The 142,533-nt window shown below is 42.4% G+C and overlaps 11 protein-coding genes across 16 annotated transcripts in view; 8 read left to right on the top strand and 3 right to left on the bottom strand.

Moving 5' to 3' along the window:
- Nucleotides 1-12,405, top strand: part of nfatc2a (nuclear factor of activated T cells 2a) — a 21,536-nt gene extending 9,131 nt beyond the window's left edge. Inside the window, exons 7-10 of one of the 2 annotated variants that reach the window (XM_083674628.1) lie at nt 2,179-2,234; nt 2,469-2,601; nt 2,891-3,685; nt 9,867-12,405. In XM_083674628.1, coding sequence (XP_083530754.1) covers nt 2,179-2,234; nt 2,469-2,601; nt 2,891-3,685; nt 9,867-9,922 — 1,040 coding nt within the window. In that variant the 3' untranslated portion in view covers nt 9,923-12,405. Of the gene's footprint in view, nt 1-2,178; nt 2,235-2,468; nt 2,602-2,890; nt 3,692-9,866 lie in introns of both variants that reach the window. The other variant, XM_083674627.1, reaches the window with a different exon arrangement.
- Nucleotides 12,406-39,004: 26,599 nt separating this feature from the next.
- kcng1 (potassium voltage-gated channel, subfamily G, member 1) lies at nt 39,005-42,067 on the top strand (the record flags this gene model as incomplete). Its single annotated transcript, XM_083675988.1, has 2 exons — nt 39,005-39,784; nt 41,288-42,067. 2 exons carry the CDS (start codon nt 39,005-39,007, stop codon nt 42,065-42,067), a joined length of 1,560 nt encoding a protein of 519 aa, XP_083532114.1.
- Nucleotides 42,068-43,912: 1,845 nt separating this feature from the next.
- src (v-src avian sarcoma (Schmidt-Ruppin A-2) viral oncogene homolog) lies at nt 43,913-70,905 on the top strand. Of its 2 annotated transcripts, XM_083674455.1 has the most exons (13): nt 43,913-44,315; nt 61,474-61,753; nt 61,998-62,097; nt 63,346-63,363; nt 63,725-63,823; nt 64,357-64,460; nt 65,607-65,756; nt 65,879-66,034; nt 66,168-66,347; nt 66,495-66,571; nt 67,356-67,509; nt 67,697-67,828; nt 68,106-70,905. In XM_083674455.1, exons 2-13 carry the CDS (start codon nt 61,483-61,485, stop codon nt 68,312-68,314), a joined length of 1,650 nt encoding a protein of 549 aa, XP_083530581.1. In that variant the 5' UTR covers nt 43,913-44,315; nt 61,474-61,482; the 3' UTR covers nt 68,315-70,905. The 2 variants fall into 2 exon arrangements, with proteins under 2 accessions (XP_083530581.1, XP_083530582.1); XM_083674456.1 differs by lacking the exon at nt 63,346-63,363.
- A 414-nt stretch (nt 70,906-71,319) lies between these two features.
- On the top strand, nt 71,320-90,990 carry mical1 (microtubule associated monooxygenase, calponin and LIM domain containing 1). Of its 3 annotated transcripts, XM_083675892.1 has the most exons (26): nt 71,481-71,599; nt 72,065-72,157; nt 74,118-74,171; nt 74,526-74,831; nt 75,017-75,224; nt 75,444-75,557; nt 76,612-76,707; nt 76,938-77,093; nt 77,482-77,582; nt 78,701-78,958; nt 79,155-79,270; nt 81,497-81,623; nt 82,023-82,110; nt 82,253-82,400; nt 82,679-82,875; nt 84,183-84,289; nt 84,761-84,823; nt 85,052-85,286; nt 86,076-86,146; nt 86,416-87,277; nt 87,363-87,481; nt 87,613-87,726; nt 87,965-88,058; nt 88,271-88,364; nt 89,301-89,374; nt 89,486-90,990. In XM_083675892.1, exons 4-26 carry the CDS (start codon nt 74,574-74,576, stop codon nt 89,683-89,685), a joined length of 3,900 nt encoding a protein of 1,299 aa, XP_083532018.1. In that variant the 5' UTR covers nt 71,481-71,599; nt 72,065-72,157; nt 74,118-74,171; nt 74,526-74,573; the 3' UTR covers nt 89,686-90,990. The 3 variants fall into 3 exon arrangements, with proteins under 3 accessions (XP_083532017.1, XP_083532018.1, XP_083532016.1); XM_083675891.1 differs by lacking the exons at nt 71,481-71,599; nt 74,118-74,171 and adding an exon at nt 71,320-71,425; XM_083675890.1 differs by lacking the exon at nt 74,118-74,171.
- Nucleotides 90,991-97,926: 6,936 nt separating this feature from the next.
- Nucleotides 97,927-105,105, top strand: camk1gb (calcium/calmodulin-dependent protein kinase IGb). Its single transcript, XM_083674524.1, has 12 exons — nt 97,927-98,027; nt 101,169-101,294; nt 101,437-101,511; nt 101,716-101,854; nt 102,084-102,207; nt 102,405-102,480; nt 102,810-102,922; nt 103,206-103,284; nt 103,556-103,643; nt 104,167-104,486; nt 104,613-104,724; nt 104,911-105,105. The coding sequence occupies exons 1-11, from the start codon at nt 97,942-97,944 to the stop codon at nt 104,680-104,682; spliced, it is 1,296 nt and encodes a 431-aa protein (XP_083530650.1). The 5' UTR covers nt 97,927-97,941; the 3' UTR covers nt 104,683-104,724; nt 104,911-105,105.
- A 3,323-nt stretch (nt 105,106-108,428) lies between these two features.
- g0s2 (G0/G1 switch 2) lies at nt 108,429-109,445 on the top strand. Its single transcript, XM_083675161.1, has 2 exons — nt 108,429-108,483; nt 108,719-109,445. The coding sequence occupies exons 1-2, from the start codon at nt 108,474-108,476 to the stop codon at nt 109,075-109,077; spliced, it is 369 nt and encodes a 122-aa protein (XP_083531287.1). The 5' UTR covers nt 108,429-108,473; the 3' UTR covers nt 109,078-109,445.
- Nucleotides 109,446-110,116: 671 nt separating this feature from the next.
- taf8 (TAF8 RNA polymerase II, TATA box binding protein (TBP)-associated factor) lies at nt 110,117-113,413 on the top strand. Its single transcript, XM_083674552.1, has 8 exons — nt 110,117-110,294; nt 110,523-110,682; nt 110,847-110,945; nt 111,055-111,117; nt 111,304-111,428; nt 111,746-111,893; nt 112,130-112,272; nt 112,715-113,413. The coding sequence occupies exons 1-8, from the start codon at nt 110,247-110,249 to the stop codon at nt 112,853-112,855; spliced, it is 927 nt and encodes a 308-aa protein (XP_083530678.1). The 5' UTR covers nt 110,117-110,246; the 3' UTR covers nt 112,856-113,413.
- Nucleotides 113,414-113,509: 96 nt separating this feature from the next.
- On the bottom strand, nt 113,510-116,304 carry LOC310807902 (ciliary microtubule-associated protein 3). 2 transcript variants are annotated; one of them, XM_083674554.1, is made up of 6 exons: nt 116,256-116,304; nt 115,997-116,136; nt 115,701-115,799; nt 114,150-114,283; nt 113,820-113,937; nt 113,510-113,620 (listed from the first exon to the last, which is right to left on the bottom strand). In XM_083674554.1, the coding sequence occupies exons 1-6, from the start codon at nt 116,272-116,274 to the stop codon at nt 113,552-113,554; spliced, it is 579 nt and encodes a 192-aa protein (XP_083530680.1). In that variant the 5' UTR covers nt 116,275-116,304; the 3' UTR covers nt 113,510-113,551. The 2 variants fall into 2 exon arrangements, with proteins under 2 accessions (XP_083530680.1, XP_083530679.1); XM_083674553.1 differs by having other exon boundaries at nt 113,543-113,937.
- A 189-nt stretch (nt 116,305-116,493) lies between these two features.
- Nucleotides 116,494-121,211, bottom strand: atp6ap1b (ATPase H+ transporting accessory protein 1b). Its single transcript, XM_083676082.1, has 10 exons — nt 121,082-121,211; nt 120,626-120,752; nt 120,083-120,157; nt 119,721-119,914; nt 119,535-119,572; nt 119,304-119,389; nt 118,827-119,077; nt 118,439-118,492; nt 117,857-118,100; nt 116,494-117,724 (listed from the first exon to the last, which is right to left on the bottom strand). Exons 1-10 carry the CDS (start codon nt 121,204-121,206, stop codon nt 117,512-117,514), a joined length of 1,407 nt encoding a protein of 468 aa, XP_083532208.1. The 5' UTR covers nt 121,207-121,211; the 3' UTR covers nt 116,494-117,511.
- A 1,098-nt stretch (nt 121,212-122,309) lies between these two features.
- Nucleotides 122,310-127,192, top strand: gdi1 (GDP dissociation inhibitor 1). Its single transcript, XM_083675386.1, has 11 exons — nt 122,310-122,556; nt 123,648-123,755; nt 123,928-124,027; nt 124,306-124,440; nt 124,653-124,851; nt 125,134-125,265; nt 125,369-125,468; nt 125,687-125,858; nt 126,193-126,337; nt 126,578-126,632; nt 126,852-127,192. Exons 1-11 carry the CDS (start codon nt 122,512-122,514, stop codon nt 127,002-127,004), a joined length of 1,344 nt encoding a protein of 447 aa, XP_083531512.1. The 5' UTR covers nt 122,310-122,511; the 3' UTR covers nt 127,005-127,192.
- A 3,329-nt stretch (nt 127,193-130,521) lies between these two features.
- Nucleotides 130,522-142,196, bottom strand: itih6 (inter-alpha-trypsin inhibitor heavy chain family member 6; the record flags this gene model as incomplete). The annotated part of the gene is made up of 17 exons (XM_083675986.1): nt 130,522-130,818; nt 130,942-131,325; nt 131,525-131,638; nt 132,625-132,669; nt 132,774-132,794; nt 132,888-132,935; nt 133,097-133,114; nt 133,289-133,321; nt 133,579-135,255; nt 135,456-135,627; nt 135,922-136,038; nt 136,353-136,522; nt 137,148-137,395; nt 137,683-137,793; nt 139,532-139,686; nt 140,960-140,995; nt 142,080-142,196. 17 exons carry the CDS (start codon nt 142,194-142,196, stop codon nt 130,559-130,561), a joined length of 3,726 nt encoding a protein of 1,241 aa, XP_083532112.1. The 3' UTR covers nt 130,522-130,558.
- Nucleotides 142,197-142,533: the final 337 nt, after the last annotated feature.

The raw sequence follows: 142,533 nt of genomic DNA, 5'->3' as shown, positions 1-142,533 counted from the left end.
CTATTTGTGTTGTCTAGATGTTATTTGTCTGTTATAGTTTACCTTCCATTCTTTATTTATGGCCTTCCATAAACCATGTCTAGTGGTAACTTGTGGTTTTCAATAGTGTGCCTCTAGGAGTGCTGTCTCTCAGGACTGCATGGGATGGGGAGGAGAGTGGGGTTTTGATGCTTTGTCTGTTATAGCATATGTTTGTGACTCATTGACTCCATGGCTGTCTGAGTGTGAGGAACTTGCCTTGTAGACGTGGTCTCTCCAGGGGCTGCTTGAGCTCAAACTTGGACTTGTGTCTGCTCTTTTTTTTTCTCCGGGGTTCCCTCCTGCTGCTGCCTTACGACATACTGCAGTAAAGGCCCGTATTGGAGACGGAAAAAAAGAAAATCTAGGAAGAGGGATTGCCATTGTTTTGGAGAGTTCTCTCCGTATGACACACAGTTCTGGAAGAGCGCGACTGTGAAATCCTTTGAGTGGAAGACAGCTGCCTTTGACTGGGGCTCCCCTGGCTCTCATGGCTGTACAAGGAGACGAGAGCGGATTGGTTCCCCCAGCCAAGCTGGGCCTCCTCAACTCTCTCTGCTCTGCTCTGCCTCCATGTCTGATTATAGGAGAGAGAGAGAGAGAGAGAGAGAGAGAGAGAGAGAGAGAGAGAGAGAGAGAGAGAGAGAGAGAGAGAGAGAGAGAGAGGAGAAAGAGAGAGAGGGTATCCCGTAGAGTAGTTTTGGAACAAAAGGCAAACAAATGTAAACGCCAAGAAAGCAGCAATCATCACCTGTCGTTAGTGAAACGGAGCAAGTTGATCATAAAAAGAAGAAAAAAAAGAGAGAATATTGGCAAGACGTATGGAATCCCCCCTTCGCCTGCTGACTCATTACAGCCATATGTGTTTAATTTGCAGTCTGACATGGGGTTTCCCACCTAGCATTTAAGAGATCTCCAGCTATTAACACTGAGTTGTTTCCTTTTGCGAAAAAAAAAAAAAACAGGGCAGTTACATAACGGGGCATATGTAGTTTAAATGGCCATTATTGTTAGCTATTGTGTTTGTGTGGATAGGAATTCAACTTGATATACTGTAGGACTATGAAGCTCATGTGTCAATGTTCAGCACACATAGTACTGTTGCACAAACGCTTACAATTATTTTGTTGCCGTGGAATTGTGAACATTTTCATAAGTAACAATATCAAGAGATTCCTTTCACATATCACTTGCCTGGGCTGGCGTGTGTCACTAAAATATCAACATGTCCAGACCACTGCTATCCATTTTCAGAATAGGAGAATTTTAACCTAAATCATTTTGGGAATATTGCTGGACAGTAAATTAAAAAGGAGCTTTATACAGTGTTGGGAACTACATGCAGGTGATGTACTGTGTGTGTGTGTGTGTGTGTGTGTGTGTGTGTGTGTGTGTGTGTGTGTGTGTGTGTGTGTGTGTGTGTGTGTGTGTGTGTGTTGGGTGAATGTTAAGATGGCTGTGGCTGTAGGTAAGCTGAGTGGTGTAAGAGGAAGTGGTTTTTAGTAGAGATATAATATACGTGCAAGGGCCTCTGCTCCAGTTGCATTTTAAATCACATGGTATACTGGTTACTGAAAGACCCTGGTACATGAAGATGCAGACCTGGGTTGAAAAGTTTATACTTTTGGGACTATTCCATTGGTTCCATTGTGCCAGGCAAACGCAATCAATCACAGCCAAGTATTTCAAATACTATTTGAACCCATTTCTGGGAAGTAGGCATTCTGTGCTGTTTCAGATGAGAGTTGCCACCCACGCTCACCCTGCTGAAAAGACAATGGAGATAATTATTTCAGTATGCACCCGAGAAAGGTCTAGATTTCAGAGGGTTTTTTTACAGGAAAGAACAGAGTTCTGATGTTCTATTCATAGCTGTAGCTGTTATTGTGTGACGTCATGACTGTAATGTAACAGTGAACAACTATTACAGGAAACCTAACCTGTTTGTAATTAACCAACAGCATTACACCACAAGTATTACACAATGTTTACACCTTTTTATATATATAATTAATGTATTTCTGTATCCCTGTATTTGCTGTGTATGTCATGGGGAATTTGGACTTTCTAGTTTTAGAGTCAGACTACAATCTTTATAATTTATTCTGAATTATTGATTTGATATAAGACCCCTGTGCTCCCTTTCTTTCTATCTTATAGATGGACAGCAGATTTGGGAGATGGAGGCAACAGTAGACAAAGATAAAAGCCAGCCAGTAAGTACATTCTTCATACAGTAGATAGCCAACTTCAACATTGAAACAGTGAAGGGAGTCAAACTAGTGTACTTATTTAACTCTTGGGATAACTTTATATCATATTGTATTGTATGTTATTGTCAATACTGCATATTTCGTTGTTTGCACATCTTCAGTTGTTAGGCTAGACTTGAATTTATAATGATAATGTACGGAAGAGGAACATGATCTGATTGCAAGGTATTTTTGCAGAGTATGCTGTTTGTTGAGGTCCCTTCCTATCGAGACCCATCCATCTGCCATTCAGCCAAAGTCAACTTCTACGTAATCAATGGGAAGAGGAAGCGCAGTCAGCCCCAGCACTTCACCTTCACCCCATTGGCAGGTAGGTGTGGCCATCAGCAAGAAGGAGCCAATCAAATGCTCAGATGTTCTGCTCGGAGTAATGATGTAGGAGTGATATCAAGTCATACAGTATCATTCCATAACAAAACAGCACACTTGGAAAGACAACGACCGACATTTGATTAAAATCAGTTTAGAGTATTGCATACACATACTATGTTCATATATTGTCATTCCATGTCATCTTGAATAGGTCATGCATATGTTTATAGTATAGTATTTATTCTTTAATAGTATGACTTACAGTAGGCCTTATGTTTTTCCCACAGTTCCATCCATTAAAACAGAACCCATAGATGACTATGAGGCAGGTCACATGGGCTATGCCATGCCCCAGATTCTGGGTGTGTCTCCCCAGTCGTACTACCACCACCCCCGTGCTATCCTCCACCCCCACCCAGACAATGGTCTGGTGCCCAGCCTGGCCTCCTGCCAGCAGGGGCGCTCCCCCGGCCTGCCCATCTCCGACCCGCGCTTCCAGCAGCAGAGCCCAGCCATCGTCTACTCCGGCGGGGGGAAGAGTCTTAGCGGCAGCCCTGGGCTCTACCAGCAGATTGGCGGGATGATGACACACGCCGACCCACACCGCTCTGTGCTGGTCCACACAGGCTCCCCAGCCCAGTCGTCCCCTCTGGGGGTCCAGCAGCACCCCTCCGTGGGACAACACCCCTCCATCATCCAGTTCTCCCCCACCAACCACCACCTGCTCCGGGGGGGCGATCCCCCTCCTCCCCAGTCTGACAACCAGCACATCATCTACTGTGATGATGGGTACCCCCAGCAGGCGGCTGCCGCCCACTCTCCTAACCCAGCCCAGGCCCAGGGCCCGGCCACCCACCCCCAGCACTACCCCACAGTGATCCAGCAGCAGCAGCAGCAGCAGCAGCAGCAGCAGCAGCAGCAGCCCTATGTGCAGAAGCCAGGGCCCAACAAGGGCAGGTCTCCCCCAGGCCCAGGGCAGATGCAGCCCCAGAGATGCCCCCCTCCAGAGGAGCAGAGGGCCGGAGTCCCTGGACGGGTCACTGTCAAGGAGGAAAACCTAGACCAGGCCTACCTTGATGACGGTGAGTGTAAGTTAAATGCTTTTATATACAGTATCAGCAGTATCACTGCTTCTGCATGGTGCACGGTGATATAACATGAATATGTCATTTTGTAGTGCCCACAGCCAAAGCATAACCGCATGGGATGAATTCAATGGATTGTAATGTAGCTTTGTACATTTGGCAAACCAACTGTCATCCTTCACACACCGTACTTAATGATGAAAACCTTCAGACGGTAATGCATTCTTCTCAGGGACAATTCTAGGATATGCATATGCCCACTCTCCCTCTCTCTCTCTCGCTCCCTCCCTCTCCCTACTCCTTTCTCAAGTTCTCTGAGCAAGGCCAATATAACAAGCCTGCACTATTAGAACAACCCATGCCAGAAGGTGTAGGCTAGTTGTGTTCCACTCGAGGTGGAAATAACATGGATTATGAGTCATGTATTTATACTTACCCTTGTCACACCCATTACCCTCTGAGAGAATAATGTCAGGCCACATCCAGGAGTCTTGAGCCTGCGCCTCTTCCTTTACGTTGTAACGTCCAAGCTCATGTTGTTTCTACGCTGCACGATCACCAGGCCGGTTGAAACCTTTGGCTGTCTTGGAGAGGTAGTCCTCCTGGTCAGTGTTAGCCAGGGCAGGGCTCATTTCAGGCCAATTGAAGGGTTGTCTGTCACCCTGATGCTCCGTGCCCTAGGCCTGATAGTATTGTAGGTTGAAACCTTTGGCTGTCATGGAGAGGTAGTCCTCTTCTTCAGTGTCAGCCAGAGCAGGCCAGGTCGCCAGTCACCCTGGTATTCCACGCTCTATAAGCCAACGACCACCCCTGTGTTCACTGCTAGTCAGAGAGGGGTTTCTCTGGATCTACCACACACCAGGAAATGAGTTGTTTCTTTTTTCTTTCTTTAAAAAAAAGAAAGAGAGAGAGTGAAAAAAAGAAGCGGCAGCTCCCCTGACCGCCTTGGATATGTTGACACTGTTATGATCTGAAAAACAAGTTCCATGGCAACCATTGTCAAACAGTGGAAGGGGCAGCCTGTGAGAGCCGGGGAAAGCCTCTTTGTTTGTTGTACTTGGCCAGGGTTCCCTCTTGGCCTTAGCCCCTCGATTCTGTGGGGGAACCCACCAGAGGATTAGCGTTTTTCCATCCCCGCCATTGTGCCAATCTGGCGCAAGAAATTCCTATTTGCAGCTGCTCTCCTCCAGAAATCCAGGCCTGATGTCCATAAGATAGCGGGGAGGGGTAGGAGTCCTCAGGAAAAGGGAAGGGGCCGTGTTTTGATGGAAAAAATGAAACTGAAGAAAAAGGGGGGGGGGCCAGCAGCAATGGAATTTGGGTTTTTGGATGGTCCAATAGGGCTTCCCTCTGTAAACAGCAACAGTGTTTACTGTTGCAGAATTAACAGAGTTACTGGGAGAACCATACTAGGCCGACACTGTTTGATCTTCCCATCACAAGGTGTTGATCTGTGAACTGTGCTCCCAACATGCTCTCTGGCTCTAATGTCTTTCTTCTGTTCTATTCTGTTCTATTCTGTTCTATTCTGTTCTGTTCTGTTCTGTTCTGCTCAACTTTGCGTCTGGTAGCACTATAACAGTTTACCTTCTCCCTGGAAATCTCATAAAGACACTAATAGGGGGAATTCACAATTACTGAATTTAATTGGCTTCTTTTATCCGAAGGCACTACTGGCTATCCTTTTACCATGAACGTATATATGTAAACAACCCACTACATAATTATTGATATGATCTTTTTTTTTGCAACATTATGCATAAATGCAAGCCATTGTGCTTGAATTCTATTCAGACCTGCCCAGGTACAGTTTAAGACAGTGTGAGTTGGATTGATTTTCTCAAAAACATGTCAGTTGTCTTCTAGGATGTGAATCCACCCACCCCAATGACAGTTATAATACCTAGTTACTATAGCTTCACAGAAAAGGAAGGGACTGCCCCGCATTCAAACCCCCTCTTCAGATAAAGCACAGGAAGACGAGGACGTCAAAAACTCCCATTGTCTTTCATAGCTAAGGTGTCAAGTGGTGGTTATGCCCACAAACATCCATTTATTTGAACCCAACAAAGGCACCTTCACAGAAATAAGATTTCCCAAATGAGTCATACAGTTGTCTTTCTCTTCTCTCTCATTTCAAGACTGTTTTGTCTCCCAAACATCCTGGCTTTGTGGTTGATAACCGTGTCATCTTGGTAGTGCTTGATTACTGTCACCTTGGTAACAGATGCAAAATGAAAGTCATGTATTTCATTATCTACCCACTCACCTGGCTTTAGAGTCTGACATGAGAGACTATATATTTTGTTATGAACAAACCAAAACATGGACCCCCCCTCTCATAGGGCCTGTATCTGCAGCTTCACATGCCTCTCATAGGGCCTGTATCTGCAGCTTCACATGCCTCTCATAGGGCCTGTATCTGCAGCTTCACATGCCTCTCATAGGGCCTGTATCTGCAGCTTCACATGCCTCTCATAGGGCCTGTATCTGCAGCTTCACATGCCTCTCATAGGGCCTGTATCTGCAGCTTCACATGCCTCTCATGCTGTAGTCCAATGTTTCTCAACCTCCGGATTTGCGCCTCGGAACCAGTCCCTGGGATGTTGCTGACCAGTCCCTCAGTTGTTTAGCCTGCACACACATGTAGTCAGTATTTCAAATGGAGAAAAGAGGAGGACCATAGCTTGCTGTTCTCTGGAACAAAGTAAAGGTTCATAAACAACATTGCTGTAGTGGGACTGAAATGGTGCCCAGAGGCAGTGAAGCAGGTGAAATTGTTCCAGCAGGTAGAGAGAGAGCTACAGAGATAAAGCACACAGAAGCAGCTTGGTGAACGCTGAACGTGCATTAGTTTCAGCTCACTTACGGCCAACTCAAGAGCTAACAGATCAAAGACAGCAATACCGTAGCAACACATCCACACTAATACAGAGAAGCAAAACACTTTAACATCTGTAAAGCTAGTTATCTAGGCTTTACTCTACCAGACCATTTTGAAATCATTTTGAATACTTTGCTGTGCTTGATTGAGTTTGCCTAGCACAATGGAGCAGTCTCAAAATTGCACTGGCACTCCAGGCAGTCCCAAGCAAAAGCTCATAAGGTGTTTTTAAGAAATTCAAATACCATTTTCTAGCACTCTACACATGCTTACAGTATGATACTCAAGAAGGGAACTTCTTCTTCTGACATGCAGATTCTCTGGCTTTAGGGTAGAGGGTCTGTGGTTAGCCTGTCAGTCCACCACTGCTACTCTGTGGGTTTATACTTCTCATATTGCCAGCAGAGAACTCCGGCAACACCTCATGGACACGCACGCACACACACACACACACACACACACACACACACACACACACACACACACACACACACACACACACGCACATACAAACGCACACACACACATCCCACACACACACACACACACACACACACACACACACACACACACACACACACACACACACACAGTGGACAGTGTGAAGTTACTGACTGAGTCAGCTACTGTACAGTGTGTCTCTCTCTCCAACCTTGGGTCGGTAAACAAACCCTCTCATTGGTGCAGGACCCTGCAGCCAGACACTCACCTATTGTATGGTCAAGTCTGAGTGTTCGCTCGGCCAGCCTCAAATAGCCAACCCTGCCAACCCTTCATTACCTTCAAGTAAAGCTCTACTGTATGCTGCCCTGCTCTGGGGCTGCTGCTGCCTCTCTAAAGCCTGTTTTATGCTCAGGAAAATCCTGTGGCACCGTTGGGGAAGATGAAAGTTTCTTTAAGGCATTAGGTGTCAGAGGGAATTCCACTAGAGACTAAAATAAACATTCCCGTTGAAGTTGTGACAACAGCGGGTGCAGACCGTTTTGACTGCTCCTGCTCCTAGTCGGGGTTTGCACTATAATGTTCAGATGCAGCTCTGCCCATAAAGTGTGTTTAGTGTTGAGCTGCTATAACTGGCGATGGTTTATTTCTCTTTCACATCTGTAGATGATCAGGTCTGCCTCTGTGAAACGTAGAAGTACAGCTCGAGCTCACTCTGCAGGCTATGTTCCTGATTCACTTTTGGATTGGCAAAAAGATACTTGGCTATTTTCAGCAATGCTCTTCTAAATGAAATATCACTCATTGGCAAGCAATCACACACACACGCATGAGAACATGAGGGACAGTAATTCGAAAATTCCTCTCATCTCAGTCCAGATGAAAAAGATGCATAACACCATCCAGATATGATACCTGTATCTATAATACAAATGCAAAAATAAAATATGTTTCCTGATACTCTGCAGCAGAAGTATCCCACTACAACAGTATCTGTTGAGTTGGCATTCTGATGACAGCTGTTTTGGCGTCTTATGGTCAACAGTATGTGAGTGAGAGGGTACTTTAGTACACAGCTCAAGGATGCAGTGTGTGGATTGTTGGTGTCTGTTTTCACTTAACTTGCTTTTTAATGGTTGCACCCTTCCCCGTGCACACGATGTAGGTCAGAGCTTTAAATAGCACCTCTAAAAGCCTGTTGAATATTGAGTTCCCCAAACTCTAAAACAACAGCACAATGCATGCTAGAACTGCTTACTGTTTTACTGAGTCACTCCACCTCCTCTGTCCTTTTGGAAGTGAAAAGGAAGGATTTGTCTTGAAGGATTTGTCAAATGTCAACATATTCCAGGATGTTTCATATTAGCAATGTTTGGTCAGTGAAACTATGAATTGAGGAAAAACAATCTTGACTTTGTGAATACTTCAAACATGTTGCTGCTACACATGTTGCTACACACACACACACACACACACACACACACACACACACACACACACACACACACACACACACAAAACAACTCTCCAAATCCTAGAAATCCACATGGATGGGTATAAAAGGCAGTTTGGCCCAATTGAATGGCACCCAATGTCACACATCCACAGTATTTCCCTCAATGTCGGCCATGTTTTAATGTGTTCCCCAAGGCACAGCAGAAGCCATGGCGCCAGCCTCTGATGTCATAGTGCCTGTGTATACACACACAATAGGCTTCCATGGCCTGAGCTGTGGAGCTCTGATAATGACAGAGAATGTGGCGTATCAGGACAGACGACATGTTACATATACGAGACATTCCTCTCAGATTACTGCAGGTCTCCCTATTGTCAATGTGAATCCAAGTGTGATCACATATCACACGTAATAGAGGACTGCCACAGTAGCAGTGACTGCAGGGTTGGTGAGAGGTCACATAACCACTTCTTCATTCTCAGTTGGTAGAGCATGGCGCTATCAATGCTTAGGTTGTGGGTTTAATTCCCGCTGGGACCATATGTACTGAAAAATGTATGCACTTACTGCAATGTAAGTTGCTTTGGATGAAAACGTCAGCTAAATGGCATATATTATTAAGAGATTGGCCTATTGTTGACACCTTGCCATAGGTCTTAAAATGGAACAGTATTTCTCAATATGATATATGTAATGGCCCCCATACTCTAAAAGTAAGCACAGAGCACAGTAGGTCAATATGGAGTTTTGAGAATGTGAATAAACTGACAACAATAGACCACTATATTTGAATATCGATCTTTGCCCACACACTGTAGAGTTCCCTGACAAGTTGCAGGTTTCACATCTCATCAAAATGTGTGTTAGATGTGTCCCGACCGTATACATGACGTGTGTATGTACCCCACACACCTTGGCTCTATTTTTAGAAGGATGAAGCTGTGAAAGTTTCCATCTATACACCCCCCACCCCCCCCCCCCCCCCCCCCCCCCCCACTCCGTCACCCTGTCACCTCTGTCAGCAGAACAACAGGAAATGAAGGCCAATAAATGAGCAGTGGAGCGCTGTGTTCTTCCTCCTAGTGGCCGTTCCATGCCAATGCAGCACATGTGCAGTAGGCATCTTTCTGAAAGCATTTTCCATGACAACAGCAAACAGCAAACCTGCTCTTAAAATACACCTGGGACCAAATAGTATTTTTTATTTTTTTGGCACAATGTCTTTGTTAAGATGCACGCCCTTTGTAACTGTGCAGTATGCCTTGCTAAGTGTTTGTAAAAGAATGCAAGACATGTCAAGGACAGTGGTGAAACAAATACTCTCTATGGAGTCTGGAAGCATTGCGTCAAAGACCTTTAACTCTCTAACGCTCTTTACTTCTCTGTCTGTTCTGCAGTGAATGAGATCATAAGTAAGGATCTGACCGGGGTCCAGGCCAGAGGGCAGACATAGAGGAAGGTCCTGAGCAGGAAGAGTGACATCAGCCGTGCCCCCCTGTGTGTCCATCTCAACCGCAGCTACCAGTCATTTGGTTTGGTCCCTTTTCCTTCAATGAACAGTTCCTCAAATGGCAACCAGCAAATAAATCCTCTGCCTCAATGCTGTTTCGTCTCCTTAATGTTTTCAGACCCAAACAGGATCTATATTGTGCCTTATATTGCTACTTCTCAGCTTTACAGACGATAGAATGGTTTTTCATGTTTTATAAGAGTTTTGCCTGTCCAGTTCATTTCGAGCCAGACTCAGTAGCTCAGCCATATGCCAAAGCAGAACCTGTTAAAAACCAAAAACAAGATTACAGAACACAGCCAGCGGACCACATTTTTGCTGTGAAGTGTTAGAGATTTCATTGGGTCAGACATTGACATGGTTTGAGTTGACACACTAAACCAATGCCATTGTCCATCCTAATGTAGCATATGTCTAGATACCACATATGTATCTGTCTATGAGTGTACCTTCACTTGCCCAGTCCCGGACTGTCCCACAAAAAGACTGACATTACACTGTGATACTGTATGTGTATCGTGTTATGCAGTTTCATATGACAGATATTCTACTTTGATCATCTCATTTTAGGTGTGATTTGCTAAGTTAAAAGAGATACACAGACTGTAAAACTGATACGTATTTGATTGTAGTTCAACCTCCTGTTGCCCTTGCTTTTGTAAAGTTATATGCACTGTTTAGTAGAGTTGTTGCTTATGTTCGATGTTTGTTGTTTTACTATAATGTTGGAGTCCTGTGATTAACTTTATGTAATAAAAATGTCTATTGCATTATTATGCAGCTGACTTGCCAAAGATGCCTTATGAAGGCTAGTGATGCCACAATTTAGCAAATTATTTGTAAATGCTCCGAATATTGCGCCTTTCTCAATTAATTATTGCATTTTTGATTCGCGTCAATAGGTGAGCATCCGTTAATAATTAATTAATAATTGCACACTGTTGTGTGAGAAGGAACATTTTTAAATATTTTATTCATTTAGTAAAACACAGTCTCTTATTTGGCTATTTGTTATTTCTCTATTGAGTGTTGTACATCCAGAATGCATTTTACTAACTACACTCAGGTTTTGGAGGGGTTGTCTTGCTTGCTTTTACTTACATGTACGTCCATTTCATTTGTATTTCACTTAAATATTGATTGTAACATTTATTAAAATCTGTGGCATTGTTGTTACTGCAGAGAGCAAAGCCTATCTATTTCTATGTGTATTATTTTGTGTGTAATAATTGAAATTACCATGACAATCAACAATATATGCAGTGCTAATAGTTGTGTGTCTATAACCTCCCAAGTATTCTTTACTGGCTGTATGTGCCTTACATTTACAAGATAATCCCACATTTTCAAGTTCACCTATATTTTCTTTGTTCAGTGTCATTATACATTGATTTTAATGTACATCCAAATATTTAGGGAAATTCTAGATCATACACATGCAAAGCTTGCATTGGTCCAAATAGTGGTAGTTGCTTTGTTACAGTACATATCAAAAAAATATATTTCAAAATGTTCAGCGGATTCAAAATCTAAGATGCTTTATGCACAAACAAAAATGAAAAGTGCCAAGTGTTTGTATGCCATTGATATGATTGAAGATTTAGAGGTTTGAAATAGTTTTAAAACATGAGACTGAATCTACACGTTTGATATTTGATATTGTTTCATTTCATACAATGTCAGATTTCATACAGTTCTTTTGTGCTATGAAAGTTTTTATTGATAGATAATCTATTATTGACTATTGCTACATTTTTCATCGAGCCATTCTCTCAATGTACAGCATACAGTTTGTTTGAAATATCTTGAATGTATACTTTATTGAATTGTTTTTTCCCTTTCCTGTAAATAGCTTGCTTACAAGTGTTTAAATGTTTCTGTTAGTCCTCTTTTTAGAATGTTGAAGTTACAGAGTATAGTAGAAAAGAATTGTTTTATGAACTGCATCAGTTGTTTTCTCGCTTCATATTTGTTAATCCAATTTTGTATCCAATATACAAAAAGGCCGACATATGAAACATGGCATTTTACTCTAGTAATGTTAATATGAAATGACAATGAAAAGTTTGCTTAAGAAGAACAGGGGTAACACTTTACATGAAGTTGTTCTTAAACCTGTGTAGTTAATGAATCTAGTAACAACATTGTAGTAACATGTTTTGATTTAGTAATTCAGCAATTGCTTTGTAATTGCGGAATAATGGATTTATGCAATTTTGTTGCGCAAACTTTTTAATTAGGAGATAATGTAAGAGAAATGGTGATACTGTTGCTCCTTAATCCATAATGTAAACTGTCCTCTAAATGCTCTGTTGTATGCCTACTGTATGTACGTTTCCTTCAAACAGTTTCACTTTCATCTCTATTTTTACAGAGGCAAAACTTGTATCTTTAAACTGGCAATAAATCATAAAGGTAGAGTCCTACTGTATTTGTCTTTATTTGAGTGTACAGTTTTCTGGAACTCAATTGTCGTCTTACCATATCTACAGGAGAATACAGGAGAATATAGGTCATGTCTATTGTCGGTTTACATGAGGATATGGTTTGGCAATGATACAAAAACAGAGTTTGGGAAGCTGCAGCATCATAAATGACACTATACCTATTGTATATGGCTCTGTCATGTTTTTTCTTTCAGAATTGGCCATTAAAAAACGGGGGTGAATATTGGTGGTTGTTCCATACGAGAGCAACAGCTAAAATTAGTTTGAATCTGTGAACGATTTGTGGAGTGTTGGCGTTCTCCGCTGGCTGGTCATCACCAGAGCACTCACTGATGTCTCTTTTCATGCAGTTTGTTGCTTTTGTGAAGGGAAAATGAACATCAGCAGACCCTAGCAGTCGGTGACTCACCCTGCTACCCCCCAAGCCTCAGCCCCTCAGCACTTCAGTCAGTGGGGATGACCATCTCTGTCATCCGGTCTTCTTCATGTTTGTTTCGAACACAGCTACACTGTTAATAGTCACCTGTAAGAGCCAAACTCAGTGACACGCTGTGCCCCCTTTCCCCTGACACACACACACACATGCACACACGCGCACACATGCACACACGCACACACACACACACACACACACACACACACTTACAACCCCACCCCTCCCTCAAACAAATAACAACAAGGCAAGCTCACAGGGCCTGAAACCCTGTTGCTATGGGAACGGCTTGTTTGGAGCCTGATCCCGGTGGCTGGAGGAGGACTCTGTGAATGAACCCTGTGTTCAGGAAGTCTCTGCCTATGACATCATCACGGGTGAAAAAAAGCACAGCACATGGGCTGCCTTGCTGGATGCACGATGTTCACCCCCCACTCCTTTCGAGATATGCCATGATGAGTGACTCATGTGCCCTTTACTCCTCTGATGGTATAATGAGATCAGACTGCATACAGATTGACTGTGTTAGATTGAACAAGAGACAAAATACTGTACATGGGAGCCTTAACCAGATTGGAATTCCATTCATTACACTGTGATGTTGTGATGACGACTGCATCAACACACAGTACAATACGCAATCATTGATTAAACCATTATCAATGTCAATGTCACAGAACCAATGAAATATGTATAGATTTGTAGGACTGGTATAATACATAGAGTAGTATTTCAGGATTTGAGTTCAATGTGCCCTGCATCCTTTGAAGTAGCAAAAGGGGTATAGTTGAAAACATGAATAAGAGCATTTCAAGCAGCCATCATTGCTTATTCAGCGCTCATCCAAGATTTATAAATAAAGTCTGCAGTGCTACTTCTGACCGTATGGAGGCTAATATGTCCCTCTATGAAAATGGCTGTTGGTGTTGAATAATGTTGGGATTGTCACATTTTTGAAAGCCCAACTAACATCGTTTAATTTGAGACGTTCGTCAGTTTCTTATATGCAGGTATACACATAAGAGTTGTGTGAATACAACATTGAATACAATTTACATCAGACTTATTTGACATGCTGTATAGATGTAGGCTAAAACACTGATATTTGTATATCTATATTATAACTTTGACACTTATAGAACTCATAGAAGCAAATGTTTTATCAGCCCTATGTCTGCACTCAGGTTTCCATAACAACTTAAACAATGAGATTTCATGTTCAAAAACACTGTTAAGACTTTACAAACATGAATGTAAACTCTTAAAATGCAGATGAGTGGGCTTTCCACCTCCATAAACATAGATACCAGATCTGACAGAACTATTATTTTCCACTGACAGAAGCAACCCTAAAGGGAGAGCAGACCTAATGCAGCAGCATGTTCATCCCAGTATTACAGCGACTACTAGCGTAGCATACAGAGAGGACCAGCATGGGAGAATATATTCTGAATATGCCCAGTAGAGGGAGATATCAACATGTGTAAAAGCAGCTGGATGCATCGTGGCAAATCACAATCTTCTACAGAAGAAATACAGGAGCCAGGTCAAGTTAGATATGAGTGATGTATTGTGGACATATATGTACACATTCCAGTATCTGTTTGAAAGGGATTATGCCATGTAGCTACTTTGTTGAAGTGAGGATCGTATGAGAATAACACATATTAGGCCTACTATATTCTCTATAGTGAATATAGTAGTAGAGTGTATAATAGTAGACAGTAGATTGTATGAGAATAACACATATTAGGCCTACTATAATAAGTGTAAGTGTTCAAATTCCTCACAGAAACCATATATGTACAATTCCAATAAGCATAGGGAGGAGGAGCCACAATGTATATTAAAGCTGGATAATGCAACACAATCCTTCCCCTGTGCTATGTCCTACCTACAGCACACAATGGCTGTTGACCACAGTATTTTGCTGTTAGAGTGTTATTATTATTATTATTATTATTATTATTATCACCATTCAGTAAAGTCTCATTTCCTCCCGGTGTTCGAGTTCACCTCAGCTCTGAAGTAGACCTTATCTCCTGCCATTGTCATTACCGCAGATGGAACAATAGCCTCCCACTGTAAATACCGCAGCCGCCCACCGCACAGCTACATAGTTCATTTAAATACTGTAGTCCCCATCTCCTGCATGAGAGTTCCTCGTTTTACATAATGACATAATTCTTCCTGCTGCAGTCCACTTTTGCCATGTGAATCATTATGTTGTTTGGGAACAAAGTCAGACAGCTGTCCTGTATTTGTTGTTGTTGCTGTTGTTGTTGTTGTTGAAACATTTCAAGAGCATATGGATTGTAAGCTATACGGCTTGCTCAGAGCCCTGTTGTAAAAACAACTATAGTTTTAAGAGATCCTCTGTTGCATATTACACTATCAATTGAATATTTCAGAGAAATCGTTCATATTCTGTACTCTGCAAATCTGTTGAAACGTATGGGTGATGATGAACACACTAATAAGAACAGACCTAATAAGAACAGACTAGAAATGTTGTCATGATTAGGGTGGATTGTCACATAGAGTCAGTACCATAATGCAACATCTTGTGTGAAAGATGGATCCTCCTTCAGTATGTCTCACACACTGCACTGCAGATAACAGATCCCTCATGCCCTATTGGAGTGTGAAGAGTGCTCATCAGCATCATATCCACTAATAGTATGATTCACCCTGTACACGTCTCTTATCCAAGCTCGGTACTTAATACAGCTTGAGTTTGAACCTGACACTGCTCAGACTCGTGTTTGCTATGGAAATGTTTGGTAGGTAACATTGTCATGCAGACTTTCTTCTGGGTAGATTCTGGGCGGATAGCCATGCAGTACATTAAAATAGAAATGTTGCACATGCAGTGTAACACACACAGTTAAAAGTCTGCTCTCTACCGCTTCACTATTTTGGAAAGGCGCTCTGAAAAAATACCATTCGCTGTCACTGCTGGCATTTAGCCAAAGGAAAGGTCTGCATGCTATGCTTAGCAGACATGAAAAGATAGCAAGACCTGACTTACAGCAAATGGTGCACTGCAGACAGACAGTGTGATGTATCCCTCCGCTGGGCTGATGATTGATACCTGTGGCTATTGTCTTTGTTGGGTTTGTTTGCCTCTCTGTAATGAATCTCCAGATGCTGTGGTGCAGTAAGTGTAGCAGATATGGGATGATGGTCCTGTGTGTGTGTGTGTGTGTGTGTGTGTGTGTGTGTGTGTTTGGGGGAGAGGTTGTTCTGTTTTCCTCCTCCTAGCCTAATTGTGGCAATTGGGAGAGTGGGGTGTCACTGCATAACAGGCCCTGAGTACCCAGTAAGTTAAATTAGATGAACTTGCATCCTGACTGCAGATGCACTCAGCCTAAGGGAGGTCTCTGTAGCGGGAAATGAAAGTGACAACAGAGAACTGGGTATTCTATTCTATCCATCTATCTGCAACTGTGTCCCAGTCGCCGGGTAATAATGACGGCCATTCTCTTTCTCCAAACTATTTATTTTCTCCGCCTTCTGTGAAATCAGCAATGCGCCGTTAGAATATTGAACGCAATCACTCAAACTCAGATATGGATGAACACTCACACACAACAAACATTACTCAGAGACGCTGTGAGCAGTTGATCAAGAAAAAGGAAACATTCATTAGTTGATGAACAATTTGTAATTTCTCAGTTGACTGGAGTTTGAACAAATAAAATGTCAGTTGACAATTGTTTTTCATGGTACTCTGACAGGGCAAGACAGGGGCTATACTGTACTGGTAGTTTAGTGAGTGTGTTACTCCAGTGTCCTAACCTTCATGTCCTTGCCCTGTTCAGACTCTCAGGTCTGTAGTGAAGGGCTCTGATGAGGCCAAATGGAGTAGGAACCCTAATTGCTGTACACACCTCCTTAGCTGATTTTACCATATAATTACTGGGATTACAAATCATCTGGAATATTCAACGACATTAGTCTGAGTGTAACATCTGAGGTTAATAAGGAGATGTTCATGTAAACCAGGCAAATGGACTGTGTTTCCTACATTTGCCTCCTATATTTACAACCCTGCCTCTATTTTCTTGTTGTTTTGACTCTTGGGCTTCTCTCACCATGCCAAGTTGGCTCGGCCTTGTGAGTCCATATTGTGTCTGATCCTGTCTTTATTAAAAAGAAGAAAAAACATCCATCTGCCAGTTGAAAGCAGTCACCAAAGGCTTCCTGTTTATTCATCTCCCATGCATGTTGAGTCCAAGATGTAATTTTTACAGGCAGGGACTGTGGCTCTAATGGTGTGAGTGTGAGTGGCCGGCACCCACAGTGAATAACCTTGCACATGATAATATATCAGCTTTTAATGATGGGAAGAACTTCAGCTTTTTTTTCCTTCACAGCAGAAGTAGAGTCAGAGCTCCAGCATTCACTCCCTGCAGGAGGTCGTTGTCACTGACATTAGCACGCACATCAATTAAAGGAGCGGACATGCAAATGTGAGACTTCTGTAAAAAAAAAAAAAAAAAAAAGAACTGATCCCCTGCACATTGGTTACACAATTATAGAGCAAAAAGGAGAATTCAGAATGATCACATTGATCAGAGTATTAATCAACAAACAATGAATTAACTATGATAGAAAAGATATATCTGAACTCCAAACCTAGACTTTAACAACAAGAAAACAGGAAATGTGCACAGATTGCTTTGAGAAGAGAACTGCTGTACAGTAATCATAGCCATCAGCAACCCTGCTGAGTTGTACCCTGGCATCAGCTCCATAAGTCCGACAACAGACGTTAGACTTCTCTTAGCCCTCAGAGAGAGAGAGAGAGAGAGAGAGAGAGAGAGAGAGAGAGAGAGAGAGAGCACAGTCGTATTTGGTGCAATAGTTTGTTATTTGCACTTTCTTTTTAAACCACTTCAGTCCGTGTTTAGGTCTTTGAAATATGAGCCAGTGAGACACCAAAGGGAGCTGAAAAGGAGGTAATAAAGGTTGCTTTACAGACACATCATTTATCAGTAATTCAATCCAATTAAACTGCATCCAGAGAGCAGATTGTGTTCAATCAATACAAATAAAATAGAATGGTTCATTCCAGTGGAGGCTAGTGGAGGTAGAAATCGGAGGACGGGCTCATTGTAATGCATGGAACGGAATGAGGAATGGTATCAAACACACGTTCCATTCCATGCATGACAATGAGCCTGTCCTCCAATTTCTTCCTCCAGTGGTTCATTCATTATAGTAGTTTCAAGGTTCATTCAAATGGTTGGGTATAATTACAGGAACGATCTGATCGAAATTGTTTTGGAGTCCAGGGCATATGGACTGGTACACACTCTTATCTCCACAATATCTAACAGCATCTCAGATGTTCATTGAAATAACTTGACTGCATGGTAACTGGTATCCATTATCAAAACCTCCCATTATAGTACATCCCAGGAGGCTGTCTACAATGCTGGTTCTCTGAGGGAAATTAAACATGTCATGCAGACATATAATCCCAGGTGTGACAGGTAGAGAAGTCTTGGAATGCACTGTATTGTGATTGAAAAAATAGTTATTGAATAGCCAAGTGATTGACACTGTCTGTCTGTCCTACAGAGATGGATAGTACAGTATTCATGTACACCCTACTCTCCCTCCATGTAATCTTTCAACTTTGTCACATAGCAACAATACAGTATCCATAGAAACTGCTTTTAACTTAAATTGCTTGGCTTTGTGGCATTACATATAAACTGTTTAGTTAACCTGAGGAGGTACAGAGGCATGGAATGAAGAGAAGTCGTCATGTGACTTCAAGCTTTCAAACTTCCTGATTTCCTTCCCTCTGTGACAGAAGATACATGACAGAAAAGACATTGCATAAATTAAAACCCCCAATTCGGAAATATGATGCTGTAGTTCAAAGCCTACATGGGCAAATGTAAGTGTGACATTTGCTCTGACACAGAACACAAATAAAGAATTTTAGAATGTGTCATGGTTGTGATTAAATCATAGTAATCCAGTTACTGTAGCATTGATATTACCATATATTGTAGAGGAAATGGATACTTAGGATAATGGACTAACACAGATAATGCATTTCATGTTCAACTGTATGAATGCAAACAAACTATTCTGTGAGAAAAGGCTGGGATTTCAAACAAATCACAGTACAGACACTTTGTCAGTGGAGCAAAGGTAGCCTATACAAATGTTGTGTCACTAGGAGTTCTTGGTCATGGTACTGCAGAAAGGTTTCCAACCAGAAAGTAGGTTTTAGCACTAAAACCAAAATGACTTAAATGATAATACAGTACCTGTATTACTTTTTACTGGCGATGACTGAATTTACTGGCATATAATTAGTCTATAGCATGTTTAGTAATGTGTAATTAATCCTCTATTGCATGTGTTATAACATGATAATTACCCAACACTATAATCTGCCATGAGTTTGTATCAGTCATTCTAAACAGTCTACACATCCCTCCTACAGCATAGTCTCAAATAGATTCAATAACAGCCCATTCATTCCATGGCATTGTTTCACATTAGATTTACTATCTTTCCCATCAGTGATACTTACAGTAGACTATGTGTGTGATCATCATGCACACAGTAGTTCTGTGCTGGCATACCAGAACCAGATTTCACTCAGTTGTTTCATTACGTGTTACCATGAAAGCCAGATTTCAAATTAAGCAGCTACTCCAACTGAAACACTAGGCCGTCCCCCATCAACAATGACACTGGCAATGAAATGACATTTGAATTGCAAATCCCTCGCCTTTGTTTACTGTGAATAAGATCTGGATTTGTCTTTTGTTTGTTTAGGATTAGGATGGGGGATTGAACAGAAACCGAGAGAGTCACTCACTGGTATAATTGTTTTGTTTGTTTTCGGGCCTGTATCACACGACAATATCAATCAGGCTGTTTGAGTTGCTGCAAAGGTCACACCACCTCAGTCTATGAAGAGGGAATTCCTAAATGTTATGCATGTGTACCAAGTTGACATAAAGTTGTATTCCAACATTTATCATTGCCATCACAATTCAGAGAGACTGCATATTGTTAAACAAGTTGATCATCATCTCAAATACATTATCATGAGTTACAATCTAATTAGACATGCAGCATAATATGACATTATGGTAATTTAATTTCACTGTATACATTGACATTTGATTGGATTATCTGTAAGCATTCATCAATGAGTGTATGGGGATTCAATTATAAAACAGATAGAATTCAATGAGCTTGTGGCAGTGTAGGATTATGACCTAATGTTGTCATGACATTTTTTGGCTACTACACCTTGATCCAAACACTGCAAACTTGAATAGCTGCTCACACCGGACTCACATCAGAGAATGTCAAGCACACTCTCTGCATGCCTTGAACCCGGGGCGACACCTTTGAACAGTAATCATTGGGTCTTCAAAGGAGGCTCTTGAGTTTGTTATTCTCATGCACTGAATCCTCTCTCTGGTCACTGACCTTCCCACAAGAATGAACCATCATTCTGCTTTGTTGGAGTTGGAGAACGCAATTCCCCCTGTGAAGAAGACAACAATCCCACTGGGATGAGGTTCGCTGCTGTGTGAAAAAAGACAAAGGTCATGAACCACACACAACAATCACCAGGCTGGTTGGGTGTTTTAAAAGCTCCCGGAGACTGGTCCCGGAGACATACAAATGTCATTGGGCTTGTGGCGACACGCAGACCTGGAGCACCAGTAGCATCTGTACTCTCCTGTGTTCTTGGAGGAACAGGACATCCCAGGGGATGGAGAGCAGATCGGTGTGGACTTGGCGACACCCTAACGGTTCAAAACAGACGCGAAAGAAGTCATAACTTGTTGACCCCCATGAATAATGTAGTGCCCCTCTTTGTGTGAATTGGTGATAATTATTCAAATTAATTAATTATTTTTCTTTTTGTTGGAAATAATGTTATAGCTGTCCATGGACGGTATGTGAGATAATTAACTGTTTGATAGGGAGATGATTTAAAACAAGATTTATATTTTTTAGGCAGACAAAGGACATTTATAGTAATGTAAGTGTTGTTGGACTATACTGATACAGTGGTAACATTTCGGTTGATGTCAAAGTGAAATACTTTCATTGATCCATTGTTTTCTATCATTTCATTAATTAGGAAAAAATCCAATGGGCAGAGCTTATAGGTCCTTATGATAAATTGTTACTCATGAGGGGCTGCAAATTTGTATCAGAATTTAGTGGACAGGAGATGTGTTTATTTAAAGTTTGGAATTTCAGTTGTTACTATAGGGGGCAATTTTCAGTGTAATTTTGGGATTCTGGTTGTTTACTATAGTTTACTTAATATCGTTGAGGCTTACTGGATGTCTGTTACTAATTTGCTGTTGAGCTAATTCCCAGTCCAGTATTCTTACATTATGCTAAGAAGTAAATACATTTGAGCTCCTTCCAGTTATCATAGTTCATAGACTAGTGACAGAAAAAAAACAATAATTCTTCCACAAACAGAATACTATATGAATAGAAATTCACATATTTCAAAATTTATATTATTCAAAATGCAATGGAAATTCCGAAAAAATCTGAGATTTGCATAATGGTTGTCATCCTACATATGTATATGTAGTCTAATAGGCTACTAATGGGAAGACTAGGTTTCAACAGCAGACTGTAGCAGTGTGTTAATATTAGCACGCTAAAGGAAACAGAGAGTAACAGGGTCAAACTGTGATACCGTCTCTGGAGAGGAAGCGAGGGAGAGCGAGCCACTTGTCCATGGCAACAACACAATTAACAACATAATGCTGAATATAAAAAACATCTCTTCCCACGGCTACAATTCCTCATGTCATCACCCCACCTAACACTCATTCTGGTATAGGAATCCACAAGCTATTCAAACTTTTGAGATAGGAACAGGTAAATTAAAGCACTTTATAGTTTACAGTTGCTGGAATATCATAACCATGCTTACTGAGTTCCTTTAGTAAAGGTGTACCTAGTATGATGATTACAAACAAGAGCTCAACACTTTAACATGATACCAGCTAGTTATACCAACTGTCCCCCCCCCAATACTATATTTAGTGTCTTCTGATGAAGAATGCATTTCAATTGTCAGTTAATTTTTGAGAGAGAGGAGAACAGCATTTAGACTCCCTAGGTCACGGTATTAGCTAATTATGCTGTCTCGATCTGTGTTCTATTAGACTGCGGCGCTAATTGTTTTTAACACGTCATTCTGCTCTGTTGAAATTCTCCCAGAATATTAAGTGCCCCAAACAGCATTGGGATTCTACAGAAGATGTTGCTGGTTTAACACAGTGAGCTGTAATCTGTTTCAGGACCCTCTGTTGTATTAAATGTATTAAATTGTGGTTATGCTGTTTTGTTCTTGCTTTTAGAAACATTCCAAATGAACAAAAAACAAGATTATGATTGCTGAATTATATTCTGATCCTCTATGTTTATGAGATAACAATTGTTGCACAGCCCATGAGTTCCTGATGATGATAAAATACATTTATAAATGATGACTAATTCTGAGAATGACTGATGAGTCATAATAATTATGATTTATTATTTTGCCTTTACGTGGTGTGAATATATGAGGCAAGAAATATGTTGAGAGGAAAATTAGAGTCAGGTACTTACACACACAGTGGATTTCTTATCCAAATACTTGGGATAAACATTAGTGAGATGGGAAAAGTCTGACAGGATTGTCATATCATACGGGTGTGTTATTCCATTGGCTGAGGTTATCATAAAGATGGAAATGACAGAAATGGGATAGATAACCCTTTTAAATTATGGAAATTGGAGGACCATTTTTCTTTCAATTACTGTCACGAAAGCTTATCCCTAACCTTTTCCCCCAGCACACAGAAATGAATTCCAACCCATTTGGCTGTGTGCATTCTCTCACATACTGTAATGTAGGTTTTTTCATCATGGAGATTCAACTGACAGTATGTAGAGTAGGGGCTGTAGGTCCAGTTGCCACCATACTTTCCACGGGAGGTTGGGGTTAGATTGCTATTGATACATTTTTACATAGCTCATTATTATAAACAAATCACAAGGTCTCTCATCCAAACTCTTACTGAAACTGCAAATCCACCAAGCATGATGGACACAATGCTCACAATGCAATACCTTACTGCAGTTACAAACAAAAGATCACTCACTGAAATCAGAAATTATTTTTTGTTTATAACAAAATACCCATTCCATAGCAGATATAAGAAAAGAATATCAAGTGACTGACTTTGGAGCTTGTAGACGAGAGCATAACCAAATCTATGATGAAAAATGCACTTTAGTGCAGAGCAGAGCAGACTACCTGTCATTAATTGATGAATTAAAGGCTATCAGGTCCACTTAGGATGAATGGATACATTTGAATTCAACAGTCATGGGACATTTGTCCCAGCTTTTCTGCTTTTCACAGACACCAACACTGCAATTAATATGTCAGACAGAGAAATGATGACCGTATGTATTTAAAGCACTTTGAGTGATTGTTCAATTGCAGGCCAGGGAGACTCATGTCTGATTAACATGTGCTTTTATAAGTGGCACAGACTGACACGCTGCATTAGATGACAGATGTATGCTGTAGTTTCGTGATCCACAAATGTTATCTATCACTATGCCCGCTTATGTATTCTATCAACTGAAGACATTTCATAATGTGAATCATGTCACAAAAACAGAGAAACACATTCATCTTGTCATGTTTTTAATATAAATAATACTGTCTTCTGTCTCAGTTTGAATCAGAAACCAAAGCAGTCTCATGTCTCTCCCGTACGTGATCAGGGTATTGACTGGCGACACAGCCCAGCTACCATGGACAGCTCCGCATATGCCTATATGATGATAAGGGACCATGGCATTACAAGGCAGAACAGAAAGAAATTCTCACTCTGTAATGCAACACTTCTTTCTCCTGCTGCCAAAGTGTGTCCCTCAGCCTCTGTGCACAAGAGGCATGCCTCCGGTGCTTTCTCTCACATGCAGTGCAGAGTCAACTTCAATATTTCAGCTCAGACACAGCAATAATGATAGTGTTTTGGTTCCTGCTCACAGGCCACTTGGGTTGGTTGTGCAGCATCATTGTCTGGTAGTTATGACTGGTGGTGACATTATGTTTCCAAGGTTGGTCTATTAGATCCCCTCCTCAGATGACAGGTAACAGAGGAGATACACAATCAACCTGTCATCTGCAACAGGAACAGATTGGCCTTCACCCTCCTCTGGGTCTGACAGCAACACTGTTCTCCCACCCACTCTACCACCCCCCCCCCCCTCTCTCTCTCTCCCTCTCTCTCCCTCTCTCTCTCTCCCTCTCTCTCTTTCTCTCTCTCCCCCTCTTCCCCAGCAACATAAACAAGGCCTGGGCCTGTAATACACAAATCCCAGTCAGACGTATCTGACACGACCAAATGACACAACTAATCTCTTCTACTGCAGAGTGTAAAGTGCAGACAAAAGCTTTTTTAATAAGCTGAGATGTCACTGGATATTGACTGGCCAGATAGGGTAACACGTCTTTTAAAAAGAACTTGAGTGCTTAACAAAAGAAAGCGGGTGGCGCATACTCTGAAGAAATGATCACTTGTATCACTTGAGTGTTTCAGTTGAATGTTTTGCATTCTTGTCTGTGACATCCAAACCTCGCTGTCAATGACATGATTGACCACTCCTGTAGAGGCAATGACAATGATTGAGTGACATGCAACCAATGGTTATTGATTCATGTTTACTTTAATGAAAGTGTATACAGTATGCACACCTATGAAGAGGTTATAAATGGTTCACTGAATGTACGCAGGCAACACACAATGGCCTACAGCATGTGTCACATCTTCTGAATGCACTCTTGCTGCTTTGTCTTGATACACCTACGGTATCGTGTAGTAGTTTCTCGATTGTTTGTTGACTTCTCCACTCTCCATTGTGGCTGAACTTGGCTGCACCTTCATTGATTTTCCCCTGAAGGGCCCATTATAGAGCCTTAGACACAGAACAGAGCAGAGCGGTCAAATTCCTGCTGTTCCTTTCCAGAGCTGTGATCACCTGGCCAGGAGAACAAAACCTAAACCCTAACCTCAGGGAGAGGATAGAGAGGAGTGTTTATCCACGTTTAGACAGCATTTCACTATGCAGTCTTGCTGCTGCATTGAATATACTGTATCACTCTATGCTATTCTCTATCAAGCTTGTAATCAAGGTCTGTGTACTCGATAAACTTGGCCAACTTCACCAGTCTTCTAACCACTGATTACTGCTTGAAAACAGTCTTCAGTGTACTTGTCAGTTTGGTGAAATAAAAAGGCCCGGATTACTCAGATGTCCCAAGTTCTGACAATAACACATACTCTCTCAAAGACTCTAGAGATCTCCTGTCATTGTGAAGTTAGTGATGGATAGAGTAGTCTAGGTATTTCTCATAGATATTTCAGCATTACCATGATTGATGTTTGTCTGCCGAATTCGAGATTGTGCCCAGGATGGGTTTGCTGTCATGCATAATGCATATTCCCAATGGCTAGATAACTCATACTTGTGGAAGAGAGTTTGCTCAGGAGTTGAGTTATCATTTGAGGTGTATTGATGTTGTATTGTATTTCAACAGCCTCTTTCCTCAGCCCTCTAATCATCTATGTCACTCAGGCATCGTCATCATTAAAATCACATTCTAGCCCGGCCTCAATTAATGTTATCAGTAATGCCTTTACACCTTACTGATGTTTACATTACAGTGTTCAAGGTGGCCATTTCAATATGTATTTTTGTGTATGTTTATAAATATGTCTGTATGTTCTTTATGTTTTCCAAGTACTTTATCACGGCTTGTGTACGTGATTAAATATTAATTTGATGATTCATGCAACCAGACATATGGCTGTCAGACACGCCACTCTATGCTCCTCAAATGAGATTCAGGTCCATCCCTGTCTGTGTGGAGATGCACTGAGTTGCCCACTGGGTTTTAATAGTGTCATTAAAAATGCAATAAAAATAAAGGCTAAACAGCCATCAAAGAGCAGATAAATCTCAAGTCGAGGCTTTGAAACAACCAATTTGGATTTGGAATTTGGAATGACTTGACCATTTAAAGACAGCTGGAAAAACAGAATGTTTTTAATTGTATTTCAAAATAAACTCCAGAAATAAATCAGGTTCAAAGATGTCTTGCTCATATTAGATTAATCTATAACTGTATAACTGTGGCAATATACGTTTAGTGCACTGTATAGTTTATAGCCCATTTAATTAATTGTTAACATGCATGAAAGAGATGTGGAATTTAATTTCCAGGATATCTTGTGAAAGTAAAACTGAAATGAGGTGCATGCTCACATGGTCACATACAATACACAGTAGGTAAAGCACATGCAGAATTGGAATGATTTATGTTACGTTCACCAAAGTGATCATAAAAAGAATGTTTGATTCCAATGCCATGGTGAAATACACTTCAGGGAAATTAGATCCCTGCTTTGTACTCTTAAGCTTTAATTGTCTCACCATAACCCAACTATCCAAACTGCTCAGACACTAACTGAGCCTCTGTTTGTGATTCATAGTGGTCATTACATCAAGAGGAGGATCTAAAACTATGTTAATACTTTGGAAGAACTATCCTTCGACAAAGATGGTTCACACAACAGATGGGTTCATATTTCTGCCAGAAATGGTTTCAAGGACCACTGAAGGAGACAGTTTTCTGCTTCCAGGTGGATGGCTTAACATTTCACGAAGTGGCAGTGGAAGTGAGTAGAATACCAATTTTACACAAAGTGGAGTGCAGATTACAGAGTTGCTTGGGTTCATCCTATGTAGAATTAGATTGTTTTGCTGCTAAGGCTGAGCAAATGCTCTGATATAAAAGGGGATATTTAAATAGAATAGAATAAAAGAATATAACTTATAATATAACTATAAGCTTGGTTCAACTGTCGTACCCCATCAGAACCCAAAATATCAGCTTGCAATGTAATTGTAAAGAAACACTGTACAATATAGCTTTAAAATATGGTTAAAAATATCATTTTAATCTCATGGATGGTCAGTCCTTGCATCCATAGCTCATACTATGAATTTGAGAATGATTACATTTCTCCACCACGAAAAGTGGCAGGGAGACCGTGTTGTTGTTGTTGTTTGAAGCCCGGATTGCCCCTGTGTAGAGCATGTGTCCAAGAGGAATGATCACACAGTGTCACAATATAATAGAATCAATTAGAAAAACTGTGTCCACGCAATGTAAAAATGTGCCTTAGGCTTCACAGTGGCACACACATACAACTTTAGACCTCATCAATTAAAAACACTAAAAACATCAGGAGCAGCACTTGATGATCATGTTCATTACAGCATGTATACAATGTGCTGTGATAACCCTACAGTACATAGAGGACGAGGATATCCACTGGAAAACAAACAGAAGCACAATGCACAATCAAGTTGTTATTCACAACTGAACAACTCAGGGAGAGGAGACCTGAGAACTATCAGAAATAGGCTGGGGTCATAGCTGCCTCCCACACGTTTCCACGCTGTGTGTGATGCATGTAGCTCTCAACCCCCCCTGTAATGATAACAGTACAGAAAAGCTATTCATGTCTATGAAGCTGAGATGCTGTTATTGTCACCATGTTATCGTCCATCTCTTCTGAGCAAATTGAAACTGCTTATAACAAGGCTGAAACCGCATGTTCAAATAGGATACCCTGATGAGTTTAGGGTAATGAAACATGCTATAGTTTTGTGAGTCAGATGTCTTTGTTTCCATTTGCAATATATGCTCCTATTCCAATATACCTATTGGAACTACAGTATACCCTATTGTTTTACCACTGTAGCTTAGCTAATGAGAAAATTAGATGTTCCATCTCATCATGTATCCCTCCTACACACTTAGTCACTTACTTACTTAATTCACTGAAGCCTGGACTGGAGGCTTGGTATTACAATATGAGCAGAGGTATTATACATACTGGTTCTACCTATTAGCTCTACCAGAGTGACTATGTGTAGAGGTACTGCTTGTACAGTATGTCTGCAAATGAACACATCTTTCAATATCAGGAGAATATGTAGCATTTTCCCATGTAATGTCAAAACATATCCTTAAAAGACATCTGATTACAATTGGATTGATAACAAGACCTGATGACTTCACATTTACCTGTAATTGTATATGAGACTTAGAGAGAGATGGAGCACTTCTCCAAACAGAACAAGACTTGTTTGTGTTCAATTTTCAAGGATGCTCAGAATGTGTTTCTCATCCATGGCCAAAATTGCTTTGATGAACAATGACTGATTGTCTTGCCCTTCAGCAAGGCTCCTTATCAGTCCTCAGTAGTATACACAGACTTATTATCTATTTAGCCACCTCTGCCATCCATCTCAATAACTAGTCAACAACCGAAGTCAAAGTTGTGCTTCATATAGTACCAGTATCCATGGAACGTACTGCTACAGAGTGATCTATGGAAAACATAATATGCCTCTACAATAGGGAAAGTATTAGTACAGATCAGGTGATGTACAAATGATAAGTACTGTATGTGTTCTATTCTATTCCATTTTGTGCATTGTCATTATGTCTCTCATGTACAGTATAGTAGACAGATATATTATATTTTGTGTGTTCTAAATATGTGGCTGGTTAATATGTAGCTACTAAATATGTGGCTATATCAATCAGAACCATTGTTAGCTCTGTAAATTGTTTTCAACAGACAGCTAATCGTCATTCAGCAGTTAATGAGGGCAGGACAGCTCAGACAAAAGCTACCCTGTGGAGTTCAACACTCTGAAGTTAATCCATACTATGCTAGCTAATATGCTAAGTTCATTTGGTCCTTACTCTTCATCCATTGATGTGTGAAGGAAGAACCCCAAGGCTTAGAGGACTGGAATCCATCAGGAATTTCTCCATGAATAGCCAGGTCTATCCTGCGTTTGATCGTCTTTGGTGGTGAACTGTAGTTTCACCCCTGTACCGCCTTCAGATAGAGAAGGCTGTACAATATATGGAGTCTTCAATCTTCTACTCTCACAAATGGGATCGTTGGGATGCCCATAACCTTATGCCTAACTTTAATCCTAACTCTAGCCATAACCCCAACCCCAACCCTAACCCTAACCCTAACCTAACCCTTACCTTAACCCTAACCCAAACTCCTACCCTTATCCTAACCTTTACCATATCCATATCTCTACCTTGGCTCTAACCTTAACCTCTTAAACTCCATGCCCTATTTGACTAATTTCCACCTAAAAACCAGACCCAAACTAAACTGCTTATAACATTAGAAATATGATGATCAGATGCAAAAGCAGGATGCCATTTGATAGGTAACACCTTGAAGTTTTGTGTGGATATGCTCAGATCATAGTTCAGAATAACATACTACACATGAGAAGGAGATAAAGTAAACAATAATCAAATTAATAATCAAATTAAAACATTTAATTACCAGAATTTAGTTAGAGGATGTTTCATTGACGTGACTGACACGCACACACACACACACACACACACACACACACACACACACACACACACACACACACACACACACACACACACACACACACACACTAACACACACATAAACAAGTACTCTTGAGTCATAATGTAAATTAACATGGATCCCTATAAAGATTCCCATAAAATCCTCATAGGGCAGTTTTCTGAAATAAACTATTATATTGATCCAATGATATCATATTCAAACCAGCCAACATACAGTACCAACAGTATTGTACTTATCTAAAAAGACCTAGGTGTTTCTTGCATCAAAAGAAGTTGATAAATGTTTCATCATTGACGTCTGAGAGAATACCATGGGCTCCTTTCTCATATCCCCTTGGTATCACATAATAGTCTGTTAATTAAATATTTTATCACCCACACACCCAGAAAAACCCTGATTACAAGATAACATACATGTTACATACAATGTTGGTTTTCCAATGTTGGTAATCCCTTTATCATTTCCCCCTTGGGGGAATTGTGTCTGTAGTTCCATGAACTGGATTGTAAAAAAAAAACATTGCACTAGAGGAATCATGTAAAATAACATGTTGATTTTCTATTCCTCAGCCATTCGAACATCCATTTGTGAGGTTGCCAATCTTCTCTACCCAGGCCTGTGTTTGGATAGAATCTTTCAATGAATGAAACACCATAGTTGATACCGTGCATAGAAAAACTAGATTGGAACTGGAACTGAAAATCAACATTTAGGTCCAAATGAGTTTTCAGAATCGCATCCATAGTGTGAGCCATTACTAGCTCTTTGATTTGTCATTATGAGACTTGTTAGCATTGGAGTGAAACTAATTTAATGGAATTGACTTTTCAAATAGGCCGAATGGCTACAGCGGCCATTGGTTTTGAGGCAGATGGATCAATAAAAACATAATCAACTCCAACAGTGGCAGCTTTGTATTTTGAGATAAAGCCTTATAGAAAATGGTCAGACATACCAAAGGCAGTTTTAATTAGAACAAGGAGGAATTGGGATTTTGTAGTTTTTTAAGATAAGCAATGTTTTTTAGTCAATTCACTTGATTTGATAAATCTGAAATCCCAAAACCTAAACAAGTATGTCATGTGTTTCTCTACCTTTATAATGTCTTGGGTGAACGTGATCATCATGGGGGTTCTACTGTATGATTGACGTGCTTGAGTGAACACACTATACACCATCTATCTATTACAATTGAAAGCCAGGGAAAAAAACTGTTTATTGAACAAAGACGGAGAAAAAGAAGCGGATAATATGACAAAACATGAGTTACATTTGTTAAGTGGTAGTTTGAGTGTAAAGCTACTTGTTTGTGAACTGCTGGTTTTGGTAGACTTACCTCCCAACCACTCATAATCACAGGTTCACACCAGCTGTCTAAATGTGGATGCGCTGATGACTCTTAGGGGTGCACAGAGCATGAGCCAGCCATTCTGAACCTCCCCTCAGCCCTATAACTTCCTGGACAAATCTAAATCTGTGTGTTCACCACAGTCAAAAGAGAGGGATTATTCCTGTTTTAAGGGGGGAAACCCTCCGCTCACTCGCACTAGATGGTTGGTTGCTATGGATTTCTCTCAAAAGCTCTCAGAATAATGATGATGTCAGAGCTCAGAGATGTTGATGTGCAAGAGAGGGGGAGGGGAGGGGAGGGAAGGGAGGGGGAAGGGGGAGGATAGGGGAGGGGGATGCTGTAGCCTGTTGCTCATGATCATCAAATAACCTGCTAGTACTCTACAAGCCTAGTGCCTGTACACAGATGAAGCAGAGTTGGTGTGTGTGAAGCAGCAGTAGCAGTCTTGACTCATGGTTCTCTTCTCTTGTATTTTTTCTGATCATTCCAGACTTAGGCTTTTTCTACAAACTAAATATTCAGCTGTTGAAGAACTGATTTACAATCACAGTGAGTATTTCAACTTTATTTTTCAACTGCCATTCAGCTCATCACAGAATATATACATTCAACATAGATAGCTTTAATGGCAAATGGATGCAGTATTGGCTTTAACAGAACCTCAACTAGTGTGTTATTAAATGTGTTGTTGATGCTGCACCATCGTTTGAGCATAATATATGTCCATTCACATTTCTGTGCAAAAACAGGATACCTTTGAAGTGTTGTATATAAAGTACCCAATTACCATCACTGTAACAATGATTATTTCAATAGTCTCTAAAAATGTACAGTAATACTGACAATATAGATTTTTGTTTCATATTGTTTTTTTGTTTCGCTTTTTTTATGCAGCAACAGATAGTTGAAAAATGTATGAGCCTCACATTCACTCACATTTGTTATCAAGTTTTCACAATGTAGTTTTAACATGCACTGAGATATTTAGTACATGTACAGTAAATATTTCAATCTAACATTTTATCCCAGCATCGTTAATGAAGTCATAGTAGTAATATTACTTTACAGTAGTAAAGTATTGCTCAATATTGTGTATTGTATCACTCTGATTGTATCATTCATTCATTTCTGTCTTATCATCCTATCTACAACACGTCTTTGACAGATGACTATAATTTGCATACTGGAGATCACTCCATGGTAACAGGGTTGCAGATACAGTATGCTATATTATTAGGAGCTACATGAATCACATTTATAAATATCCAGCTACAGACCAGAATTAGTAGCAAATAATATAGCTATAGCATTCCATTTCAAAGGGTAATACAATACAAATATGCACAATACTTCCAGCATGTTGTGATCATAGAGATGGAGCATGGTTCTATATGGTTGTGATAGTGTGACCGGTGGTCTGACCGCACTCTGAATGTTGAGTCTAGAGTCTTATCTATTGCTCTGGTTTGGTCTAAAAGACCTTGGATTACATTAGGCATCACTATCTATAGGTATCTGTATACATATTCTGATTCTATGCTGTAAACTAAAACTACACTGACTTTGTTTCAATATTTGGTTGTGAATGATGAGAAACATGAAGGAGACAAAACATCCACTTGATTGGATCTCCAAAAGTTACTTGAAACTCTGCTTATGTGATTAAATGTTACTAGATTATTAACTTTGCTGCAATTGTTGCATTACGGGACATGTTAGTGGGGTCATCAATCAATTGTGAGACTACCAATACCACGGTTTTCTTATTATCCTGAATACAGATTTCTGCTTTAAAACCCCTAATTTAAGTGATCTATGATGTACAGTATCATAGATCAATTTCTTGGCCCACACGGGGTAATTCAGATTTTAATGAGATGAACCAATGACTTTGCTGTACTTACATCTATAGTAGTGGGGCTCCCCCATTCAGGGACAGAGTAATTATAATCTATTATTCCCAGGTGTCTTTAGGTGTAGAGGACCTGAGCTAGATGTCCTGACATGTCATAAATTCAGGATCATAGAGTCGTCATCTAACCAGCGCCAATTACATTCTAAAGTCAATAGCATTCTAAAGTTGCCGTCTAACCAGAGCCAATTACATTCTCACAGCACTGCAGGAACAGACACAACCCTGTCTGGTCAGGGCCAAGTGTACACATAAAAATGGTTATGCGTGTAATTTGAGAGCTCAAGTACCTTTTCCCATTTCCATATTCATAGTTTGAGTTGAGGACCTCAAAATGTAGGCGGGTTCCACCATATCCATTTCAATAACAAAGACCTCTCCCATCGAGAATGATTGGATTTCTTTTTTATCATTTGGGAATACACAGACAGATGATTCTACATATATTTAATCAATGTTTTATATATATAAAGTATATATTTAATGTAATTACTGGGCTCCACCAACTGGGAATACTGGTCTCTACCGTCTATGTTTCCATGATGACATGTTGCAACAAATACCCCCTGGTCACTTTAAGTGGACTACATGAAACACTTTGAGTGCCCACCCATCTTTACAATTCTATTCTATTTGCTCCCTCAACCAACAAAGACTTTCCCTTAAGTGGTAATTGCCTGGTCCTTTTAATCCATCCCATCAACCAAAGTAGTTCTCCTTCTCTGCTCAGGTAGCTGACACAAGCTTATAATGGTGTCTGGACTGGATGTTTTTCTGATTTTCATTCTAACTCCATCCCTCCATCTCTCTTTGATCTGTTCTTCCCCATCCCCCTCTTTCTACCACTCCATCCCGCTGGGGACTTTAGTGGGTTCTGCTGTGGCTGAAATCCTTTCAAATACCCTATCCGGGGGAGTGACAGACAGACAGCCCCTCAGGAAGATGAGAGAGAGGCTGTTTGTCTATACACATCCCTTCTGTGACACTTTTAAACAGGTTTCCGTCTAAAAGCGATTGTTTACCCATCCCAAAGTGATGAGGTCATTGGGATCATTGTTGTGTGTGTGCACAGGAATGGACAGCGTACCCATGAGTGGTGGTACAGTAATGCATATGGTCACAGAGGAAATCTTATATAATCATTATGTAATCAAAGTTCAGTTCTGCAAGAGTGCTCACTTATGGAGAGAGTGTGAGATCAGCTACTTAGGAAAATATACATATTACTCAAAATCACAACTGTTATATGTACAGTAAAGAATTCTTGCAGATGATGATGATGGAGTGTAATGTATTCATTGTATTCATGTAGTAATTGACACCACATATCTAAACAAGTGCTATCTGTAAGTCTGTTTTGTTTTCCAGGTTGTAACGATAACCTTCATAGCAGTGATACTATTCTATATTCCAAACCAGTGTCACATAAAAAATTAACGTCCAGGCGCATCCACAATGTACCATATTAAAGTCAAGATTTTTGTTGTTGTTGGCACAAACACACTCTGAAGGGAATGCAGAATCTAAAGGTTGGGTGAGGGTGACTGTTTGTGTGGTAGCCTAATTATTGTCAGTCACGGTGTGGTAGTGTTGAGGGGTTGAGTAGTGGCGAGGCATAATATGGAGCAGTGAGGCAGAGAGGGAGGGATTGGCAGGTCCTCTCTAAGCCTCTGTCTGGAGGATAGAGTCCTAAAGGCACCTGGAAGGACGGGGGGGGGGGGGGGCAGGAAACAGAGAAAAGGATGAAAGTATGGCAATTCCCATTGGTGCCTTGACATTTGTGGAAGTGGGATATTGAAAGGAACGCTGTGACTGTGCAAAGGACATTTCCATAGGTTAATGTATAAAGGTTCCCACCGCACAAACAATAAACCATAATTAATGCATAGGGACAATAATGTCGCCTACTATTTGGTTTTCATGAAAGCGTAACCCTGAAAAGGATGGTACAGGTGTTTTTCATTTACATTCATTATGAAGGGACTGTAAGTCATTATGGGGGTGTGTTATATCAGCAGCATAGCCCTGTGTGACTCTAAAGTGAAGCACATTACGATATGGTGTACCAAAGTGAGGAATAGCAAGGCAATTATTGGCCTGGAGATGTTTCTTGTTCCAATGTATTCAATATTTATTAAATCCACCCACTTACACCAGAAAAATTGCTTTTTTTCTACTTCTGCTATTCCCGCCAGAGTTTCTGTAAGCACAGGTCTCACAGCGTACTGTAAGGTTGCTCCAGGCATGGCTGGTGCCTGCATATCTCTACTTTTAGAAACATTTTTGAGAGAGAGGGAGTGAGAGGGTGATGAAAAAGGAAAAAAAGGAGAGTGAGAGAAGGAGAGAGAGAAGGGGGGGAGAAAGAGAGAGAGAGAGAGAGAGAGAGAGTGCGTGCGTGCGTGCGTGCGTGCGTGCGTGCGTGCATGTTTGTGTGTGTGCATGTGTATGTGTATGTGTATGTGTATGTGTATGTGTATGTGTATGTGTATGTGTGTGTGATAGAAGCAATTCTGATGGAAATAAGTCAATTTCATGAAACACTGCCCTCTTCTAGTCCGTTAGACAGAGGCAAGTTACTGAGGGAGTATGGGGGAAATGATTATGTGATTTCAATGGTCATTAGGGTTGATTGAAAGAGTCCAGTACAGGCTCCATTTGGCTGTGACATCTTACATTGTTTATAAATTGGGCCACACGTTCCTGGTGGGGGTCACATCACACATTGTAAGACCAGACAGAGGTCCCAGTTCCCATGAAGCCCAAACATACAACTTGATAAAACAAATGGTTATGTTAATATGCTTATAATTCATCATTACTCTGCCTAAAGATATTAAATGAATCAAAGTGACTCCAACCATCTGACAACTAAAAGATGTACAGTAATTAGATTTTCTCGTTCAACCTCAGTGTGAATATGTTGATATCTTGAAATATTTGATTGAGTAAGAGATGATCTTATGCATAATGAGACCCACTGTAACTCATTTGAAATAACTAGGAGAGTGTCGGTGATGGGGAGCTCAAAATCGAATTGATAAATCAATGAGCGACATGTTGACAAAGCTAAGCTTTTTGTAGAATGAATGCAGCCACATGTGTCCATATAGACTTGTCTGAAACCAAACCAACCGTGGAGAGGAATTATCTTTCTACAGATATTCTCCACAGACCTATGGAGAACTGATGCGAACAACCTTTGGCAGCCATCAAACACACTCAGAATTCCAAAATATCACCAATTACAGATCCTTTCTTTCTCTGCTTCAGAGGTGTTACATTATTATAATACCAAGTCCAATCTTTCAGTAATAGCCTTCCTCAGACTACTCAAAGTGAAGTCAGTTGCTCATTATAAATCTTTGTGGAAACCAAGCATAGTGGCGGTGGTGCTTTCTAAAGCAGTTTGAGTCAGATTATTGTGGCAAAGGCACTGTGGGAAATGTATGCGCATTGCAGACAGAATCAGAATCACAGCCTCAGTGACTCACAGCCAGACAATCTGGAGAACAGGCACTGTGGCAGAGCTGCGATCTCACCAACACAGAGAGAGAGAGAGAAGGCCAGATCTCAGCCGATCTGCTGGAGAAACATTTCCCTGGCTCCTGTGTATCATCTCTGCCTCGTAGATACAGTACACACGCATTCACCCCCCCAAGGAGGGTTTTAAAGCACATCAGAGCTCTGAGAAATACCAGTGGGCCTTTCAGGGATGCTCCAGTGACTGCAGATAGTAGATAGGCTAAAGGACCACCTGTTGATACTCTGGGTAGAAAATAAATGAAAAAACAAATAGTCCCTCAGGGATGGAGAGATTTTATCTTTCGTGTCTTTGGACTGGTGTGTCGATAAGTTCCTCAGGACGTGCCACAGAGGTTATCGATTTGTAGAGGATAGGAATTCCAGAAGGTCTCATAAAAGCAACATCGTATCAGTTGTATCCATCATACAGTAATAATAATGTGAATGTCATCCAAGCATGTCTTTGAATAATGAATAGGCCTTCTGTCAGAATAATTTATTTTCATGCCATTTGCAGTGGATTTTCCTATTCGATTTTCAGTGAAGCCACTGAGGTGATGTCGATCATCGTGACTCTAGTGTCTCCCCTTATCCCATAGACACATTGTTGCATCTTAAACTTTTCTCTGCAACGCGTTTTTAACAGTCCTCTGCTTTAAACACAGCTTGCACACAAATGAAACAAGGCATGGTAGTCAGAGTCTTGGGGTGGTACACGCTCTAATTTGACAGGCGGAAAACAGAGGGTCGACTGTAATCATTGGCTCAGAGGCTCTGACAGTGCAGGTGCCTAATAACTATTCAGTGACGCACTCGTGTCCCCGTTTTAGAACCCGAGGCCTCCTCCTCAGCAGTGATTGGTGGCTCGGCACAGGAGGGCTCTGACACACTAATTTATGACTAGCCTTAATCACTGTAATTGATTTAATTCGTTTGGACATGGGCCACAAGGTTCTCAGACCACTGAAGATGTAAACATTTTTCTTTGGTTGTGGGTTGCACACTGCAAATATGAGAGTGTTTTTCTTTAAATCCAGTTTTGGTTTCTCTGTGGTGGTATTTGGTTGCTATGGTGTTGCTGAGCAAAATCAATTGGGGAGTATGTTAGAGAAACTATGTATAGTATATACAATCTCTGTTGTGACATATAATATTGACTATGTACATTTAATACATTTCATAGTACTGGCAATACAATTCATCATTACAAAACATACCAACTGTATGGAAATGTCATGAATTTTTTTCACAGCCAGACCTTGTTCTGTGTGATTGCTTGGTAGTCAGGTCACACACATCAAGATCTACAGTAACTGAAACTGGTGTGTTTGAAATGTACGTTTGGATGATTGTAGGTGAGGGGAGGGAGGTTGTAGAAAGAAGAGGTGAATACATTGTAAAAGGTGTTCAGTAATGCACCGTTTCTACCTCAAGTACCACATGCTACATATATTTGAAAGGCTGTAGGTACTATGGTCTCTAAAAATAAAGGCTTATTCGTCTGAGTGTCAGGCTACTATTACACAATGGGTAGCAGATGTGTGTATGGACGGCTATGTTGATGTCCATTTAACTGGGTGGGTGATAATGCTCAAAGATGCGTAAATGCAATTTCATGCTATTTGGAGCGATAGTGTGCTGGCTTCTTGTTGTTGTCATTGTACAACTAGAGCGCTCCCGCGCAAGGTGGGAGTCCATTTGGTTTGAACCTGAGAGGATTCTTAGGAGTTGGACATTAGTAAGCCTGTGGACCTTGACTGAAGAATGACCAGAATCATATACGAGAATAAAATATTTATAGGATATATACAAATTATAATTACTATATAACAAGGTCCGCTTTGCTGCCTGAATAACAAGGTGCCCTGTGCACCCCCACCCCCCACCCCCCTTCTTGTAAAGACCACTGTCTTAGAGGCTAAGTGCCAAATGCAATTACCACAGGGTTTATGTATGCATGTTTATGTATGCATGTTTATGTATGCACATGTGCATCTTGCCAATTGCTCACCAATGTTCAAAACAAGTTTCTGAGTAATTTCTGTTTTTGTTCGTCATAGTCATGGTTCCTATGTGACTGTATCTAACAATGTATATAGTGACACTAATAACCATTATTTACTTTGACAAGGACAATGACATTATCCAAAATAACCCCCTAAACAATCAGACTCCAGGATAATTCTTACTCCCATCAATTGAGTGGAGATCACAGTGAAATCATGTGTTGCCTCAAATCCTGAGTTGGAATTATTGATTAGCCAAACCAAGGCATTTTGTATCCATTACATAAAGCTTTTAGTGCATTACAGGGAAAATAAGCCACACGTAGTCATTCAAGCATGTGAAATCGACCACTAAATCGGTTTACTTTGTTTAGGCTTTTGCTCTTCTGTGACGGTAATTTCCATTAGTGGCACAATGAGAAAAGACAGCTCTACAGTGCATCTGTCTTAAAAAAAATAATTCAAGTTTGAGTTGTTTCATGTCCCCCATTATGTATTATGACTGTGACAGGACCCTGAATACTTTGGTTCCGCGTAATATTTCATAATGTGCTCCCTCAAAAATGTCTACAATATAATGAAACATTTTTAATCCTATTCAATATTCGGTCTCTGAATGAGTCTCTCTTTTTCCAGTTACAGTGAATCTAAATTGACACGCTGTTAGGCACTTTGCATAATAATACTATACTGTATGTTGATGTTTGTATTTGTTCTCCCCTGTCCTGTTAAAGGTGTTGGTGTGCTGGACGGTGAGAGGTCCACCACAGGGATGTGAGCGCCGGTGGGGAAGGAGGAGCTGTAAAGATGACCTTGCTAGCGGGAGATGGCTCCGACTATGACTACAGCGCTCTGAGCTGTGCCTCTGACAACTCCCTTACACCCCCGCCCTTGCAGGAGCAAGAGGCCCTTAAGGGGGCCTTCTACAAGCGGGCGCAACTCCTTCCCGAGGGCGACACCCATGGAGAGACCTGCCTGTCTGGGGCCCGAAAGCTCCACGCCATCATCAACGTGGGCGGCATGCGCTACCAGCTGCCCTGGACCACCCTCGAAGACTTCCCCCTGTCACGACTGGGCCAGCTGCGCCTCTGCAGCAGCTTCGACGAGATCATGCGCGTCTGCGATGACTACGACGTGGCGCACAATGAGTTCTTCTTCGACCGCAGCCCGTGCGCCTTCCGCACCATCCTGACCTTCCTGCGGGCGGGGAAGCTGCGTTCGCTCAGGGAGATGTGCGCGCTCTCCTTCCGGGAGGAGCTACTTTATTGGGGCGTGCCGGAGGAGAGTCTGGAGTGGTGCTGCCGCCGCCGCCTCCTGCAGCGCGTGGAGGAGTGTGAGGAGATGGAGCGCGCCGATGAGGAGGACGAGGAGGATCTGCTGGACACGGACAGCGGGCGCAGGGATGCTGCCCTCGCTACGGAGTCACGGATGGATCAATGCATGAGCAAGCTGAGGGACATGGTGGAGAGGCCACACTCAGGCCTCCCAGGGAAGATCTTCGCCTGCCTGTCAGTGCTGTTTGTCACCATCACAGCTGTCAACCTGTCCATCAGCACCATGCCAGCCATGAGGGAGGAGGAGGAGCAGGTGAGAGGACACCATGAGGAGCTTTCAGTCGAGGTCCATAGGTCATTCAAAGGTTCAAAGGTTGCATCTGAATAGTTTTAAGTGGCTTTCTTTCCTTGGGCATGTCCGAAAGGTAATTGGTTAAATTTCGCCTCCCTTACCTGCTCCACTGAATTCTAGGACTAAAATTGGAAAGGACTTCCTGAATAGTGTGCATCTTGAATACGGAGAAAACACCTACTACTGTACATACAGTAGCTCGCAGTATGAACTTTCGTTTCAATTACATACTCATTATCACGGGAGATTTCAACCACTGCAGCATTTGACTTGGCCTCAGTAGCTAGATAAAAAAGAAGAAAAGAATTGATTGGCCACACACTGCTTTTCTCTGGTTTGTGGTTGCATTGTGTGTACAGTGAGAAAAACATAATTTGTCCATGACTAAATTTCCTGTCACCATTATGGAAAGTGTTTTCATATTTTTCGTTTTCATTTAGATCCCGGATGTTTAACTTTCAATAAGAGCATTCCAAGTAGCCAATAACAGGATGTCTTGGAGCCAGGCTTTTTACGTGGTCCATCAACTGATTTTGTTTAGACACAAATAGTCTTTTTTGTGAAGTGACACTGGTGGTTAGACATTAAGACATTAAGTGCTGTTCTGTTTTAGAGCAAGCTTATTGTATATTCTGTTTAGACATGATACACTCTGCTAGATCTACTTAAGTCATTTCCTAGTCTGAGGGAGTGCATCATAATACTGTGTGACTTCTTTTCCTGTAATGGAATCAATTTAAAGGGTTTATATCATGCAGTATGTGCTTTAAATTGGTAAACTAATTCCAGTGATCGAAACAACTCCATTTCCATTCTCTGAAAGAACAACATCCCAAAAAGTCACCAGTCTACAAAATAGGAAATGAATGCTCCAGTGATACAATAATGAGCATTTGTATAGCTCTTTTAGCAAATGGAACTTGCATCCTTCCTCTAGCAGAATAAGAACGCATACTCACATCACTCTGTTCCAAAGCGCCTTGGCAGATGCTAAGAGGTTGCCATCTTGGGGTTTAACATGAAATTATCGAGAACAAGCTGTTACTGGAAAATAATTGGGGTGTTGAAAAAAATGTGTTGAATGTGCCTGCAGTAGAGCAGGCCTTTCACTCACTACAGAATCAGATCATAGATTTTACATCACAGTGGCTCCCCCTAGTGACTGGCCAGATTATTGCAAAATAAAGCCAGACAACATGGGTCAAACCATGTGGAAGATCCCTGTATGTTTTGTAGTTGAAGCTTCAGGAAAGTATATGTTTACAATACCATTGATCCGTTTTCTCCATTGGTCCTGGTCCTGGCGGGCCACAGAGTGTAAAGTTAGTCCTATCTTACGGCTCTCCAGGACCAGATGTCAGAGGTGAAGACCACTGCTCTACCTGTGGGATGAATGTTGTACAAAATCCCAAAGAGTGAACATACTGTCAATAAGCCTGCTAACCAGTGTTTCTTGTGTTTTAGGGCAAGTGCTCTCAGATGTGCTACAACATCTTCATCGTGGAGACGGTGTGCGTGGCCTGGTTCTCCCTGGAGTTCACCCTGCGTTTCATCCAGGACCGCAGCAAGCTGGCCTTCCTCCGCCGGCCCCTCAACCTGATCGACGTGATGGCCATCTTGCCTTACTACATCACCCTGTTGGTGGACAGCGCCTCCACAGGGGAGAAGCGCCTGGGCTCCGGCAACAGCTACCTGGACAAGGTGGGTCTGGTGCTGCGGATCCTCCGGGCCCTGCGGATCCTCTATGTGATGCGCCTGGCGCGTCACTCCCTGGGCCTGCAGACTCTGGGCCTGACGGCGCGCCGCTGCACGCGCGAATTTGGCCTCCTCTTGCTCTTCCTGTGTGTGGCCATCGCCCTCTTCTCCCCGCTGCTGTACCTGATCGAGACAGAGGTGGCAGCCACGCAGGAGTTCAGCAGCATCCCGGCCACCTACTGGTGGGCGGTCATCACCATGACGACGGTGGGCTACGGTGACATGGTGCCGAGGAGCATCCCGGGCCAGGTGGTGGCTCTCAGCAGCATCTTGAGCGGGATCCTCCTCATGGCATTCCCCGTCACCTCCATCTTCCACACCTTCTCGCGCTCCTACGTGGAGCTGAAGCAGGAGCAGCAGAGGCTGCTGCAGAGACGGACTCACTTCCTGCTGCGCCACCGCATGGCCGGCCTGGGGAGCAACCTCTCCCTGGACAGTGACATGCTCTACCCCATGGGCTCGTCTGAACTTAGGGACCCCGACGACTGAGGAAGAGAGAGAGAGAGAGAGAAAGAGAGAGAGAGAGAGAGAGAGAGAGAGAGAGAGAGAGAGAGAAAGAGAGAGAGAGAGAGAGAGAGAGAAAGAGAGAGAGAGAGAGAGAGAGAGAGCGGGTAGACAATATTTAGCAACTGCTTCCATTTTTTGAGTTTATTCCTCTCTGGACAATCTCATCTCTGTCTAACATTTTGATTTAATATAACAAATTCCCAGAAACCAAGAGATCTGCACAATAGCATACACTAGATTATAATGAATCACATTAGGACAGATTTTTTCCAGAACAAAACATGATATTCCATTAAGCCATACAGTATATTACAGTAAATGTCATATGACAATGAATGAACAAAACAGAAGAACTGGCTATAGCACAAACAGATCTGTCCCCCAGGCTGGTGCAATGTTTCTGCAGTTACTGAAACACATCTGCTTTTTTGATTCAGAAAACTACCACTGTCTTTCAACCCTAATTGTGAGGTTTGTGTAACTCCATGAATTTAGTGATGTGAAGTGCTCTCAGAACACTCTGAAAGAACAAGGTGTTACAAGTCCCATACAAAGCTGCCAGTATGGACTAATAAACCATGTCAACATTCCACTCACTGTCTTGATGTAATCACCCACATGAGAAAAGAGTTCACATTTTTGTCACAAGTTATTTTCTCATTCTTAATATATTGATTGTGCTGTATGTATGTATGTATGTATGTGTGTGTGTGTGTGTGTGTGTGTGTGTGTGTGTGTGTGTGTGTGTGTGTGTGTGTGTGTGTGATAACCTGTTCATCAATGCTGGGGGTTATATGCATTTTTTTGTATAATGTATGTATTTGTGCATGTAGTTCTTATGAGTCCAGTCTTTCTCAAATGTATTAAGTTAATCTTACATGAATTAGCTTCTTGCTGTTGGTTAATCACTGTTTATAAGTTTATTTCCTCCTTAAAGACGATCTGAACTGAAAACCAACTGCCTCTTCATTGTGTTATTTCTATGGGCTTTTTTGAAACATCCAAACACAGCATTATTACCTTTTACTGGACAGAATATATTTACTGAATCCAAAGTGCATGTACAATCTTAAGCACACTTTAACGTCATGGAATAGGGACACAGCTCGGACCAAGATTCCATTTCATATTCGAGGGAAATTAGGTCATGAGTGAATCCACTGGGGAAAAAAACAACGGTTTTTTTACACGTTCACATTCATAACAGCAGATGGCAACAGTGTCACACAGAAGAATAGCAAAGAAGTGCAATGTTCAATATTCCATCAAGGAAAGAGTAGACTACAATTAGTTTATAACAAAAACATAAATAAATAAATAATTAGCATTTTGTTAATAAGTTAAATTATGTTTTTCCATCCACTTTCCTAAAACAATTGCATCAATATGTTTTGTTTTTTTGTGTAAGGTTGACGTTGGAGCCTTAATTACTTGAAGAAGGCATAGCAGAGTTAAATCATGAGTTATACCTACGGTGGGGAGGGAAGTTTTTTGTTTGCCAGATATTCGATTTATAAATCCTTTTTTAATTGTCTAATTGTATGCATGTCCCGCCTTATATCCTGTCAGAGCCAATAGCAACATTGTGGATATGTCTGGTATGGCGCATGGGTCCAGGCTCCCCCTCCGTTAAGGCGGTGCTCAAACGCGAAAGCCATTCATATGAGTCGCATGCCAATTAGGCAAAAACACAACCTATCAGAATGCAATGGACCGCTGTCCCAAAATGTCCCAATCTCCTCCCCATACCCTTGCCTTTTACTCCACCCCCTCTCCTCCACCCCGTACCCCCAATGTTTTGGTTCTGGGTGTCTCTGTGTGATAGAAAATTACTACGCATAGCAGTAGACGCAGTATAATGCATGCGCCAAATCTAAAGTCATATCAATAGTTAGATTTTTCAACCAATTGACAAAGAGCTGGATGCTCTTCTTTTCTTTCTATTTTTTTGGATGGAAATGATTGCCGCAATCAGAGTGGTTCCTACCGCTGTGGTTCTGAGGCAATCCCCGTTGTGACCTGATCTGGCCCGCCCCTCCGATTGAATGGGATCCCTCACCATCAGTCCTGGCATTGATTGTCTGCTGTGAACATCGGCATCGTTAAAAATCGCTTATCATTTCGGTTTACCTCGATGTCGAAGTCTATTATTATTTGTTGCTAACCTCCAATGCGAAATTATTCATCTGGTCGACAAAAGAGCAACGCCGATACTCTGTTACGTGTCAGGGTAAGTAACTTGTTATTTTGTATGAGTGTTCGATCAATGAAACCATATTGAAGATATACAATCCATCAAATGTATTCCGTAGCCTTATTCCTTTAGAAATGGAATTTGATATGCTATGTTTTGGTCTTAACAATGCCGCAATGCTTCAGCATGATTTGGTGATTACAGCTCGCCGGGAATCAGGGTGCTCAAAATGGGCTTTTCAAGGCAATATGTAATTGTTTTAATGAATTTACATGGTACTACAATTCCTACTTCGGCGTACATAGGCAAATTAAACTGCATTCACTTTGAAGTGATGGTCTTTGCCTCACTTTACCCATAACTGACTGTCTGATATTGAGTTGTCAATGTTTTATGAGTTTCTTTATGCCCCACTGACTATTGAAATAATTGGCGTTCCCAAAACCTGATCCACAGAGCACTCAAAACATTCCAAATACTTGTAGTGTAGTTTATTAGCAGTTGTACTGCTACACTGGTAATTGGTGTGTGTGTGTGTGTGTGTGTGTGTGTGTGTGTGTGTGTGTGTGTGTGTGTGTGTGTGTGTGTGTGTGTGTGTGTGTGTGTGTGTGTGTGTGTGTCTGGAGAGAAAGAGAAAGCACTGAGGGGAGAGAGAAAGAGAGATTGGGAGAGGTGGGTCTTAACAGGTTAGATAAACATAGTTTTGGAAAGTGTAGTGCTGTCTGTAGTAGCCTTTGTATTTCTCAGCGCTCTCTTCCTGAGCCTACTCACTAGGCTATGGGCTGTGTCATATGCTTAGGATTAGTGATCTCCCACTCAAGATGACTCAAAGAGCCAAATATTGACTCGATGACACGTGAAACTAGCATGTCTAATTCCTGTTTTGGAACACATTAGTCGAATTTTGTTGTCCTTATTTAGTGTTCATGGCTTCTCTGGTGACTAAAAATCCCCTGGTTTCAGTGTTCAGTCCATCAGTGCTGGACCTTATCCATTGGCTTGCATTGCCCTGTGGTAATTGGTTTTCTTTATACATCTTCTTAGATAGGTCCTAAAATACATTTCCATTAATTCAACATGTTCTTGCTCTGTGCCTATCTTTTTGAAGTTGGGGGTTTTTATGGTCTTATCTTGATCTTAAAAGCCTTGGGTTAAATATCTTAAAGTGCTTTAAAGGAGAGCATCCATAAATTCACTGGATTCTTCATTTGTATTCTTGACCATCTTCAGCAGGGTTTTCCTGGGTAAAGTCTTGAATGTAACAGCCATTATCCACGTGTACAGCACTGTTTGTCTCATGTGCCACTCCTATATATAGACTATTTGTTAGTGTATTCCAGTGTTTGCATCACACACACACTCACAACCACACACAGAATGAGGTTAAAGAGAATAAAGAACGCACACCCAAGTCATGGTGCTGACTTATGGAAACATAACTCAAAACGTAATCAAAATGAAAGTCGCAAACTCTTCTCTCTTCTCTCTTCTCTCACCAACGTTTTGACTCAATAGCCTTCCACACACACACACACACACTCACACACACACTCACATTCACTTTTGTACTCTTGTAAACACCCACACATTAGCGGCTGTGTGTTGTCTTGTACCTTTTGATCTGCCTGAAGGCAAAATGTTGTATGAACAGAGTAGACAAAGACAGCAGGATCCACTGTCTGGTTTGTTGTTGCTCTAAAATCTCTACAATCTTCCGTATTTTGCCCAGTATTACTCTTTGATTCTCAGACTATAGATTCAGTTTTAGAATTGCAACCCTCTGCCAAATAATTCTATTTTGTTGCCTGAGCTGCTCCTGGATGATGAGAACAAATTAAAGACTAATCCTGAGCCCTACAATGAAATTAGGGTTACTATTATTTCAATGTCTCATTGGTCTTGAATTGTGTTTATTGCTAATTTAATTTAATTTAATTTAATTTGTATGATAGAGAGAGAGGAAAAAGAGAGAGTGTGTGTGTGTGTGTGTGTGTGTGTGTGTGTGTGTGTGTGTGTGTGTGTGTGTGTGTGTGTGTGTGTGTGTGTGTGTGTGTGTGTGTGTGTGTGTGTGTTCGCTCTGTATATAGGAATTAGGCTGGTTGGAAAAGGAATTCCGAGGCTGTTATATACTGTGTCCAGTTGATCCTGTACAAAAATCTGTTTGTGCGGCATTGACATGCAAACTGATGCTGGAGCTTTAGCTCTGTTGCACCTAATGCCATAAAGCATACATTAAAGCTGCAATCTTTCTAATGTAATATTTCAAATACCCTTTATTTCATTAATCAGAATTTGATGCCAAATGTAACAGATTTTTCTAGTCTGTTAGCCACCACTCTGGGCAGAAGGGTAGGTGTTTTCAGCCTGTCAGTCAGTCAGGGTTTCCAATACCAAACTTGATATTCATTGTACTTCCTAGCTGCCAGATACAGGGGGGCCAATGATGAAGGAAAGGCCTCATAGAGGGAGACTTAATGCTCCTTGGAATCCTGTGAATGCCCTCCAGTGAAAGCTGTGGAGATGTTTATGTCGGCTCCAATGAGATCACTGGAAAGTGGCTCTTGGGGCCGAAATTCCTGTTAATTGGTAATGTGGCTGTGCCCTTTTGTTCCCTGCCTCCTATACTGAAGTAGTCTGTCTGTCAGGGTGATATACTGAGACTGGGTCTGGGCCTGGCAGCTATCAATGAGCTGCTTGTTTCCATAGTCATCCAGGGCCTTAACAATCTGCCTCCCCAACAAGTTGTTTCCTCTCTTAAAAATGTCTTTGTGCTGACCGTAAAAAGAAAAAAGATGGAAAGGGCATTCAGAGGTGCTTTGTAAGAGCTACTTGAGAAGCGACTAAATTTTCAAGCATCTCAGTCAGGCGGTAGCAGTCTGTAAGGCTAAAGTAAGGCTATCCTGTATTATTATACTGTATTGGATAGAGTTGCATCGGCTGGAGGAAGAAGCGGATTGGGCCGTGGAAAGAAAACAGACAAGCAGCCAGCACTTAGCGGAGATCATTTCAATGGAGTGGCCCAGTTTCCTTCAGGTCAGATGAGGATTAATTGGCATAAAGTTCTGACGATTTAGTAGGTTATATTATGAATAGGAGCTGCTGGTTCATGGGCCTGAGAGGAAAATAAATGATGAAATGAAGAAGTAAACCAGAAATAACATGGTGTGCTGCTTTGTTGGAATGACACTGTTTTCCCTGATGGCTTTAGGACTGCTTAACAAACAAAACAACACTTGACTGATGCCAGCATACTGTACCCACCCCTCTTCAATTTGGCCTTGAAATGTGGGCTATGATTCACTCTCCAGAGTGCAGTTGTATTGGAGGTTTGGACGATGGCTGGCGTGAGATTTGTGACAGCCTCCCCACTGAAGAATTCATTGAATTTTTCATGTGGCAGACACCAAACTTCTGTCGCTCTGGCCCAGTTTTGGTGCTAATTAGTGCCCAGCAATGTTGAAGGGCACTCATTTGTGGAGAAATACCACCTGTTCTCTCTCTCTGTGTAAGCTTTGTTTTCGGTCGTTTTGAATGAACATTTGATACCTCACAGATACCTCTTTTCCGTAGAGCTGAATGTCTACTTTGTTTTACTGAAGAAGCTTCTTCTTGTTCAAGTTTCAGTTGTGTGTGAGGTGGAGCTTAAGGCTGTGCAGTGCCTAAGTTTCACTCCCATGTTACACTCCAGGTACACTCCCCACACCACGTTACCACCTGAGCTAGTTACTGTATACCAGTAAAGTTGTGCAAGAAGTGCCAATATGCAAACGTGACAGATTGATAAATTCCACTTGTTAAAAACTTTGGCTTACAGCAAGTGAATGATAATGAGAATGGAAATCTAAAGGGGGGGTAGCACTGTGTAGATTTATTAGTCAGCTCTTGGTGAGGCTTTTTGTGTGAGTGTGAGCCTGTGGCTGGACATTTGAATGGAGTATCTGATTGTGGTTCATTGAGAGGAACAGAGGAGGAACAGAGGGGGGACTGTGTCCCCCCAGGGTTCCTCCTGAAACCACTTCCTGTTAGGCTGCGCTAGCTGGGAAGAGGCCAGGGTGACACAGGCCATACATCTCAGCTCTGCTCAATCACTCCACTGTTGGTGGCAACTGGGGAGGGTTATCTGTCTGACATGCACGCACACACACACACACACACACACATCTCTAGGCATTCTCTTGACTTTATAGTGACAGGAAGAGACTCCTTGGCATTCAGCGAGATGCTTCTCTGTGTCTTTATGCAGCCACAGCTGTGCAGCCCCATCTAGATGAGATGCTGGGATTGATGCACACACTCTCTGACTCTCTCCTCCTGAAATACTGGCCCGGCTTGCTCTTTCTTGCCCCCTGAAAATCTGTATATTGACATGGGTTTTTATTGAAATTGTGTTATTGACAGAATGAGCCTGTAGAGCTGGACCTCTTACCAATGCAGTTGTAATCTGAAGGAGACCACAACAGGGATATGTTTAGTGTGTCAAAATAAAAAGCCCCAGGTAGCTGCTGTCAGAGGATATGAGTAAACGACATGATTTCAGATCCTTTTGTATTGAAACTGGTTGTTTTTTTACTGTGGCTTTAGTGTTCCTGTTTCTCGCTCTGTAATAATGAGAGACGAGACTAAACCAAACTAGTTCCTTAGTAGGTCTGTTTTAAGGACTATTGTAGTTGACCTTTAATAACAGAAAATCAAGTATTGAGTACCAAAATTGTTCTTAATTGCAATATTTGTTTGATTCTTAATGGGGGGAGCATTCTCTTAACACCCAAGCCCCTTACCCTTACACCTGTCCATGTGTGGTGCCAGTCTGCCAAAGCACTGAGAGAATTGAGAAGAGCCAGAAGAAGAAGTAGAGCAGGTTAGGAACCAACAAGTGATGGGGTATTCTGTGAGGAACAGGTCAGTTCCCCTCCTCAGAGAGAGGACATGAGCTTTTCTCCTTGGCTGTGGCCTCTTATGCCATATTTACCATACAATTCCCTAATTACCACGTAACAACAAAATGTTAATTACAATATTGTTACTAGAGTAAGAACACAATTACTACACAGGTATAGGGGCAATTTATGTAAAGTGTGACCACAGTTCTCCTGGGATGGCTGTCGTCCCTGGTCACCCCTGACTGACTATCCTGATGTTTATCTGTGTGAGGGAGCAGCTCCCAGGAGACTTCATCAGCTGTTGGAGTGTGTGTCCTGCAGCCACGCCCTATGGAATGGGGGGAGGCTATAGCTAACGTCTGCTGCCTGCCTGCCTGCCACCCACCCACCCAGAGACCCAGTGGAAGTTTCCCCCTTGCTGCCCAATAAACAAAGCCATTTGAATATTGAAATCAAGCCCTGGTGAACAAAGACTTTTGACAAAACAATTGAGGAAATCACTCCATCACAGTGATGAGGCCCTCGCCCTGAGATCTGTGATGGAAATGCTAAGGTAGAGACCTGTTATTTTTGATGACCATGCATGACAAGGGCATGTTTAATAGAGAACCCTGTTTGTTGTTTAATGTACACCTTATTTATCTGGTTCCTCTGGAGAGGCGCTTCACTGTGACAAGGTGGTTGTATTGATGCTTGTATTTTTATTTATTAAGGGCCTGATTCTGTCCCAACTACCATACAGTAGCAATCTTTATGCAGCATCTTATAGTATAAAATGATAACCTGTACCCTTGCCACAGATATTTTTTGTGCTATTTCATAACAGTGGTTTTGTCAATGACTTTTTTTCCGATCTGTTCTGCTTTATGACGGTCCTTCCCTCGTTGAGGAAGTACTCTGGTCTACATCTCTACAAAAGATGATGGAAACTATTATCATTTTGAGGAATTCAATGACTTAAGCCAAACACTGTCAGCTGACAGTCAGGCCATTCTAAATTCAAACATTCACTTGACTAAGTCTGTTTTGGCATGGTATGTTGACAAGTGTCACGATTATTCATTTTCTGCTTTAGTTCCTTTTCTTGTCCCTTGCATACATACAAACTAGAATAGAAACCCGTTGGTAACCTAGAATGTTCCCTGACTGGGTATCAAACATGGCTGACTGTATGACATGTCATGATGGTAGTGTGACATGTGAGGGATGCAGAGAATGTTCCGGAGGTGGAATCTTTGCCCTCTGGCACGGTTTCAGTCTGCACATCCTGGGTGGACGGACCTAGTCTCTACCTGCTCTCTGCACATTCCTGCTGTGGGGTGGGTGAGAGGGGAGAAGTCAGGACTTGCCTTATCCTCCACTCTGCATTCCACAGCCATGACTGGGTTCACTTACACGGCTCTAACGAACCTGAGTGTGTGTACACACACAGACATGCATGCAGGCATAATACACACACACTCACACACACACACACACACACACACACACACCAAAAAACCAACCCACTCACTACACACCTGGTTGGCTCATTCCTGTTGATGCCTCATACCTGACATGGATTCTCGCATATTTGAGCGTGTGTGCACACATGTGCGTGATCATGGTTAGAGTTGCTATGCTGTGAAGTGAACTGCCATTTTACATTTTGTTTGCTTTCCTCGGCTCACCCATTTATTATATATGTTCCCCGCTGAGGCCTCCGATTTCAGAGCTACAGGGAGTGTTCTTAAATGGTACAGCGCTGCTGTCTGGCTGTCTAGATCAGAAGTTAAACAGTCAAAGCCCTGAGTTACTGAACCATGCAGCACTCTTGAGAGTCTCTGTGAATCTGAGCTGTTCAGATGTTCACCCTTTCTCTTTGAAATAAGATGAAAAAAGGATCATTTAAGGATTTCACTTCGTAGCATCTCAGCAGCACATCTTGGAAAGGCTACTTTTTTTTAAAGATCTGTTAGATGTTGTAACATTAGAAACTGATAATGGTATTGCTACTCACTGGACTGGTTGTCCCCTTTTTAAATCATGCTGTTTGCCTCTTGGCACCAGCATATTTATGGTGCTTAGTAATAGCATTGTTGTCTGATAGTGTATGTATGTTAAAGACCGTCTTTCCCTTTTTTCTGCTGTCAAGTCTGTTTCACAGTAGGGTTGACAAGTGTCAGCAGTATTGGTGGAGAATGAGTGATTTCCTTCCTCTTGGGGTGGGCTGACTACTTAGTCCAATAATATTTGAGGATGAGGAGGTTTTTCTCCTCACGTGATGTTTGGCTGTGAGAGGAATTGAATTCCTTTATTTTGTTCATTTCCCGAGAGAGAGAAGAGAGAGAGAGATGCAACACATGACCACAGATCATCGCTCTCAGTGCTCATAATGACCATATTTAGATGCTGGGAAGGAGCCGTGAGGCAGAGATGAGATGGGATAGTGTAGTTGACGGTAAATGACAGAGTATATGCTGTGTCCTATTTCTGCACCCTTTTCCAAAGGTTTGCACTTGTTCTCTTTCCTACATGGATTTAAAAGCATAGGATTGATTTAACCATGGGCTGTTACTCCAATCCATTACCATTAAATCCATGTGAGGGAGTGCATACTTCAGGAGAAGGGTGGAGAAATGGGACGCAGAAATTAGGCACTGTACCTTAGCAGTACAGAATGGCTGTAGGCCTGATGCTTCCCTCTAAAACCCCAGTGTTAAACAATTACCAATTCAAACAATACAGCAGAACAGTGAATCTCCCCTTCTATTCTTAGCCTGGATGTAGACCTTGGTGGAACGTTACGGTGCTTCTCACCATCAACACAATACAATGAACTGAACTCCCCAGAGGTCACAGCACTGTAGGCATCTCACTACAGAGCCAGAGCCACAGATGCCGAAAAAGATCCTCTCTCTACCCTTGATCAGAAATGGTTAGTGTTAGGCTGGGCTTGCTTCAGTGAGTCTATACTACTGTAAATTCCTCTGATATATGACCAAGATAGCAGCCTAGAATCCTGGGGTCATGAAACCAAACACGCTATTGTGTAAACACAGTTGGTTTCACAAGTTTACCGTAACCTTACCTAACAAACTGTTTTTGTCAGTGCTGTTTCTCACGTATAAACTGCACCATGCTTTCCAAACAGCCGGTTAACACAACATAATGACGGAAGTTCTGTTTTACCTGCTTTCTGTGTCTTCTTTATGGTTTAATTGTAGCTTTTGCAAACTGTAGCCCTGCTTTATGGCCTTGTTGGCTTTTTTTACTGCTGCTTTGGAGTATATTGGAGCTGTCCATGTAGATAGTGCTTTTGTTTGCTACCTTCTCATTTGGTGTAAGTGGTGATTCTCTGACTTTAGGTTCTCTAAATGACTTGACGTGGATGTACTGTAGCTTGTTCTTCAGGATGAACAGTGGCGTTTACATCATGGGGATAGGAAATGTGGCCTAATATATTATAAATATATTATACATCCGTGTAAGTTAGTGTCTTTGAGGACAAAGAAAAGCACTATACAAAATAAATGCATTATTATTATTATTAACGTAGACATTGAGAAAATGGTCTTTATGGCCTGTCTGTCTCTGAAGAGCCCAGCTAAGCCACACTACCCAGTCTGGGTTGGGTGTATAGGCCTACAGTAGAGCTCTGGGCTCTAGTCAGATGGTGGAGTTGTGTTGTGTGGGAACCGGTTCTGTCTGACATGGGATTTGCCCACAGAAGCCCAGTCTGTAGATGATTCACACACCGTGTTGTAACACTAAAGGTGTTACTGCTGCTGCTGCTGCTGCTGTGAGACTCCTACTGTGTGTTTGACTCAGGAAGTTCAGATGGGCCAGGCCTGGTTGGGCTGTGCTGGGCTGTGCTGGGCTGTGCTGGGCTGTGCTGGGCTGTGCTGGGCTGTGCTGGGCTGGGAGGCTCACTGCGGGGATGAGGACTAGCGTGTTCCGCATTAGTTTTGAGGTTGTTGTGCTGATATTCTTTTGAATGTTTCGACTTTTTGCTGTCTTTCTGAATCATGGTGCTACGGAGTAGTGTTCGGTTTTGCTGTTCGGCTTTGAGATACCGGATAGAAAGATGGAGTGACATTGATTGCATGACGATTTAAGGAGGGAAGGAAGAAGGAGAGAGGGAATGAAGAAGGGAGAGAAAGAGTAAAATGTGTAAAACAAATGTTTTTAAAAAAAAACAGCCTTTCTAGACCAATGTGTAAATGACTTTATTGACTTGCTTTGTCACATTTCCCCCCTCCACCACTCACAGTACAGTAAGAATGGATCGCCTCGTAGCCTACAAAATGGCCCAGATATTTTCTTGCTGAGCCTCAATCCCAAAATGATTTCATATGTGTCACTCTCAGATTAGGAGCGAGGGATAACAGGCCTTACGAAAATCCATGAACCTGGGAACTCAGCCAGCAAGCTGTTTTGTTGTTTTGAAGTTGTAAAGATGAAATATCTGTGGACACATTTTAAGACAGCCCAGCTCAACCTCGGGTCTGTTGCGGGCCAGAGATGTGACATGGTCACATTGGATGTTTTGTTTGGCAACAGGAGGTGATCTGAACCTAGATTGGGTTCAGTAGAATACTGCTGACAAACACATACATAAAGGCGTGCACACACACACATATACGCAGACACATGCATGCACACATAAACCACACACGTACAACACACAAGCACACAAACACACTCCAACAGTGAAAGGGATCAGAGCTCACAGCTTCTGATCCTATTAAAAGCCACTGTACTGCAGACCCCTAAGAGGTTGGGAAAGTGGCTCAACACTGTGTTTTTATGGGAGTCTCTGGTGATTTATCCATAACATCTAAATGGAAAGAATTTTCTAGGTGATCTCTCTCCAGTCGCTTTCAGGACATTAAAGACGCCCTACCAGAAAGCTCAGAGACAGACAGTCTTCTGTCTTTCATTCTTTCTTCATCAGATAAGCTTGCCATTCGTCCCTACTCACTTATCTGGAAAGAAAATCAGAGAGTGCAAGTGCATCTTTTGTGCTGTTGCTTGTGGAATGCAAGGAATCACCTCCATGGCAACCGCTGGGCTGTCTCTGTGTGGAGAGGTAAATATTGACTCCAGTAACTTGTGTGTGTGTGTGTGTGTGTGACTGGAGGGCAGGCCAGGAGCAGGGGTTCAACCTCACACACATGCACATATACACAGACACACACACTCAGCCTGTGGTGTAGACAGGCGCTGTTGTTCTGCAGTCAGCAGCGTCCAGCCATCCACTGTGGGTGGATGTTTACCTTGGGCCCTCCAAACACGGCAAAGCTTTTTGGCTTGGAGTGTTTCACTGACACGGTCAGGCACACGTTGCTCTGTACTCTGAAACGATGTCGCAACACATCCAGACTGAAGAGTGTTAAGTCGACTTCGCTCGTAGACTTAACTTCAGCTCAGAATAATGATTGACTTCATGTTTAAACTGGATGGGAAGTGTGCATGGATGGACGTGTGACAATGTAGTTGTCAAGGTGGAGCCTTGTTGTAAGTCAACAGGGAGGGGGGAGGTGTGTGTCAATATATCCCATCACAAGCCATATCCTCTGCTCTTGTTTGTAGGGGGAAATAAAGCCCATGTTTAACTGTATCTGACCTTTTGTAAAGTGCTTTGGAACTAGACAGAGCACCTGTCTTAGAGAAGAATAAAAGCAGGACTTGAGTTACTTCATTAAATCTGCTGTAACTGCCTGTAGTGGTTTTGTATGGACTCTCTAGTATGAGAGATACTGGTTGCCTGCTGGTATTTAGTGCTTTGCAGCAGATGGATTTGTTGAGGCAGGATGAGAGATGCGCCCGTCTTGGCCGGGAGCTGAGACCGGACCGGTATATCCGGTCTGTCTTTCGATCTAATAACCAACCGTGTTGTTCACAACCAACCAGTCCCCAGATGGAATGTATTCGTGGTGTAGCCCGACGCGATTACGGAATTTGATGTTGATAATCTGAGGAGAACAAGCGGCTGGATTAGGCTGCGATTGGTGGCCGGTGACGCAGCAGGGCCAAAGCCTAGTACTTTCCCTGGAGTAATTACATAGAGAGCATTAAGATGAAGAAATACATCCAGGCCAGACTAGGCCCCCTGCTCTGCTCACATGCCCATACGACATGCTTCTGCTCTGGGAAACTTGTTTACTTGATGCCCCCCTTCTCCCTCCTCCCTCCTTCACATATTCTCTGGAAGTTAATATGTTCCTATTTGTAAGCAAAGACATGAAGGCTAAGCCTTAGTATTACATATTTTCTATTTTACCCTGGCAACCATCAGTGCATCAATCAGGTTTAAGTTTCTCTCTATATATTTGACCATGCCTGTGGCTCTGATAGGTACAGTTGATAGTTACAGGACGCAACAGGCCAGAGTCAAGCTGTGAAACATTGACCGTGTAGCATTCTTTTCAGGTTAACATGTTGTATTGTAGTGGTACATGTATTCTGATAGGTAACTTAGCCAAGTGACAGAAGCACACAACCATGTGTCTGTTGTTCCTGGCAAGAGAACCTCAGTCGGTACAAACTGTCCAGCCTCCCAGGACTCACACTCATCATCATGTTAAACGTTTGATGTCTGCTCATGCAAATGCAATAAAAACAAGGATGGTTATCTCCAGCAGCCTGGCACCTGTTGTTCTCCCATGGATGAGATGGGGAGGGTGTACGGAAGAAAGAAGACAAGGGAACGGATGGGGCCTTAAATGTCAAACCTCACCACGGCTGTCTGTCAGACTGACACAGTGCTACTGAATGATGAACACTCTCAGGAAGAATCATTTGTCTTCTGGCTGTTTTTTTTGTTTCTCATTTCCATGAAAAGCAGTTCTCCCTCTCTCATGATGGGACATCACACAACTTCAGCTGCATGGTGCACGGCAGTTGAGATCACGTGAGAATACTATGTACTATGTTAAGGCCTATCCCCTCTAGCTTACTCTCATTGGTTTATCATAGATGGTGAGACAGGTATGAAATAAGTGTGATTTCTCTGTAAATGAAATACTCAAAAGGGCTTCAGAGCAGTCGGACCTGATACCAATGGCAGAGTAGACACAGTGGGAAGCTCAAACCTCTTATTAGAGCTTTAGGGAAATCACTGCAGGCTCCCAAAGGTATGAAGTGGGGGGAGGGGGGCTAGGTAGGTGTCATTTCAACTTGCAAGACCTAACTTGCTATTCAGAGACATTGCATGCAGTCCTATGTCAGCTCTTGTCTTTGCTTTTCCCTCTTGGCCTGAAAAAGGAGATTTAAGCCCGGGTCGTACTTTACACTACAGGGTTACTGCGTGATTACTTCTATACGTTCAATGTATGTTGTATTAACTTACAATGTACACTGTATTTAGGATCACGGTTAGGGTTAAGGATAGGATTATGGTTAGGTTTAGGGTTATTGATGTAAGTAGAATGTAACAATGAGGAATAACAATACTTGTTACTCTATACTTACAACAGTGATGAGTAATAAAGTAAATACATAGTAATACAAACACTGTAATGGAAAGTCAAGTGTGACCCACCCATCTTGCGTGCTGCTGGGTTTTTCCATAATCATCTCATATTTCCTCTGATGTTCATGAGCCAATGAAGACTGCTTGATCCCCCGTATTATGAAAAGAAACCTCAAGCTGAAACAGAAACCATAACAGAGTTCATTAGGGAATGGATGTTATTGAATTAATGGGCAATGTTCAGACAAAGGCCTGATTAAATCCACTGTCCTTATAGATGAATGGCATCATAGCCTCTCCATTGTCTTAGTTTGAAGAAGGTATTCACAGATTATCCTTGTTATCCTTTCAGACGAAATGAGAAAGAAATAAAAACAAGAAAATATGAAGAGAAAAACAACCAGCAGCCATATTAAAACACTATTCCCATTCAGCCAAAAGCCCAGGAGACTTGGAGGATTTGGAATCCGTTGCCGGATCTCATGCATAATTAAGCAAATCCCCCCCCCCCCCCCCCTGCTTTGCCTGGGGGATTTTCATGGGTTTCTGCCTCACAGAGAGCAGGTGCTCAGAGCTTACTGTACTGTACCTCAGGCCTTATTAGACCCAAATGAGCTTCTGACTGGACCACAGTGTAGCTGGATAGAAGACACACAGCCCATGTGTGCGTGCACACAGCACAGGCAGGGGCCTCCCGGGAAAACATGGAGACTTTATTCTGTCAGTGTAGTGGGGAATTAAAGCACACAACATGAGGCTCTGACTGCCCTGGCAGGCTACAGGCCACACAGACCTCAGCTTCACAGTGTCTTCACTGCACAGCTCCATTGGCCGGCTGTGAGGAGACAATAGAAGCCTCAGTTTGAACCGACTGTGAACAAAGCACCAGACTCTCCCTCTAAGCCCCCATTTGATGTTTACTTCATTCAGCTGTGGGAGATTTTGAGTACTTTTTTGCCAGGTCTGAAATTGAATTGGAATAGCTCTGACAAGATTTTTGTTTTTGAGTTTTGTGATGGACGATATTAATAGGATAAAGTTCTGCTTTATTCTTTTGTAGCAAATGGTGATGATCAGACTGCCTACATTTTAAGCTGCTTTCCATATTACATGACTACAGTTTGAACTGAATTTGTATTGAGAAAATTCGGCATTGATTTACTTCTATTGAACAAAGAAATGGTTTCAGCGTGTGATAAGAGACTGTAGCATATCTGTCTTATTCAAGTGGCAGCTGAGACATGTCATTGAGATGACATCTCCTTCAGGATAAGAGGGCCAATTGTCTGAAGGGTTTCCATGGTGGAGGGAGTAGTGAGATGAGAGAGGAAGAGGAGAGGAAGTATCTCCCTGCTCTCCGTCTGAAAAGGCTGATTAACCATGCAACCAGTCTGGTGGAGGAGAAACACAAAAGACACAAAGACTGGCGCTCGCTGTGCCACCAGTCGGCTTTGTGTCTGCCCGTGTGTTTGTCTGCCCGTGCTTGTGCGTGCTTGTGCGTGCGTGCTTGTGCGTGCGTGTGTGTGTGTGTGTGTGTGTGTGTGTGTGTGTAACCTGGCCAGACTGTTAAGCTGCTGCAACGCGACCCCGTTGTACAGACATGGCCCTGGGGGAGATATCGACCCATCATCCCCATTGACCCCCCCCTCCTCAGTCTGCCAACCCCCCTCCTCTTTCCCTCCCACATCCATGCTTGACGCTAGGCTTGAAATGAACCCCCTGGTTCTGTTTTATTTCCCTCCCTTTAAAAAAAAGAAAACAACCCAGCCCTCTTGCTGTGAGGCTGAGAGTAGCTGGCAGGCTAGCTCAGACTGATGTGTACATCCGATCCATAGGAATCTCTTCAGCTGTTTGATAAGCACGAGGCCCCTCCGTCTCCAATCTCCTGGCTGCCTACCATGTCTAGGAAGTGTGTGTGTGTGTGTGTGTGTGTGTGTGTGTGTGTGTGTGTGTGTGTGTGTGTGTCCGTGTGTGTGTCCGTGTGTGTCCGTGTGTGTCCGTGTGTGTGTCCGTGTGTGTACGTGCGCGCGTGTGCCTGTGTGTGCGTGTGCGTGCACACGACACAGACGAGAAGCCCTGCTGATGGCTCTCACAAAGTCCCCCCAGTGATAGATCCCTGTTTTTCTTTGTGCCATGATGCATTTTTCCACCATGTGTCATCGCTGCCCTCTGAGGAGACATTGTATCCCTGGCCTAGCTGTAGCTTTAACAGACTTAGTATGTGAGACAACAGCTAGCCACACCAACTGACTCCAAAGTCAGAGCCTCACGATTCAACGACTCCTAAATAGTAACAAAGGATGGTAAAGGCATTGTTGAGTACTTTTGCTGGCCTGGCCTTTAGCCTGGGCTCTGACCTCCAGATAAGCAAAACAGAGTGGCCATTTCTTAATTTCAAAAAAAAGAACAGCCCACCAGCTGTCTCTACTCTAAATGGGTATATTCAATATTCATCCATTATAGAGTAGGTTTGTCCCTAAATGATCCCAGGCTTAGCGTAATGATTTCTCTGTGCTTAGCTGTGATTAGAGAAGCCAGAGATACTTCATGGGCTTCACTGGCGTGTGGTGTGGGGAGGCTGAGGAGGTAGAGAGAACCCTCCTCCTTTTCTCTCTTCTCTCCTGGAGTGTTTTCAACACATCGTAGCTTCTTAGTCCTTAATTGCATAAACACTCCTCGTAGTTCAACTCTCGACAATCTCTTTGTTCAGTCCAACTGCCACTTCTACAGTACAGTCCTCCTCCTCCTCTTAGATAGATAGGTAGGTAGGTAGGTACTTTATTGATCCCTGAGGGGAAATTTAAGGCGTTACAGCAGCTCACATCACAAACAACAACAACAAAATAAAATAGACATCTGATGATAGAATAAAACTAAAATAGACATCTGAAACATTATCTACAGTAAGAACAGTCCAGTATGATTTAACATCCCCCAGCCTGACTCTGATCACCCCGAGCCAGCCGGAGGAGGAGTTGTACAGTCTTGTTGCAGCAGGGAGAAAAGATCTCCTATAGCGCTCCTTAGTGCAAGGTGGTTGTAATAATCTGTCGCTAAAGGAGCTTCCCTGCTCTGCCACAGTGTTATGTAGGGGATGGGAGGGATTGTCCATGATGGCCAGGAGTTTGGTTCTCATCCTCCTATTGGCCACCTCCTCCACAGTGTCCAGGGTGACACCGAGGATAGAACCAGCTTTCCTAATAAGCTTGTTCAGCCTCTTGGTGTCACCTTCCTTGATGCTGCCCCCCAGCATACCACCGCATACAGCACTGCGCTGGCCACCACTGACTGGTGTTTAGCAGAGTCCTGCACACGCCAAAGGACCTGAGCCTCCTCAGGAAACAAAGCCTGCTCTCGCGAGCTTCCCACTGCTGTCATGACTGAGTCACTACCTATCTTCTGCCATAGATTGAAGACCCATCTCTTCAGACTACATCTTAACTGTCCCTCCTAAAGACCTCTTCACCCCCACTACCCCCCTGTGCAAGTTTCTCTCCTGTAAATAAATACATTTTAAAAAAATGATTTTCTTATGATGACTGATGGATAGATGATTCACTTAGTCAAATATATTTGTTGTAAGTCGCATTGGATAAAGGCTTTGGTACCAGTACCAGGCAAGATGTTTTCCACATTGATGGGACCATGACCTCTTCAGTTATGTAATCACACACACACACACACACACACACACACACACACACACACACACATTGATTCAGCAACACTATATGTGTATAATATAACATGTATTTATGCTCAGTTGAGTTGTAGTCCATTATGTCAGGCTCTGTGTGCAACATATGGTTGGATGGAGTCGCCCTGGGCAACATAGAGGATCATACCATTCATTCAGAGCAACTACTCCCGCTAGCAATGGCACGGAACCAGTTCACACTCCATTCATCGGATGACATGTGAGTGTGACATGTGGGTGTGAATTGGGATTGGTTAGGCGCAAGCTGTTCTTTGATCTGGTAGTGGGTAAATTCTATTTATTGGGACTCAGGGAGAAGACTTCAGAGAGTCAAGTTAAAAGCCATGTGAGGATGGAGGTTAATGTGCTATGTGTGCCACTGATGTAGTGGCACTACAAAGCTCCACTCCACACGATGGCAGAGAGAGATCTGGTGTCGCTTTGTAGCTATTATCCATACATGCAGACGCGCACACACACACACACACACACACACACACACACACACGCACTCAGAGTGACACCTGATGGCTCTCTGCCATCATGTGTAGAGTAGCTTTGTAGTGCCACTACACCAGTCCTCAATACCACATTAACCTCTCTCGTCAGATGGAGGTTAATGTGCTGTTAATGTGCTATCATGTGTAGTGCGTGTGTGATGTTGGTATGTGTTAGTGTAAGCGAGGTGGGTGTGAGGTCTCGTTGCTCTGGTTTCCCGTGGTAGCCGAGGAGCGGCAGCTGCAAGAGCATCCTTAGGGAAGGATTGGTTTAGCATGTTCAGTGCACTGGACATTACACTGTACTTGCGTGGGTTACAGATACGGTAGTTGTCTCTGGTTTCCGCACGTAGCCCCCTCTGCCTCCCGTTAAGCTGCCTCAGAGGGAGGCCCTTTTGTGAGAATGTGTTTCGCTTGAGATGCTGTTGCTATTCTGAGCCTGTGTCGTATAGAAACAAGGACAAGGAGTTTAAACTAGTGAACCCTGCAGGAGCCGTGCTGTACTTCAGTGTGCTTTTTCTAGGTCTCAAAAACACAATTTGAATTTTTTGGAGGGGGGGGAATAAAGCACTCTGTGATTGTTCTCAGGTTTAAAAAATCGCAATGTTTGAGTTGTTGTTTTGTTTAGTTTTGTTGCTGAGAAGCCTTTGTGATTGTCTTACAGGCCTAGGCCATGGGGGGAACCAAGAGCAAGCCTAAAGATGCAGGCCTGCGCTCCCGGAGTCTGGATGGCACCATCAACTCTGCAGGAGGAGGAGGCGGCGGCGGCAGTGGGGGCCACCACCATAACCCCGCCCAGCCGACCCTTACACCCAACCGGAGTCCAGCAGCGGACGGGACTCGCCGCGCACCTCAGCCCATGGGTAACAACGCGGAGCTGGCCCTGTTTGGAGGTGTGGACTCTACCAACAGCGTCACCTCCCCCAACAGAGGGACACTGGCAGGTAGGAGACGAATACCTCACTGGCACGCGCTGTAGGGGAAGACTACTAAATACTGCTAAATAAAACAAAGGAAAAGGGATTTACTAGGAGAACTACTGCTCTCTAATAGGATCATGTGATCCATTAAACGTGCATTAAATGTCAATTTGTTTGATGTCTTTTATTGTACATTGAGTATTTTTTGGAGTATCGTGATCCCTATATTGTACCTGTACCTTTGATTGTTCTCCTCCTCTCCCCACAGGAGGTGTGACGACATTTGTGGCGCTGTATGACTATGAGTCTCGCACCGCCTCTGATCTGTCATTCAGGAAGGGGGAACGCTTACAGATTGTCAACAATATGTAAGGAAGCACCACACACACTCACACACACAATGGGATAAGGACACAACCACAAGGATAGACATAAACAACTCCCACTCAACACACACACACACACGCACACACACAGACAGACAGACACACACACTGTACTCTGCATGTCTGGGCTGTCGTTGCACTGGCTGGCTGTTCTGCCCTCAAACCGTGTGTCAGTCATCCTCCCTTGGAAAGCCCTGTTACCATAGGAACAGACTTCCTTCGTCGGGACCTGTTTTGTGTGAGCTGACAGGGTTTTGTTGCCGATTTCCCTCTTTTTCCTGCTTCCATTCACAAAAGCACAGCTATCTCTCTCACTGGTGCCACTGCCTCCACCTCGAGGCTGATATCTCTCTTTTGTTGTCACTAACTCATTACTGAAAAGAAGATGCTCTCGAAAGTGACAGAGATGCCTGGAATGCTGATTCTCTAAATCTGGAGCCTAATAATGGGGCATCCACGTTGCTTTTGAACATTGGGCTTTCTGTAATCAATAGAAGAGCAGTGGACCATATATCCACTGAGCCCCCAATACTGCACACAAAGTGTTGACCTAGAAGGCCTTCGCTGAGGACAATAGTGGATTATTAGTGCATCTGTCCCTCCAGCGACACTCTTTAATGCTATGGAGGTCAAAGACACACAGATTGTTTAAACTCCCCAAGATTAACGAACCTATGACCGGGTCAATGTGTCATTTAAGTCTCTCTTATCTAGTAAAACCCCTAACCTACATTGTCTCATGTAGCTGATTCCTGCACCATTCATGCATCATCTCGATATGATAGGATTAGGAGGATATTCATATTGGGTCTTTGTTGTTCTACAGAATAACCTATTATTGTATGTTCCCTTTTTTAAATGTGCCTTCTGATTTTTCCTTTTTTTCAAGTCATTGTAAAACGCTTACCTGTTTAAATTGCTTACCTGTAGCTACAGTACAGAATCACCCTCAAATGAACTGGGCTCTGTTGGATGTGCACATTGTGCTGTATCTTTAAGAGGGCTATTGCTTTCTGCCTAATAGGTTGTGGGGATGAGAGGGTGGTGGTGGGTAACTATTGTGCCGTCATGTACAGTAATGATTCTGTTCTGTGTATCTCTACCAGTCTGCTTTGCTCTAACACGTGCTATCTGTATCTGTTTAACCCCTCCCCCTCCGCATCTCCTCTGTATCTCTCTGTCTCTCACCTCCCTACTATTTCTCCACCACACACCCTCAATTGTATTTAGGAGAAAGTTGGGCAGCAGGTTAGTCAAGCTTCTTTTGTCCCTGTATTGTACTTGTGTATGTGCTCATGATTTGTTTAAACGTGTGTGGGTGTGTGTTTGTGTGCATGCACGTGCGCGTGCATGCGTGTGTGGTCCTGTGTGTTTAAAAAAATAAATTTAAAAAAAAGTCGGTGTTGTGGCTGTTTTAAATCATCTGTGCATCCATCCACCCATCCATCCATCCATCCATTCATATTCAGACTAGATTGTACTGTAGTGCACACAGATACCATTTCCTCCCTGTTGCATGTTAGTGTGTCACCCAGAGACATGTAGTGTAGAGGCTGTCGGTGTGTGTGATGGTCATCCGTGAGCCTGCGTCTCCCATGTGTCCCTACAGAGAAGGAGACTGGTGGCTGGCACGCTCACTGACCACTGGAGAGAGCGGTTACATCCCCAGCAATTATGTGGCTCCCTCCGACTCCATCCAGGCAGAAGAGTAAATCCCTCCTATTATCTCTCTCTCTCTCTCTCTCTCTCTCTCTCTCTCTCTCTTTCTCTCTCTCTCCTTCTCTCTCTCTCTCATCATGAATTAAAAATGACACTGACTGATTTAAAAAAAAAAAAAAAAAACTCATTCTTCCTTTGTCTCTTTTTCTCATTATTTCTTTGTCTCTCTTTCTTTCTCTCTCTCTCTCTCTCTCTCTCTCTCTCTCTCTCAAACACCTTGAAGGCATACACATTCATACTGTGCAAGCTAACACATGCACATGCATGACACAAGCTAACCGTTGTAATGATTCCGTTTCTCACCCTTGTCTTACCAGTCATCTCAGATTGACTATGGCGTCCAGGTAAGGGGCAGCAACTGGAATGCAATACATTTTGAATGGGGCATGCAGAGAAGGCAGGAGAATTCAAGTCACTTATTTACAGAGACCAGCACGGACAGCTCACTCTCTCTCTCACACGCACGCCTTTTTCCCCCTCTCAAACTGGTCCCTGTGTCCCGTGCTCTGTCCCCTTCCCTAGGTGGTACTTTGGGAAGATCACGCGTCGCGACTCGGAAAGGATGCTCTTGAGCTTGGAGAACAGGAGAGGGACGTTCCTCGTCAGAGAGAGCGAGACCACCAAAGGTGAGAGTGACGCAGCATCCCCCGCAGGAAAACGCGTTACGCCAGAGCTCCTCCATTCACAATCAGACTACATCTGAACCTGACCAATGGGCATTGTGCATTCCCTGCTGATAAAGCTGCATTGCGTTATGATTGCATATTCAACTTTTTTTCTCGAGTGAAATAACTCCTTTGCAACCTTTTTTACTCAAGAAAAACCCTCATATGTTGCTACCACTGAGACACATGACGTAATCGGAGTTTAGCTATTAAGTAAGTGATCAAAACATCTTTAATTAGAATCCACACCCCCCCAAAAAAAAAGAAAAGAAAACAAGTGTAGTTTAGTCAGGACACGATTCCTGGCTGTGTGAGTGTGGGGCCCTGCTGTGCTGTTTGTTAGATGAATGTGTGTCTGGGTAGAGAGCAGCATCAGGGCAGATGGGGAAAAGGGTAGCTGTGATGCCTGTGGGACTGAACCGGAGGACGGAGATGCCTCTGAGAGGCAGCTGCTGCTGCTCCTACTGCTGCTGCAGCCGTGACGCGCCCGCTGCCGTGTGACGGTACTGCTGACGGTAATGTCACGGTCCCCATGGGCTGTGTGTGTGTCTGTGTGGGTGGGTGTGTGTACGCTGTGTAAACCGTGTGTGTGTATGCGCACCACACTATCAGCGTGGCTGAGAGCTCAGTGGAGAGTGAAAGCAGGGGGGGGAGAGCAGGGGGTTGAATGTAGAGGGAGGGAGGGAGGGAGGGAGAGCAGGGGCTTGCTGCAGGCCGGGCAGGGAGTGGAGAGGGAGCAGTGGGGAGGCCTTGGGTGAGTGAGCCAGACAGAAGTAGGTCAGTGTGGGCCCAGGACTGTACAACCATGGGCCATATCGCCCAGTTCAAACACATAGGGAGGAGGGGGGCCATTGCCCATGGGGGTTCTCAGTGCATCAATCACTGGACTGATGCTGCCCTCTGGTGGTAGAATAACATTTATCGTTTGTTTATGTCTGTTTTCAAGTGGGTCCTCAAATGAACTCTGCCCAACAGAATGTGAACACAAAAGGACACTAATTCATACATTTATTTCAATCTATGACAAAGCAATATTTTTATCACAAGGTTAACATGCAGTCGTACCTTTCTTTTCTAATTATGGCTTCTCATGCTGTTTTTTTCCAGGTGCCTATTGTCTGTCTGTGTTGGATTATGACAACACCAAAGGACTGAATGTCAAACACTACAAGATCAGGAAGCTGGACAGTGGAGGCTTCTACATCACGTCACGTACTCAGTTTAGCAACCTACAGCAGCTGGTCACCCACTACCGCAGTGAGTCTTTACACACACACACACACACACACACACACATATATATATATATATATATATTAGGGTGCACCAGTGTAAACATCACTGACATTACTAAACAAGTCTTCTCTCCCCTCTCTCAGAGCACGCTGATGGCCTGTGCCACTGTCTGACGGAGGTGTGTCCTGTGCTGAAGCCCCAGACTCAGGGCCTGGCTCGCGATGCTTGGGAGATCCCCAGAGATTCCCTCAAACTGGACCTCAAACTGGGGCAGGGCTGCTTCGGAGAAGTCTGGATGGGTAAGCCAAAGCCTCACTTGTGGCACGACACTACATTTGGAACAGCTGATAACGAACGGCAGATTGAAAAAATCTGTACCTAATTAGGTACAGTATTTGAGCAGGAGGTTGAGTGACCCTTGTGTGTTTCTAGGCACATGGAACGGTACAACGCGGGTGGCGATCAAAACGTTGAAGACAGGGACCATGTCTCCAGAGGCCTTCCTCCAGGAAGCTCAGGTCATGAAGAAGCTGAGACACGAGAAGCTGGTGCAGCTGTACGCTGTGGTGTCTGAGGAACCCATCTACATTGTCACAGAGTACATGGGCCAAGGTAAACACACACACACACACACACACATACTGTACACTCTTCTGTGTTTTCTATTACATTGTTGTTGGTTTTTTTATTGCACCAAATAGCTGTTTTAGAAACTTCCCATCACCTTTGACCTCTACCATTGATTCCCCCCCTCCACAGGCAGCTTACTGGACTTCCTGAAGGGAGACATGGGCAAGATGCTCCGCCTTCCTCAGCTGGTGGACATGGCCTCACAGGTCAGTCTAGTGTGCACAAACACGTACCAGTCATTCAATTCACCGCATCACATACACACACAAAATGTAATTCATCTTCAAAACTGTTATTGTTTCTTCGGATAAAAGGGCTTTGGCTTCATACGGCTCAGTAACAGAAACAATACACATTACATCAGACACAATACTGAGCATATGTACACTCACTGAGAACTTTATTAGGAACACCTGTACACCTTCTCATGGTGGAGGTGGTGTAATGGTGTGGGGAATGTTTTCTTGGCACACTTAGGGCTTGTTAATACCAATCAATCATCGCTCTAATGCCACAGCCTATTTGAGTATTGTTGCTGACCATGTGCATCCCTTCATGGCCACAATTTACCCATCTTCTAATGGTTACTTCCAGCATGATAATGCACCATGTCACAAAGCAAAAGTCGTCTCAAACTGGTTTCATGAACAAAAAATTTGTTCAGTGTTCTTCAGTGGCTTTCCCAGTCACCGGATCTGAATCCAATAGAACACCTTTGGGATGTGGTAGAACTTCACAGCTTGAAAGTGCACCTGAAAAATCTGCAGGAATTGCATTATGCAATCATGTCATCATGGACCAGAATCTCAAAGGAACGTTTCCAACATCTTGTGGAATCAATGCCACGAAGAATTGAGGCTGTTTTGAGAGCAAAGGGAGACCCTACCCATTATTAGTATAGTGTTCCCAATAAAGTGTTCGGTGAGTGTATTTCAGCATTCACTAGAAGATTCAGGCAGCCATTTAGCCATTTTTCCCCCTCCTCCTCAGATTGCCTCAGGGATGGCCTATGTAGAGAGGATGAACTACGTCCACAGAGACCTCAGGGCAGCTAACATCCTGGTGGGAGACAACCTGGTGTGTAAAGTCGCTGACTTTGGTCTGGCCCGCCTCATAGAGGACAACGAGTACACTGCCAGGCAGGGTAAGACCACTGGGGGGCGCTGGTTATCTATATATCTCGCCTGTCATCTCTCTCTCTCTCTCTCGCTCTTTATCTCTATCTCACTTGTCATCTTTCTCTCCTCTCTCTTTCTCTCTTCTCTATCATTCTCAGGTTTTCTCACCACAGCTCGTTCTCTCTATTCTAATGTGTGTGTCTCTGATTGCAGGAGCAAAGTTCCCCATCAAGTGGACGGCCCCTGAGGCTGCTCTGTATGGCCGTTTCACCATCAAGTCTGACGTCTGGTCCTTTGGGGTCTTACTGACCGAACTGGCCACCAAAGGCAGAGTGCCCTACCCAGGTACCAAGATTCTCTATCTCCATTTCTACGATGACACTAAAGTGAGAAGGGAAAAACAACACACAGACTGTGAAAACTCCAATATTAATAGTGCTAAAAGATAACCTAGCAGCACACAATGACACTGAATAAAAAGATCACCTACTCTATGTGAATACCCCGAGAAATACTTTGAAACTTGTGAATGTCCGAGCAGTATCGTTCTGGTCGTTGTGTGTCTGTGAGAGGAGAGCCGCCAACTGCCCCAGTATTGACCTGTCCTTCTCCTCTCTCGCAGGCATGGTGAACCGGGAGGTGCTGGACCAAGTAGAGCGAGGTTACAGGATGCCCTGCCCAGCTGAGTGCCCCGAGTCGCTCCACGACCTGATGCTGACGTGCTGGAGGAAGGACGCGGAGGAGAGGCCCACCTTTGAGTACCTCCAGGGCTTCCTGGAAGACTACTTCACCTCCACGGAGCCCCAGTACCAGCCCGGGGAGAATCTGTAGCGGTTCCAGCCACAATTGCTCTGGTTACAACTACACTGACCTCCACTGACCTATCTGGCACCTGGTTGGAACTGCCAACAAGACATCCAACGTCCCAACCACACATACCTGCTCCTGATTATTAGCTGTTGTTTTTATTTCATGTCATTCTTATCGATACTGAATTATTATAATTTTTCTGATTTGAGAGGTCAGAACTATTTAACTGGTTTATCTTGAGTTTAGTCACGTACTGTTTCTACAGTACATGTTGTTCCTTCATTCACTTCCTCCTGTCAGTGAATATCCTGTTGGCAGACTATACAGCTCCCTTGCTCCTGACACACCACCTGGCCACAATGTTACCCTATGGGCACCATGGTGAACAGCGAGTACCGGAGAGTACTAGAAGACCATCATTGGACATGAAAAGCACCCTACCATTAGCTCCACTTCAGGTGTACCTCTTTAAGACATCCACTTTGGAGGGAGAACTGAATCCACATACAGTATACTCTTTGAACTAAAATGAGATGACATGAAAAGAGGATGTTTTTTCTTTTCTTGTTTTCTTGTGGTATGTTGGACAATGTCTTCCAAAATACACCTACGGGCTGCTTGAGAAGCAGCTCTGAGGGACGTATTTGTCCGAATATCACAAATGATGTAATGTTTTAGACCTTGATTTTGTTATCAAGCCTGGATTAACTGGAATATTTTTGGCATTATCAGACCACCGGCATTTCAGGTGAACAATGTTCCTCTGTATTGTGGTTGTTCTTGACTTCGCATTTATGTTTCTGACTGCTGTGAGGAGTGTGGAGTTGACACGCATTGGGGTCTGGACTACGTAGAGACTTCCACAGAACACACTCCTCAGGTGTGGGTCAAGAAGAAGAGAAATTCTGTTTGTTTATTCATATTTTCTATTTGTGACTTTTCTAAAAAAAAGGCTACTGATCATACAGTCTCCTCTCAGGACGGGGGCTAGAATCCTGCTGCAGTGTTTTTGTGCCAATGAAAACTCTTTTGTACTCTCTTCTATTGTTTAAAGTGTATTTTTATGATTCTGAACTTTTCTTACAATGAAGTTCAAGGAGTAAGCCCTGTAATTCTTCTCCAAGGATGATAATCCACTGTTTTGTGAATCATGCATCTGTGTACTGAATACTGTACCGTCCAACCAATCCAATTTCTAGGGAATATGGTTTTTCACATTCAGATTATAATCCAGTGAATGTTTTGCCATGGTTTTTCAGTTCTTGCCACCACATGTATGCAGAATAATAACCAGTAGACCTGTATATCCATGGAGAGGTGTTGTTTGTACAGCTGCTGCTGTTTCAGCACAATCTCACTTTGGAGATAGTGGATGTGGATTTGTTTTCATGGAATATGATCAGGGCCATGGGTTTTTCCAGACCTCATGACCGGGTTCAGGAAAAACTCTGGGCCCAAAGATGTTGTTTGAGGATGTAATAGGACGGAGCTTCCTGATGACCAGGGAGGCAGACTGAGAACACTTTCCTGCTTTCCAATGGGAACAAATTGGCATTTGGAATATCTATGTCATTGGGCAATTCATTGTAAATAACCTCAGTGGTAATATGTTTGTATATATCCTGTTTGTAATTTATTCATATTTTTAAAGATCCTGTTGGTTTTTCAGTTTTCTGCATTATTCTGCCATTTGCCATCATGTTTATGGTACAGTAAATCCTATCCTAAAGTGATGGGGATTAAGATCAGTGATAAGTGAAGGAATGTTTTTTTTTTTTTTTCTCTTCCTTTGTATCAGTTAAACTTGGTGTGTCCATCTACAGTGTCTATGAGAGAGAGCTCAGAGTCAGTGGTCTCAGCTAAAAAGCTCAGTCTGGTCATAGAAACTACCAGATGCAGCATTCATGTCAGAATGGGTGACTGCATCATTCTGACTCTGCAATCTGATTACTAGTCTCAATTTGTATCAGTCCTACATGTTTACATGTTGAAATCTTTCATTGATGTGGAGACGGATGAATGGTTGATCAGTTGTCATCATGATCAACATCACAATTTATTTTGTTCTGTTTTTTTATTTTTTTTTATACAGCTAATATAATATGGAACAGAATGGTGTATATGACTGTGGACATCAGATTTGTATGAATTAGTCTGAACTCGATATTATGGTAAAACCAACGTCCCGTGGCAATATAAAGATTTCATAAACCACTAGAAATGCATTCATAGACAGACATGCACTCAGAACAAGTACCAAGATGGAGAGTTTGACTAATACTGTATTTGTATATTCTCTGTCCTGTGGACATAGGCCTATATGTCAGGACAAGCAGACCAAGTGTCTCCTTAATCTTCCCTTTTATATCATCACATTGATAAGCCAAGGAGGGGTGGGTCTCCGTTTGGGTTCTTTGGGTCTTCTTTCTCAGCCTATGCAGTTTTGGGATCTGTGATACTCCTATGTAATCTTTTCTACTGCATTCAATGGAAATTCAGGCAATGATTTGCTGTTGTCTAAATCCTACTGTATATTGTTTAAATTCAATTAAAGGACAATGTTGGAATAAAATGTGTACATTGCCAATTGTAATCTGCCATATGTTGTCATTTTTTAGGGTGCAAAATTCAGTTTATACTATTGAGACTAAACTTCCTCCTAATTAGTTGAGTAACTTTGGTTTGGGTCAATGACCAATAAGGATGACACATGAATCTCACTTTTGAATCTCAGTTTTCACTTTTATTATGAAGTGATGAAGGTGCAATATGCAGGTACTGCTCACCAATGAGACACACCAATCAATGTTGTTTATTTGATTCCGGGGCACTGTGCGCATTGCATACTGTATCCTTGAGAAATTATCTTGGGCGTTGTAAATCTGTATTGCAGCTTTTGAGATTAAAGATGAATACGTTAAACACATAATCATTTTCTAATAAGAACTGAAGAAGATTACTGCACCTGCCCTTCGGTCGTCTATTGGTGTTGGGTGATGATAAGAAGAAGAAAAAAGAGTGCAGACGGTGTACAAAATGTCAAGTGATGCGTTGTTTGCCAGAAACTCCCGGAAGAGCGTTTACCAGCCATGTGTGCTGGACGCGAAACAAGTATTAGCGTGCCGGATACAGGTGAGCACATGAACTAAACCTTTCGGGAATTGCATTCGACTCGGTAAACAAAAGAGTAGGCAGGCTCCCGTCAACAATTCACTGATTTCATGAAAACGAACGTGTAGCCAAGGCTATACAGCAAACAATTCACTGATTTCATGAAAACGCTCCTTATTTAATTTAAAGACAAGGGTAAAGTATGACTTTCCTTTCTGAAATGTTGGACGGTAGACACATTAGTGCTGATTTTAGTCGGAGATTTTGTCCAGTGCATTATGCCACGTATTGACAGATCAATCCAATCACGATTAAGCTACTTACTACTAGGTTATTGTCACAATTATGTATTTTTCATGCCTTTGAGATTTTGAAACAAGTCACTTAGGGCTATGATACAGTACATGAACTCATTAGTCCAGTGATAATTCAAAGTGTTTTGTCCAGGCAGTATTGCCACAGCACATTCAGCACCCCCCCCTTTTTTTCATCCATTTAATCAGCTTTCTATTATTGTATTATGTATGCGTGTACCTTGACAGTGTTGTTTTTGAAAACAAGAGTTCTCTCTTTATTTCTCTCTCTCTCTCTCTCTCTCTCTCTCTCTCTCTCTCTCTTTCTCTTTCTCTTGCACTGTCCCCTCCCCTTTTCTGGTACCAGCATTTTTGGCTGTTCTGTTATCATGTCACAGAGAGATCCAGCAGCCTGATACACACTGTACTGGCAAACCTATTGTACTACGCATGTGACAGGGTAAGTCTAACACTTTATACCACCAGCACCATATTTCTCCACATACTGTACACACCACATACACCTGATTTGCCGGTCAAAAGTACAGACATAATTTGTATTTATCAAGCAAACCAGAGTGTTTGCTAAATAATGGTTGTTCCTTCCTCTACCAAGTTTTGCTGTTAATTATGTGCAAAGGTAGTCATGCAGAGACTTGTTGAAATTCAACATCTGTAATGTTCCATTCCTAACACTAACGTGTGTGTGTGTGTGTGTGTGTGTGTGTGTGTGTGTGTGTGTGTGTTGAAAGACTCACTGTGGTCGCGGGTGTGTTTATCTTGTAACCGACACAGCAATGAGCTATGCTATTTGTGTGTGTGTGCGTGTGTGTGCATGCAGCTTTTGTCTCAGATAAGATGCTCCGGATGTTGAGCATTAAAAATGACCCAACTTTATATTTGCAGAAGTCAGTTTCATGACCAAGTACCAAAACAATGACATGCCAAACTAGTTTGCGACAGCTGTAGATGGGGCAATGGTGTGAGAAAGAATGAAATATTAGCCTGATGATGCAGTATGACATCAGGTCAGGATGCGATGACTTTGGGACTTTATTGTATTGTATGTGATCAGCTCTTGTTTTAATTGATCATTTATGTGACAGCCATATTGTATTTATTTTGTTAAGGGTGACTCTTGGCTCCATTACCAACTGTCCACCCGAGAGAGGGACTTTAAACTTGACTCTAGCGCAAAATGGTGGTGCAAAAAAGACTGTTGTTTTCTTTGATAAGGGTTAATCATTACAGACAGAATGTGAAATCTGCACGTAAATGTTAGGGTGTTGGCCTCTAGCAGCAGTCTGATGGTAATCTCCAGTACTGGTGTCACACTGAGTAGAGAAGATGCATGACTTAATAATCAGACATGATTGGAACCCAATAGCTGTCATATCAATATAGGTCCAACAAAGTATTAAAATAAACTTTTTTAATACAGTGTACAGACTGTATAGAGTGCTGGGTCTATATTGATATGACAACTATTAGGTTCCAATCATGTCTGTGACTGTATTTCTGCTCAAATTCATCCAATGTTTGGGCTGTGAAGTAAATTATTTCCCTCCATGGTAGATCAATAATGTTTGACTAAGAACAGTATGTGTGACTGTTATCAACAGCAAGTGAAGTGTGAACATCCGTTCCAGGAAATGAACTGCTATTGCCAACCACCAAAGAGACAAACTGTTAAACACATACAATCCTGTACATTTACAGTAGCATGCAGAGGGTTTGTCCCTTGGCTGTTGTCACTACCATAAGTTCTAGTGGGCAAGTTTAAGAATGCCCCTTGTGTTACAATATTTCACAGTAAATGGTTGCCATTGTAGAACTGCTAGAATCTAACACATTATTTGTTAATGACTTTAAATGTTGTGTGATTCAATATTTGCTGCTTTTTTATTTACTAGAATCACTGTTATACTGTAGGCCTACTGTTCTAAAGTTTCCCAGAAGCTTTGTATGTGATCTTAGTGCTATGAAGCTGACTGAAGCTGACTGTAAACCCCAGTGTGTTGTACAGTATGTAGTGTAAGTCAGTGCTTTTAAGAACTCTTGACATCACCCCACCCTGAGCAAAAGTGAATATTAATAAGCAGTTGTTGACGTAGAACATATTCACTGTGTTATACGGTGCAGTATGGGGCCAGTGAGGCTAAGTTTATTACATCCTCTCAGTACAAAGTTGCCCAGGCCACCATTTTAGTCTCTCCTTCTTATATCCTGGAGCACAGTGTGTGTTGTTAAAGACATTGTTAAAGAGTTGTGTCACCAGACATTATTTGAATGCTTGAGAGTAAATCCTGCAAAACCTGTTAAATGCAAAACTGATATTAGAGTACCCGTCCCTTTATGTGTATGGGTTATTGGATGAATTGGATTGACTTTAAAATGTCAATCCAATTAGTTGTCTACAGAACAATATGTGCAGTAAACACCAACTGAAACCACTCAGAATCACAAGGTCTAAAGTAAAGGAATTACACATCTCCCTGAGGCTACTAGTGGGTGGAATGGTTATAAGCATAAGCAAGAGCAGTAGTAGTCTCGAGCCTTGAGGGAACACATGGCTGGGGAAGTTAGTCAGACACAGATGACAACGCAACCAGTTTTAGAGTTTTGTTTTCTGGAGGGAATTTCCCATTGTGTATAATATGGCTGTCACTGTTAGTCAGACCACAGGACCACCTTCATATAACACCAAGCTCTAACGGAAAAAATGCGTCACTTTGTTAGCGTTTGATCATCTTAACTAGCTGTGAGCTCAGTTGTTATTAGGCCTGGTGTTCCAACTGTTTTTTGTCTTCTGCTTTCCTGTTCCACAGTGAAGGTCCAAGGCACTTGCCAAAGGGAGAGGCACGCCATACACTACCATGGCGAACCAGGACCCTACTAACCCCTCTCATGCCCTCTTCGACGAGTTTGTCCAAGCCCAGACCTGTAAAGATGTGCAACGCAACTTCTCTGAACTCTGTCACCACCTAGATGTGGATCCTAAGGACTATCAGAGCTCCTACACCAAGCTGAAGGAGAGGCTCAACTACTGGAAGGCCAAGGCCCTATGGGTGAAGCTGGACAAGCGGGCTGCTCATCCAGACTACCAGCAGGGCAAAGCTTGTGCCAAAAACAAGGTCTGTATTTCCGCTCGTATCACAGACTAGGGCTAGTGATCTGGAAGATCCCAATCTTTTTGCTATTACTGGTGAGCTTAATCTCTCTTTCCTCCGTCTTGTTCTCCTCCTTCCTCTGTTGTCTTCCTCTCTCACCTACGTTTCTGCTCTCTCTATCTCTCTCCCCTTCCCTCACTCTCTTTCAGTGCCTGGTGCTGGGTGCAGGGCCATGTGGGTTGAGAACAGCCATAGAGTTGGCTCTGCTGGGGGCTCAGGTGGTGGTGCTGGAGAAGAGGGAGTCTTTCTCCAGGAACAACGTGCTGCACCTCTGGCCCTACACCATCTATGACCTGCGAGGGCTCTCAGCCAAGAAGTTCTATAGCAAGTTCTGCACCGGGACTCTGGATCACATATGTAAACCACTCTCTTACTATGCACTATTTTCAGACCATTTTCCTTGTTGGATTCATGTTTTATCTTCATCGTTTGTTCAGCCATTAGTAGACTCTCATTAGCTTTCGTCACACTTCTCAAGCACAGAGTCATCTACATTATAGCTGCTGTTAGAGTTAAAGATGTTTTTGGTTTTTTGCAACAGTCCTTGTACGGTGTATGGTATGTATGCATCCTCAGGCATCCGTCAGCTGCAGTTGATCCTGCTGAAGGTGTCTCTTCTCCTGGGGGTGGAGGTGCACACTGGGGTGGAGTTCAGGGGTGTGGTGGAGCCCCAGTCAACAGGAGACACAGGTACAGTACATGTTGAGTCTTCCTGTTCCCTGTCGCTCCATGACTTTTGACCCACTCAAAATCTGAGTTGGAAACTAGGGGCGGTTTCCCAGACACCCCAAGCCCAATCCTAGACTAAAAAGCATCTTCAGTGGAGATTGAAAGTTTAAAGTGATTTTTTTTTTAGATTAGATTAGATTCAACTTTATTGTCATTGTGCAGAGTACAAGTACAGAGACAACGAAATGCAGTTAGCGTCTAACCAGAAGTGCAAAATAGCAGAAAGTGCAATGAACAGTATTTACAGGTAGTGCAATATATGAGCAGTAAGTAGTGCAGTATAATATAAGTAGTGCAGTGTGAGCAGTATATGAGTAGCATTAGCATTATAGCAGAGTAAATAAGTTACAGTATGAACAGTGTAGCAGCATATGAACTGTATAGTAATGCAGTCTAGCAGTATATATGTAACATTAACAGTACATGAGGTAGATAGCAGAATAAATATAAATATGGAATGCCGTATGAACAGTATAAACAGGTATGTACAGTATGTGCAGAGTATTAACAGTAGTATTAAGAAAATATAAAGATATGTGCATTATGAACAGTATGAACAGTATGGACAGATATGTACAGAAGAGCAGTGGTATTGAGTAAGAGCAGGGGAGGGGAGTGACAGTGCAATTGTCCGGGTGAGGGGGGGGGGGGGGGGTTGCAGGGGTTGCAGGGGTTGCAGGGGTAGTAGGTTGTCAGGTAGGTGCAGTGTTCGAGTTCAGCAGGGTGACAGCCGCAGGGAAGAAGCTGCCTCTGAACCTGCTGGTTCGGGTGCGGAGAGACCTGTAGCGCCTCCCGGAGGGGAGTGGGGTGAAAAGTCTGTGGTTGGGGTGAGAAATTTAGCCCAGGGCTTAATCTTTGTCATGGTAACCGCCCCCTACTGGGTCCAAATGACAATTAAAGATACCCATTCCACAGTAGTGACTTATATATGTTGGATCTGATCTTTTTGACTTGTGTATTAGAGCAGTGAAGTAATTCCCTAAAGTTGTGTTCTACCTCTGGTTCCATCTGTCAGGCTGGACGGCTAACCTGCTCCCAGAGTCTCACCCTGCTGGGACATTCCAGTTTGATGTCTTCATATCTGCAGGAGGAGGGCACTTTGTCCCTGATGGTGAGGACACTCTTTCACACTAATCTGTAGTTTTTCTCATACTTCTTCACAGACTGTAGATATATTAGGAAAAAATGATGGCCCCCAGTTACATGGTAAAAAATTCAGCCAATTCAGCATCAACCATGATTACTGTGTGCGGTTTTACCATGGCACTGTTGCACCTTGGCTGAAACCAAGACCAGAATATGTCTGAAAACCTGTATGTCCATTTCTCTCCTCCTCCCCAGGCTTCAAGAGGAAAGAGCTGAGAGGGAAGCTGGCCATCGGCATCACTGCCAACTTCATCAACAGACGCACGGCCGCCGAGGCCCAGGTGGAAGAGATCAGCGGCGTGGCCCGCATCTACAACCAGAAGTTCTTCCAGGACCTGCTCACTGAGACAGGTACTGTAGGACTGGGTCACCTCACGTCTGCTCACTGAGTTAGACCCTCTACTGAACGCACACACACACATACACACACACACACATACACACAGACTGGGCATGGTGATAACTATGGTGAAAGAATGGAAGGACCGACAGAGCTGTCTTAATCTGTGTCCCTCTGCTTCTCTTTGTCAATTTCCTGTGATGATATCAACTGTGGTGCAATTCATCTATTTTTCATCCCCTGTTCTCCAGGGTTGTTTCAGGCTACTCACTGGCATCCTGCTACTTTATCTTTCTCTCATTCACTAATGCTCTGCTTTGTCTCTCTCTCCCTACCCATTACTCTCTCTCTTTCTCTCTCTCTCTCTCTCTCTCCCCATCCATCCATCTCCTGCTCCAGGTATTGATCTGGAGAACATTGTCTACTATAAAGACGACACCCACTACTTTGTCATGACTGCCAAGAAGAAGAGCCTGTTGAAAAAGGGAGTCATTAAACAGGTGAGGACAACACATCCATTTGCAAAGGAATCAGTATTCTGTCATTCCAACTAAGGTGGATGGATTGAGGAGCAGACTGATTATGTGAGAGGTATCTGACTACTCTCATGCCTATAGTACAGTACAGTTACCTCGTGTAGTCTTACCCCAGTCTAGTCTCGGTGGCCTCCACTGACACATCCCACAATAGCAGAATCGTCCGAGAACTTCTGCAGATGGCAAGTATCTGTGTTGTGCCTGAGGTCTGAGGTATAGAGGGTGAAGCAGCTTATCAGCAGCTTATCCGCAGGTAGTAAGGGCTATATGGTAAACATTTAATTTAATTTTAAATGCACTGGAGAAGTCAAAGAACATGACCCTCACAGTGCTGCCAGCCTTATCTAAATGGGAGTGAGCTCTGTGTAGCAGGTAGATGATGGCCTCATCCACACCAAGGATGTCTTCACCAAGGGCCTCATGTGTGCTAGCACCAATCTTTCCATGGTCTTCATGATGTGGGATCTCAGTCTGTCACTCATCTCTGTCTGCTCTCACCCCTGACCCTTTATCACAGGGTAGTCGCAGAGAGTCTGTGTGTTCCTTGCAGTAAGGAGCTTAGCCTCTAGTGAACCCAATTTGTGGAATGATGCCTGTGGACAGATACTCACTCAGCCACACAACCTGTAGACCCTGCTCTCTCCACTCCCTCCCTCCCTCCCTCTGTCATTGAAAAGCCCCTTATGGATTCTCAGTAGCACTATTCACAGGTAACAGAGGACAGAGCACACTGCAGCTCTGGGGGGATTGATTAAACTCCATAATCTTGTGTTGTGTACAAAGATTAGAGCACATGGGGGGAAGAGGGGGGGGGGTGTTGTCAAAATAGAGGCTTCCATTAACCGAAAGTTCAAATGGAATAATATCGAAAGGTGCTCTGCTGAGTAACTGCTTGGCTTTTTTTATTGCACTAAGCTGATGTCACTTTGTATACATGTGTATGAGCATTTGGTCATCTTCGCCTCAACCTGACAAAGAGAGTAGGTGGATTAATTGTGTGTGTATCATTACAAGCTTCATAACTGAGGCAGCAAACATCACCTTATTCTTTAATCCCCTCCATCTATCCGCTCTGTCACCAGGACTACAGTGATGCAGAGCAGCTATTGGCCCGGGCCAACGTGGACCAGGAAGCCCTGTTTAACTACGCCCACGATGCTGCCCACTTCTCCACAGGCCACAAGCTGCTTAACATGGAGTTCGCCAGGAACCACGCAGGACGGCCGGACGTGGCTATGTTTGACTTCACCTGCATGCACCGAGCAGAGAATGCCTCTCTGGTGAGGGAGAGGAAGGGCAAGAAGCTGCTGATCGGGCTGGTAGGAGACTGCCTGGTGGAGGTAGGTGTTCTGGCTAACTATGTATCAAGGCATGGTCATCAATATACAGTACTGTAGTTCCTATATTCTCAATCACTACACACACCCACACACAAACACACACACACACACTCAGTTGAAAGTTTGCATGTATTTTACACAAAGAAAGTGGTGTGTGTGTGTGTGTGTGTGTGTGTGTGTGTGTGTCCGTCCACAGCCGTTCTGGCCGTTAGGAACAGGCATCGCCCGTGGGTTTTTGGCATCCTTTGACACAGCGTGGATGGTAAGGAGCTGGGGTCTGGGTAAATCCCACCTGGAGGTCCTGGCTGAACGGTGAGTAAACTGTAGATACAGTAAAGGTCATAAACACCACTATACACACACCATCACAAGGTATGTAGTTTACACTAGGGTCATAAACACTGCTAAACACACAAGGTATGTAGTTTACACTAGGGTCATAAACACTGCTAAACACACAAGGTATGTAGTTTACACTAGGGTCATAAACACTGCTAAACACACAAGGCATGTAGTTTACACTAGGGTCATAAACACTGCTAAACACACAAGGTATGTAGTTTACACTAGGGTCATAAACACTGCTAAACACACAAGGTATGTAGTTTACACTAGGGTCATAAACACTGCTAAACACACAAGGTATGTAGTTTACACTAGGGTCATAAACACTGCTAAACACACAAGGTATGTAGTTTACACTAGGGTCATAAACACTGCTAAACACACAAGGTATGTAGTTTACACTAGGGTCATAAACACTGCTAAACACACAAGGTATGTAGTTTACACTAGGGTCATAAACACTGCTAAACACACAAGGCATGTAGTTTACACTAGGGTCATAAACACTGCTAAACACACAAGGCATGTAGTTTACACTAGGGTCATAAACACTGCTAAACACACAAGGCATGTAGTTTACACTAGGGTCATAAACACTGCTAAACACACAAGGTATGTAGTTTACACTAGGGTCATAAACACTGCTAAACACACAAGGTATGTAGTTTACACTAGGGTCATAAACACTGCTAAACACACAAGGTATGTAGTTTACACTAGGGTCATAAACACTGCTAAACACACAAGGTATGTAGTTTACACTAGGGTCATAAACACTGCTAAACACACAAGGTATGTAGTTTACACTAGGGTCATAAACACTGCTAAACACACAAGGCATGTAGTTTACACTAGGGTCATAAACACTGCTAAACACACAAGGTATGTAGTTTACACTAGGGTCATAAACACTGCTAAACACACAAGGTATGTAGTTTACACTAGGGTCATAAACACTGCTAAACACACAAGGTATGTAGTTTACACTAGGGTCATAAACACTGCTAAACACACAAGGCATGTAGTTTACACTAGGGTCATAAACACTGCTAAACACACAAGGTATGTAGTTTACACTAGGGTCATAAACACTGCTAAACACACAAGGTATGTAGTTTACACTAGGGTCATAAACACTGCTAAACACACAAGGCATGTAGTTTACACTAGGGTCATAAACACTGCTAAACACACAAGGTATGTAGTTTACACTAGGGTCATAAACACTGCTAAACACACAAGGTATGTAGTTTACACTAGGGTCATAAACACTGCTAAACACACAAGGCATGTAGTTTACACTAGGGTCATAAACACTGCTAAACACACAAGGCATGTAGTTTACACTAGGGTCATAAACACTGCTAAACACACAAGGCATGTAGTTTACACTAGGGTCATAAACACTGCTAAACACACAAGGCATGTAGTTTACACTAGGGTCATAAACACTGCTAAACACACAAGGCATGTAGTTTACACTAGGGTCATAAACACTGCTAAACACACAAGGCATGTAGTTTACACTAGGGTCATAAACACTGCTAAACACACAAGGCATGTAGTTTACACTAGGGTCATAAACACTGCTAAACACACAAGGCATGTAGTTTACACTAGGGTCATAAACACTGCTAAACACACAAGGTATGTAGTTTACACTAGGGTCATAAACACTGCTAAACACACAAGGTATGTAGTTTACACTAGGGTCATAAACACTGCTAAACACACAAGGCATGTAGTTTACACTAGGGTCATAAACACTGCTAAACACACAAGGTATGTAGTTTACACTAGGGTCATAAACACTGCTAAACACACAAGGTATGTAGTTTACACTAGGGTCATAAACACTGCTAAACACACAAGGCATGTAGTTTACACTAGGGTCATAAACACTGCTAAACACACAAGGCATGTAGTTTACACTAGGGTCATAAACACTGCTAAACACACAAGGTATGTAGTTTACACTAGGGTCATAAACACTGCTAAACACACAAGGCATGTAGTTTACACTAGGGTCATAAACACTGCTAAACACACAAGGCATGTAGTTTACCCATTCGCTGCAATACAAGTAAGATATGGCGTATAAATAAAAAAACTGCTGTCATCCAATAATCAGAATCCTGTTCCTTGGTTTCTAGACTGTCTCTAAAGTGTTCTTTCCTTGTGAATAATATACAGGGAAAGCATCTACCAGCTGCTGTCGCAGACCACCCCAGAGAATACCAGCAAGAACTACAGCGCCTTCAGCATCGATCCGTCAACACGCTACCAGCGCATCAACCTCTCGTCCATAAAGACAAACCAGGTCAGCGGCACACAGTCACAGCCTCCAGCTGCCTTGTATGAACCCCAGCAAAAGGAACAGATATTGTATTGAGTAAAACTGAAAACACGGCATGAATTAGATCACCTCTCCTGAGCCAATTCAGTCAATACTTGTTATTTTGGTATACATCTGTTGCCAGGAAACTGCTCTGTATATAGAGTGGTGAGCTGGGAAAGTGTTTCTGATATACCCCACTAGAGAAGTATTGATTGAAAGGCTTTCGGGAGTTTTCACAAAACTACTGGATCGATTACACTGCATCAAACCCAAAGCGTTTGCCTTTTGAGTAGCAGCAGTATAAAGATTCCTGTGCACTGACCTTATTACGAGATGAATCGGCTCCACAATTGTTTTTGAATCCCTGCATCCCTTACCAAGGTGCAACACCTGTACGATGTTGAAGACCAAATTGATTCCAGACAACCCACAAAGAAGCAGAAAGGCCGGTGGTCTCACCTGCGCCAAGGTACGCTTCACGGCACTCTAATACTATCATATCAGATGATGATATCTATACCTATAATGATATCAAGTGAGTGCATGTACAGAATGTAAGGTCGTAATCTCCATACCTGTCTGATGGCCAACTGCTATGTTTGATGGTACAGATTCGATTGGTGGTTTCGAGGAGCTGTTGAAGTGGTGCCAGCAGCACACAGCAGGGTATGAGAGGGTGAGGGTGAAGGACCTGACCCAGTCCTGGAGGTCTGGTCTGGCCCTGTGTGCCCTCATACACCACTTCAGACCTGCTCTCATGTGAGTTAAACAGGTTTGGCTTAGTCTGAGCTACTGTACACCAGCCCATTGAACCAATAATAACAGAATGCATTCATACTGTATGGCTTTTCATTGTAACTAAAGTACTTTGAAATTCTACACACAGTACCAAAATAAAAATGTACAGCACACTGCCATGGTAACTCAGTCACCTTGTCCACCATTTTAGCTGATGAAAGGTTTCTTCAGTGAAGTGTTTATCAGCAAGTCCACAGACAGTACTAACAGTGCTAACTCTTGGTCCTCGTCCATCTCAGTGACATGTCCTCCCTGGATGAGTCCAATGCTGTTTACAACAACCAGTTGGCCTTCAGCATCCTGGAGAGAGAACTGGGCATCTCACCTGTCATGTCCGCCAGTGATATGGCCACACGCAGCCAGATAGACAAGCTGTCCATGGTACTCTACCTCACCCAGGTCTCCAATGCTTTCTCTAAACAGTTACCGCCTAAAGGTAAGCCTCAGGGCAGTGTTTGTCATCCCAGTTTACTGTCATACACATTTCATATTGTGCAAATGACCCATGGTATTTCTGTGTAAAGGCATTAGAAGCCTCTTTCCATTTCTTAGTGTTAATCAATTTGTGCTGTCATCTTGTCAGTGTATATATCCATTGCAAATGGCTCAACATCTTATTATTGATTGTAGAGGAATGTGAATATAATGGAATAGGAATATGATTTATTAAGTTACATTTTATATTGAAATCAGCAGGTTCAATGATAGCCAACATCATTTGATTGCTTGAACATGTTCTGGTACAAAAACTGGACCTATGAGCAGTGTTTATCAAGCTTAGCTTTATCCCATAGACTACTGTATAGTGTTATTAGTGAAAGCAATATAATCTTGTCGGTTGCTTAGACAGTACACAGCTTGAGCGTCACCTATTTTCTAAAATTGTCAGGTGTTTTCTACCCCACTGAAACGTGTTTGCTGTCGGTAAGGGATAGTTATTTGCATTGTCCCTTTAAGAGCATTACCCAGAATTCCCCTCGTTTGAGTAGATTGGCTGGGCTGCTCTCCTGTTCTCGGTAAGCAAACAACGGCCGCCAGGAACTGGCTCATCAGGGCTTGGGTGGGACTGCTGTAGCCTCAGCCTCCCCTAAAAGGGATCTACTATTCCTGCTGTGAAGGGGGAGAAGGATCTTTTTCCCTTCTAGAGGTTGCTATTTCAGTCAAATACTAGGACTCTGCAGGATGGATTGTTTCAGTCTGAATGTGTAGCGTTTGGAGCTTGCTTCAGTGGGTGTGACATGCTCCTCTTGTCTGTGGTGTGATGCTGCGCTGCTCTGCTGGGGAGCCGCTGACAGATGCGCATGCAGGAGGGACCTGTCCGTCACAGGGGCGCTTGGCTGTAACCTTATCGGAGTGCTGAAGGAGTGGGGGAATGGGGGGGGGGGGAGAGGGGGGCTAGAGAGCACAGTAGTTTTCCTGGGGATTGGCAAGTTGAATTGAATTACATCAACTGAAAGGCTGTGCTGTTAAATGTTATGTTGTTGAAGCAGTTCTGAAATGCTGTGAAAGTGTTGAGGATTGAGATGCCCTCTGGATGTGTGACATTAAGACAGGGGGAGATGAAGGAAAAGAGGGACATTCTAGGTAGCATTTTAGTATTCAAGAGCTGCTCTGTGGAGACTGTGTTACAGTAGTTAGTTGGTTGTGTGTTGTTGTGTCAGATGAAACTGGTTTGTGTTTATCTCTCTCTCTCTCTCTCCTCTCTTCTCTCTCTCCTCTCTTCTCTCTCTCCTTGCGCTGCAGAGCCTCAAAGCCTCTTGACGCCATACAAGTCTCTGTCTTTTTCCCGGACCCAGTCGGCTGTGTTTTTCCTCAACAAGCTGAAACACAATTCACTGCAGAGACAAAAGGTGAGCTCAGACTCAGACAAGCAACTGCATGTCTCTGACACCATAGTTGACTATTTACACTGCCCTGTACTTATCTCTCTATAAGAATCATTTGTACCCTAACATGTGCCTGTTGTCTGGAACTGATAGGACCCTATCTCAAGTTCATCGTAAGGCACAAGAACAATTGACATTGTCATACTGTAGTTGAAAATGTATCATCACTGATTATGTTTTCTTATTTGGCTGATTAAAAGGTTATGCACAGACAGATTGCTTAATTGTTTTTCCTGCTGATATGAGATTTATAATTTATTGTGTCCTTTATTGACCTTTTTACAAAATAATATTTTGGCTCAATCATCGCAAAGATGGCTCGCAAAACAGTTCTACAAGTCAAGATGATATTATTCATTTCAAAGTCCTCCGTCACTCAGTTACATAATTGGAGTCATAAACAGATCACATGACGATGTGTTTTTGTTTACACAGGAGAAACTGGCAGCCAAAAGGGGGGGGAAAGACAAGGAGATGAGGATGGGAGATGAGGAAGATGTGAGTTATGTCTAATTCTACTTGGCTTAACAGACGCTCCCATGAGGATCTAACCTTTTGCTGTATTGATGGATGTTTTTGCAGACATCAGGACAAATTCAAATGTTACCATGAACATTTTTCTACAGTATGCTACATACAGTACATGTTTCTATCATATATCTGTTATTGAATACAGTATTAATTAAACACATTTTATGACTGCTGTCCCTCTCTCTTTCCCCCCAGCCTGTAGCCCCCCTTGTAGCCCCTGAGGTGAAGCCTGACCCCGACCCAGACCCTGTCTGCAGCCCTCTCTCAGGCAGCAGCAGCAGCAGTGAGGAGTGTTATTTCTGCAGCCAGCGGGTCTATGTGCTAGAGAGGATCAGTACTGAGGGCAAGTTCTTCCACCGTAGCTGCTTCACCTGCCACCAGTGTGGCACCACCCTCCGATTGGGTGGCTACACATTCAGTCAGCACACAGGTGAGCGTTCTAGACCCTTCCCCTATAGGTACTCCTCCTCTGGGCAATAGTGGAGGCTTGTTGTGTGTTTATGTAATGGAAGTTAATACACTGAATTATCTGCATTGATTGATCTGCAGATAAATCCTTGTTGAATCTAACCTTAATTTTCCCATGGACATCAATGCATGATTTAGGTGAAAGTCTGAGTTACATGCAGATCATTAAGTTAGGATTTGGACCTTGGTTTAGTTCCAACATATACTGTGCTGTGCTTCTATTGCTTGGCTATGGCTATCTAGAGTGTTTTCAGTTAAGGCTATCTGAGTCCCAGTGAGCATTTTGAATGGTTTAAATGCAGTCTGGTACTGTATTTGTTCAGTCTGCATGATTTTAGAATAACAATTGTTGGCATACAAGTGGGACATCCATGGGCATTATCTAGGATTTTCTTAGATGTTATTATGAACAAAGGTGCAGCAGAAGATCTTTAAACATTTATTATTATTATTATTATTATTAATCATAATAGTAGTAATAATAATAATATTTCTGCTCCAACAGCTGTTGTACCTGTAGTTTATATTCTCCAAGGCAGGAACTTGCTTTTCTCGGGATAAATAGAGCACAGTTTTAATTTATTTATTAGGGATATAAATAATGCACGAAGGTAGCCTTTTATGGGTTTTGTAGTTCATGCGGAAAAGAGAAAGGGTTGTCGAGCCGCATCCTAACATGTGCTTGATCCAGGTTGCAAGCTCAAGCTGTTCTGTTCTCTCCTCTTCCCGTCTCTCTCTGATGCATCCTCAGGGAGATTCTACTGTGAGTTGCACTCTGAAGATGTGGAGCTGGAGAATGGGAGAGAACCCCCCTCCGTACAGGTTGGTCACGGAGCAGACGAGAACACACTCTCTTTGTGTAGCATGATCCAATGTTGTTTAGTATTCTGTTGCATGATCCAATGTTGTGGTTGACTTGCTCATGTGTTTGGAGGGCAGTTAAGGACAGCTAGTGGGAACAGTGGGTAGGGCCCAGGAACAGTTACTTTCAAATGGGGCATTAAGTCATAACTGTCCTCTTTTATTAATGAGTTTTGTTCTCTATAAACATTTGAGAGGTTTCTTTAATGATTAGTATTTTTTCTTTTCAGAATATTACAGGAGATCACGAGGAGGAGGAGAATGGAGAGAAAGGCCTCTACGGTGAAGAACACACACGGTCTCCCTCAGATGAGGAGTATGAGCACTATCTTGACTCCGGTCCCTCTGAACCCCCAGAGTTGGATCATCAGCAGGACCACAACAGACCTAAGCTTAACCCTAAATCTGTGGAGAAGCCCCAGGGGCCCCCTGCCCCTTTGCAACAACCTCTACACTCTGACTCTAAGAGTGGGGTAAAACCTGGTGAGCAGGAGAGGGGTGAGAGCGTCCCCTCAGAGCCCCACCCAGTCCCAGCCCCTCGCTCCTCACGCCAGGCCACCCCCACCCCCAGCCCTCAGGTCACTCCTGTCCCCAAACCTCGTACTGTCCACCTCACTCCTAGAGAGCTCTCCTCCTCTCCCCTTGAGACCCCCCACACACCACCGGCCACTCCAGTGAAGAACGGGTCAGACCCTGACTCCAGGCCCAAGCAGCTCCTCCGGAAGCTCCAGCTGAGCGAAGAGGAGAAGAGCCAGCTCGTCAACCTGAGCTTCAACCACGACTCTGACTCCGAGACCCCCGGCTCTTCCTCCTGCTCCTCTTCCTCGGCCACAGCGGGGGGTCCCAGCCCCCCCAAGCCAGCAGACGGGCAGGAAGAGGAGGGCTACTGGAGTGGGGGTCCGACAGGGGTGCACAAGCGAGAGCACAGGAACCGCCGCTGCTTCAGGAGGAAAGAGGAACCGGTCAGCCAGGAGGGCCAGGTCCAGCAGCACACCAGGGTCCGCTCCAAGTTTTCCCCCTGGAACCTCTCCTCCCCCAGGCTGGGCAGAGATCACCGCTTCAGTGTCCTCAACAGCCACCCAAGTAGAGCAGGTACATATTGTACAGGCCCTAGTCTTAAAAACATCTTTTTTATATCCATAATGGTTACTGTAAAATGTTTTTTATTTCTCTATAGAAGTTACTGTAACATACAGCCACAATGTAGCAGAGGATGGTGTTGATGGTGATGATGATGATGATGAAGATGAAGAGGATATGTTTGAGAGCGATGACATCGATTTATTTGATGAGAAGGTAAGGTGTGGCATGTCTACAGTATATAGGGCCTGTAAACAATATATTAATGTATCATTGGTCACACACTCTCTCTATCTCTCCCTCCCACCCCTCTCTCTCTGTCTCTCTCTCTCCCTTCCTGTCTGTAGTTCCAGGCCGTCCCTTCAGACCCTGCCGAGGCTGAGAAGTTGGACCTGATGAAGATGAGGACCTTGGAACGCAGAGCCAAGGTGTCTGAGATGCAGCGCTTCCACCAAGCCCAGGTCAGTTCACTGTACTCAGGTCAGTTATTAAAGCCAATATTTGCTCTCCAAGTACCTACAGGCCTGCACTGTACACAAATCAATCAGTTACAAACCAATCAGAGTCAAAGGTTAGTTCACTGAGTAGGTGAATCTGCTTGACTCAGATCAGCTCAAGTATTTATGGTTAACAATAGAGCCAGTATTGAGGCTTGCTGTTGGTGTTTGACTGACAACACACCTCTCCTGTGATCTCCAGTCTATCCAGAGACGTCTGGAGGAGATCGAGGTGACGTTTAAAGAGCTGGAAGACAAGGGTGTGGTGCTGGAGCAGGCTCTTAGAGGAGAGGCAGGTAAGACCCTATCAGCCAGGTCCATTGACTATAGTTCAGTATGATCACTTGAACATCACCTGAACAACAAAGACACTGGCCTTTTGTTCTCTCACACTCTGATGCTCTGACAAAGCTTTGGCATTTTAAATGAAAACAGTGAAACAGCAGACAGTGTGCAGGAGCCCCTTTTCCTGAAAATGTCTTCCCCCCCCCCCCCCCCCCCCAATCAGGTGGCAGTGGTTCTCCTGACATGATTGAGCAGTGGATCCATCTGGTGCACCAGAAGAACGCTGTAGTCTCTGAGGAGTCGGACCTCATGGTGGCGTGAGTATAGTTCTATGTTGTCATGGTGATGTGACTATAGTTCTATATAACCATACTGAGACCAGGTTTTCCTAATTCAGAAATCCTGGTGAAATCCAGAAAGTAGCTACAAAGGGGTGGAAACCCGTTTAAAGTGAGGTACGCCTTACGACACATTAAACCAGTCGAATACCTTGCTTGGCCGGAGCTCCAAAAAAAACAATTCCGTTTTTCCTTCAGGTGTTCTTCCACTTTGTTCAATGTTGCAAGCTAGCATAGACAACCACTCTCTGCAAAATAGTCCTACCCGGTAGGAAAAGACGAGGCACATAACAACAAGCAACCGGGCATGTCGTTTTTGAAATGTAACATTCAATGATATTGCAAGCACATTCTCCCATCACTCCGTCCAGTTCAATCCAAGCTAGAACGGCTAATCTAAAATTCTCCAAGCCTCCAAAAGAGGCGTGAGAACAATATGATTTGGAGGTATAGCTACTGTACGCAAGTTCTATGTGGTCATGGTGATGTGAGTATAGTTCTATTTAGTCAGATAGCGTGAGTGTACTGTAGTTCTTTGTAGTCATGATAGCATGAGTACAGCCATGGAATTGTCTAGTTAGAAAGACCCTGAGTAGCCAGTGGAGCCAAAGCAGCAGACCTCCCATTCTTGACAGTGTTGTTATTGTGTGTCCTGACCATGCTTTTAATTGGCCCTTTTCCTGTATAGTTGTCTCTTTGTTTTGTTATGTTGCCTCAGGAGCTGCAGACACATATTAGAGGTTTTCTCACAGCTGAGCAACCAGTAACAGCTGCTCCTATCTGGAAGGCCCTTTTGGAAAAATGTAGGCTCCTGGAGTCTGTTTTAGCTTGGTCTTAAAAAAGATGCCCCTGGTCTTAGACAACAACATTGCTAACACTCTAACTGGGCTGCTGTGTCTGGTCTCGGCCCATCAGGTCTAAACAGCTGGAGCTGGAGGACAAACAGAGCATCCTGGAGATGGAGTTCAGGAGATGCACGGAACTGAGTGGTGCGTACACAAACCCTTTGATGCCACTTCATTTGAATTTGGGTCATCTGTTTTAATTTGGTGTGTCTCGTCTGTTTGAATTTTGTGTGTCTGTGTGTGTGTGTGTCTCAGGCTCTGAGAAGACAGCGGAGCAGCAGCAGGAGGAGGATAACGCCCTGCAAAAGATTTTCGACGTGGTGGACATGAGGAACTCTCTAGTGGCCTTCCTGGAGGAGAAGAGACTGAAGGAGATCAGTGAGGAGCAGCACGCCACCTCACTGAAGGAGGCCAAGAGACACTCTACAGCAGGGGCCCAGGTTCACTGGGCGTGAGGCTAAAACACACACACACACACACACACAGACACATGGACAATTATACACACACATACGGACTGTTGAACTCTCACACAAATATATTAAGAAAAGATACTTGCTGCTGACAGACCTTTACCTGTAATCTTACATTTGCAAAGCCAAAGATGTATTGGTGAAGGTATTTCTCCACATGTGGGCACTCATCAGGGCTCCAGTGCCCCAGACTTGAATGCTCCTCAAGGGTTTGTCAGCCACATAAGTGTATCAACTCCTAGGGGAAGAAACTGAACTAGGCTTGAAGATCAGAGGCTTACAGAATGGATCCATGTACATGTATCCAGCCCTCACGGCCAAGCCCAGTCCAGCCCTGACAGTCCAGCTGCAGCAGGCTGAGGATAGAGAGACCACTGTAGCTAGCTGCACTCTTCAACCTCGCTGTGGAACACCTGGCAAGGCGAAGAAAGTGTACTCGTATCAGAGGACCTGAGGACACATAATTCCAGGTTATTAGGTTGGAAAGTGTTGTTTAAATGGATTCATGTTCATTTATTTGTGTATCTCTGGATGAGTCTGCTTTGCACAATGGTAACTAATGTGCATATCGCTTCTTTGTTTAATATTTGTATATTGTACAAATTGTAATAAGAAACAGAGACATAATAGGAAATCTGCAGTTGAAATAAGTGGTAAAAAAAAGTTTATCTAGGCATATGAGTATTATTATTATTATTATCATCATCATTATTATCATCATTATTAGTAGTAGTAGCAGTAGTATATATATATATATATATATACATTTTTTTAGAACTTTCAGTTGTTCACTTTGTGTATTGTGTTTCCTTGCATGTTCCATTGCTAGTTAATCTCAGGGGTTAACCATGCACTCCTCTAGGAACCAGTGTTGGATTTGTCACTAATGGCCTTTCATTGACTGGACAGTTCTTCATTGAATACCAATACACACCTAGAAAAGAAATGTCTACCTAGAACCAACAAGGGTTGTTTTGCTTGTCCCTGTAGGTTGGAGAACCCTTCTTGGTTCCAGGTAGAAGGTTTTAATTCTCCAACTGTAGGTGTGGTACTGGATCATGATGGTATAAGAATGGAAAGTCACCGGGTACTTTTTAAATTAGCCATCATCTATTTGATATTGGAAAATATCTATGTGTTGACACAGTATAGCCAAGTTGAAGATCTTATGCAACACTTTAGTTGTGTGAATGAGACCCAGCCTTATATATCCTATGTTCCATGCTGCCATTTCCTCCGGCCAGGACAGTACTTCACAGAATATCTAATAAAGATCATGCACTTTGACCACTTTGGTATGGTATGTTTTATTAAGGTGCTATAAGACAAGCCTCGTTTTTAGAACACGCTATGTTTATTAATTGCTCTACAGTTTCCTCTGAGCCATATGAATACCAATGCTTTTATTAGAACATTGAAATGGTGTTGTTTTGACTGTTATTCCTATTCCTTGCCACTAGGGAGCATACACAGTCTTTAGATTGAGTTGCTTGACATGATGGATGCACATAATACGTAATGCATACTCCCTGAAGTTCAGTGTGAATTTCATAAGCTAATGGATTCCAATTCAAATGCCATTAATGAATCATATACAAACAAATATCCAATATGATCTAGTTTTGGACTAGACTTCAGTTTCCCAACACCTGCAGGGGGGTAAAAGTCAGTAAGTTTCTTTCTTATCCAGTAAATATTCATGGGTCATGGCTATGAATCTTGTTATACAGTACAATATTGTGCAGCTCTCTTTCAGTATAGTAGGTCTACCTGGTGTGTGCTAAAGCACGCCTCTCTCTTATTAAGCCTTTTCTCACATGATGGTGTTTGGCACACAGCATTATGTCACCCACCAGAGAAGCACTGTGAGGTAAGCTTTAAATGGGCCAGCACAGCCACGCAAACAACCAGCAGGTAAATCTGAGGCTTCACACACTTCAAGGCCAAACAGTACAGCACTAGCTCAGATATATATTTTTTTCTTTTTACATTGTCCTTTCCCGTAACTAAGATGGATGCGGAACCAGGCCAGCACAGTACAGCTTGGCTCGGTTCAGCTCTGTAGTGTAAATCAGGATACAGCCTCTCATTCTGCTGTTATGCAAGAGTGTCCAGTGTCCATGCTACACCCAGGTCTAATGGAAACAAAGCCTCTGTCCATCATGAGTGTGTGAGATTGCAGTTATGATCATGTGCCAGCACACAAATTATAGTAAAACAGGATCTGGGGTCAAATACAGTAAAAAAAATCATACAAAAACTGTTATATTAACAGTTTCCATAATTGCCTCTGATACATGCAAATATATGTTAATTTATCAGGGTGAATATTAATGTAATGTGGTGGTCTCCCTTTGATCCCATGGAGGGCAATGAAGGCTTAGAAGTAGAAATATGAAAACATGTTCACCATATTCATTATACTGTAGAAAGGACTATACAACTTGATCAACATCTACATATTGGTATGCTCTGTTGGTACTGCTCATATCAGTGTTTTACCGTATATGTCTTACTGATAGGGGCCTTAATGTTAGTGTTTTCAGATATATCACAAGCATTACTGTAATTATATGCATGCATAATAGAATCTGGATCGCAGATGGTGTCAGGGAGTGGTGTACATCAATTAAGCACGCATCAATTATGCAATCATGCTGCACCACAGCACATCACTCAAATGTACTCAATAGAAAATCCTCTTTCCGTCAGTATAAGGAAGGGAGTTGTTTTGCCTGATTGTTTTGCATAGTATCTTCACAGGGATCTCTTATACCAAATGCTTCTCCTCTCTCATCTCGTCTGTCTTGCCTCTGACACCTCCCAACCACACAGCAGGTTATATAAGGCGTTAATACCACAGCTTGTACCAGCCTGATCTCTGGAGCTGATCCGCGTGTCCGTTCACATTGGCTCCATTGTTTTGTCAGATTGGAGTGTTGAGTGTTTTCTGTGATAGGGTGCAGATTGTGCTGTTATTGTGAAGGCATATTAGAGCAAGGAGGTTAGATTATTATGAGGAAGGGGGGGGGGGGGGTTTCAACATAATGCCTCTCTATAGCCTTTCAATTTGTCTACTGAGTAGTTGTATTGTTTTGAATTCAGCTGCATTTCAAAGCTGAAAGCACTCAATATGTTTCCTATCATCCCTCCTATCATCCCTCACATCAAACCTTTGGGTTCGAAGCTAAGTACAATACATTTCCCTTGCCCAAGGTAGACCGGGTCATCCAAAGTACAGTATTAAACCTGTTCCACTGAATGAGTGGTAGAGTTTGCCAAGCTGATCCTTCTGGATGATGATTGCCAACACTGTATAGCGCGTAGGGCAAGTGAAGATGCCGTTCCTCTTGGATATTCAACATAGTTATCAGATGCATAACTGATGAGCACATACCATACAGTATGCAATTAGTTCAGACTTCAGAAAATCCATTTGCTGCCAACTTTACTGTAGTTAACCCACCAATGCTGCTACTGTATAGTAGGTGATCTGGTCCCATTTACTCTTACATACAGTAGTACTGTCTCTTCCTTTGTGGGGGCGGGTGTTGTCTCTGCCTTGGTAACTTGGGATGGCTAGTAAATGTGTTCACCTGGAGGTCATGGTCAGCAACCAACACACCGACATTTGGAAGACAAGTACAGTAGCCCACTACAATTAAATGCACTGTATGATATATGCTTTAAAGTTGAAAAGAATGAGGCATACTTATATATATATATATACAGATATTAATGAATAATAGATTTATACCTATTTTACCTCTATTTGTATTTCCATAAGTATTCATAATAATGTGTTCATGTAATTACCATGTGATACCATGTGACCACGGTAAATATTAATACACCATGCAATTTCTGAACATGACAGTGTGTTGTTGCTTTTCTAGGCCTTTGTCCTCCTTACACGTCCTTCTACACACTGCAGTCTCAGTATAAGTATCCTACTGTAATAGTGTTTGGCATTGCTTTTCCTTTGTCATTGAATAGTGCTTTGATAGGTGAAAAGATCAGCACTTGATGGAGATTAAATATAAGACTATTAAAGGAAGGAACCATGTCCTTCATACAGATATAAAATGCTATAATCCCCTGGGATAAACAACTTGCATCCTGTTTCTTGAATGAGCATTGTGCTTGCATTGTGATCTGCTAGTGCTTACTGTATACTGTAGGATTAGTCATAAAGATATAGCATTGATAAGGGTTTTATGACTTATGTTTGGCAGCTACTGGAGTCTCACTAAATCAATTGAGAGATTAGATTATAGGTTCCAAGATTATTTGGCAGCCAACTAGCCATCATTGAAATATTGACCATACAGTGCAATTTAAGACAAATTCTATTTGCATTTGGCATTTCAATGTTCTAGGTTTCACTTATCCAGTTGTGCATTGAATAAGGCATAGGCATCATTTGCATGGGGTTATTGCATGCAAAGGATTGTCGACCAAATACTAAACATGAACATTTGGATATTATATGATTTTTCCAATACTCCAAAAGTATTGGAAAAATCATATAATATCCGAATAAAGTATCTTCACCGTTCTCAAGGATGTAATCTCCGACCTATTTTTATTTCCGTGAAGAAAGTAATCTGTCCAGACCTTTGGCAGGAGAGTCGGAACAGAGCACCTCCAGCGCAAAGTCTCTAGGTATGTTTACAGTTGGCCCCGCCCGGTAAGCCGCTTCTGTTGTCTTATCCTTTTCATGAAAGTCAGTCTTCGGTCTCAGGTTCAAGGCTCACCACGTCCTATAGGATAGCTGTTATATGTCTGGTTGTATCCCTAAAACAGGTAATTTACCCATGCAGTTTTGGTTAGCCTGTATAGGCCTAGTTTGTATTCTGCAAAATGGATAGATGATATTCAGCATTCTCAAAGTCGCTTCAACTCAAACTGTGTATCTGTGAATACATTTTTTGCATGACAGGCTAAGATAGATAGAAGAACAATTTCACAACTGCTTACAGATTAATCTGATGTGTGAACGAACGAATTCGTCTCGTAGCGCAGGGTGTTTTTGCACTGGATGCTGTTGGATGCTGTTGGATGCTGCAGTCTACTTGGTCCTATCGGTGAGCTCAGCAGAGTCATAGAGACAATACATTGGAAGTGCGACGTCCACAGCGAATGTCTTTGGCTAAAAGAACGCCCCGTTTTCTCGCATTGTCCAACGCCAACGTTTTCTACCAGTGTTGTCCTTGCATTGGCCGGAGCTCTTGCTTCAGTAGAGGAAAGACTTGTGGCTTGAGTTGTTATAGACCTGAAGGTAAGGACAAGGACCTGCTTTTAAAGACATGTCTTTTAATTCAAAACAAGTGAATTTGAAGTTAACTCAATCCAGAGAAATGTCTTTAAATGAGCGAGGTCAACTTGATATGGACTGACAGTGTGAAGCTATGGTCTGGATAACATAGAATAATTGATTGCCTTTTTGTCTAGTTGCCTACTTGTCTATTCATTACGCAACATATTTATTTTATGGATGTGTTTCAAGCTGCTCTCTTAGATTTATCCTATGACAAGGCGAAATTATATCCATTGTAGATTATACTGTAGCCTACTGCACACTGCGCACCTGGATGTTCTCTACTGCACGGTGATCCCTGCTGAGTTGCGCTTTCTCGCTGCTGGTGGTGCAGAATATCAACGACAACATTGACGCCAATAGAGAGGGCTTAGAGGAGAATGACAATGAGATAAGGACAACAAAAGCCCTGATGAGAAGAAGGCTGTGGTGAGAGAGATATTGAGAGGGGAGACCGGACAGGTACCGGACAGTATTGTCATAATTGGTGGTACTGTATAGGCTAGGCTGGAGGAAGCCTATGGAGAGCAATGTTTTTGGTTAGTAAATGCTTTTTTATCTAGATGTCCTTACAGACTTGACAGACTTTCTGAGAAGGTTTGACATTGATTCAATACAGTTTCAGTGCAGTTTTCCTTTGCTACCGCATAATTTGCCTGTGGGGATAATATGCATGGAACATACTGTATTGCTATGGAGACACATATTAGGGAGGATATTAAAGTTGAAAATCTTTTGCTTGGCTTTTGAAAAAGGAATTAGGTTACAATCATGCTCAGGGCACATCCCTCAAAAAGTGGTCTAAAGCATAGTGTTTTCTAATAACTAATTTAAGTCTAGAAATTGATTTAGCATTCGGTCAATTAGTTTTTTCTAGAGCGTTAATTCCATTTCTGGGGTGCAGTCCTGATCTGGGGTTACTGCCTCTTACAATGTCAGGTAAAGAGATCAAGGGTCAGTAATCCCTTATATAAGGGAAAAGAGGCCAAGGCAGACCTGCACAGTTTATATATACAGTAGTTCTAATCCTTCTCAACGTGTTTAAGTTGATAGGTTAAGTAATTCCTAACCAAATTAAGAGCTGAGTTTGATAGAGCTTTTTTATACCATGAAGCAGTGATATCATAAGGCAGTAGAACAACAAGGCAGAAAGGCTGCATACTATATTGTATCTATTGTATGACTGGTTTGAGTGTTCAGTTTGTTTGTTTGTTTGTTTGTTTGATTTTGCAATGACTGATTTATTAACAAGAAAGATACAGTTGGATTTAATTATTTCTTCCTTCTCATTGTGTAAACGCTAATGAAATATTTTTAATAGTGCATCTGCTTCCATCCAAGATGCAGACTTTGATGTAGAATGGTTTTAATGAGCAGTTCTCTAATTTGTGTTCATATCTCAAGCTTGTCATTGTATTATGTCCTTCATGTTTGATAAAACTCTCAGTCAAGTAACTATCTATAAATGGCCTAAGACAAAAGGCTTAGAGCAGAGGCCTTCTGTGTACTGATGATGACAACTGCACTGTCCTTCATACCTGGTTTTTCATGACTCATGTGAAATATTATAATCCAAGAGGACATTCTGTATACTGGGTGTAGAGAGGATTATTATCGATTTTTGCAATAACCTGCTGAATGTATGCATGTACAGTGCCTTCGGAAAGTATTTAGACCCCTTCACTTTTTCCACATTTTGTTGTGTTATTGACTCAATTTAAAATGGATTAAATTAAAAGAATTTGCCATCAATCCACAGATAATACCCCAGAATGACTAAATGAAAACAGGTTTTTAGAGATTTCAGTAAATTTATTAAAATTGAAATATGTACGTATGTACGTATGTATGTATTCAGACCCTTTGCTATGACACTAAAAAAAAAACTAAAATGCAAAAATGTCATCAACAAATCACTGAATATGTTGAATTGAGTCCATCTTAATGCAAGGATAATAGTTCATGTAATTTTGGAATTAATATCTTTGTTTGTCAGGTTGTCATTACAAACTGAGCAAATGGAGAGGAAAAATCTATAACGTTGAATGGTGGAGAGGAAAAAGCACAGTCAATGGGACAACATCATCTCAGTCACTCTACAAAATTGGTCTAGAACCAAGTGGATCCCTTGAATCCCTTAATGGAAAATAATCTATCTCATATCCATAATTGTGTTTGCAACAATGAATTCAAGTGATACAGCAAAGAAAGTGGCTGGAAATGTGTTTATTTGGTTTTACTACAAAGCATTAAGTTTGGTGCAAATCCAGTACATGCAGTGTAGTTTCCGCGCTATCTCGTGTGAAGAATAGTGGTAGCTGCATCAAGTTATGGGTATGTTTGTCACTGGCAGGGACTGGGGAGTTTGTCAGGATCAAGAGAAAATTATGAAATTTGTTGGTAGTGACATCCTATTGTACACAGTGTGTAATTGATTCCTCGGCAAATCAGAGACCCTATAACAACAAAGATATTAATTCCAAAATTACATGAACTATTATCCTTGCATTAAGATAAACTCAATTCAACTTATTGAGTGATTTGTTGATGACATTTTTGCATTTTAGCTAATTTTAAGAGTGTCATAGCAAAGGGTCTGAATACTTATGTACATGAGGTATTTCTGTATTTCAATTTTAATACATTTACTGAAATTTCTAAAAACCTGTTTTCGCTTTGTCATTCTGGGGTATTGTGTGTGGATGGATGGCAAATTCTTTTAATTTAATCCATTATAAATTGAGTCTATAACACAACAAAATGTGGAAAAAGTGAAGGGGTCTGAATACTTTCTGAAGGCACTGTAAATAGACAACATTCATCTTATATGAGATAGAGGTATCGTGTCTGAATACCAGTATTTATAAATGGCATTTTTATTTTTCTCCTCTGTCACAGAAATCCCTCCTCAAACAGACATGGGTCGCAAGGAAGCCAGCGATGAATGGAGGAAGAACACTGGCAACATCCATGATGTGTTCGACATCATGGAGGTGCTCGGATCGTAAGTACAGCCCACCCCTCCTACTGTTGGAAAGGACCATGATCAAAACCTCAAAATCATTAGTAAGGCCTGATGTTTTTCTTGGCCAGGTTACATGGTCAGGACAAACTCTGGGCCCTATTAATTAGAGCAGGCTCTCATTGACACTATGCCGCCAGCGTGCCAACCGGTTTGGCAAATAAATAGTGATTGCTGAACATATACATCACAGAAAGGAGCTACAAAAGGAAGTGATTTTCCTATTGGAGACATTTGTTTTGAGGTGCAGTAGTGTTGACCTCATTGGAGACCCTCAAGACTGTAGCTGAGGTGCAGGACAGATCATAGGTTTTATTGGATTGACATACTTTACCTGTGTCACAGAGGCCAGTCACTCTGGGAGCACTGCTAGAACAGCCAAAAAGAAAGTTCTTAATGGGATTCTGTTGTCCCAGTTCACCAAATGGTTTATCATACAAAGTTGTGTTTTTTTTATTTGTCTTGACAAAGAACAAGACAAGAACTTTGACAAAAATGTGTGATGGCCTTTTGTGTTATTGTATTAAATCAAATGAACACCACAATGATTGAGATTAGGGAATATACCTGCAACACAACATACTGTGACACTGTGCAATGACTTAGCACTTTAAACTGTCCTAATTTCTCTGGGTCAGATGAGTAGGTAATCCAATGGGGAGAACAGTACCTGAGCATGTCTTAGCTAGCATGAAGAGGATGTGGTGGTTAATAGGTGTGGAGGTTAATACTGTTGCAGGCAGGGTGGCTGCTGTCACTACACCGTGGGAACAAAGACATGGCTGGAATGACAATTGAATGTGTGGACACCATTTGTGGGGGCAGATTGTGGAGGATAGGGCTTCTTAACTAAAGCTCTTTTTGTAGGAGGATAATTGTGTGTAACTCTTGAGTCTGCCTTTTGTGGAATGCTGATGTTAGTCACAAAGAGTCACAGTCACAAAGAGATGCTCGAATGAATAGACAAGATGAATGATAGAGAGTAGACTCATAACATAACACTTAACACTTCTTTATAGAATGAATTTATAGAATATAGAATGCACTTCAATTTTGGGTGACATCTGAAATATGACATCACATGGAGACAATGAAAAATATGCTGGCATTAGGTTAATACAGCTAAAATAGTATTTGTGAATATTTTGAACATATTTGAAAACTATCTCTTCTCATAGGGCTCTATATAGATTGTTTGGGTAATGGAAGTTAGGTTGGCTGTGGTAAAGTCAGACTGAGAGCAGACTGACAGTGTTAATCTCTCTCTCAGACTGGAACAAGGATCATTGAGCAGAAAGGACAACTAAAGGGATGGAAAGAGCTTTGCAAGGGGATGATTATACAGTGGAGGCTGGTGCAGGTAGAAATTGCATGACAAGCTCATTGTAATTTATGGAATGGAATAAGGAATGACATCAAACACATTTCTACCTTCACCAGCCTCCCCTGGTGTATAGACAAGTCTGGCTGTTTTCCTCTTGTTTTTTTCCGTCATTAATTTAATGAGGTATATGCTGAGTGGTTGCTACAGTAGACTACTGTCTATGAGGTTAAAGCTATCATCATCAGGACTAGAGCACTTCCAAGTCCCTAGTGTGTTATTTGGACCCTCCGCTTCCTCTGTTCCATGATCACAAAGATAGAGGTTAACAGCAGGGAGTCAGGGTGTAATCCATTTTAGAGATTTACCCACAGGGCCTCATCAACACGAACCAAAACAACATGCTGTTTCCTGGCGATGCTTAATAGGTCTTCAGTGTCTGGAGACTTGGTTGTCCACCTGTCTCCAGGGGTCCTACAATCCATATCTCTCTTATCCCATAGGCCTATAGATATCACCCCACTATTGATTCCAGAGTTTCATTCTTATCATGATTGTAAAATATTGATTTTATTTCCTCAGTAGTTTTGTGTGCCTCAACCTGCAAATGAGGAGAATGAAAAGTTTCCCAAATATCTGCCTTGCATTCAGTTTCATCCCCATTGATGCTGTTTGATGGATAATCTTGCCCCTGAGATTCATGAAGAACATCAGGGGATTCTTACTGTTTTAGCTGATGTGGTACAGTAAACATGGAAACGTCAGGTCGTCTGAAAGACCCATGTACCGTAGTACTGTTGTGTGGGCTGGGCCCTGCATGTTGACACTATGTGCCTATCTAAGTGAAACAGTGTGGGACATGGCTGTCAGAGCATTGCCTGCATGTTGCAGGAGTCTCTCTTGTCTAAAGCCTTCAACTAATTAGCAAGAATAGAAAACATACACCATGGCAGTGGGAATTAATTAATTACTTTCTATTTGGTTCACAGTTCAGTTAGTGTTATCCAATAGTTAGGTCTTGGGTTGATATTATTGGGTTTGTATTATGGTGGCTTTTGAGTGATTAACTGTTGGCTATTCATTTCATGTCCTGAAAGTTTAAGCAATCTTTATTATCAATCTTTATGACTAAACCTTACATGGATCCAACACACCTTTGGTTGTGCTTCTGTAGCACAACCCTATAGATAGGGGGCAGCGCTGAGCCCTGTCTCCTGGCCCGTAGGGTCAATCTGGGCTGTTTTCTGCACATGCTCAGTTGATAAACTCCACACCTGGAGCCCTCATGGGCCCGCCACAGTTTCCATCGCTTAAGGGATAAGGTACCTAATCTGCCAGGCAGGACAGCTATTCCCAGACAATGCTGAAGTTAGCATGGGAACAGGACAGAAAAATAAGCCCTTCACTACTGTACATGTGAGCCCTTAAGCCACTCAATCCCCCACTGGGACATCTAATTGGACACTGTGCACAGTTTACCTTCTGTTTTTCTGAAATCACGCACCTTTCGTAGAAATGAGATCAAAAAGTGATCATTCAACATTTGATCTGTTTAACGGATGTCAATTGATTATCAAAACACTTTGACTTTCCGTTGAAACATTTATATCCTACTAGTGTGTGACTCAGTGTTGTGAGAGATCTCACAGGAAACGACATAAATATGTAATGAAACATTTGAGAGGCACTCTCCTAATGAGGAAATCTCAGTGGGAAGCGTGTTGACTTGTATGCAATAATTAGCCGACTCTATAATTGTCCTAACCATTTGGCTATGTGTTTTCTTATGTTTGTTCATCTAGGGGGGCATTCTCAGAGGTGTTCATGGTGAAAGAGAGGAAGACTGGGAAGCTGTTTGCCATGAAGTGTGTGAAGAAGAAACAGACCAAGGATGTCAACCTGGAGAATGAGATTGCTGTGTTAAGAAAGTGAGAGTTCTTCCATTCAGTTTCGCATCCATTTTGGCTCCATTTAACTTTAACCCACCTAAATTCATCTTGACTCTAACTCTATTTGACATTATATTGTCAACTTTCATTATAACAACTGTCTCTGTCTTTGTTCTCCCAGAATCCAACATGACAACGTTGTTGGGCTGGAAGATTTCTATGAAAGTCGGACACATTACTACCTTATCATGCAGCTGTGAGTTTAACATTTTTTGCAGATAACCTTGTTAAGAAACCAAAATGAACATGCATAGTACAGTACATACATACATACATACATACAATCACTAAGGACAATTCACACGCCAATTCATGTTATGGCACTTTACTCTATACAGTATAAGGGGGCACATTGGTTTGAAGCCTCTGGTTGATGTTTCCCCCTTCCTTGTCCCTGCAGAGTTGCGGGAGGTGAGTTGTTTGACCGTATCCTGGACCGAGGGATGTACTCAGAGAAGGACGCCAGCAGGGTGATCCACCAGGTGCTGCAGGCTGTCGGCTATCTGCATGAGAAGGGCATAGTGCACCGCGACCTGAAGGTACAGATTATTGAACACACACACACACACACACACACACACACACACACACACACACACTCATACACACAGCTCTAAACTCTTTTGCTTTGGATCCCTCACTTCGGATCTCTAGATTCTTTTTTTCTGCATTTTCAAACACACCTCATGTGTACAGGAGAAGTAAAACATGGGTCATTGAGGAGATCATTGTCTGAACACATTTGCTCCTGCACTTGTCTCTGCACAGCCTGAGAACCTGCTGTACTACAGCCAGGACGAGAACTCCAAGATCATGATCAGTGATTTTGGCCTGTCCAAGATGGAGGACAACGGCATCATGTCCACTGCCTGTGGTACTCCAGGATATGTGGGTAAGGAAACATGGCTGACCTTATGAATGATTTACTGCATGGGGGCCTGAAACTGGGTCAAAGACAGAAGCACATAGGGGAGCTGAGACAACACATACATGACACAGCAAACTCAAACCAAAGCCATGTACTAAACATCGGTCAAATAGTAGTAGTTGAATTACAGTAAATTGATGCTAATGTTTCCTAACCCTCAGCCCCTGAAGTCTTGGCTCAGAAACCCTACAGCAAGGCAGTGGACTGCTGGTCTATTGGAGTTATCACCTATATCCTGTGAGTATCTCTCTTGTTGGTTACCATTACAGTATAGTGTGTGTAGACATATACAGTACAGATGATTACATGCAAAGATAAAGTATGTCAGCCGGTCTTGGCAAGCAGGAGTGCGTGTTGGGTCGTGTTGGATAGAATTATCAAAGACTAGTGCGAGTCCTGGTCACTCTCTGGTACTGTGCCACTACCTGAATTTGAATTGTTGTAGCGGAAGAGTTAGAGCGCCATCTTGTGGACACACATGACCAATCAACACACACACACACACACACACACACACATTAATAATAAATAGTTATAGACTAATCTCAATCTATTCTATTCATTAGACTCTGTGGATATCCCCCTTTCTACGAGGAGACGGAGACGCGGCTCTTCTCTAAGATCATGAAGGCGCAGTATGAGTTTGACTCTCCCTTCTGGGATGACATCTCTGAATCTGGTGAGCCTGCTGCCTCTGGTCTCCCTGTGACCCTTCGCCTCTCCCCTCTGACCTCTCATTAACCCTGCCTCAGCTACTGTAGGAGGAGGAATTACTGTCCCACTCTTGCCCTAGCCTGGTCCCTGATATGTACAGTATGTGCTTTAGCCAACAAACTCTGACTGTATGACATACTGTATCATATTTGGAGTGACAATGATCATAGGAGTTGGCTAAAGCAAGGCTACTGCAGCTCTACTCTTCCAGTGTCCTGACCTGTACTCTGTTTCATGTTTTTGTGCAGCCAAAGACTTCATCCGCAACATGATGCAGAAGAACCCCAATATGCGCTATACATCAGAGCAGGCTCTCAGGCATCCCTGGTAAGTGTCCCATTTAACAGTCATCACCTGCATCTGCTTTTCTCTAATGTCTATTGAACATACAGTACATTCTGTGTTATCGTCACGAAGGTGAATTGTTTAGACGCATTCATGTCACTCCATAAAAACATATCTTTAATCCTAAGCAAACATGCTCTGTCATCACAACCAAACATGTACATTGTGTGGTGTCGGGTGTGATGGGAGGATTTAGACTAAAGCCAAAGGGAGATTTTAATGTTTTCTTTAATATTCCCCGTGTCTCCGTCAGGATCATCGGAAAGACAGCGAGGAGCCAGGATATCTACCACTCCGTAAGCGAACAGATCCAGAAGAACTTTGCCAAGACTAAGTGGAAGGTGAGTCCATCTTGCCCACCCCTAATCCCATTGAGATCCTGTGGTTTAATTCTCAATTGTTTGGTTGCCAATTTTGATCTTTTTCCTGATTAAGTACCATCAAATAGACATTTGTTTTGTAATCAAGGTCACTGATTACTGATAAAGTGCTCTTATTGTTAAGATGTAGGCCTACATGTCAAAATCAACTGTGTTTCAACGTCCATGATCAGAATGGAGGCCCAAATATGAAACACAATGGGACAATGGCACCGTTTGGTGAAATACATTGTAGGGATGATTTCACTGCTACACACAGCTCCCCAAGCTAATTCATCATCTTTTTCATCATTTTTGAAATTTGATTACAGATGTTTTAAAATGTGTTAATAACTGTATGGCAGTCGGGCTCAAAAGCCCCCTGCCTCTCACTGACTCTGTCCATGCACCAACCTCACCAAGTCAATTTCCTGTATGTGCAAATATACTTGGCCAAATAAAAGAATTCTGATTCTGATTCTGATTCTGATTCTGTGTGTTCCAGCAAGCCTTCAATGCCACCATGGCCATCAACCACATGCGGAAGCTGCAGCTGGCCAACTCTGAGCTGGTAGTAAGGCAGGCCACCGTTCCAGACATCAAGGTCATCGACATGTCCTCCCCGACCTGCAAGAATCCGGACCCCGACAGACTGGAACCTAACGGGAACAGCGTTCCAGGGATCCTCGTACCCAACGAATACTCCAACGAGCTCAAGATCAACTACCACCCGCTGAGGCCCAGCCAAAGCGAGCCAGCCCACACCCCAAGCATGGCAGAGCAGGGCAAACACGCCTACCACTCAGAACCTGCCAACCTGAACGGGTACATACTCAAATCTAATGTTGATTTAGCACAATTCGCACAAAAACAGTACAAAAATTAAAAGATTTCTAGCCATCCTGTGTATCACTAATCGCTAACGGATTCCTGGGTCTCCCCATGTGTTAGGTATGGCAAGACTCGGGGGTCCAACCGCAGTGGCCAGGCTCTGCAGACTGGAGTATGTTCTGTTATGTGAGGAAGCATGGAGCTTGTGTGGAATGAAGAACCATTTTACAAGGTACAGTAGTCTATGCTTTGAACTATTACATACAGTAAGATTCACACTTTGTGTTATAATGAAGATGCTTGGTATAAGAGAATGGCCATTTGGATGATAATGCTTATATGTACTGCATGAAAGTCTGTCTTTCTAGTATGACACAACCCAAAAAAGTTCCTAAGTGTGTGTGTCTCTCCTCTGCAGGCCAGTCCCAGATTGCTGACTGAGATACAGTACAGCTGATTGGTTGGTGTGGGTTAGCCCCCATGGTACTGAGATTAGCAAGTGGATCCTCAGGATGGCCTGTGTGGCCAAAAGATCCAGAACATGCCGGAATTCTAAAGAGTGCCTAGAAATCTCCCAGAGCACAAACACAACCCACAAACACATACAGTACCCATACTACAGTATACAAGCAATTACACATTTGCAATACCACAAGGTATTTTATGTCCAGTTTCCCAGGGTGGAGGGCTAAAACGGACTGGGTGACACTTGAAATGTGAATGTATATGTACAGTACAGTATGTATTTTACCATGGAAAAACAATTCTTCACGTATGATGTAATGCTTTGTATTATAACGTCTGGAAGAAGTTGCCGTCGGGGAGATTTATGTGTATCACGATACATGATGGCACAATGATGTGATGCAATGATGTTGAAAGACTGCTCAGAAAGAATTGTGTCTGTCCTAGGTGGTTGTGCTACTCCTAGGTTTGCAGTCATAACCATGAGCAAGGCTTGGTGTGCGATGTTTAAACAACCATTATTTGATCACCTGTATGTATGAATGTACTGTACATTATATGGGTATAGTGCATACATTATAATTGAATCCTATGATGCTAAAATGATTACTGTCCCCTGCTCTGTGTGTGACTTCTTACTATCAGTCCCTCATGTTTTCTCTGTCTGTTTTATTTTTCTATTACATCACTTTTGTAAAAAGATACCGTACGGAAATGTCTAAAGTGTGAAGGAAGTAAGCAAACCATAGTATTATCTTCTCACTGATAAATCATTTACAAGTGTAAATACTATAAGTACATAAATATTAATGACTTGCCAACTAACGAGCGCTCACTACTACTAATGTGTGAGACGTGCATTGTAAATAACTATGTATCACTATGCTTCAGAGATTATAATAACAATAATATTACTGGATAATGTTCCACCTTTACAAGAAGGAGGTGGTAAGAAGTTGCTCTTGTCTCAAGCTCAGCAGAGCTTTGTGTCTATATTTTGTATATAATTTGTCTGTTTCATCGTTAATAAAATCTGTGTACTGTTACTGGGTCATTGCTTTTGGTTTGTTTTTCTTGTCTCTCTCTCGCTCTGATCCCAGCCAATTACAGTACTCTGCATGTACTGTATGGATTTAAGTCTTTGAGCAGTTAAGATGACACATAGTTACAGTAAGGTCAGCTTATCACCTACAAGTCTGGAGATAACAACAGGGGCCCTATTAGGAGAAGCCAGATTAAATTATTTAGCCAGCTTAATTTTGTAGATAATAACTCTGTTTACTTTATACTTTACAGCTCATGAAGTTCCACATCCTTATTGTGAAATCAACAAAACCTTGGATAACATTTTAGAATAACTAGAATAACTCATGAATATGCATTGGTAAAATCTTTGTTTACCTAGTACTAATGAATGGGTTCTCCAACATTGCTACCTCCACAGGGGCTGAACGAGACTAGACCAGTAGCCACAGGCGTTATACTACTTTTTATCAGTATATGTGTGATCTCTCACACTTTCAAATGATTATGTGACTTATACTGTAATTAGAACTTCCCATGCTCTATAGAAGTACCTCTTGTCCAATGTGACTACATTTGCCCTTTCCTCCCCTTGACATTTGGATGAAAAGGCCTTAAGAGTCATTGCTACAGTACATGGAGCGTGTTAGCTCTCTTACACACCCCCAACTTCTCCCAACCACAAGATAGTTGACTTGAAGTAAATCTTGTGGAGACAAGACTGCCCATTCAGGCAAAAGAGCGTGGCACAGAATCCAGAAATATGGGCCAAAGGTCCCTAAACAGCTTCACAGTTTCCTGATAGTCCCAAACACCACTGTCCAGAGTCACTGCTTAGACAGGGACAGACAGTCTGTTTAGTTCTCCCCTCACACATAATGACTGTCCTGACAACATAATTACTGTCTGATTACTCACCGTCACTTTTAGGATGTCTGTACTATGAACAGGAACCAGACAAAACAGGGGGAAAGGTTGAGCCTGATTTTACATAATATAATTTGGAAAATCCAGGAGATGACGTGTAGACTTGTTTAGCCGTCCTTGATGACATTCATGTGTGTCAAGAGTTTACTTTTCATGTTTATTCATGACTAAATGTTTTGAAGGGTGTCAATAGAAGAGTGTTCTATTATTATTGTTATAATAATAGAACACTGTTATTTTTCATTTTCTCATTTACTGTAACCCTTATTCATCCAGAGTCCCATTGAGGTCAGATCTATTTTGCTAGTGTACATTGACCTGACCTTGGTCTGCACGTGACAGACCCTTCACTTGTGACATTGCCTTTTTGTCATTTCTCCAGTTGAAAAGACACATGGTTCTCTATGACAGGGATCAGACTATTTCACAAGCCAGACGACTGCCTTTTCCTCCTCTAGTCTTGCTGTGGTGAACCAGATCAAAGGGCACAGGGCTTCACACACATCCAACAACACAACCACACACCACCATGTCAAAACACATCTACTGTTTGAGGGCACATGCTAGGGCACCTGAGGACTCTATGGACATTGGGACTTAACCAAAGTTTGTTAAAGAATTAATCATGTCCCATGGAACACATGAGCCCTACAAAGCAAATTCGACCAATAAAGGGGCTGAGATTTAACAATGAGGAAGACTATGATTGGACACACATCAACCTCTCCTGATGTTGATCAATGTACAACAACAAGACACTGGACACAAACCAACCACTCATGATGGTCAATGTTCAGCAACATGTGTAGTGTTAGTCTGGGCCCTCTTTATCTTCATTCTTCACTGGGTGGTGCTGTCAGTTCCTGAATTCCAAAGTACATTTGACATGTTGGAAATGCTTTTCCAGGAAAACCAATAGCTATTGTTGGTGGTTTTTGTCTTTGTGTTTCATCATTAATAATTTAATCATAAATAATTCATAAAACATATTGTTTTGAAGGTAGGATGGAAGGTAGCCAGATTTGGGTTTTTTTGTTGTTTAAAGTAGGGCAAAATGGCGTTTTCACCTTTGAGATCAAGTAGTAATACAATATAACTCTCACCAGATAGTGCCTGATGACTGCTGTATTAGGACTGCAGTATAACATGTAAGTACTACTACACTTATTAACTTGTCCAGGCAGCCTGCCCATTGCATCTCTGTTTCATGACCCAAACAGAAGATACCTCACATGATATCACTTGCACAATATCTGTTGGCATGATGGGATATTGTCATGGACTTGCACTCAGGATGCCAATGCCCTTTTCTCTACTCTGCCTTTAAAAAGCCCTGGAACAATTCCCATTTAACAGTGCATCATAGAGAAGGCTCACTGCCTCAAAACTTCCTCCACCACTGAACTTGGTACAAACAAACAACTTCATGAATATTAATTATCTGCAACTTTGTGGGTGTTGACATGGAACCCATTGTGTTTAAAATCCAGAACCTCTCACTGTCTCTTTGCTTGTGGATGCTTGATTGAGCCGAACACTAAGGAACGGTCAGCATTCCCGGTCCCTATGTATTCATGTAAGTACTGACCTACTACTACTTTCAACACTTTTCTTGTGTATACACCACAAAGTGTTTCGATTTGGTAACATATATAGTCATCTAACGCTTCAATATTCTCAGTGTTAGCCTATATCTTATGCAATTGCAATATAATAAGTCATATTGTTGATAATTAATTTCAAATGCAATGTTAACCACAGTTTGCAATAATTATAGCCAATAATTAGTGCTTTTGGTTCCCCCTCCACAGACTCTACAATGGAGACTATGTCTGAGATCATTCCATTCGCCAAGGAGATGTTCAACCAGAAGCCCAGTCGGGGCATGGTGAAGATGTATTTGCTGGGCACCACCCTGGCAGTCTTCGGAGCGGTTGGTGTGCTGGTGGAAACCGTCTGCCTGCCATTTTCTGACCAGGAGCCCTTTGAGGCAATAGTAACCGAGCTAATCACAGAGAAGAAGAAGCAGATGCTGGAGCCAGAGAAGACCAATGAGAAGCCAGATGTTGTTGTTGTGGAGGAAGTTGTGCAAACAGAGATTCAGGCCAAAGCTAAGCAAGTGCAGGCAGTTGGTCAGAGGAGCATGGCCAATCGGTCACATGCCTCTTGAAGATGCACTCACCCTCCATGTTGATTAATTCTATACACACTTTTCTCATGAAAACAACACTTAAAATTCAAAAAGATGTGAAAGAAAAAAAAGGAGAAACAAATCACCCACACAAGGAGGAAATTGGACTTATCAGGCTGATTTGATAATGATAGATTTGGTCAAATGTATAGGGGTCCTTGACTGATTGGGAGAGAGGAAGAAAGGATGATGATGAAGGGATGAGGAGGAGTGGATGAGGAGGAGTGAATGGACTGACACAACTGCAGGCTACAGTGATGACTGGCTGCTGGGCAGCAGATGCTCTGTGACAAATTAAAGAAAAAAAAAGGTTTCTTTTGGAGCCTAATAAACCTATTTTTATGGTGTTTTATGGGTCATGTTGGTCTTGTGGGTCATGTGCTTCATCTCTAACAACGGATGTTGTTGAAGAACTGGATCAGGTGTTTATTACACACAGAAGTAGATTTAAAAAAATGAATAAAGCCTACACCTTTCACACTTGCAATATTAGTAATGCCAATACAATACACCTGTTAAAGAATACTTTTATTCTTTTATTCTTATTTTTTTACTCTGGACCTCTCAGTGGGCATGACATGGAGAGGCATACCCTCCCTCTGTCATGTTTTTTTCCATGAACATGTTAAACATTTATACAACTTGTCATCAAACATAGAAAAGGCCCAGTTTTAAATAATATAAGGATGCATGAGGCAGATGTTTGATATGTCCATTCATCAATGTCATGATACAGATCAATTCACTAAATCTGACTTTTTGGGTTCAGAAATTACATTATCATAAAAACAAAACTGACCACTCAGTGGTCAGTAAACACTATAATTCACATTCACAAGCAGTCACAAAAACATACACCATAAAAACTCATCTGAATTCAGTCTCAACAGTCAGTGTGGTATACACATTGTGTGCAGTAGGTGGCGATAGCAAACAAGAAGCTAGGAACCACACTAGAAAACACGTGTGAAGAAGATGAAGAAGAAAAACATCCGGTTGACAAATCGGAAATAACGTGTTGCATGTTTTTGTGCTATGTAGCATGCTAACAGCAGCCCAACAAAAGTATTCATTGTATTCGATAGGGAATTGGGTGTACATTTGTGAAGTAGCTGTATTTGAGCGCAGAGAAACAACCTACTGTCCTGATGGCAGATCCTGCGGTGGTGGCGGGAGGGTCGCTCAGCGCTGCAGGGGTAAACAACTATACTTTTTAATCTAGCTAGCGATTGCTAGCTAGCTTGACGCTAATCTAATGTTAGCTTTGATGCGTCTATGATTTATTCGAGCTAGTCCTCGTAGGCTATCTAGATGTTTATAGCTGGCTTGTAACTCAGTAGCCATCTGACAGTCTGCTACCTTCAACTGCCTGTCTTCCTGGTCATCCCAGTCACATCACCTGGGCTCTATCTGTTTGTTTACAGCGTTCGGGGAGCGGTAAGACCACCTCCAGCCCTGCAGAGAACTACCACCTTGCCCGTCGTCGCACCCTTCAGGTCGTGGTGAGCTCCCTGCTGACCGAGTGTGGGTTTGAGAGCGCAGAGAAGGCCGCCGTGGAATCACTAACTGAGATGATCCAGAGTTGTATGTAACAATTGTGTTATGATAAGTCATTGAACATGCCGTGGATGCATGTGTTTGTGAGCAAACGAATAACCCGTGGTTAGCTTGAATGAGTAGCAAACAGCAAGGCTATTGCATTACACGTTATCTTGCATTCCTGGGCATCCTTGTCTGTACTCTTTCAGATATATCAGAAGTAGGACGCTGTGCCAAAGCTTACTGTGAACACACAGCCAGAAGCATCCCGACCCTCTCTGATGCTGTTGTAACTCTCATTGAAATGGGTGAGTGATGTGTGAAGTCCGTGTGTTCAGAGTGTTTGTGTGTTCAGACTGGAGCAGCTTTGAACCTCTGATTGCACTTATTATTAACTGGTCTGTCTTACCACCACAGGTTTCAATGTGGACACTCTGCCAGTGTATGCCAAGAGATCACAGAGGATGGTTATAACTGCCCGTGAGTATGGCTTACTTAAGAAAAGTATTTATTTTTAGCAGTTATTAATTTATAATATAATATCGTCATAGGAATCGGCAATGTAGGCAATGATCACTGTTGACAAAGATTTGGATGGTTTCTCAGTGTGTAGGCTAATTGAGCATGTAGGTCACTATCACTGATCACTCTGTTTGTATATTTCAGCTCCAGTGACGAATCCTCCTGTGATCCCCAAGGCCTTGATCGCAGGACAGAAGCGTACACATCCCTCTCACATCCCAAGCCACTTCCCTGAGTTCCCCGACCCTCATACGTACATCAAAACCCCGGTGAGTCAATCAACACTTCCTGATTTCATCCAGTGAAACACCTAGGCTTTTGGCTTATATATGTATATGCCATTTTAGCTGACGCTTTTATCCAAAGCGACTTACATTGCAGTGAGTGACATTTTTCAGTATATATGGTCCCAGCGGGAATCAAACCCACAATCTAAGCGTTGTTAGCGCCATGCTCTACCAACTGAGTCACAGAGGACCACACCTTTAGGTAGTCTAGTTAAAAGATTTCCCAGATGAACATGCATGCTTAGTGTGTCCTCTCTCTCTCTCTCTCTCTCTCTCTCTCTCTCTCTTTCTCTGCACAGACGTTTCGGGAGCCAGTGTCTGACTACCAGGTGGTGCGAGAGAAGGCGGCCTCTCAGAGGAGAGATGTGGAGCGAGCGCTCACGCGCTTCATGGCCAAGACCGGAGAGACACAGAGTCTCTTCAAAGATGACGTCACTGCCTTCCCGCGTGAGTGCTCGTTGTTGTTAGCAAGAGAGATTCTCATTCATATTGCTGCTCTATTTATTTATTTTTTTCAATTTCGACACACGTAGTATGACTAATATACCAAAGCATTTTTAATTTCCAATTGATCTTATACCTGACCCTGCTTAGACAAAGAGAGAGAGAGAGAGAGAGTGTGTGTGCATGCATGCACATGTTCATGAAAATGGAATCTGATGCCTTTGTGAATGTGTTGTCAGTGATCGCGGCGCGGCCGTGCTCCATCCCATACCTGAGCGCCCTCCTGCCCTCAGAGCTGGAGCTGCAGACCCTGGAGGAGACAGACTCCTCGGAACAGGACGACCAGACAGACAGTGAAAACACTCCGGGCAACATCATCAATGTAAGTCATGGCAAAAAGCTAGCAATGGTAATATCTGGGACAGTCTTGAGACCATACATATGAATGGGATATCTATCTGAGCCACTAGGGATATTTAACACCAATCAGCACAACAGTGATATATGGTTGTAGAGAATGAGACGGCAAATCGACTATCTGGGCACTTTTAAACAGGGAGTCATGTAATAAAGCATTCATTGTCAAGACCAAATCTATACTGGATGGTAGAAACACATCATCTAGTATGTGACTCCTGGGCCCTCGCACAATAAGACCCTTGTTAGACTTGCCTTCTCTCAGCCTAGAATTTAACTTTTGTCTTTCCTATGTTTCAAAGAATATCATTAGATGTTTATGTGATGTTGTTTGCTTCTGCTAAGTGATGTTTCAAAACCACCATCCCTATTGTGTTTCCCTAATGTATGCCTCTCTCTAAATTCAGGATGATCCAGGAGCTGATAAAGAGAATTCAGTGCTGCCCCCTGGAGGTGTGGTTCCATCTGTGAAGGCTAGTGAGGAGAACATGATTGACAACCCATACTTGAGGCCGGTCAAGAAACCCAAAGTAAGGAGAAAGAAGTGAGAGTTACTACACTTGGATACTAATTTGGACTTATCAGCCACGACAAATGGTGAATTGAAAGAGCCAGTCGACCACTTTGTGCCTCTGTGAAAATTGGACCCCATGATGTGGAGACCTGGGGCTTAACACACTACAGGGCCAGCCTGAACTGTACTGCACTTGCTCTTAAGTTTTCTTTTCACATTGTCCTTTCCAGCACTGTTACAGTAACTTTTGTAGATGCTTAACCAGACCAGTACAGATCTGCTTGGTTTGGCTCTGTAGTGGTATTGAGGTACTGGGTTTATACTTGCCCTGTGGCTGTCTTTCATCCATGAACTGTCTGTGGAACTAACGCTCTTGCTTCTATTAGAATTGTAGACGATGGCTTCCTTTAAATCAACTGTCAAATTTATAAGCAACTGAAGCATTCAACTCATCCTTTTCAAAATGTATAAGATGTTTTTGTTGTAAAATAGATTGTCAAAATGTGATGTTTCTTAATGCCCATGTCTGAATTATAATTTCAGTCATTTGTAAATACTGAACAGGAAATAAATATTTTTGTTTTGTTTTGAATGTGAAGACATTTCATTTCTCTGAATACAATACTTGAGATGATGAGAGATGACAAACTAGTGAATACTAGTAAGAAACTATGAAGACAGTCATAGGAATGATTTATTTTTTATTGTAAGAGATTCACCTCCAGCAGAATCAGGAGTAGAACAAACTGAGATACGCCACCCTGTTCCTCTGCTTCTGGAACTCCTTGTCACAAAAGAGCTACACATCAGAGAGACAAAAATAGAACAGCATTAGATGTGATGCCTAGAACAGTTATGAGATATAGGCTATGACAAGGGCCTAGAGGTTTTTCATAGGTGACAGGGATAAGTAGCCTACATCTTGCAATGAGAGATGATGACAGTGAATAAAACAGGAAAGAAGACCATAGTTGTGCATTACTGATAAATAAACATACCTCCGTCCTCAGTGCTCTCCTCTCTAGCATGGGCAATTTTGTCCAGTCTGGGGAACCAAAGTTCATCGGCCAGGACACTTTCCGACTCCGAGTAGTATCATGAGCATATGCCCCTGGGCTACATCACACAAACTGCTGTCAGTCAATCCTTTTATCCTATTTTACTGTCTGTTTTGTTGCATTTGTTTGTTATTCTTTCAACCTTTTTATTGATGTATTTATCATGCAATTCAGAGGTCTCCGCTATGTGAATAAAATAAATTGAACTTTCATAATGAATGCTTCCCTATCATTGACAATTTGGAGAAAGTGAAGTGCCTCCATAGTCACCCTGGGTTTGAGTCAGCTGTAACAGGCTTGGTCCTGAACCGAAGTGTGGTTGAGCTGAAGGGCACTCTTCCAGGGGGGTAGACCTTGGACCACGTTTGGTCCTGTTGATACTTCTGTGGTGAAGGAGTGATTGTCTTGGTGGTGGAAAAACATTTAACAGAGAGTGTAAGAGACTGAACACTTAGCAGGGGTCACAATGTGTGCTTATGAATAAATAAAGTGATCAATTTGTACAGTATAAATAGATTGATCATTGATATGTCCATTGGCTTTTTGTACAGTTAAGTCTTAATGTTAATAACAATAACATTGTTATGATGCGGTACTAGATGTGGTACTAACATCACTGCAGGATAGCTTGCTCAGGGTCCAACAGGCTTTCTCCACTCTGAACCTCTTGCTAAACACCAACAAGACGAAAGTCATGTGGTTTGGTAAAAAGGGTTCCGTGTCCCCTCCGGCCTGGGTTATCACCACCAGCAACGGGGCTACCTTGGATATGGTCACTGAAGGACTCTGTCCTTCTCACAACATATCAGTAGGTACCAGTCGATGGTCAAGTCCAGACTTGGCTTCTTGTACAGAAATTGTTCCTCCTTCACTCCCTCTGCCAAACTAACACTAGTTCAAATGACCAACCTACCCATGTTTGACTATGGTGATGTCACATATAGGTTGGCATGCAAGGGTGCGCTCCAGAAAGTTGATGTTATTTACCACTCTGCTATCAGGTTTGCCACAATGCCCCTTTCAAAACACACCACTGCACTCTATACTCTTCTGTCAACTGGCCATCCTTACACACCTGTCAAGACATCCATTGGTGGTTCATGCTCATTTACAAAACCCTCCTTGGTCTGTCCCCTCCTTACCTGTTGTCTGTTGCAAACAACACCTGCTACTTTCAACACTCGTTCTGTGAACCATATCCTATTAAAAGTTCCTAAAAACAAAAACCACACTTGGTCTGTTGTCATTCCAGTTTGCTGCAGCAAGTGACTGGAATGAACTGCAAAAAAACACTGAAATTGGACAAATGTATCCCCAAATCAGCTTTCAAGGACTCTATTATGGACATTGCCACCGACACAGGTAATTGATTCCCATCCTAATATCTACCTAACAAACCCTCTTTTCATGAGTCTGTCCAGTCCATGTGATGTAGCCTGTATAAATAACTGTCTGTCTGTTACCTACTGCTGTCTATACATGTTTGTCTGGATCTGTTTGCGTGGATCTATGTTGTTGCCTTGCTATTCCTTTACTGCTGTTTTTTCCTGCCTGTTGCTTGCTTGCAGCTTGTGTCGCTACTGGATTCTGTGTTGTATTGCCTGCTGCTGTTTGTTTGCTAAATTGCCTATTATTTGTCATTGTTGTGTATGTACGTTTAACTTTAACATGTTCTATTTTCAGCTCTTACCCCCTTTTCCCTCAAGAGGTTTTTCTGCCTCTTGCCAGGCCCCCCATTATAAATAAGAAGTTGTTCTTAATGACTTGCCTGGTTAAATAAATAAAAACAATAAAAACAATTATTGGAACATTGTACTGTACCTGAGCAAAGGGTAAAAAGCGTACAGCGGTCCTTGCGGCAAGAGTGTATCCCTTCTTACTCTCGGGTTTCTTTAGAATATCATTAAAAATAGTACCGACCTGATGGGGAAAATTAGCAACATAGTAGATTATTGCTAGTGCGTTATAGCATATTGCATAACAGGTCACTGTGGGTGTAGTATGACAGCTCATAAGGATTGCTGGAGTTGAATAGTTACAGAGGTTTATGAAGTGTGTATGGACAGAAGGAGGGGTTTTGAAGGATAAGATTAAAACAACAACAACAGAAAACTCACTACATGATTGTCATAGCAGCCGGGGCCGCGGTGAGGGGATCCCTGAAGTGTCAGCTCATTGCCCAGGCGGTTAGGAGCACAGTGGGTCGGAAATAGTTTCCGCTCCTGGCAACTGCCAAAAGCCACACTCCGCAGAGGAGCTAGAAAATACCAACGAAAAAATGTCACATTTTAGCAAATTGTTACTTACAGGCAAATAGAAAGAAATTATTCGCAACGCACTGTAAATCCTGAACGAACCAGGACCGCTGACGTTTACCTGCATCCCGCACCGCCATGATTTCCTTGTTTTCAGTAACGATGGCAACGACGTTAGTGCGTTAAAAGTATGCCAATATTTGGGAGGAAACTTCAGGGTGCCATTATGTTTTGCTTAAGTCAGTGTAAGTCCATCTCCATCTGGTTGCTTCAGACTTTACATGAAAGTGAACTTCAGTAAATTGTACTTGATGTAATACATTAGAAACCTACTTTAATTATAATGTCATGAACAGGTCGACATTTCTCACTTGTTCCATTTATTCAATGTCATTGGCAATTGTACAACAAGGTTCACTATTGCAGCCAGTTCATTTGTAATAATGAGTCTTTGGAGTAGACAATCTTGTGGGAAAAACATGGCAAAATACCTGATAAATAAAACTAAAGCAAAAGGACATTTTCAGGGCAGGCACAGTGGTACAGTAGGCCAAACCTTCTCATCATTAATTACACACACTTCAAGCAGTTTTGCATAGCATTGGCAATATCATTGTCTAAAAATAAGTACAGAATTAATGTGATCCATTTCACTTCAAATGTGACAATTCATATAATTTACATTTCAACATAATTGCACTGAAGACAGAAATGTTTGTCTAGAACAAGTGAAACAAAACAACATTTCAATTCCATTTTCCCACAAGACGTTTTAAAAGGCAATATTCAGGACATTGTCATAAGCATGTCTGCAAACATAAACTCTACTTTATATACAGGTAATTATTTAATTATTAGTAGTCTTTACATTACACAGCTGAGGAACTTACAAACAATAGACCACAAAATCAGTCCTGAAACATGCTGCAAGTCATATTGGCACAAAGGGTTTCTCCCTGTCATGTACATTTGGACTGACTGCCCCTTTGATAGGCACGCATTGACATACACATCATTTAAAGGCACATGCGTCGGCAAATGTGTGGTCTGAAAGGAGATCTACATAAAAAAGTATGACTGTATATAACATTGTTTTTTCACACGCAGACAAAAGATGAAATGGAATGTACCTTTTCAAAGCAGAAGGGTCACAAATAGAGAAAAGATAGATATAGCTTCCAAGCACTGCCAAGCGGGAAAGGGACAAAGGACTAAAAATCAACTGACATAATTACATTTTCGGAAAAAAACTTATTATCATCGTGGAGAGCACATAAGTTAGAGGAGGGGGAGGAGGGTGTGTCTTAGCTCCATTACTCATGGTAGGCACTGAGAAGGTAGGCACTGTGATGGTTGGTTGGTTGGTGTGTATGTGTGTTACTCCGACTGGGGCACAGAGATGGAGGGGCCTTTAGGGTCATCAAAGCGGTCCATGGTGCGTACCTGCATGATCATATGCAGTCCATAGGTGAGGATCAGCAGCATTATCAGTGAAGTTATCAGGCCCATCCAGATCCCAGGGGTGAAGAAGCCTGCACAGTCATTGGCGTACGAGAAGTTTGTCCCGTTCACTATACCAAAGCCTTGGATCTATAAGAGAAAAAAACATTATGGCAATAATTTAGAGACATTACAGAGCATTTCTCCTCACTAGAGCACTCTTATGCTCTACGGATAGCTGTCAAGTTGCAGGGAAGATGGACAGGGGCATTTGTACAGTACCTGGAAGTCAATGAAGTTGAGTCTCCATAGGGAAATATTGGTAGTCGTGGTAGGAGCGCGGTTCACCAACAGTGGATAACGGAAGCTATTGACAGACTGGCAGTGGAAGGAGTAGTTTGTAGGAGCATAGATGCCACGACTGCCATTGAAGATGGCCGTTTCGTTATTGAATTGTAGCTCGACAGTGTCCAGGGTGAACCAATGTCTTCCAGACACAGGGTAGAACCGCTGACTCATGGCAAAGCTGGAGATTAAAATACTTTGTTGTGAGAGCTATGTCTATGACAAGTCAAATCTAGAATATACTGTAACAAGCCAAATCTAAGAAATATAAGACACAATTCACAGAGGGAATTAATCTTTCATGTGTAAATGTTAAGCTATAGTTTAATCAATCAATCAAACTTTATTTATATAGCATATTTCGTACATGAATGCAATTCAATGGGCTTCACAAAAAGATAAAAACTGTTAAAATATGAAGTAGTCTTAATAGTGGGCAGAAAATGTGTTTTCACTGACTGTCTTTGTTGGCGTATCACCATGACAAAAACTACATTTGTATATTTTCATAACACTTACGTGAGAACGAGGGTTGAGTAACCTGGAACCGAAGACCCATAATTCAGGACAAGCCTAAAAAACACAAGAGGGCAGTTACAATCCAATCCAAATCATTCAAAATTGCTGTGTAATAGTAATACCAATGTCAGGAGTGAACAAGTTGTCAAAACACACTTGGACATGCAATACTTTGACATGGTACTAATCCCAGGTATAAACATGCTAAAGTACATAGATGAGAAGAAAGTAGCATTTTAAAGCTCAATGCAGAGCAGGCGTCCGCATAGTCCGCACAGCTCATTGTGACATATTTATCGGCCCTGTCTAATTGGCTTATCAAGGTGCGGGTATATGTCCCAATGGGCGGCAGACTATCCTAGCTCCGCAGCTATGTTTTACACTTTACCGTGAGCTATTGGCAGTGCAGGTGGACTCATCTGTAGACACTATCGCAGAACTGTTGAAGGTCAGTGGGCCAAGGTCAAACCACGGTAACATGGAAAAGCTGATGTTGAGAGTCTGGGCCCAAAGCATGATGCAAGGATTGCCTTCGGAATTATTGAACATCAAAGGAGGTTTGACGGTTTCAGTCTCCAAAGATTCCTGCAGCAAGGAACGGCCCATAGACTGGCCAACCATGGACATCTCCTCAATCACCTGGGGAACATGAGAGAGAGAAGTACAGAAAATACACAAAAGTTTATTCCAAGTCTGATGAACAGACAGAAAACTACAAAGCTGAAAATGTATTGATTGGACTTATATTAATTGATTGGATTTACATAGCGCTTTTCTAGACACCCAAAGTGAAAATAAGAGCAAAGATACATGGTGATCAGAAACATGTTTGGCTGGCTGCTTGTTTTTTGTACAACTATTTTACCCGTGATGGCCTCAGTCCTGTGTAGATTGCAATGTAGGGCACATCCTGGGCTTTCATGACGCTAAGAACTTCACCAATGACCTCATCTGAGGAGAAAGAAAAACACTTACCACACTGTTGTGCAACTGAAATAAATGGTTATTGACATAAAACAAAAACAAAAATAAGACAAAACCTACCTACAATTATGACTGAATTTTAACAACAACAATATCAATATCATGAACGTACCATTGTTACTTAGGACATCCTTACAGGACATGTGAGACCTAAAACCAAATGAAAAAATAATGAAAATAATGTAATTAATTCCACCACACATCAAGTTACAATTGTAAACGATGGCAATAAAAACATCCCAACAATATCCAGCCACAAATAGCAAAATACAATATTTTAAAAACAATGGTGCATTACCCAGTAGGATAGGGCAGGTTGAAAACCAGCAGGTTGTTGTCAGATGGATTGAGGTGGACACTGGCCAGTGTGGCTGGGTCTACATGGAGTGGCAATACACCAAGCTTCTCCTGCAACAGAGCTGGGACTGCAATAGAGCCAGGCCATGACAACGCAGGCACAACTAACTGTGAGGAGGAGGAATGCAATGCAGCCTAAGAGAGAGAAGAAGAAGTCTAAATTAGTTCTCAACTTGATCCCATTATCATGTCTGGCTCATCTTTGAGGGATGGTTGATTATTTGTACACTTACAAAACATTTAAGTATCAAAAAACAAATGTAAGAACCATCCCTTTGAAATATTAGATTGGAGGTACCTTACCTCCAGGTTGGGGAAGGCACTATCTTGCTTGTTTCCAAACACCCCGCCATACATTGTGAAGTCATCCTTGCTCAACTAGGTAGAAAAAGCACATCAAAATATCAACACCCTTTCAACTAGACTCATTCTTTTTTTTGAGTGAAAAAAGTTGACAACATTCATTTGAAACAATGCAACACAATAAAACTAAAGACCCTCTTTTACTCAGCAATGAATCACTCATTGCTACAGCACATATTCAAGCTGCCAGTGTGCAGCAATGTGCCTGCCAATGTAATATGGGAAGTTGTAAAAGGGGAAGTCAGGCAGATGCTCATTGTCACACCAAAGTGAGAATACCAGAGCATCACGAGTGACTGGCTATGGCTGCCTGTACTACAGCTGGACAACATTTTCAACATTGACATGTCATTACTGACATTATATTCTTCACAATAAGTAGCCAAACTTCAATGTGTCTTTCAATTGGTTGAAACAGCTGTTTAGTACAAAATATGAAGCAGTGTTTATAAATATCAACAATATGATCATCTCAGGTCTTACCTTTTCCTGTAGGAACAGCAGTACATTGTGTGGGCCAGAACCCAGGGCAGAGTTTAGGTAGGAGACCAACTGGTCACTGGACATTACATGACCAGCTGATAGTGACGCCAGTGGTGGCAAAGTATACCTAAAACGTTTAAGAACACAATTATTTCTCAGTTCATTAGTAGGTAGTAGCACGTAGTCGATTTAAATCCATACTAGTTTCTTATGCCTAAATTAGAACACAAACTATTTCAATTTGAGCAGTGGTCCAGCAAGCTAATAGCCAAATAAATGACATGGGTCGCAAAATCATCAAATACTTGTAGTTGTAATTGTAGCATACGTAGCAAATCATCAGATTAGATAAGGTGGAGACTTGACATATTTAGCATTTGCTAACTCGCTAAACTACAGTACAAGTCATACCAGTTTAGTTGAAGAAAACTTCAAACCATAAACAACAATTCGTACCCGTTACTTGACCACAATACAAGTGGTACTTGACTGCTGCAGCTGCCAGTTGAGAATATTGTGAATAAAAGAGCAATAAAAGCCATTCTTGAACGCATTTCACCAGATGGTTCGGATCCTGCCATTTTCGCTTTTCCGCAAAGCCCAAGTCACGTGGGGCAAACCAGCTGACTGTCATGTGCGTCAAATGGTAAACACTTCCTCCTTTTCTTCCACGTCTGCCCTGCCCTGAAGAACATCATTTTATCCAAGGCAAAGCCAAATCGGCCCCTTTTGCAAACTGTTGGCCCAAAATCCACCTATCAAACAGGAAACAATTATTTAAGCAGTGTTAATCAAACCTTACGACGAAACTGAAACAACCAGCTGAGCCCCGTTAACTTATTGTCAATTATCTAGAGAAGCATCCATTATAATACTTAAAGAATAGTTAATAGTATATGGTCATTTTAAAGTAATCCATGGGGCTAATAGGCTATCAACCTGTGGTGCTCTCCTTGGTCCTGAAACTAGAACCTGATCCCCTTTACGGCGAGTCAAATTAAATGCTAAACCTGGCAGTTGTCCATGGTCCTGATCATGGGCAAGCTAGGGCTATTCCACCCTTTTTCGTTGCGGTCACAGAATAACCTAGATCGTCCAAGATATTAGGCTACCTCCATTACAGTTTATGATCAAGCCTGATATCGTGAAATACACAAGCATGTGAAAGCGTGCAACGTCTGTGCTATAGACCAAGGCTACTAAAATAGTCTAAAACCATGCAATAAAGTTAATAGGCCTGCGTTCCCATGAATGCACCAACATATGCAAGATGAGAACAAATCAGCTGATGTTACATACACGAGAGGATACACGATAAGTTTCACATTCAGCTTTCTCATCTAGCAACGTTGGCGGATGAATACCACTGCATCTGCAATTGCTGCACCTACCTCAATAAAGGATGGGGGAAAGAAGAAAGTAGAAATGAACATTAGACAATAGGCTTAGCTTCATAAATGTGTAAAAACGTATTGCAAAATCATACTGACGAATAAGCTTAATCAATGTTAAACTCGGCATGTGGTGGATGTAGGAATACACAATTTGTCACTGTTTCATTCCCTTGTGACTGAGGGTGCTGTGCGTGCAAAGGAGGGGATGTGCACTATTTTCCGACGCGAATGTATCAATACTGTTTCAGTGTGTTCCACGATTAGGGCCATCTTTGGTCGTCCTCGCCGGTGACAGTGTGGACCATATTCCACTTATCAATTTTTACTGATTCTTTTTAAATAAATAAAAACTCTAAAGGGCATCTAAGGAACATACACTTGTTCAAAGAAAGGGAGTTTATTTGCGTTCGCTCACTCACCGGTTTTCTTTCCTACCAATCCCTATATTTCACAAGGCAAAAGAGGGCGAGACAGGAGAGGCGGTGATACAACATGGATGAGGAATATGATGTGATCGTGTTGGGCACCGGACTCACAGTAAGTAATCGGGCTACATCTGCTCTCTCAGAGTTTTGCTTTGTATGGAAGAGTTACTTTCAAATGAATGACATTGGTAAGGCTATGTTCATTTTCGCAAACATCCAATCCCAATACCATCGATAGCCTCTCTCTTTGCATCCCATGGCTGACTTTAGAAAAATGTCATAATAAATGTATGGCCCTTTTATTCCTCACATATCCTAGAGTGCACCAAACTATTTATTGTACATTTACTTGTATTCGTGCTGTCAATGGATTGTCCATTTACAGTCGTTGTGCAGCATCCTATAGGCGTAACCCCTGTATGATGGTAGTGTTCGCTGAATAGGCCTCCATTCCAAACATTTGCGCAGGCCTGGGAACGGTTTTAAATGAATAGGTGATTCTCTCCGGTACTAATCTATAATGTTTCGTCGAGCCGTTACCACGCTATTGTTTTCGAGACAAAGATCAGGAAACGTGTACTTCACATTTTGTCAGGCACTCACAGCTCTCAAAATGTTGCCGTTCACTTGAAAAAAATCATTTGTCATGTGTGCAGCACTGTCTGTTACTGTTAATGTTGTCAAACGATATGGTATTAAAGGCCTCGTTTTAGTCTACGCTCTCACTTTTGATGAACTTTAATTTTGGGTGACACAAATATACTTTATTATTATGCTATTATTATCATTATTATGCTATAATAATAATAATAATAATAATATTCATATTCATATTAATAATAATTATTGTTATTATTATAGTCGTTAATAATAATAATAATAATTTATTATAGATGTCTGAGACGTATCGGCTCGCGCGTGCGCACACCGTGTCCTGTCCCTCCCTCCTGGATCCCCTCTTCCCTGCACCCCCTCCTGTTTCTCTCTCTCTCTCTCTCTCTCTCTCTCTCTCTCTCTCTCTCTCTCCCTCTCTCTCTCTCTCTCTCTCTCTCTCTCTCTCTATCAATTTCTCTCTCTTTCTTTCTCTCTCTTTTCACACAGATAACACTCCTTACTTTCTCTAATGTTAAATCAAATAAACTAATACTTAAAATATTTTTTCACAATGAATGTTGAGTTTTTGCCTTTGATTATGTTGCTTAGGAATGCATTCTGTCTGGGATCATGTCTGTGAATGGAAAGAAGGTGCTGCACATGGACAGAAACCCATACTATGGAGGGGAAAGCTCCTCCATCACCCCCTTGGAGGAGGTAAGACCAGGACTGTAGATCTGATGTGGACAAAAAAGTGTCATAATTTTATTTGTCAACAAATTCCCTTAGCTCCAGGTTTGGTTTACTGTTTTTGTTTTCATTTTATAAGACTAGTTTTTGTTTAGGCTATGTTTTCTCTCATTCACATACTATATTCTCTCCTCCACAGCTGTACAAGCGTTTTGACCTCCCAGATAGTCCTCCTGAGTCTATGGGGCGGGGAAGAGACTGGAACGTGGACCTCATCCCCAAGTTTCTCATGGCCAATGGTCAGTTTGGCTTGGGTTTACATTTCCATTGTTTGCATAGAAGAGAAATTGACCAACAGTCCGCACTAAGGGCTTCACTCACCGTATCCTGAAAAAAAATGCAGACCATTAAAATGTCATTAGGATAAGTATGAATTAGAATGTACACAAGGAAGCCTCAGCAAAGAAATACATTTGACCACTTTGACCCAAACATATGGTATTGATTAAATATGGCAAACATTTTAAGCAACTCAATGATGACCAGCTTTTATCTCTTGTCAACAAAATAAATACAGGTCAACTTGTGAAGATGCTGTTATACACAGAGGTGACACGATACCTGGACTTCAAAGTAGTGGAAGGTAGTTTTGTGTACAAGGGAGGAAAGATCTACAAGGTGCCGTCAACTGAGACTGAGGCACTCGCCTCAAGTAAGTTCAATTATAAACACTACACTCAGATGGTGTTGTGAGTTGTACCAACAGGATGAATTGATTGTGTTGATGTTGTATTGATAGTGATATATTTTTTGATCAATCTCAATTAAGATATATAGAAAAGTGCATTGATATTTAATGTTATTCCATCATGTGCAGTAGGCTATTGTATATGAGGCTGAGCCTTTGTCCTTTGTCTTATCCAGATCTGATGGGGATGTTTGAAAAGAGAAGGTTCCGGAAGTTCTTAGTGTTTGTGGCTAACTTTGATGAGAACGACCCCAAGACCTTTGAGGGCGTTGACCCTAAACTGACCACCATGAGGGATGTCTACAAGAAGTTTGACCTTGGCCAGGATGTCATTGACTTCACCGGCCACGCCCTGGCCCTCTACAGGACAGACGAGTAAGAGCAGCAGGCTCCATAGTCTGAAGTGGCTTCCTCTCCTTGTCTCCTTTCCTCATCAGTAATTAAGTTAAAACTGTGAGGCTGATGAAGGCATATAAAACAATAATTAAAGTAATAAACATTTTTGTAATGCCTGATGAAGAAGAGGAGGACACAAGGAGATGAAGATGATTGAAATGCAGCCGAGATCTTCTGCTTAGTCCTAACCGCCGAATCAAGAGGCAATCATAAAATACTCAATCACTCCTACTGGTCATGTTGTTCTCTCTCCCATTTTAGCTACCTTGATGTGCCCTGTTTGGAGACAATCAATCGCATCAAGCTGTACAGTGAATCCCTGGCACGATATGGGAAGAGCCCCTACCTGTACCCCCTTTATGGCCTGGGGGAGCTGCCTCAGGGGTTCGCTAGGTCTGTGCACGTACAGTATCTGTACCTTATTCAGCGTGATAGAGCTCTTCATTACTGTACAGAGGATATCATCATTGATAGTTTCTCTCTTACACCATATTAGGTTGAGTGCAATTTATGGAGGAACCTACATGCTCAACAAACCAGTGGAGGAGATAGTGATGGAGAACGGCCATGTGGTTGGAGTCAAGTCTGAGGGAGAGGTAAAATGACACTATGCATCTTTGACTATAAACTTAAGTTGACACTATTGATAAGGCATGAATACTTGTATGTACTGTATGTACATTTAGCATTAAGGCAAATATGTTAATAGATACAGATCATAAATAATAGACCAAAATCAAACAGATTGACATTGTTTCGTTTATCTATCTATCTGATTATCTGTCATTGATCTGTCTGGTCCTTCCTCTGGCAGGTGGCTCGATGCAAGCAGCTTATCTGTGACCCCAGCTACATCCAGGATCGCGTGCGTAAGGCAGGTCAGGTGATCCGTGTGATCTGCATTCTCAGCCACCCCATCAAGAACACCAACGACGCCAACTCCTGCCAGATCATCATCCCTCAGAACCAAGTCAACCGCAAGTCAGGTGAGTCCCAATTTGAGATGACTTCAATTTGTCATAGCTTTGTGATCAGTTTCTTCTTTACAAATAAGAGGACTGTACCTAGAGATATCATCAGACATATCTGTGCAGGTGAAGTTTGACTTCCCTAAACCAGTATGATTTCACTAATATGGCGTCAGGGTTATGTGCTTTAACTAAAACACAGAGACCCATACCAGGTACACGCTAAAGTATTTTATTTCCTTTGGCTTTACTTAAAAAGATCTGTGTTTGACACAATTGAGTTCATGTAGATATTCTCTTTAGCCATAAATTCACCCATGTTTCACTTTGCCGTTCTCTCTTACACACCCAGACATCTACGTGTGTATGATCTCCTACGCCCACAACGTGGCGGCCCAGGGGAAGTACATCGCCATCGTCAGCACCACGGTGGAGACCAGCGAGCCCGAGGCTGAGATAGAGCCTGCTCTGGAGCTGCTGGAGCCCATCGACCAGAAGTCAGTCCTCTTATGACTACATCTGTTCTCTTCACCTTTCACGTATCACTCCCATGCTCTTGTACTGTTTTGTCACTCTCAAAACAATATCGGCTGCTACTATTTGTACCGTAATAATTGGCAGTGATTTATTGGTTCTAATTGTGCAATTCTTTTTTTTTATCTGTAAAAAAAAATAAAAAAATGCAACCGTTAAATGAATAGCAACAAGGAGGTGACCTCTGACCTCTCTGTCTGCAGGTTTGTGGCCATCAGTGACCTTTACGAGCCCACAGACGACGGCACTGAGAGCCAGGTGAGTCACGACAGGTGTGAGTTTCTCCAGATGCTTTGTAACTCTAAAGATCATCTTTCATTCATAAACAACAAATGGATTTATGATGATCATAGTGCTACGGAGCTTGTGGGAAACTCACCCCCTAGTCTATATATTGCAACTACAAAGCTACAAGAATACCTGTATGTAGGAGAGGCATGTCTGAGAACCCCCCTGTGTGATTATTGCCTTACCCAGATCTTCGCCTCGTCGGCCTACGACGCCACCACTCACTTTGAGACCACCTGCAACGACATCAAGGACATCTACAAGCGCATGACTGGGAGCGACTTTGACTTTGAGAACATGAAGCGCAAACAGAATGATGTGTTTGGGGAGGATGAGCAATGAGGGGGGAGGGGCTACAGGGAGAGGGCGGGACAGAGAGAGGAGGAAAGAAGGTCAAATAAAAGTGCAGAACATAGTCTGGTAGAGGTCAGGGATAGAGTAAAAAGGGGTAAAGTGCTTAATCATTTGCAGATATGAAAAGGGCATAAGGGAGGAGGTGGGAGAGTGTAGGAGTGTAGGAAGAAGTCAGTGGATGTGTGTGTGGTTCTGCCTTCGTTTGTTCTCCTTTTTCTTATGTCCTTCCCTCTCCCCAAACAACCTCTGTGCTCAAACACATAAACACTCACACACACACACACACACGCTGTTCCAAGACTCACATTCCCTATCTCTATCACTGAAAAGCAGGGTTGATATGGTCTCTCATTCCATTATAGATCGTAAATGGTCGATCAACATGTCTAAAACTATTATCACTATTAGAGGTAGGCCTATTCATCGTTGTTGCAATTTCGAAGCCTTTCACTTTTCAAAATGTCTTCGACCTGTCCTCAGATCAACGGTTAGTAGAAGGTGAATGACATTGAGAGAAAAAGTATGCATACATTCAGAATGCTGATGAAAGGGAAACTGTAAAACCTGTAGAAGATCGATGGACAGTTTTGTCTAAAGACGGTTTGCCTCTGCTTTCATGAGTCACCTCTAATTGACATGCATGCATCTTTCACACACAGTAGTATTGTACATAGAAACATGATGACACTGCGATATGAAGGCTGGGCCATTCCATTCCACGCATCATTCCAGTCAACCCTGCTTTCACCTTCTTCTTACTTGGTCTTTTTCTCTGTGTTATTTCAATAGACTCTCCTCCTTTTTGGCAAATCTCTCTCGTTCAGGCAAAATGTTTGAAATCAAAAATTATATATCAATGGGCTGTTCTGTCAACTGATAGTGCTCACTTTGCAATGCTGTTGTGTTCCCTGTGCTAGCAGGCAAGCTAACCGGTGGCTAACTGTCCTCCCTTAACCGTTTCTTTGTTTCTCTGTTGTGTGATGTCAAAGTTGAATTTTGAAAGCTTACTTTGTTACATTTTAAATTATTAAGAGTTGTATTTCTAAATATTTTTGGTGCACCTTTCACTTGCTGAAGTTATGAAGTTTACTGAATTGAAATGGAAACCTGGTCTGATACTCTGTGTGGGCTTCATATGGTTAAATGTTTAAAAAGGGAATGTCAGAGAGAAAGAGAGAGAGAGAGAGAGAGACACACACACAGTGTGGGGTTGTCTGGAGGCTGGGTATGTTGCTAAGGTTATAAATCAACAAGTATCATAGAGGTTGTCATGGAATGAGAGATATTTCATCCGTAGTGAGATCACTTCATTTGTTTTTGCGATGTGATGAAGTTGCCAAGGTGATAAGAATGTATGTAAGGAGTGTTGTTGACTTAGAAAGTGTCACTTTTAAGTGAAGAAGGAAGACTGAACTCTCGGCTTGCAGTGAAAGCACCAGGTCATGTGTAGGTCTTTGAAACCCTTGTGTATGTCATTCAGAGAGAGTAAATTCCCTGGGGAATGAAACCATTTGAACACCTCATGTGTAACACTACAGTAGGTGGAGGAAATAGCTAACACTCCTAACATTTTAAAAACTTTGTAGCATAAAGGAAGTCCTGAGGCCACAATATAAAAGTGCCTCCCCGCAAGAATGAGAAGGTTTTTTTTGCCTTAATTTGTGGTCTCATCCAATAGTTTTGGGTTCCCTCAAAATTTGACTATTTATAACAAAGGGTAAGCTGCAGATCACCCTGTGCTAAGAGGGATATACATAGGTAGCTGTCAGTTGGTTGACATGTTGCAGTACATCTTCAGTCTTTTGTGACTACTAACTGTGAAAATGGTCTTTTCACTAACACTCAGAGAGTCTAGTAACTCTTGTTGTTCTGTCTTAATCTTCACCTTTCTGTTCTAGTTGTATCTCTACGTTTCCACACAGCAGGTGTAGAGATGGTTCTGCAGCTTGGTTAGTTACATATCAATGATGGTTAGATTTGATAAAATGCTACAACCTTTCCACTCAAACACTAAACATGTTGGATGTGTGAATTCCATTACCCTTACCCCACTACCACTTGTCCATGACTCTAATCTCAGTTACCACACGTTTGGGGTGTTTATGTGTCTTATTATAATGCTCTATTTATTTGAATTCACTGATGTTATGGTGGAAGGTTTAAGTCAACATGCTGAATATTCTATGCTATTAGTTTGTTCTATTATGATATAACCGATATGACTAAACTGATCTCGAATTGATACCACCATCATTGTTTTTGTTTTGATTTTGATCATCATATTTAACAGTCTTAACAGGTTGCGATGGAAGGATAATAGTTACAACCTCAGTCTAAGAGTTGAATTCAATCTTTTAATTTAGTCAACCTTTTGAATAATTGCTACTGTTCTGACTGTGCACAGTTTTAAAATGTTGTGATATTTTCATCCTGGAATCATGTTTGGTAAAAACTGGAATTATGTTGAGTTTTCTCTGAAAGCTTAGTCATATTTAGAGTTTCCCCCTTCCTCACCACCTGATGCTGTCTTCTCTTTTTTTATTTATTTCAACAAAAGCCTAAAGTGTGGTTGTGCTGTATTAACTTTCATTGAGTTTGGCCTTTGAAAACTACTATTGACAATATCCCTTGAAATTGACAAAAGTAAATAGTTCAGACTGAGTAGACAACTTACAGTCCTTGTTTGATCACTAGTATGTGAACAATGCCTATTGTCTTGTGTAACAAATAAAATGAATTAAACTATGAACGAAATGATAGAAAAATAAAAAGCACATGGCAAACCTGAAAAGTCAAATGTAAAGTATGAGCATCATTGTATCTCAACTGAAGGAAATGTGTCAAACAGATCACCTAAAGGGCTGTGGTAAAACGACCCAACTGAAAACCTAAATTAGTTCCAAAGACAATTTTATAAGTAATTTTTAGGGAATACATACAGCACTGTACACACTTCACAATGATACTGACACACAAAAATACAACTCTGACTTGTTCTTACACACCATTCAAACAATGTTACAATGATCTACTATCATCACATTTGTTCAAACATTACATTTATATATAAAAGTACTTAATTATTTGTGTGAAAGAGAGCAGGAAATTGGCTGGAACTCTGCTGAAGTATTAAGAAAATTATTGACATACAGTGGAGCACCTGTTGCCATGTCAACAGGAAAGGAGCAGTTTGTCACTGTTGCTGATTCAGGAAGTCACTGGTGAATGATTACATCATACTTCTCTTACTACAGTATCTATTCACATCTTACACCTGTATTAAATATTTCCTAATTATTTAGTTTACTCTCTATCTTTCTCTCTCTCTCTTGCTCACTTTGTCTCTCTCTCATGTATTCATGCATACTGTTATTGATGCTCTCAGAGGACAGAGAGTGACCCACTATGGGACTTTGGTATTGAAGACTATAGTCAGTCAGCACTCTAGAACCCCAGTGCTTGTTTGTCCTTGGAGAGATCCCATGATCCCCATGGCCTGTGAGCTGCCCAGCTTATAGAAGGTGGTAGAGAAGGTGGGGTATTTACAGGCAATCCACCACGTAGTTCTGGTATGGATGACCCAGCAGTCTCTCTACCTCCGCCTTGGGCACTACCCAGCACCTGCCCAGGTGGCGCTTCTTCACTGTGTCCTTCAGGGTCTTGTCCTGTAGAGTGATGGGGACATGCAGGGCCCCCCACCTCAGCACCCCCCGGGCCAGAACCCCTTCCTTACTGGGCTGGACGCCTGCATCCTGATGGTCTTTCACTGTGACCACACTTATGTCAGCATGCTGGAACTTACCTGTTTGGAGAGACAATGGGACCAGTAAATGGGTAAAGTATTTTAAAAATAAGTGGGGTCTGAAACAATAAGTTAGGTCTGAAACAAGTGTGTAACATCATTGAAGAGTAAAAAGTTATTTACCCAGTAAGCCTTGTGTTGAAGGAGAAAGCCCCTGTCCGTCAGTGACATAGAAGCCCAGGTGTGCCATTTGCAGGTAGCTGGGGTGTTTGTAGTGGTGGAAGAGAACCAGGAAACGCACATCCTTGGCCATCTCGATCCAACAGCTTCTGTGGTTGTCCATAGCAACCTTTATGCCTTGTCTTGTTACTGATCCCTGCTGATTGGTGGGAAGGTAGTCCCGCCCCTCCCCCTCCACCACCACAGCATCCAAAGAGAGCGTGATCACGATGCCACCAGGCCCGCCCATGGCAGTAGAGATGGTGATCTGATCAAAGTAGGTGCGGGAGCGGTCCTCTACTCCCTGCTTGAAGGGAGCCCACATTAGATGTCCATCCACCGTGATGCCTAGGAGGAGAGGAGCCAGGGGATGATTTAACAGAGATTGAGTAAACCCAAATATAAGTATTACCGTGTTCCTTCATATAAACATTTATACTGTAGTAACCCTCGATTTATGTAAATAAGCATTGCTAAAATGAGTCAATTATATGTAGGTCTAAATAGAAAGAGAAAGGACACAGTCTGGGTTTTTGGTTGTATTTACCTCTCTCTGGGTCCTCCAGCAATCTCAGCACGTCATTGGCTCTCCCATCAACTGTGAAACACAGATTCTGCTGCAGCTTGGGGAGCTGGACCACAAAATGAGGGTCGCCATCAACTTGAAAAAAAACAACAAGAACAACAATAAGTTAAAAATGCTAGAAATGTTTGTGTGATCATAGAGAAGTATGTACAGTGCTGCTTGAAAGTATCTGAACCCCTTGTGCAATTATAGATTTCTTTTATTTTTTTTACAATGAAATCTCTATTTAATCAGAACCAGTATTTTTTATCTGACATAACAGGTTTATATTTACCAATCACATATGTTGGTTTAGAGGAAATCATGCATGTAGTAGAAAAACAAAATTATAAAGAAATTAGTGCAGGTGCAAAAATAAGTGAACCCCAAGTTGCATTGGTTAAATCGAGTAGGTAAGTAGAATCAGGTGGGTAAATCATTGGGTACCAAATGAACCAATCAAAGGAGAGATCTTTAGGAAAGAGTTTGGGCAGGACTCTGATAAACAGAGATAAGAACCTGGTCAGTTTTGTTTTACCCCTTCCAAAATATCCCCAAGAAAAATAATAAATCAGGTAAAAGCCAACCCAAACATAACATCTAGAGATTTGCAGACCTCCCTTGCTGGATCTCAGGTAACTGTGCGTGCTTCAACAATAAGAAGAACACTGAATCGAAATGGCATTCATGGGAGGGTCGCTAAGAAGAAGCCTCTGCTGTCAAAAAAGAACCAAACTACCCGTCTTAACTAACTTGCCAGAGACCACCTGGACAAGCCTGAAGGTTTCTGGAAGTTCTCTGGACAGATGAATCCAAAATTGACCTTTTTGATGACAATCAAAACCGCTATGTTTGGTGAAATCCCAACACTGCCTACCACCAAAAAACCCACTTTTGTTAAATAAACAATGAAAATATATTATCTTTTTTTGTTTGTGTCCTTTATTTGGAATGTCCTGATTACAAATTGGGGTTTAGATAAAGATTTTATAAGTTAATTTTAATATTTTATACAAAAATAATGACCATCCCTATAGGGTTCACAAACTTTCAAGCAGCACTGTATAGGTTTCAGTCTATACCAGAGGAGGAAAAGACCCTCACGGAGCTCAGTCTAGTGGGGGGCTCTGAAAGGAAAAGAGGTACAAATTAGTTTTATAAACAAGGCCAATCTCTATTCTATAGGTCATATCCAAAACTAAAGAGAAAATGTTAATCATGGAATACTTACCAAATGATGGTGGATCATCCCCTACAATTAAAACAAATATAATTGAAAATATGTTTCCTGTCAGAAGACTTAATCCTAAAGGATATTCATACTGTGGCACTGACTCAAACTTACAAGAGTTATAGTTGAGATCGTAGTCGTAGTCATAGGTTGAATCATAATCTGAAAGATCAAATCAGACATGATTTAAAATCAAGCTCAGTCAGTATCTGCCTCCTCCCTGCGGCGGTCCGAGGGCTTTCATTACAATCCAACAGCTTGTGTTTGTTATAGTGAGTCTAATGTTGATGGCACAGAAGAGAGAACAAGAGAGAGGAACATACCATTAACAAGGTCAATATCTAAGCCAGAGAAAGGGGGAAATAAGATTAATAAACTGAACAATAAAATTGGACACTTCTATGTACGTGAATGTCAATAAAACATGACATTTTGTCTGACTGCAATAAACAGATGGACAACATGTGACAACCAGTGAAACAAAATGATGAAATATGCTGGCATGATGGAGTCACCTTTTCTCTGAATCTGAATGGAAGTTGAGACATCTAGTGGAGAGAACAGGAACATGTTGGAATTATGGCACAGGAAGGTCAATGTGATCAAAACATTGTTGCATTGGGTTTTACTCTAAATACCATATACTGTAATAAAAATGACCCAAGTTCATCGTAAGTTTAATATATGTAGCAACAATAACACTTCAAATAGGCTTTGTGTCACTAGACTGTGTAAAGACAACTGTCTCAGTGTATACATATGGCAGCTGGAGTTGAAAGTTAACTAGGCCAAGAGGAGGACTTACCCAGCAGCCCTGCAGCCTCCCACAGTTTAGGCCCATCTGTAACTCCAGGCATGGGAGCAAAGGTGGCAGCGTACAGGGTGGGAATGTCCAGCTCTGTGTCTGAGTCGGTGCCCTGTGGTGCTGGCGTGAGAGAGGAGGCAGACAGCAGCCCATACAGGAGGGTGGTGACATGAGGCTGATGAGCATGGGTGGCAGACATGGTGCTATTCTCTGTCTCTGAGGAGGAGGGGGGGGACACTCTAGCAGGAGGGAGAACTGTTCTGACAGAGCTGGGCTGTGGTGTAGTGGGTTTCCCTGGCTGGGGTGCAGGGTCTGTTCTGACTGAGCTTGGAGGTGAGGTGGAGGTCTTCAACATTGGAGGGGCTGTCTTCACTGTGTTGGGTGGAGGGGTGGTTTTTCCAGGGGCAGGTGGAGGAGCAGTTTTAAGAGCATTGGGTAGAGGGGTGGAGGGTTTCCCTGCTGGAGGTGCAGGGGCAGTGTCTGGGGAGCTGGGGAACGGGGTGGAGGTTTTGCCAGAGAGGGGTGCGGGAGAGGTCTTGATGGTGCCGGGGCTGGGTGTGCTAGTGGTTTTCTTAGTGGAGGGTGGAGCCACAGTTCTCCCTGGGATGGGTGGGATGGAGGCTTTCCTTGGCGGGGGGGTGTTTAGGGGGCGACTGGTTGGTGGTTGAGGATGGAGGGGCTTGGTGACCTGAGGGTCTGGTTTGTTAGGTTTTTTAGGTCTGGTATTAGAGATGGAGCTGGACTTCTTCACAGCGACGGAGGAGGCAGGAGTGTGGGTTACTGTGGTGGTGGTAGTACTAGCTGCGGTAGTGGTGGTGGTGGTGGTGGTGGTGGGTCTAGTCGTGGTAAAGGAAGCAGAGGTAGGAGGGCTTTGGGCCAGTTCATCCACATCAGGCTTGACCACCACCAAGGAAGTAACAGAGGTGACAAAGTTGTACTTGAGAGAGAGGTTGGTGGCCTTGTCACTCAGAAGCCTCTGGGTGGTAGGGTCAGTGCTGTTCAGCTTGGCCAGCAGCAGCTCTTTGATAGTGTAATAAGCCCAGAGACGACGCACAAAGCTGGAGATACCATCCGCTCCCCCAGGGCAGCCTAGAGAGGCCGCTGTTCCATTCACCTCCGCTTTAGAGATCAACACATCATTCTCCACCTTCACTCTCTGCTTTGAGTCACTGGCGGTCAGAAACACCTTTAGGTCTTTTATCCCAGGTTTAACCCTCCCCGTCACCACCAGCTCCGAGCCCTGGAAGTAGTTAGGGAACAGGGAACGCGTAACATCGTAGGCCTGGTCGTCCAGGTAGGACAGCTGGATGTCTGACAGCAGAGGGCTGGCCACCTCATCATAGAAGCCCTTCAGCTGCAATGCGGCGTCTGCGTCCTCGTACACCATCCTGGCCACACCGCGGTTTTCCAGGGCCAGACGCCGCAGCAGGGGGAAGTCCGCATCATCTCCGAACGCCAGACTGAACAGAGAGGCAGACTCCAGGGCGCTCTTAGCATTGGTAAGGATGGATTCGCCCGACGTTACGCCGATGGTGGCCTCGCCATCCGTCAGAAAGATGATCAGAGGGACGCGACGGCCACCAGAGGAAGAGGAAGAAGAAGAGGAAGAGGAGTGGCCAGAGGCGGCGGGTTTGACCAGCTGGGCAGCTGAGAGCAGGGCTGCGTTGATGTTGGTCCCTGAGGGAGGAGGAGATAAGGATGGAGCAGCAGGAGAAAGAGATATTAGATTAAAAAAAGAGTGGAGGACAGGGAGAAGGATGGAGGAGGAGAGAGAATGAAAGATTCAATAAAGAGTTTCATGCAATCTGGACAATATTAAGGAAGTGTTTTTGTCATGCTGTCAAGCTGCTGACACTATCAGAATGAATTCCACTCACATCCCTCAGCGATGATCCTCTTAATGAAGTCTTTGGCGTCACGTACGTTCTGCCGTGTAGCCCGCACGGTGCGGCCCTTCTTCCAGGTGTGCACCTTGTCTGAGAAGGTGATGATGTTGAAGTAGTCCCCCTCACGCAGGTCGCCAAGGATGGTGGTCATGGCCAGCTTGGTCTAGTCCACACAAATATCAAATCAAACTCCATTCAAAGTGCATGAAAGTGCAAAAAAACCAATAGACTTCACAGTACAATAGACACAATGAAAGAAAATGAAAAAACAGATCAAATACAATAGAAAAGTAAGAAAATTGTTTAAGAGGACAGAAAAAACTCTGTTAGAGTAAGTAAAAATACTGTAAATTGTAGTAGATGGTGATTATTGCATTCTACCTTCTGTAACTACATGGGCTAGAGCTGGATGGAATCACTGAAAAATTTGTGGGGAGGGATCGTAATTCCACTGTACCTGTTTGATCTTGGTGCCAATCATAGAACCACTGATATCGATGACAAAGATGACGTCCTTTGGGACCACAGGAAGTCCCCGAGGTGCAAAGTAATGCACAAAGTAGCCATCATACACCTGGAAGAGAAAACAGGAGAAATCAACATCTAGATGAGAATGTATTGACTTCATGTTTACTTTATTTGCTGCTTTTTTAGAAGACTAGCATACATAGTAAGCCTAGTCTTACGCCATTATATGACTTTTCTAAACCTGCACAGGTGTGTGCGTGTGGGTGTGTGTGTGTGCCTGTGTGCATGTGTGCGTGTGTGTGTGTGTGTGTGTGTGCGTGTGTGTGTGTGTGTGTGTGTATGTGCATGCTTGTGTGTGCCTGTATGTATGTGCATGCTTGTGTGTGCGTGTTTGCGTGTGCATGTGTGTTCGGGGCTGACCTGGACATCTCCCATAAGGTCTCTGAGCTCCACATCGTACTGGATGATAAAGTCTGCGTTGAGGCCTTTGGAGGAGATGCTGCTCTGCTGCTGCAGACTGGGGCTGTACCTCACACGGGCACAGTCAGTGTTCTGCTGGACCTGGGTGGAGGCTGGAGCCTCAGCCTCACCTACAGTACAGAGGAAGGAGAGGAAGACGACGTAGTCAGTCCACTATTTTATAGCGTATCCCAACCCTTACAACTGCTGAGGCTACTGTTGTCATTGCGAAATGGAAAATGTGCCAAGAAAATTCCTAAATTGAATTTCAATTCACTAGATTAGATTAGATTAGATTAGATTCAACTTTATTGTCATTGTGCAGAGTACAAGTACAGAGACAACGAAATGCAGTTAGCGTCTAACCAGAAGTGCAAAATAGCAGAAAGTGCAATGAACAGTATTTACAGGTAGTGCAATATATGAGCAGTAAGTAGTGCAGTATAATATTAGCAGTGCAGTATAAGCAGTATATGAGTAACAGTAATAAGTTACAGTATGAACAGTGTAGCAGCATATGAGCTGTATAGGTACTACTGTATGTGCATTGCATGAGTTGAATTTGATTGAATTGATTCAAGTTGATTCTAACCCTGTCAGGCAAGAAATACTACCTTAACTATGAATAACAACAGATATAATTTGACACCTTGAAAACTTTTTCAACGATGCATGAACCGCATAAAAGGGCACAATTCAATACATACAATTCATATTCCAAACCTCTCAGCACCCCTCCCTTGGTAACTGTCTCACCTTGGACAGTATTGGACAGCAGTCGACTGGTCTTGAGTGGGAGGACCTTGAGGAAGCTGATGCCTGTCCTCTCTGCTATGCTGACGTCCAGTGTGAGGTTGTGGACGGGCTGTGTAGGACGCAGCCCCAGCATTAGCTCGTAGCGACCTAGCCGGCGAGACAGCAGCTCCTCGTAGGACAGGGAGAAGGATACCCGCGTCCCAGGGGGAACAGTCACAGCCACACGGAACTTCTCGATCTCCCTCTCCCTGAGAGACCAAACACAAAGGCAGAACAACATATAGAGGACTGCATGTGGTTTCATAGTAGCTAACTAGTTGTATTGTATTGTATTGTATTGTATTGTATTGTATTGTATTGTATTGTATTTTGTCCTATTTGATTCTATTTGATTCTATGCGATTCTACTGTCTGCGACTCTCTTGTATTGTACAATGTTGGCAACATGAAATAGCACATGAATTAGGCAAACACAAATTATCTGAAGTGAAGACTAAAATGATAAATGTGGGACCAAATACTTTTTCAGACTGACTTGGTGGCAACAAGTCCGGCTGTTTTTCCTTGCTTCTTGGCTGCGTCGTAAATTTTCCTGGCAGCGCTCCGTTCCTTCACCTGGGCGACGTACACCTTACCATTGGAGGTGCTGAGGGAAAGAGGAAATAAGAAGAAATGGCTCTCTGAGAGACTCATAATTGTCAGACTATGTTAGTGAGAAACATGGCTGGTCTCATGGAGCTTTACTTTTTTTTGCATTCACTGTGACCACCAGTGATTGCCACCAAGCTAAACGGTATACTTAAAAGCGTTCATGGATTCAGGACAAACATGCAACATGTTGGTCTACAAAAAACATTTGAAAGGAGGGTGGGGTCAGGTAAAGGGTGAGAGCGGGGAGACTAATTTCCCTCTGAAAACATAATTACAGAGGAACCCTGAAGCCTTTCAGACTTGGACCCCTACTACACCCAACCATTTCCTATCCAAAACCAACCAGAGCTCACAGGCCTAATCCAACTCATATAGTTCCTAGAGTAAATGTGCACTGCCTTTTCTATCATGTGACAAGGTGCTAAGATAAGGTCAAGTCCTTTGAACAAATATATTTAAATAAAATAAACAACAAGGACCAAACTAAATAAACCCTCAGCCTTGAAGCAGGTCTTGTGTGAGAGACAGAGCAGAATGGTGAGGGTTAGCTGGATGGAAAATAGAGGTTCCTGTACACACATATATGTATGTGAGAGGGAGTGGGAACGGCAGTACATGAGTGACCTACTCACAGAACACAGAGCTCTCAGTCTGAGACGCAGAAAAGCCACTGAACTAAAGAAACACATTTGCCACAGCTATTTTCCTCTGGGTAGTAGGTGATGTGCAGATTGCTCTGCTCTAAGCCTTGTGTGTGTGAGTGGAAGTGTGAGTGTGTGTGTACATGCTAGTGTGTGTGGTGTGGGTTCACGTGAGAGTGCGCGCGCATGTGTGTGTGTGTGTGTGTGTGTGTGTGTGTGTGTGGGTGAGAGAGAGAGAGAGAAGAGAGATGTGAGAAAGAATGTATTTGCACATGTCAGAGTAAGGCTGTAAAACTGTATATTTTCCAGAGTTTATACATTTTCACCCTGCTACATGTAAATCGGTATACATGCGTGTGTATCTGAGAGTTTGTGTGTGTGTGCATGTGTGCATAGTGTGTGTATCTTGGCAAGGTGCCTTAAAAAGCTAACGCAGGAGAGAGAGAGGAGAGAAAACAGGGCGAGCTCCTGTCATTTTCTCTATTAACTTTCTGACTTATATTTACAAAGCCTGGTATTCATCCGCCCAAAGGTCCTCCCCCTACTGACCTGCTTCCGCTCCCAAATCCAGCACCAGGCTCCTGGTTGGACCTGTAATATTGACTCTTTTTTTTCTCTATATATTTAACTTTTTCTAAAGGAGAGTGGTTTCCAGACCTTTTAGTAATCAAATTATGTGTCTCCTCTCCACACCGGAATTTCAGTTCCTGACATAATTCCTCTGAAGTTTTATTTCTGTCCACTTTTTTTGTTTATTTACTACCCTCCCTGACCCTGCATTTGAAAAATGTACTGTGCTTTTTTCTTTTGCTCACTGGATATGCAGAGAGATATACTATATCCAGAATGTGAATGATCCATTTCATTGCTAAAAATAAAATGTTCCGTTTGATCCTGAAGGTGAACATCTAATCCGAGAGAGAGAGAGAGAGAGAGAGAGAGAGAAAGAGAGAGAGTGAGATAGAGAGAGTTATGCAACGAGAGAGAAAGAGAGGGAGAGAGGGAGAGAGGGAGAGAGAGTGGAAGATAAAAAGAGAGAGAGACAGGTAGAGAGAAAGAAAGACAGAAACAAGGACAGGCAGAGCGACTCACATAGTGAAGTTGGAGATGAAGGCAGAGGAGGGCAGGTCCACCTCGAAGGCAGCTTCCTTGGTGACAGAGAGCTGGTTCCAAACAGAGCTTTGGATGGTTGTGAGGGCATAGCGGGACACTACAGAACACCTCACATGGTAGTCTGTCACCTTCAGCTGGGAACACAGCACACACAAAACATTTAGCCAGGGACACAGCCTGCATTTAATTGAATGAAATCCTTTGGTGTTTTTTCCAATCACATCAAAGGATCTGAAAAAGCTCCCGGCCCTATTTATAACAACATCTCATACCTTTTTCCATTAGCTTGACAAGTTCAAGGAAATGATACAAAGCTGCTCTCTGCAAGATATCAATCCCACCTCCTTGTTTACTTGGATAATTCTGGCCCCTGCAGAGACCAATATGGTCAGCCAAGGCCACATTACTGCAGGGCCAGGAGACAGCCCTGGAGGCTAGCAGACTAGGAAACAGCACAGGAGACAGGTCTGAGGCAGGGAGAGATAGTCCTACGGGCTAGGTGACTAGGAGACAGCAGACAGGAGACAGGTCTGAGGCAGGGTGAGACAGTCCTACAGGCTAGGAGACTAAGGGACTAGGAGACAGGGGACAGCCTGACTAGGAGACAGGGTACAGGCCTGAGGCAGAGATGGCTATGTAGGGCCTGGGGGAGGAACAGCCCTGAAGGCTGCTGTAGGAGACAAGAGACTGGCCTATGGTAGGAAGAGAGACAGCCCTGTTTTTTTACTGGTATCAAAGACAGTTGGAGTTCACTTTGTGGCACACCAGAGGGCTGGGGATCACAAATATATGTAGATTCCATCAGTGGTTTTGATCTTCATTCCGTAATAGACAACATCATTCTTTCACAACCTGATATTAGGAGGTTTCATCAGTCATACGGCTGTCCAGATCTCTGCAATGACCTCATCATGAAATTCCCAAGGACCAACTTCAAACTATTTTGTTTTTATATATGAGGTTCAAAGAATTTAATGAGAAATGTATGTTTTAACAGTTGTGAAACAATGAAGACTTTGTGCCTTCAGCTGCCCCCTTATTGGCATACAAGTGGCATGAGGAACCCCAGGCAGCAACCCACATAACAAGCACAGACCGCATACACAATCTGGTGATTAATGTCTCACAGAGAACTATCCAATACACATATTGGTATGATTTAAAGGCGGAACACTGAGTGCTTTCCCATCCAATGCTATCACAGTCAATCTGCCAACTGTTGCATAATCCTCTACAGTTTGCAACACTTGTACAAATATAATATTCCATAAGACATTTGAAAAGTCCTGAGTTTTAATATGGTTATGAATATATAATAGGACAAGCCATATAATATACTGTATTTAATCAGACATACATTCCATTGAGTGCCAAACCAACAAGCTGCCACCCCCCACACCAACTTACCACTGATTTGGCTGGCTTGCTCTGTCGTTTCGCTCTCTGGGGAAAAAACAAGATCATGAAACAGTCAATGTTAATAAAATAGAGGTCCTTGCCAGTATTACTGTAGCTTTTAGTTTGGAAACATCTGAACAGAATAAGCTGAGGCCTACTGAGCGAGGCTTGTATGCTCCATAGAGGTGAAGAGATCTAAGCTCACTCAGTTGTTGCCATAAAGACATCACAACTTTACAACCAATTTTGTATCACTACAGCGATTGTAGAAGGTGATTTATGAGTCAGCCACATCAAAGTCAGACCCTAAAGAAAACTTGACAGGGCATTACCCAAAGTAAATTACTACCACATATATACTTTGTTTACAAATCCACCCCCTTTTTAAGTTATCTGCAGAATCTCTGTGGGGTTGGGTCAGAAATGTTGTCAAAATAGGCTGAATCAAAGCTATTCATGAATGGAGGGAACTGGAGAAAAATGCTTTCACTGTACACAGCAGGGGCAGTGAGGGTGCACGGTTTGGTTTCAAAATGTTAATTTTGCACACAAATCATTGCTGTGTCAATACATTACCACATATCCTGGAAATTGCTGGGAATTTAACATAAACAAATAGCTTAAAGGGGTAAACGCGTATACTGTGTGATGTCTGCAGTTTAAACTTTGTTTTGATCAAATCTGCATTATTATTGGTTTCCTATGCTGTTATTCATACCTGACATACAATCTTAGCTGCTTGGATTTATCTAATGGATAGTGAGAAGACAAGTGTAAAACACCTAGACAAGGCAAATTATCTCATTTATCTGTGAACATGCTACGGGGTGACAAGATTAATCATTTACAGTAGACTACAAAGAAAACACTTTCAGGATCGTTTTTTTCCTCCTTTGGAGTGCATTAATTGAAACCAAGGACAAATTGTAATTACCGGAAATAATTAATTCGAAAATGAGATCTGTCAATGAAGTGGTGTGTAAAATGTAACCAGATATTACAAAATACATCACAAAAAACCCTTATGAGTCTGTCTTGCGTAGGATACTTTTTTAATTTTAATTTATATTTGTTGTCCCCCTCTTCATGGAAAAATAACTTTGAAATATTAGATCAACATCAATCTCACCTGTAAAAGTATGTTTTTTGCTCCCAGGAGTGCGTCATATTCTTCTGAAAAGCCCTCTTGTGCAGATAAAGTGACGAGAAATAAAATGCAACAGATTTGGAAAGTCACTTTCCCCATGATTCTATACTTCTATGCCACCAAGATAAAGAAGTTTAGTTGCCAGTGGTCTCCCGTTGTCAGTGAGAGAGACCCAGTGCGTAGTCGGAGGACGCGGTACAAACCTCACATTTTACAGAAGTTATTTTTGCAAGGGGCAGTCTTTCCCCTCCCTCAGCTTTATTTAAACTAGGAAACCACTGAAATAATAATAGAATGGACGTCCTTCTGAGAGTAGACCTAACATCTGATAGAAGATAGTAAAAAGAATGGAATGAGCTCAAAAGTTGCAGGAGTTGATAGAGTCCCGCTGACTTCAACAGGGTATCCCTCCTCGTGTGTGCATACTGGACATTTC

This window comes from Argentina silus, assembly GCF_951799395.1.
Source record: "Argentina silus genome assembly, chromosome: 8".
Taxonomy (NCBI): domain Eukaryota; kingdom Metazoa; phylum Chordata; class Actinopteri; order Argentiniformes; family Argentinidae; genus Argentina; species Argentina silus.
This window is presented reverse-complemented; position numbering and strand designations above follow the sequence as displayed.

Bases quoted from the DNA above. Each gene is read 5' to 3' on its own strand.
- LOC310807902 (XM_083674553.1), bottom strand. The intron at 114,284-115,700 runs GTACAGTACAAT...TCCACCACCAAG, and splicing joins GCTTTTTACCCTTTGCTCAG to ACAATCACTCCTTCACCACA. The intron at 113,938-114,149 runs GTGACTATGGAG...TGTGTGATGTAG, and splicing joins ACAGCTGACTCAAACCCAGG to CCCAGGGGCATATGCTCATG.
- gdi1 (XM_083675386.1), top strand. From the start codon at position 122,512: ATGGATGAGGAATATGATGTGATCGTGTTGGGCACCGGACTCACA. The intron at 124,852-125,133 runs GTAAGAGCAGCA...CTCCCATTTTAG, and splicing joins GCCCTCTACAGGACAGACGA to CTACCTTGATGTGCCCTGTT. The intron at 126,338-126,577 runs GTCAGTCCTCTT...CTCTGTCTGCAG, and splicing joins CTGGAGCCCATCGACCAGAA to GTTTGTGGCCATCAGTGACC.
- atp6ap1b (XM_083676082.1), bottom strand. From the start codon at position 121,206: ATGGCAGGATCCGAACCATCTGGTGAAATGCGTTCAAGAATGGCTTTT. The intron at 119,915-120,082 runs GTAAGGTACCTC...TCTCTCTCTTAG, and splicing joins GTGCCTTCCCCAACCTGGAG to GCTGCATTGCATTCCTCCTC. The intron at 119,390-119,534 runs GTACGTTCATGA...CTTTCTCCTCAG, and splicing joins GGATGTCCTAAGTAACAATG to ATGAGGTCATTGGTGAAGTT.
- src (XM_083674455.1), top strand. From the start codon at position 61,483: ATGGGGGGAACCAAGAGCAAGCCTAAAGATGCAGGCCTGCGCTCCCGG. The intron at 61,754-61,997 runs GTAGGAGACGAA...CTCTCCCCACAG, and splicing joins CAACAGAGGGACACTGGCAG to GAGGTGTGACGACATTTGTG. The intron at 67,829-68,105 runs GTACCAAGATTC...CCTCTCTCGCAG, and splicing joins AGGCAGAGTGCCCTACCCAG to GCATGGTGAACCGGGAGGTG.
- mical1 (XM_083675891.1), top strand. From the start codon at position 74,574: ATGGCGAACCAGGACCCTACTAACCCCTCTCATGCCCTCTTCGACGAG. The intron at 84,290-84,760 runs GTGAGCTCAGAC...TTGTTTACACAG, and splicing joins ATTCACTGCAGAGACAAAAG to GAGAAACTGGCAGCCAAAAG. The intron at 88,059-88,270 runs GTAAGACCCTAT...CCCCCCAATCAG, and splicing joins GGCTCTTAGAGGAGAGGCAG to GTGGCAGTGGTTCTCCTGAC.
- taf8 (XM_083674552.1), top strand. From the start codon at position 110,247: ATGGCAGATCCTGCGGTGGTGGCGGGAGGGTCGCTCAGCGCTGCAGGG. The intron at 111,894-112,129 runs GTGAGTGCTCGT...ATGTGTTGTCAG, and splicing joins TGACGTCACTGCCTTCCCGC to TGATCGCGGCGCGGCCGTGC. The intron at 112,273-112,714 runs GTAAGTCATGGC...CTCTAAATTCAG, and splicing joins CTCCGGGCAACATCATCAAT to GATGATCCAGGAGCTGATAA.
- camk1gb (XM_083674524.1), top strand. From the start codon at position 97,942: ATGGGTCGCAAGGAAGCCAGCGATGAATGGAGGAAGAACACTGGCAAC. The intron at 101,512-101,715 runs GTGAGTTTAACA...TTGTCCCTGCAG, and splicing joins TACTACCTTATCATGCAGCT to AGTTGCGGGAGGTGAGTTGT. The intron at 103,285-103,555 runs GTAAGTGTCCCA...TGTCTCCGTCAG, and splicing joins CAGGCTCTCAGGCATCCCTG to GATCATCGGAAAGACAGCGA.